The following is a 130,078-nucleotide window of genomic DNA, read 5'->3' as shown; positions in this document are numbered from 1 at the left end:
TCGATAAGCTTTCAGAAAAAACTGACCTCAATATCTTATTCATCTTTGAGAGGAGTACATCTAATATATAGAGGTACAAGAAAAATTCTAGAGCATAGGAAATAAATCAAAAAGGTAAAAAGGAAAATTGTACAAATAAAAAAATATATGCAACTAATAGACAATGCTCAATCCCATAATTTATGCCCATGAAAAATGTTGTCCAATATATTTCAACATCCCCCTTAAACTCAAGATGGTTCAAAACTGAATGTCTGGAGTTTGGACACAAAAATTTGAAAGCGATTGGTTGCATGTGCCTTGGTAAGTATATCAACAATTTTCAACTCATAAAAAATATGAGATAGGGGATGAAACTAGCACAAAAATGATGTCAAACAAAGAGATAATTAATCTAATGTGTTTTGTCCTCTCATGAAAGACATCATTGTTGCAACATAGAGAAGTGGACAAATGTGGTTCAATATCCATATTATTAATTGGTAATTGGTGGAGCAATAATCTCCTTTATAGTAAGCAAGCCATTATCGCTTGTTTTTTTGCTTTTCCAAATGATCGATGAATTGCATAAGAAAATGTAGAACCCTATAGTGGAGCGGCAATCGTTGCCTTCACCACCCCAATTAGAATTAGAATAAGCTCAAACTTCATGTTTGGAATTAGATGAGAATACTAATCCTTGATTCATCATAACATGTATATGTTAAAGGATTTTGACAACTATAGTATAGTGAGTAGATCAAGAGGAAGACATAAACTAGCTAAGAATATAAACATCATGACTAATTGACCAATTTAATTCTCTATTGTGTAAGATTACTAAAACCTAAATACGAAATAATCTTGGTCAAGAAAAACCAGAAGAAATGTCACCATGACTTGTAATATCCTCTAAGGCCAAAACTAATGTGTGTAATTACCCAAGTCAAAACAACAACTAATTTGTTGAATCTAAGCTAAACCCTAAACTAAATAAATGGGAATGAAATTAAAGAATGAATATTCAAGATAGCCATTGAACCTAATAAAAGAAAATATCTAGAGAGTTCACAATTTCGATTTGAAGAACTTTGAGAGAATTAACATCATATAGATGAGTTTAAATCTAAAACTCAAGTTTTTGAAATCAATTTAGACTACAAGCTTAAAAAAATAATACTTTTAATCTTTTGTTTTTAGTTTCAAAATTCAAGTAGATGATTTTTTTTATTAGATTCCTTTCAAACCTCATGCAAAATTGATCTAAACTCATTAGCCAATTATCAAGGAATAAACAAGTATCAAAGGACCTAAATAAAGCAATAACTGCCCCTCAATTTAGAGCAAGCTATTAGAGATATTAGTTTTTATAATAAACCTAAAACTAAGATTGGAAGTATTTATAGAATATTTGGTTTTTCATTTTTAAATGAAAATCTTTTTTAGATGTTGGAATATTCAGAAAACATCATTCTAAACCTTAGATCAATACAACGTATGCATCTATCTTCCTAGGAATATCGGATCAATGCAATGAAAGCAATATAGTCATAAAATACTAGATCTAGGTGTTAAAAAACATTATCAATGTATATAATCTTGAAGGCCTCATGTTAGATAAGACAACTGAGAGTATCTAACAGGGCTATTAATTGGGATGATATTCATGGAACACCTATAACCAATTTATTGACCAAGTTTAGGATGCTAGAGATTGAGAGATACATCAATATTGGTTATCCCCGTATACACCTGTGCCTACACAGTACAGTTATGAGGGCTCATAGACTAGATGAGGCCCAAATGATCATGTTGTTCCTTATGTCTTTGAGTGGCGCAATTTAGTGATGTTTTAAATCGCTTGATTCCTCTCACTATAGGACTTAGGATGACTTGGCCTAGGAGTTCTTATGAAAAATTTTCCTTTAACACTATTGTTGATGTGTCTAAGAGAGATTGTAGGCTCTTAAGCAAAGGCCGGATGAGTCGATTACTTCATTTATCTCCCATTAGAGAAAGAAGATTGCTCATATTATTGACAAACCTACTGAGTGAGAGTGGATTAGCATGATAGTGAGAAGCTTACAACCCAAATTTGTCGAACATTTGATGGAGTTCCCACACATTGATTTTAGATCACTAGTTCAGGCACTTTATAGTATGAGGAGGGTATTTCTTGAGGATTATGGCTAGATTGTTCTTCTACTAATTCTAAGGGGAAGAAATCATTAAGAGGATAGAGGTCAAAGGATGTTGGTGTTATTTTTTCCATTAGACAGAGACCTAGATCCTATCAGCTTGCTGCATAGACTTTAAGAGCTTACTTTCCCTCTTCCCATGGTTAGTATAGACCATGTGCTTTTTCTTAGCCTTTTTCTTTGACATATCTACATTTTATGTTAGTATAACCATTTACACTACTTAGGTTGCAGAAAGGCCTCTCTTATTTCATATCCTAGGCCTAGAGCTCCATAGGATCCTACTTCTTTTGCACCAAGGGTATCATGACGGTTCTCTCAACTGAGCATGCCATTGAGCCAAGCTTTTTAGAAACTTATAGAGGTTAGATTGTTGCTCCATAGACTTCAAGAGCTTACTTTCCCTCGTCCCATGTTTAGTATAGACCACTTGCTCTTTCTCGGCTTTTTGCTCTAACATGTTTGCATTCTATGTTACCACAACCATCTACACTACTTAGGTTGCAGAGAGACATCTTATTTCATATCCAAGGCCTAGAGCTCCATAGGATCCTACTTTTTTTTTCACCGAAGTTTCTCTCAGTTGGGCATGCCATTGAGCTAAGCTTTTCAAAAACTTATCGAGGTTAGATTATTGACTCCTTTGACTTCTAGAGCACTACCTTAGTAGATTATACCCCATTTTAGATTAGATCCAACTACTCATACCACCAGGGTCCGGAGACATGATACTGACCACTGCACTGCTTTGAGGCATGCTATTTAAGACCTCATAGATCAGGATTTGGTTAACTTAGGGCAACCAAATGTAACCGCTAACCCATTGCCATCACACTCTACACATATAGTTCCACTCCTCGTAAATAGTATTCATTTTTTTGAGTTTGCTGAGGATGGTGATAACATCCATATGTTGAGCTCGGGAGCTATCGGGCCAGGGCTCATAGTGTTGGATGAGGGTCATGAGATTGATGGAGTTACTCTAAGTCCATAGATTTTCACTCTTTAGTTTGATTTCGGATATGGTCTCTTTTCAATTGATCCATACTTCATCAGTGACTATTGTACACCATGGTGTCTCAGCTCCATTCATTTTAAGACCTAATGCTATTGATTTTGTTAATAGTGACATCTAGTTTGTGACTTGGAATGGTCAAGTATCTTAGCCATCACCTACAATGACTAGACCATTTGAGGGTATAGTCAGGCATGTATTTCCATATAGAGTTTGTTGGCATCTTCTACATCTCACAAGGAAGCACTTATCAGAGCACTAAGTTTAGATTTAGGTTGAGACTGCTATATCTTCGAATGGTTTGATTCATATGTTGATAGCAGATAGGGCCACTTATATTGTTTTTTCAGATGATGATCTTCCACCAGGAGCCCAAACCACACTTATATATTTCTCTTGGATAATGGCTTTGCCTTGAATGTCTATCCTTTGGTCACTATAATTGCTCTTAGTTTTGTACCATCTGATTTTAAGCCATATACTCAGATAGTAAGGGCATATAATAGTACTTAAAGAGAAATGTTAGATACATTAGTGATGAATTTGCATATAGGCCCGACCATTTTTCCTATCGTGTTCCAGGTTTTAAAAACTCTTATATCCTTCAACCAGTTGTTGGGCTGACCATGGATTTATAGAGCCAGAGCCATCATTTCTTCCCTTCATCAAAAGGTGAAGTTTATCTATGAGGGTCGAGCCATCATCGTGCAGTCTACATGAGATTTTTTGCTTCGTCGGAGCTAGTGCTTTAGATCAATCATAATGATAAGGATTTGTTTATGATTGGTTTCACCTTTAATGAGACACAGACTATGGATATTGAGTCATTTTGTAGGGATTTTGTGACTTTCCCATTTGATGAGCATAACAACGCAATAGTCTTGGATATGATGAGATCCATGTCCTTCTTGCCAAGGGTTTAGGTTGATGTTAGAATGGCCTTAGAGAGTTCATAGCTACGATTGATCATGACACTCCTTTTGACCTTGATTTCATTCCCACAAAGTTTGATTACAAATACATGGTGTTTTGCACTATGAGAGGCTTTGGTCTTATCTATTCCACATTCAATTTGACTATCATGTTCATTCATACAAGATGAGCTTAGCAGATTACTTTATGAGAGCATAAGAAACACAAACAAGTTCAGAAAGGATTACTAGCAGATTCAGTGTTGATCAGGAAACTGAGCTTCAACGTCTTTTTCACCAATTGCACTTGATTGATGGAGTCCCTGGCATACCCACTTCAATTATGGTTGCTCTCCCATCTCCGGACCATACTAACCTACTGACATTTACTTTCTTGAGGAGACTGATGAGCATAGTACATTCATTGAGCCTACAGACATGATAGAAGGGTTGTTCCACATGATGAGTATAGTGATTAGATGTTTGTGATAAGCATGAGTAAGACTGCCAGTGTTGTTTAGTTATAGTCTGTTTTTCCACTTGATTTGTTTGGGGTACTTGCTATTGAGATGTTTGAGGATGTTCAACTTGTTATCACTCCAAAGCTAGTTATCGATGTTACTTTTGTTGATGATGTGCATGAGGACATTGTTAGCCCAGTTGTGGTAGAGTCTAACTTTGTGGATCCACCACTTTCTTTTAATGTTTTGTTGGGATTTTTCTCCCGTTCTAATGATGTACCCATTTCTTCATTTATGGATTTGAGTGTTTTTTGAGTATTTACATGGCTCTTATGATGATATTTCTTTGTGTGCATCTCATTCACCCATATCACATATATTTGATATAGATGATGAGTCCAAACATGATTTAGGTCAAGACCTTTCTAATTTTGATTCGAGCCCGCCCCACAAATTAGGGAGTTTCGTCCATACCAAGGGATGTTAAAATTGTTGACTTTGGTACATGAGATCAGCCTAGAGAGCTAAAGATTGGATCAACTTTATCCATAAATGAGATGAATAAACTCATTTAGTTGCTCATATCATATTTAGATGTTTTTGCATGGTCTTATAAGGACATGTTAACCCTTGATCCTTCTATATTTCAGAGTTACTTGCCCATTCTGCTTTATGTCAGTGATTACTACTCAAAAAGTGCTATTTGATAACTTGTAATTAACTCTTTTAAACACTTTTGAGTAGTAGTTATCACCTTTTAACCCAATTAACATATTAAGGACCTTTGCAAGCATTTCTAATCAAAGTGTGTAAGTTTTGGTGTTTTTGTTAGTAATTTGATCACCAAAGCAATCCGAGATTGAGGAGAGTTCTTAGGAATCCTTGGCAAAGCAATGGAAAGCTCAGAAACATGAATAACCAAAGCTTTAAAGTCCTTTGCCATAAGCAAATCCGGAATGCAAGGAGGGGAAGCAAACAAGAACCAGCCATGAAGCATTCTTGATGACAGTCATTTCAGCCACTTTTGGAGCACTTCCTTGAGTTCAATTTACGCATGCTATATGTCATTTCGAAGCTCAGGAAGTCAAAAATCCAATGCTTCAAACGGTGCACAATTCGGAGTTGAAACGAAGGAGTTATAGCCATTGCAAGCAGATCACTCCAAGCTGAAGGAAGATTTTTGCACGGCTGCGAAATCAGCCTTTTGCTGCGAAAATCTTGTCCTTTTGCTGCGAAATTTTCGCAACCATTTTGCACAGTGCACGGGTGTTCTCTTGAAGCTTCCCGATAGTTGCGACTGACATTTTGAGATATTTTTCTTTAGATATTTGATGTCTAAATCCCCAAACTCTCCTTGTAACCCACCTATCATAGGATTCCTTAGTCTTTAAGCAAGAACAAAGGGTAAATAAACCCATATATATTGGTTGTAAGTTTCCTCAGAGAACATGGACGGAAGACAAGGCTTGTACACAACGCTTTGTATATTTTTTGGAAAGAAGTAAAATTGAGAGTTTTTGCTCTACCTTACCTACTTGTTTTGATTGTTTATATTCATCTAATTTTTCTTACTAGCCAAACAAGCTCTGAGGAAGTTTCCTCAGAGAATGAGTGGCTAAACTTTTAGTTCCTTGGAGCTAAGGTTTCCGGGAAAGGTTCCAAGTGCAAGAATTAGTAGCTTTGTGGTTTCAACCATTAATGAAGAGAAAGTGTGATCCTTTAATGATTTCTATGTTTTTAGTTAACTTAAAACACCTTCAATTCACTTGAGCCAACACTTGGTAAGGCAAGTGATCTCCGTCCATGGAGATGCACTAGTTTACCTCTTGCGAGCTTTGGAGATGCACTAGTTTACCTCTTGCGAGCTTTTGGGAAGTGACTTGAAGGTAGGATTTTCTAGAATTGCCAACACTTGGTAAGCTTTTGGACTCCAAGGAGACATCCATTAGTTATCTCTTGCGAGCTTGAGAAGGGAAGTCCAAAGTTAAAGATCACCTTGCATGGAAAATGCTAGGTGAGAGGCCCGAGCCATTGCAAGTTGCATCAGTGTGAAGGAATTAGAGTTGAAATCCATTTAAGGGATGCATCTGTACAACACCGGTTAGAGAATTGATTATATGTTAATTCTCTAATGCGAGGAAATGAACCAAATGACCGGAGCTCTGTTTTTGCATAAGGAACCTCCCCTGTGAACCTCAGCCTCCAAGGAATGTTTTTCTTCATAAGTAATTTCCATTACTTTCTTTTTAGTTAGCTTGAAACAAAACCTCGTTTAACCAAAGTTTGTGTTTTATTTTCTTAAGCTAACCTTGAAATGAAAAAAAACACCAATTTAACTTTGAATTGGTATCAGTTGTGAGTTGAAAACCCTTTCCAGAGAACGATCCTAGAGCCACTATGCTATATTAGCTAAAGCTATCCTAATGCATGGTGATATAGGTTATAAATTTTGTTGATTACTCCCTCAATCAAAGAGCACCAGCTGGACATGAATCAGCTGAGACACCAATTGGGCATGAATCAGTCAGGGCATTTAATCTGAAATTGAGGTGGTTGAACCCTTGATGGAGTTTGTAGGTGAAATAAGAGAATAAAAAACAACTCACTATCAAATTTTTATTAGTGGTTGAGTATCTTTTTATATGATCATTGGGATCATTCTTCAACATTTGTTTTCTATACATGTTTACTAAGAAAACATAAATTAGGCTTTGTTCCATAGTTGAAATAACTAAATAAAGAATAGATCAATTAAGGCATTGTCTCATAGTAGCAGGTGGGTAGACAGTCTTGATTCATACCTAATTAAATGTTCAACAATAAATCTTTGATTAGATTTTTGGGAAAAATAAAATATCATTCCATCTTTTTCTTTTAAATGACATTTTCCAAAGAGAAATATAACTCACTTTATAGTGAAAGTAGTCAAACGACTTCATGATCCTAACAAGCATATTTGACACCTAATTATTTTAACAACGTAAATAGCTTCTAAATGAAAACTAGTTATAATCTTAGTAGGAGTAGCATCCCATTTCTCACTTTCATGCATACTCCTAAACTTCAATACTAAAAATATAATTAAAGTGGAAGCGAAGACGGTGATATAGCCCACTAGTGAAGCCAGCTAAGGCCCAAGAGATGGCACATGCCCTCCCAAAAAATAAAATATCATAATAAGGGTTTTGAACCCTTGACTCTCTGTTTAAGGAGAAAACATGCTTTCCACTACACTATATACCATTGTCTCTCCTTATTTTTAACCCCCTCCCTAAAATAATTCTTTTATTTATTCCCTTCCTAGAGCACATTCTCCTAGCTTTGCCATTGAGATAGCCTATAGAGGAATATAATGCAGTTGTCATTAACAAACAAAAGAATCAACAAAAGTACCCTTATGAACTTGGTTTCATTGCTTAATTTTTTTATATTTTAAAAACTTGGAAGTTTTATCTTTAACATTCATTACAAAAGCAAGACATTGTATGATATTATAAAAAATAAAAATAAAAAAAGCTTCCCATGCTATCCAAAAAGTATACACATTCAACAATAAAAAAATTTTCCCATGTCATCCAAAAACTATACATATTAAACAAAAAGAAACCTAAAATCTATCCCATTAAATGAACCTAAAATCTACCTTATTATTTTTTTTTTTGCCATGTTCCTTTGTGGTGCTCGATGCTATATGTTCCATGTTCAATTTGCGTCTACTTTGGTACTTAGATGAACCTCTCACCTATAACACAATAAACCTTACATGTCGAGGTAGATGGTTTGCTTGTTTATGATTGGATTGAGTGATTGGTGGCTAGTGTGATATCACTTTAATCCTTTGTTTACAAGTTCTTTTATTATGACCCTATCAACAAGGCATTTTTTCATATTTTCTTTATTTTTTCTCAGCATTTTTGCCAAATGGTTAGTGTGACATCACTTTAATTACTTTAATCACTTTAATCAAGTTCATGGTTTTTAATCAATTTTGATTTTTTTTTTCTATATTCTAGACTTCTTGAATAAAGAGGTTTTAACATCGTTCAAAAATTATTTGCTAAGCTTGTGAATTAATTCAATCTTTGCATGTTTGTTGTGCAAGAGTTTGGATTATTTGGTGTATGTTTGGGCCTTTAGGGCTTTTGAATTGTGATATAGACATCTTATATATGTTTGGACCTCATCTCTAACTATTTTATTTAGATTTATTTTGTGCATATTTGTTGGCTGCCTTGTTTCTATACATTTTGAAGAACTTGTTAATTCAATCCATTTTGGCATGCTTTTAATCATCTTTGACTCTTGATTTGTACTTTAGACATCTATACGTGTTGGAAAAAATTTTCCCTTATAGCATGATCACCTTTTAACCATTTTATTTGAATTTATTTTGTAACTACATGTTTGTTACCTTATTCAGACCCTCGAATAATTTGACCCTTCAATCTAAAGTAATTTTTCATAGATTTTGTTTTTCCTTCAAAAAAGAGTTACTTAAGGTTTTATTTCCTATTTTGTTTTTCCTTTAAAATAAACAAAAATAAGTGGTCATTCCAACTTTTTCAAAAAATCAGCTTTTCACAAATAAAAACCAAGTCTCATTGTCAAATGGAAACATAAGTGAAAAATGAGAGTCCACAATACTCCAAAAAATGATAAAAGAAATGATAATACATATATTAAAGTTGTTTTGATAAGGAAATTGATATATGTATGATATGATGTGTAATATTCAATAATAATCTCTTATGAAATATGAAATTTTGAAGTATACACTCAATATTAAAATAACATTAAGTAATTGATTTTACTAAATGTCATGTGAATAATTTATATATATTATGTTGTAATGATCCTCTTAGTACTGAAATGAAAACCAATGTTGTTTCATGACACTATTGGGTGAAGAAATCTCATCTTGATGGAAACAATATTTGAATCAAGACATGATAAAAGATGCAACAATACACACATTAAAGTTACTTTATGAAAGAATCAATATAAGAATAGTATAATTTGTAACATTTGATAATAATACAATGAAATTTGAAAATACATTTAATATTGAAATAATAATTTATCAAATTTGAAAATATATTTAATAATAAAATGATAATTTATCTACTTTATAATATATGTATAATTATTTTCCTATTTAAAAATATTTATAAATTTATATATATATATATATATATATATATATATATATATATATATATATATATATATATATATATATATTGTATTTAACTCATGATTTTTATTCTTTCAATAACAAGTTAAATAAAATTTAAAAATAAATAATTAAAACTAATAAACTTATTAAAATTATATTTTAATATTTATTTTTTAAATACTTATAAAATTTAGGTGTAAATACAAAACAACTTGATAAAGCTTAGAGCTTGTTTGGCAGAGTTGTCAAAAACAAATTTCTGTTTTTAAAAACAAAAAACAATTTTTAAAAATTCATAACAGTTATTATTTTTTGTTTTTAGTTTTTAAAAATAAAGTGAAATAGAGAATAACTTTTAAAGAACAAGTAAAAGTTGTTTTCACTGGTTTTTAAAAACAATAGAAAAACATACACTTTACTATTTCTATTATACATATAATCATTATTTTTTTATTTTTTTCTTCGTTAGACAAATTAACTCCAAATTAAACAAGACTTAATTTCTTGAACTTGTTAACAAGTCTATTAATTTTTTTAAATAATTTAAACCTTAAATAATAAATTTATTAATACAAAAAATGTATAAATAAAAATTGATTTATAATGACTCTATTATTTCTTTTCTACATATAATTATGCTTTTATAAATTTTTCCATTAGAAAAATGAACTTCAAATCAAGTGACACATTTTATTGAATTTATTAATGAGTTTAACGATTTTTAAAAATAATTTGGAACTCAAAAATAAATTTAATCATTGAAAAAAGATAATAGAGGAAAACTGATATACCATGAGTAATGACTTTACTATTTATCCTATACACACAACTATTTTTTTTTTAAAAAAAAATAAATAAATCACTAGGTAAATAGATTATAAATTAAGTAAAATATAATTAATAATTTTAATTTTTTTAATAAATCCTTTAATTTTTAAAAATAATTTTTAATAAAAAATTGAATCCAATTAATTGTAGATCAAGTCAAAACATTTTAGAATATTATGTTCAAAACTGAGTACTAAATGTGTACATATGTAATAAAAAACTTGACTCATTTATATATTAAAAAAATAAAAATTTTATTTATTATTTATTTTAAATAAAACACTATTGATAATTAGTATTATTCATTTTTAACAAAAGAAAAATGCAAAGATGTTAATAGTCTTATGTTTCTAACATATAAAAAAATATATATATTCTCCACTAAAAATATAATTTATGTTTTATTATAATATCACTATTTATGTTTTACTAAAAACTATTTATTTTTAATTTATTTGTAATTATAAAATTATTTTCATTTTCAACAAGACTTCAATTAAATTTAATTAATTAATATTATATAAAGTAAATTTAAAATGTTTTTAAAAAATAAAAAATAAAATAAAGACAACTTATCCAAATAACTCTTTTTGTTTTTAAAATCCTTTTATAAAAACAACTTGTCAAATATCTTTAATTCTATAAAACATTTAAAAAAAAAAAAATTGTTCTTTGACTTAAAAACAATTTCTACAAACAAGTATAAGAAATCAAGAAATTCAAATAAAATTAATTAAAGTACTTATTTGACTTGTATTAAAAATTAATCCTAAAATTATTTTTATCTTATAGTAATTTTTGTTTCACCAGAATAAAAAATTATTTTATAATTAAAAATAATTTATTTGTCTTCAACTCACACAAAATTGTAGATTTAATTTTTATTTTTTAATAAAACTTAACTTGAATTTGATTTCAAATTAAATTTACAAAATTTTTACAAAATAAAAGTAAGAAATTAGTTTTAAAAACAATATAAATTATTTTCGTTCAAACAAGTTTTTTGTTTTTTTTGTTTTAAACAACTATTTTTTGAAACATCTTGTGAAACACTTTTATTTTTAAAAAATTTTAGAAATTGTTTTTTGTTCTCTATTTTGAAAACAATTTTTAAAAACAAAATTTAAGAAACACCATCAAACGGGCCTTAATTTCTACACCTGGTGGAACCAAACCCGAGCCCTCTTACGGCCAACTCTCATTTTGGCCAAAAATTTAACCGTTTTGACTGCGCAAATAGGGAAAATACCAAAAATCATTGAATTTTTCAGGAAAATACCAAAATTCCAACCACATCAACCACACCGAGCTTTGCCAAAAAACCGGGAAAAAATCTGGATAAATCCAAAAATCATGATATATCAGTTGTTATGTGATAATGAAAAAATGGTTATTTGATTAAATGGGTTGAAATAATAACCATATTTGTAAAAGTGTCCCATCCCTCAAAAAGCATACAAAATAATCTAATTAGGACAAAAAGTGCTCCTTTGGTTTTATTTCCCCTTACACTTATTTTACTTCATTCTCTTTTAGGTGCTCTTGTCTCTCCTTCACGAGCCCTAGATAATTTCTCATCTATCATTCCCAACGCTAAAAGGCTTCTCACTTCTCATCCCTTCATTCTCAAACCCTAAAAAGCTTCACATTCTCTTTTTGTGAAGTTATCTCATATTTTATCTCCAAGTAGGAAACAAAAAGTGATTTTTATTGAAGAGTGATAAGTCAAAGAGGTTTAAAATAGTGGCCAGAAAGCAAAAATCTCAATTGCGAATGGAAAAGGAAAGTAAAGTTACTAAGAAAAAATCTCAATTGCAAATGAAAGAGGAAAGTGAATTTACAAAGCCAATGAGTGTAGTCTTTACATTTTATAAAATTTGGAATTTTTAATGATGTTATAGAATAATGTTAGAGTAGGATTAGGTTTGTTACTTAATGTTTTTAAAATTTTGGGAATTATTGAAGTGTATTCAAAATAATAAAGTATATATTTATATATTTTTTTTTAGTTCTCCATTATTGTCAATTATGTATTTGGAGTCAATAAAAAACATATAACGATCTCATGCAATGACATGTGATTAAGGACATGTTTTTAAATAATTTTTGAAAATTTAGGGATTTTTTTTAATTGTTAAGGATATTATGCAATGGTGTTTGAGTAGGGTTAGGTTTGTTACTTGATGTTTTTAGAAATTTGGGAACTAACAAAGTGTGTTGAAAATAATAAATCGCATATTAATATTTTTTTTTATATTATTATCAATCTTGTATTTAGAGTGAATTAGATATATTCAATGTAGTGATATTTGATTAGGGTTAAGTTTCTAGAAAATTTATGAAATTTTTAGGATCTTTTGTATTTTTAGGGATATTATGCAATAGTGTTTGAGTAAGGTTAAGTTTGTTACTTTATGCTTTTAAAAATTTGGGAGCTATTGAAGTGTATTCAAAATAATAAATTATATATTTATAAATTTGTTTAGTTCTCTATTATTGTTAGTTATATATTTGAAGTGAATAAAACATATAACAATTTCATGAAATGGTATATGATTAAGGATAAGTTTTTAGAGAATTTATGAAATTTTAGTGATTTTTTTTTTTTTTTTTTTTTTTTACTTTTTAGGGATGTTATGCAATAGTGTTTGAGTAGGGTCAAGTTTGTTACTTGATGTTTTTAAAATTTTGGGAACTATTAGAGTATGTACAAAATAATAAATTGTTATTTGGTTAATATGTTATTGTATAACATTTACAAATTTGTATTAAATGTTTAGTAGCCTCATTTTGTTTAATTTATATACTACTACTACTACCTTGACATGTTTTATAGTTAAAATACTTGAAGAAGAGCAGTTCCCAACAAAGACTACATGTTTGTCGTACCTCACTATAATAGGAAATATTTAAATAAATAAAAAAAACAGCAATTAGAGATGCTCAAGAATCCTTGCTTTGGGCATTTTTTGGTTATGCCATAACTTAAATTTTTAGCTCAAGTTGTGCACCACATGCTATTATGTCATTGTCTTACAAAGAAGGGTGATGAAATGTGGTTTTTAATAAAGTCGAAGGGATTAAGATTTAATCAAGATGAGTTTGGATTTTGATTAGTGGTTTAAGTTTTGGTCCCATCCCTTAACATGCTCAAGAAGTAAAAGAAAATTTTTAATAATCTAAAAGATGAAGACATGGTCAAGTTAGTTTTATTGTACTTTCTTGAGCATGTTCTACTAAGGAAAAAATGAAAAAAAAAATTAATAAACATGCAATGAGTTAGTCTTGTTAATACTTTGGAAGTTTTAATAAATATTAATGGGGTAGGATTTGTTATAAAAGAACTCTTTTTAGGTTGCAACGGGCTTAGAGAATCAAGTGTTAAAATTGCAAGGTAAGAAGCAACAAAATGGAAATATACCACAATAAGCATATAGTCTAGTTAGATTTCCATATGTTTTCCAAGTTTAGGCATATTAGGCTATTTCAATTATCGAAATGAAATACGTTAATCGTGTTGCAAATAGTTGCCCATAGATATTAAATTTGAGTACTACTTCCACACCAAGGTTCACTGAGCCCTAATGAATTTTTTTGGACTCCAGTATGATTTGATGGTGTTGTTACATACGTACTTATTATCTAGTAAGTAAATGTTCTTATTTTCTTTGCTTTTACTTATTATTATATTGACATAAAATCAAATAATATAATTAATGTTTTTTTGTATATATTGTCTAACATATTGATATCACTTTCTACTTTTTCCGTAAGTAGATAATAGAAAAGCTACATGTATTTTCTCAAAATTTTACTACCACCAACATCATGTTTTGGGTATGTATAATTTCTTCTTATTGTTAGTTTTCATATTATTAGATAATTATGTTATTTTAAAAATTATTTTTTGCCTCTTCTTATATAACAATGTTAAAGCAAGGTGGAAGAAACATACCAAAAAAATAAAATCAATTTTAGATGCAAGCAAATGATGTTCTTATTGATTATTTGCAATTTTTACATACTATTGTGAAGTTTGAAAACTAAAAAATTAGATAATAAATATTTTTTATTACATTTTAGCTTTAAAAATAAGTGGGGAAACAATTATTAAGAAAAAAAGGACCCAAAATGGTATAAGGTTTTCTTCCACTTATCTTTTTTGGATTAATTCCATGTGCATGTGTGGAGTAGAGCTTACCACCCAAGATGACTAACGATGCTAAAGAACTATATATCTAAATTATTATTGAAATTGAAGATCATCTTTCAATGTATTAAATTTCACATAATCAAATGAGCTTGATCCAATTATTCATTTCTAAGTATCTTTTTGTGTATAGACTTTTCAACATTAAATGCATTTGATAAATTTATTTGTGTAAAATTTGAAGGGAAAAAAATGTAAAGAGGAATAAATAGAAGAGATGGGAAAAATAAAGAGAAAAAATATAAAACTATCAAATATTAATACACTTTCCCCAAATTTTCCTCAATTTTTATTTTTTTTTTAAGAAAAGATGGTGGAAATTTTTAGACATTTTCATTTTATTTTTCTTGGTATGTATTTTTCTTACCTTATTCCTCCATATTAAACATAATAAAATAATTTTATATGATAGTATATTTTTTTCTTTCCTTCTTATTTTCTAATAACCAAGCATAACATGAATAAAGAAAAAAAAAGTTAAAATAAATGGTGTACATCGTTTATGTCCCTATTAATGTTTAAAGTATGTGTTAGGTATTGAGAGTAGTTCACCTTACTCAAAAGAGAATATTTGTGTCGACTCATTGATAAGCATTAATAGTGATGATCAAAAGGCGTCATTATACCTTTAGCTAGATTGTTACTACATACATTGCATGTCGTAGCGATTTATGAGGAGAATGGTGATCCTAAGGGTGACCAACAATGGGACATTGAACAATTGCATGATGTTCCTCGACAAAAATATGAGTAAGTAAACAAATATCTAAACATTCATCTTATGATTTTACCTTTATGTATTATACAATAAATTTCTTATAATGATCTTAAATTTAATTATTTGTGTTTCATGTAGTGGAGATTGGTGGAATGTTCTAAATAAAATATGCAGAATACTTGATGTATAATCATCCATTCAGCTCACTAACCGGCACCCATATGGATTGGTTTCAAGAGAAAATGACAACTGAATTATTCTACTTCAAAAATTTGCCTATGTTGTGGGTTCACATGTTGTTGAGGGTTAATTGTTAGTTTCAATGAATTTTATTTCGTGCTTAAAGTTATAATTTTTTAAATGTAGTTTGCTATGTTAAAAGCATATTTTGAATTGATGTGAACATTTTAATTATAATATTATACATTTTGTTATTAACACTTTATGTATTGTTGAGAGATACATAACCAAAAGCTATGTGAATAATTTGATTTACAGAACTTAATTCAGTAGTTCTTTACAAATAAATCTTAACTATAAGTCTAGGTGAAATTTTAGACCTCAAAACTTAACTATAGTGAAGTTTAGGTGAACATCTTGATTTTGAGAAAAGAATTTAATGGTGTAATTTTTTGAAAATGAAAAAGCATAAGGAAGTCAAAGTAAAGGTTTTAATTCACAATTTAATACAAGTAAAGTTATCACAATCAAATACACATAAAGATTTTTAAGTAACCATTTAACCATATGGGTAAACATTCTAATTTTAGAGAGCTTACCTAATAGTTATTTACAAATGAAACTTAACCAACTATAGTGTAAGCTCTTTTTAAATGAAATCAATCATAGGTTAGTTAAATGTCACATGAACATTTTGATTGACAACTTAAATGGAGTTTAAGTACTTAGTTAATGCAACTTAACCATAGTTAAGTTTGGATGAAATTATGACTGTGAACTTAACCCTAGTTAAGTTCTTTGTTAATGCAACTCAACTATTGTGAAAATTGTGACTGTGAACTTAATCATAGTTAAGCTCTTTGATAGTGCAACTCAACCATAATTAAGTTGAAGTGAAAATTATGATTGTGAACTTAACCCTAGTTAAGTTCTTTATAAATGCAACCCAACCATAGTTAAGTTCAGGTGAAAAATTGTGATTGTAAACTTAGACATGGTTAAATCATTTGTGCATGCAACACAATCATAGTTAAGTTCAGGTGAAAACGAAACCATTTTCAATATTCATGATGCTATAAATTTCCAAAATTTGAGTTGGTTTGCTAGTTGAATCTATTGTCATATGGATAAAATTTTTCAACTTCTTTTGAACTAATTTTCACTTTTTTCACTTTTCTAAACTCCTTTTTCACAGCTAATGGTGGAGTCTCAATTTTTTACTTGTAATGGTGAAGTGAGGTTTTACATTTCCTTATTATGAAGGAAACAAAAAAATAAAATCAAATGATAATATAAAAATAATAATATTGGTTACTTACAACTTTTAATATCTTTTCATGACAAACAATGAAGAGTAGGTGAAAGAATAGTGAAAACTTATGTTTTTTTCTCTATAGAGGAACAAAGAGAATGAGCAAAAAGATGACAAAATAAAAATAACTAAAAGATAATCTATAAAATATAAGGAAATTTGTTTTGGAGGGAAACCTAAAGAAAGGGCAATTTTGTCTTAATCAGGTCATTTTTTTAAGGTTATTTGGATAGGTGACTCAAAATAAAGGTAAAATTGTAAAAGTAACCTCACCAGTTAATTGTTTTAAGAGATAACCTAATTTGGACATTTTTACCCTTATTTATTTCCCTCCAAAAACACATAAGATCCCTCACCAAAGATATGATATCCTTCCAAAAGTAGAAAACTTTAGTTTTACCTTTCTCATATGTACTACATCTTTCTGCATCTTTCTCACCTACACTGTGAATACGTATTTATACACCATTTCTATAACCCACCAATAAAACTGAGCTAAGAGAAGCAGAAAAGAGTAAAGAAATAGGGAAGAGTAAGATCCTCCACCAAAGATATGATATCTCTCCAATAGCTGAACACTTTAGTTTTACCTCTCTCATCAGTACTATATTTGTCTACATATCTCTCACCAACACTATGAGTACGTCCCTATACACCATTACTGAAACTAACCATTAAAATTGAGGTAAGAGAAGCAGAGAAGATTAAAGAAAAACATATGGCAAGGTCGAATGAAGGTATGTAAACCCATTTGGGAAAAAAATTACCTTAGTTTTGCTATTCTCAACATTATTTGGTTATAGGGAAAAGAGTGAAATTTTTAGAGTAAACATGAGTGAAATTTTTTATTAGAAAGATTTGTATGAAAAGAGTAAAGTTTGTATTTAACATGTAAAAACTGGATGTAACTAGTGTTAAGTTCTTTATATATAAAACTTGAAGATAGTTGAGTACAATTCAACATGTTAATCGACAACTTTGTGGGATTGACTTACTTATCCAAATAACTACTATTTTAATATTATTTTTTTTGTTTTAATAATTTATTTATTTATTTATTTTTGTTATAGTGATTGATGAAATAGGAATAATGCTTCTTTATGAAGGAGATTGGGTGCAAAATGGAAACATGTACTACTTTGAAGGTTTCCAAGGTAAGGGTATTGAACCTAAGAAGACTACAACATATGAAGAATTACTGAAGATTGTTTGTCACATTTTGAAAGTAGATCCAACAAAGCACAATATTTCGATGAATTATGTATTCAATGGCAATATACCAACCACTCCTATATAGCTAAGAGATGATGGAGATGGGAAAATTTTCATTCTTTTTAATTGTACTAATGGTAAGTTGCTAGTTCCATTATGTATCACAATAGAGAAAAGAAGTGGCAATCATGGGTGTAAATCAATCATCAACACTGATTTTGGCCCTCATACTTTATCTAAGGTTGAGAAAGAAATCAATGTGGACCTAATATTCATAAATAGTAGTGAATCTTTAAGTGGTTTTGATTATGAAAATAGAATAAGGTTGAGTTATGATCCACTTAATTGTTTTGAATCTCATTACTTGAATATGAACAAGGATGATGAAGATGGTGGAATGAATGTCAACCCAAACGTTGATAGCCAAGTGATGCAAATTAAAGTAATGGAAGAGGCAGTAATGGAACCATTTATAGTTGGTTATCGTGAAACTAGTGATGACTATATGGAAGAGCACCAAATATACTCCAATAAGAAAGAATTGCAAAAGAAGTTGTGCATGATTGCTTTGAAAAGAAAGTTTTAGTTCAAAACATTAAAATTTTCAACCAAGTTATTACATGTTAGATGTGTTGATAAAGAATGCATGTGGTGACTTCATGCAATCAAGTTGGGAAATTCTGATCTATTTCAAATAAGGAAATATCATTTAACACACACTTGTAGCTTGGATATGATATCCTGTGATCATCGTCATGTAAGTAGTTAGTTGATTGGTCATAAGAGAAATATATCAAAGGGTTGTGGTTGATGTGGTGATTATGTTCATAACCGAAAGTTGTGTAAATGACCAATCCCCCTGCATTATCAGGATGATAATAGTAGACACATTGAAATAGGAATGCAAGATTGCTCCTAACAATTAGAGAATGAATGAAATTGTCACTAAGCCAATTTTATGGCGAATTTTTTGTTTTTTTGTTTTTTTTTTTGTAGAGGATGATTGGGCATATAAAAGATTTGCTATTGTAATTTTTGTATATTGTGCATAGGGGTACAAAACATGTGATCGTACTTTGATTCAATCCCTTTTAATTAAGCGATGAACTTAGCTTAAAAATGAAGTTTAAGTTCATTCCTTAATACCAACTTATTTGAAATGACAAGTGAACTCTTTATTTTTTTGGAATACTAATCTCATTAATATTTGATCATACATATTTGGAGATGTTTTAATCTTTTATTGATGTTAAGATCAAACACATTGTGTATGTTGAGATCATCCATATATACAACTTTAATTGAGGATATTCACCTAAACTACACTAGGGTTAAGTTTTTTTTACAAAGAACTTAATAATGGTTAAGTTTAAGTTACAAAAAAATTACTTGAATGAAAGTGAAGTTAAATTTTTTTAATAAAGAACTTAGTAAGAGTTAAGTTTTAATTAAGGATATTCATCTGAACTATACTAGGGTTAAGTTTGTTTTACAAAGAACTTAACAATGGTTAAGTTTTAGTTAAAAAAAGTTTACCTGAACAAAATTGAAGTTAAGTTTTTTAGTTAAAGAACTTAATAGGAGTTAAGTTTTAATTGAGGATATTCACTTGAACTGTACTAAGGTTAAGTTTAATTTACAAGTAACTTAACACTCATTAAATTTGAATTAAAACAAATGTCCTGAATTACACTGAAATTAAGTTTTTTTTAATAAAGAACTTAGTAGGAGTTAAGTTTTAATTGAGGATATTCACTTGAATTGCATTAGGGTTAAATTTCATTTACAAGTAACTTAACACTCATTAAGTTTGAGCTAAAAAACTAGGATATGAACTACATTGAAATAGAAAATTCTATTATTATGCTTACTACAATAAATTCAAACCTATTAACAATCATAACACAGTCACATTTATAATATAAAAAAAAAATTGCAACCATTCATTTTTCTGGATGTGTGAAAAACATGTAACTGTTTAAATACGTGCTATAACATAGGAATTTTCTAAAAAAAAACTTCAATGTTATTATAGAAATATCTTCCACTATCCATTTACAATAGTGGGATCACATAAGAAGTTCTTTATGGGAAAATAACTCCATTGTCGTCTTCTCACGAAACCAATCCACCCACTCGCCTGTTAGTGTATCCATTGGATGGTTGTGCATCAAGTATTCCACAAATTTGATCAAAAACATACCACAATCACCCCTTCATGAACACAAAAAATGTGATGTTAACAATATTAAATATTATTGTATATATAATGAAATATGTGTGTTGGCTTGGAAAATATTGTACTTACTCATATACAAAAATCATCAACACATTAACATACAAAAGAATGCCAAATTTACAAACCTTCTCATTAGATTCTTCAATATTTTTCATTAAAGATGAGTTGTTTACTTTCCAGGATGATCACTTTTGGAGTTATACCAGATTGCAAATCTAAGTTTTTTTTTTCTTGTCCCTAAAAAATAAATATAAAAAAAAATTTCAAACGGCAATCATGAGTTTACTTATTAAAATCCATAAGTTTATACTAAGTATATATATATATATACATATATAAAGAGAGAAAGAAAGAGAAATAGATACCATTATACAACATTCTTTTACATCACCTTAGAAATAATTTTTAGAAATTTGCATTTTGATAAAACTTACACTGCATTTTTTATTGAATTCTTTTAAATGGATTGTTGATCAAAGAGACTGCATAATGCACATGATTTTCCAATAAATTCAAACACTTTGGTTATTCATGTCTAAATTTTAACAACTAATCATGAGTCCATGTCATATTACTTTTCCTTGCATCTATATCTAGGTATAAATGAAGTTCTAAAGGACCATCCTTACTTACGGAAAGAATATAGGAGAAGTATTTTGGCTATGCATAAGCATCATCTCACTCAATATTTTAGTTGTGAGTAATATTTTAGCCCTCAGTTGGGATCATTCTTTGCCATGCCTTTTGTTAGAGATTACTATTTGAATGTTGTGGTTTGCATTGCAAGACCAACAGGATTCCAAACTTAGCAAATATCACTTATGATTTAGTAAAAGCAAACCAGGTTCAAACCTTGATGGGGTGCTTCTTAATGTTGGTTCACCTCCAAGGGAGAGCAGTGGTTTTCTTCTCAATCTATACAAGCAAAATGGAAATTGTAGATAGTTAAGGAATGCAAATTGTTTGATGAAAATTGAGATTTTCAATTAAACCAACTTCCTATCCCTTGGGAAGAGAACTAAAAATAGGAAAAGATCTTTTTCCCAAACTGCTGAAAAACTAGATATCCAATTGGCAAAGGCTACAATGATCTCCAATTTTGTCATTAATAGAAAAGAATGATTATTCTTGTATACCAGATTAGTTTCATTACTTAAAAGTTAAGTAGCACAAAAAGAGAATAATTGACACGAATGCTCATAGAAGAAGTATTGTTTTCACTTTATGATAGAAGCCAAAACTACTCTAAAAGAGGGGTTTTGAATTTTGGAAAAGAAATCAAAACCATTCTTCCAGCACTGCTCATGGAAAAAGACCTCAGCAGCACCTCTAATATATCCACTTAGGGGGTTTAAGGAAACAAATTCATTTTCCTTCGTGGGACAAATGGAATGTTTCTTCCAATCACCATGGAGGAGAAATCAAAATGGGGGCAAATTCTATTTCTCTTATTCTAATTCAACTCTTTAGAACACCAAATTGGTCAACACATTTGTCATTTTTCCACTAGATTTATGCTTAAAAGTACATATGTAACAAGAACCACAAGAACAGTTTTCTACATGATAGAAACAGAGCATTTTCCATAACATCGTGCTTCAAAATCTTAACAAGTAGAGCAAAACATCAAAATAAAATAGCCAAGAAATCTAAGTAAAGACAATTTTTTTTTTCAATTCAACTAGATATCTTTTTTGGTAAACCAATGTGTTTTCAGAGTTCATAATCAAAGAGAAATAGGCTAATAAATTTAAGAAAAACCCTTATATTTATCCTTAACAAAAAGTGAACATATAAACTCATTACTTTGTTCCACGTTTTTTCCGAAACCATGTAGAAAGAAACCGCACACCTTAAGCAAATGTATGAAATCAACAAAGAAAAAAGTCTAAAAAAATAAACTATTTCGAAGTAATAAACATATTTTTCAGGATCCTTTTCTGTTCTCTTCCACTTCATTTCGTTCCTTCCTTTCCCGCATTTTTTCATAAACTGGAGAAAAAAATTCACATTTCAATCAAACGAATAACCTTTTAGAATCCTTTTAGACAGATGGTCAACAACAATATGGAAATCTGCAAAAATAAAAAATAAAAATAAATTTTAGAATACCAAAGAGTGTGTTACAGTCTACCATTTAAGAGAGAATAACCCTTCGTTCTGCTCTCTTTCTCTTCTTTTTGCAATTTTGAATTTCAAAGGTTTCACTTTAATTTTTTTTCAAGGGTAATTTAGTCCAAAAGGGGTCATTTTTCAAGTTTTAAAAAGGGAGAGGTCATTTTTCAGAATACCAACTTATTTTGCCCCTTTTAACCAAATAACCCTATTTTTTATGCTTTTTGAGGGATGGGTTACTTTTGCAAATATAGGTGTTATTTTAACCCCTTTACCCAAATAACCCATGAAAAAATGACACACAATGAATTAAAAACCAAGTACATGTTTACTATGAACAACAATGATGCAAGAGAGGTAACTCGTATTATTATAAATTCGAAACCCAATGTCTTAGGCACAGAAGATAAGCCAGAAATGGGAACTTCAAGCTCTTTTATGCTTTCATTGCATTCAATCCTCCTTTAATTTGCTATCCCTTTCATTGGCAGCTTCAGATTCGGTTCATGAATTAGCTTTTCTCCAATGCCTTTCTGGCCATTCTCGGCCTTCTCATCCCATCTCTGCAGTACTATACACTCCTGATAACTCTTGATATTCGTCTGTTTTAGAGTCTTACATTAGAAACCTCCGATTCAATACACTTGCAACACCTAAACCGCACCTTATCATCACCGCCACCCATGAGTCTCACAAACAAGCTGCCGTAATTTGCTCTAAGAAGCATGGCTTGGAGATCAAAATTCGAAGTGGTGGCCATGACTATGAGGGTATGTCTTATGTATCCGATGCCCCATTCGTCATCCTTGATATGTTCAATTCAATCCATTAGCGTGGATATAGAAGATGAGAGTGCTTGGGTTCAGGCTGGAGCAACTATTGGTGAAATTTACTATAGGATTGCTGAGAAAAGCAAGACTCATGGCTTTCCTCTGGTACGTGTTACAGTTGGTGCTGGTGGCCACTTCAGTGGTGGCAGTTACGGTAATATAATGAGAAAGTACGGTTTGTCTGTTGATAACATTCTCGATGCACAATTGGTTGATAACATTTTTTTTGGATATAAATTGGGGCTGGATTTGAGAGCATTAAGAGTTGTAATCTCCTTTAACAATATTGGAAGTTCTTCGTCTTTGTCCATGGATGTAGGCTTAAGGCCGAACCATGTGAATCATTGTGTTTTATTTTTGTTTGTCTTATTCTTTTCTTCCTATTATTATTCTTTGTCATGATTTGCACGACCCTGAATGATATAATTCATCCAAAATAAGTTGTGAATACAACAACATATGAATTTTCTGATACCACATCTCCTTAACATAACAATGTGTTCTTATTTTGTACCAGGAAAGAAAAATGAAGCAGGTAGATCTGCAGTGATGAAACACAGCTCTCCACTTATTATTTCTTTTCTATACCATGTATTGAAGCAATCAGAAAGGTATTGCCTAGAGACACAAATCTAGTTACCATTTAATAGGGAAGAGTTGGGATGCTTTGTTCATTTCTGAAGAAGTTACCAGGATCAACCTTGGTCTTGATCCGCACCAGCCTGTTGAAATTCTTCTTGAAGTACTTGATCCCATAAACTCTTCCTTCCAAGTAGCTGTTCTTACCGTTGTGGTTGATACCCAAGTCCAGATCCCTATAGTTGAGAAATGCCTCTCTGGGGGACTTGGAAACAAAGGGAGTCATGTAACTGTAGAGCTGTCGTGTCAAGTTTATGTATCGTTCGGCCGCCTCACCCGCCTCACTCCCTTCCTCATCCCAGTTTGTGGCGTACTGGATTTTGCATAGGTTCCCTGCGCGGTGTGGAAAAGGAGTTGCAGACGGGGAAATCTCAGCCATCTTTCCACCGTAAGGGTTGAAGGCCAGAGCTGGCGTCTGTAGCTCGATCATTTTCTTCCATATCCCCTCCAAACCAGCCTTTGGAATTGGTTCCTTCAGATAGTCTGATTTCCTCTTCAAGTGGGTGAGTACTTGAGGGTTTCGATCAAGCAAAGCCTCAACAGGCGTTCCCATGGCAAAGTTTGTCCAGAAGAGGACAGACTCTACCCAACTCATCTCAGTGCAGTCTGAGCTCTGCAACCCCAACTCGGGTAAGCTCGTGTTCATGATGGAGAGAAGTCTTTCAGAACTTCCAAGGAACAAGGACCGGAATGTGGCTCTTCCTGTCTTCTCTCCACTCCGGCTGCTATTCACCACATCCATGGTTAGTCTGATGAATAGATCGCCATCAACCTTATCTGCAACTTGCTGCCACTGATACACAGTGTTTGTTGCATTCTGTTCCAAGGTCCTTGCAACTCGGAAAACAGTTACTGTAGCTGGAACTTGGACAAGCTTGATTTTATAAGAAACAATGAGGCCGTAGCTAGCTCCACCTCCTCCTCTAATGGCCCAAAACAAGTCTTCCCCCATTGATTTTCGGTTGAGAAGTCGGCCATTAACATCAACCAACTCTGCATCCACAATGTTATCGACAGACAGCCCGAACTTTCTCATCATATTACCATAACCGCCACCACTGAAGTGGCCACCAGCACCAACCGTAGGACATACACCAGCAGGAAAGCCATGAGTCTTGCTTTTCTCGGCAATCCTATAGTAAATTTCACCAAGAGTTGCTCCAGCCTGAACCCAAGCACTCTCATCTTCTATATCCACACTAATGGATCGAACATTGAACATATCAAGGATGAAGAAGGGGACATCGGATACATAAGACACGCCCTCGTAGTCATGGCCACCGCTTCGAATTTTCATCTGCAAGCCATGCTTCTTAGAGCAAATAATGGCAGCTTTTATGTGAGACTCATGGGTGGCGGTGATGATAAGGCGCGGTTTAGGGGTTGTAGATGTATTGAATCGGAGGTTTCTAATGTATGACTCTAAAACAGACGAATATGAAGAGTTATCAGGAGTGTATAGTACTGCAGAGATGGGATGAGAAGACTGAGAATGGGTAGAAAGGCATTGGAGAAAAGCTCCATGAACAGAATCCGAAGCTGCCCATGAAAGAGAGAGCAAAAAGATGATTGAAAGCAATGAAAGCATTGAAGAGCTTGAAGTTCCCATTTCTGGTTTCCTCTTCTGTGTGCAAGAGAGTATACAAGATCTGATTGGAATTTATAATAAAAGAAGAGGTAAGAAGACAATACAATTCACCTCCCAATCAGCATTTGACATTTTGTAATTGCAATATCATATGGTGAAAGGATCCTTTGTTTATTTTACTTTTCCACGATCCATGAACTCATTGTGGAGCTGTTGGCAATGTCTTCATCTCCTGTACGGCCATTTGTATGTTCAGCTTCTGTAACATTCACAATCATAGATCAAGATGGTCTGTCCAAAATTTATTTTTTCCTCCAAAAGGAAATTTATAGATAATAATAAATAATTAAAAAAAAAAACATAAGAACCAAATATGATAAGCATAGATCTAGATTGCCAGATGAATGACTCATGAAGTCCATATGGATTAGATAGTTTCATATGCAAAAATCATATTGTTATTTAATTATCATACGATTTTATATAGAAAAAGTTTTGTCACTAATAATTGTAAAAGCCCTGTCTTGATTAAGAATGACGGTAACCGCACCTATCTAACCATTTCAACTTTTCCTTTCAAATTAAAGCCCAACCTCTATTACAAAATATAACCAACTTTGCTGTAAACCCAAATCCCAAAATCATGATTGGATCAGATTTAAGCCAAAAATTTATCTCAGTGAAGGAAGTCCGATTAGAATCGACAAGTAACTTCATAAGTGCCAAATTTTCCCAGCTGATTAAGCTGATGCCAAATTTTCCCAGCTGATTAAGCTGATATATAACAAACAATAAATAATCCAACAAAAACAAGTTTGACAATTCATCTCTTGAATCAACTCATTCCATCAGTCAATTACTGACCACGAATTTATATTTTTATCAGCATATCCCACTCATCATTTGAAATTTTAATACTAAAATGTATGGTAACTGTTGCCACATCAAATATTTTATGGAGTACGTATAAGACAAATCATAATGTAAATATTGAAAGTGACTTCTTTTTTTAAAACCCCAACCGTGAAATTCCAATCAAAATATTGGGCAATGTCTGTAGGCCTGACCTTTCTATAGAGTTTGACCACACTCATCATTTGAAATTTTAATACTAAAATGTATGGTAGCTATTGTCACGTCAAATACTTTATGGCGTACGTATAAGACAAAGCATAATGTTAATATCAAAAGTGACTTATTTTTTTAAAACCCCAACTATGAAATTCCAATCAAAATATTGGGCAATGTCTGTAGGCCTGACCTTTCTATGGAGTTTGACCACACTCATCATTTGAAATTTTAATACTAAAATGTATGGTAGCTATTGCCACGTCAAATATTTTATGGTGTATGTACAAGACAAATCATAATGTTAATATTGAAAGTGACTTCTTTTTTTAAAACCCCGACTGTGAAATTCCAATCAAAATATTGGGCAATGTCTGTAGGCCTGACCTTTCTATAGAGTTTGACCACACTCATCATTTGAAATTTTAATACTAAAATGCATGGTAGCTATTGCCACGTCAAATATTTTATGGCGTACGTATAAGACAAATCATAATGTTAATATCGAAAGTGACTTCTTTTTTTAAAACCCCAACTATGAAATTCCAATCAAAATATTGGCCAATGTCTGCAGGCCTGACCTTTCTATTGAGTTTGACCACACTCATCATTTGAAATTTTAATACTAAAATGTATGGTAGCTATTGCCACATCAAATATTTTATGGCATACGTATAAGACAAATCATAATGTTAATATCAAAAGTGACTTCTTTTTTTAAAACCCCAACTGTGAAATTCCAATCAAAATATTGGACAATGTCTGCAGGCCTGACCTTTCTATAGAGTTTGACTACGCTCATCATTTGAAATTTTAATACTAAAATGTATGGTAGCTATTGCCACGTCAAATATTTAATGGCATACGTATAAGACAAATCATAATGTTATTATTGAAAGTGACTTATTTTTTTAAAACCCCAACCATGAAATTCCAATCAAAATATTGGGCAATGTCTGCAGGCCTAACCTTTCTATAGAGTTTGAATACACTCATCATTTGAAATTTTAATACTAAAATGTATGGTAGCTATTGCCACGTCAAATATTTTATGGCGTACATATAAGAGAAATCATAATGTTAATGTCGAAAGTGACTTCTTTTTTTAAAACCCCAAGTGTGAAATTCCAATCAAAATATATAACACATTAGCAAAAATATTATCATTTTTTTATTCATATCCAAACACTAATTAATTATTCACGAAAACATTTTGATAAAAATGCTATTAATAAAAATGTTATAAGCTAAAAACACTTTTGTCATAATCACTCTCAATCATACCCTTAGAGTGTGTTTGGTAGTGATTCTATGAAGTGTTTCTAGCATCTTTAATATATGAAAGATAAAAATTTTCAAGTGTTAGAAAGACTAAAAACACTTCCTAAAATCACTACCAAACGCATTCTTAATTTCCTTTTATTAATTTTGCTTTTTGTGACAAATATGAATGTGCATTCATGCACATAAAATATTACTCTTTATGAATTGATACAAAACTTGTACACAAAATCCTTTTACATTCATATTGTATCAAGAGCCCCTCTTTCTCTAGGCATTCTTCCTTCATTCTTATATTTTTCTTTTCTTGTTTTAGCAATGATCAAGGAAGTTTTAGGGAGCACTCAAATCCTTCATGTGATACTAGGTTGTCTCTCTATTTGAGTTAGTGGTTCCCTTTATTTCCATTACTAGGACATCCAATGAAGCTTGGGACCAGTTGGTTAAATTTTATGATAATCATTCTCATTTAAGTAGAATTCAATTGAAGGGTGATGAACATGCCTTATTGACTTATGGAACACACCAAACTTGTTTTAAAGGGTCTCCACACAATCAAGAATCAATGTTCTTAGAAATTTCAAAGAGAATAATGGTTGAAGTTATGGGTCAGATTAAGGACATGATTAGTAATGAAATTAGTGAAAATTTTCAACTGAAAGATTGCCTTAATAATACATCACTGTGGTGGGATTTTCTTTAGAGTGAGTTACCTCCTTACAGCAGCAAAGAAAGCTAGCAATTATGTAAGTTTATGATTTGTGTGGCTAAGATTTAACTAACTCTTGTTAACCATATGTGGCTGTTGTCAGCCTCTTGACCTAATGACGGAGAAAAGGGCCTCATGGGTAGGCCTTGCACCCATGGGAGCCTAGACAGTGAGCAATGATGACCTGGAGTTTGGTGGTTCAAACCTCAAGAGATAAAAGAAAGAGACCATGTGTGGGTCAGGCACACACCGCGGACTAGCCAGACAAGCACCGCGTGCGCACCAGACACGCATTGCACGTGCACCAAGCATATGTTGCCTATGAAGTTGGTACAAATGGAGGGTGAGGTTTATTTTAGAATATAATTTCTACTTATTCAAATATTCCATTATGTCTCCTCAAGCATGTATGATGTCTCCTCCAAACATCTTGAGAATGACATGTATTGTTCTTTAAAAGGGAAGGGGTGGGTGACTCAAGGGGGCACCAAGGGAAGGCCTTGACCACACCAAAGGGGTACTATGGCACGACCTTGGGCATACCTAGGACACACGAATGGCACTCAAGCATGCACACATGGGTTCCACGACATGTGTGGCGTGCACCCCGTAGGTGCAACGGCACGGGGCCTGGTGCAGCCTACCTCCTGCCTACACTGACACAAGGGCACCTAAGCCTTATGCAGCGAGCTAGTTAGAGAATCCATGGGCATAACGCCATGGTTCGATGGAGCATTAGACGCACAATTGACTCGGACCCAAGATGACTATGCATGGCACAAGGGCGCAATGCCTTGTGCACTAAGAAGGCACAGTCATGGGCACAATGCCATGGCTCGTTGTTGTGGAGCCTTGATCTAATGAAGAGAGCTAGACACATGCCCAGGCTATGGGCACCTTGACATGGCATGGGCTCACAGATCAATGTAGGGAAAGCACACTGATACACCAGACACTTGGTTAGCTGGTTGGTGCATGTTACTGGTTCAGAGGGTTTTGATCAAAGACACGTTGGTGGGCACCTATTCACAAAAGGCATCTTACAAGGCTTATTAGGGGGACTCATCAATAGCTTGATGGGAAAGGTTTGAGGGGATGGAAGCTAGCTAGTGGCAGCAAGTGATCAGGACAACATTCAACTACAAGGAATAGGCAGGTTGTTATGGTGCTGATGGCTGGTGCGAAGAGACACCTTAGACTGAAGGAGTGTCTTTAGTTGGGCGATTATGTAAGCAGTTCACCAGCTAGGTGGTTATGCAAGCAATTATAGCGATTGTGGTAGTTGTAGAACCACTAGGCAGGTTCCTTGGTTTTGAATTTTGAATTGTAACTGCAATGTGGATCATTTAAAAGGCCCATGCATCTCTAAGACAAAGCATAGAGAATGTCATTGAATGCTTAAGGGTTCTAAGCGTTGTATTCTGACTTAGGCCAATTGTTGAGACACTTTGGAAAGACAATTTTCTATCTTGTAGAGTTGAACAATACAAGTTGGGAAGGGTGTTCCCGTAATCATGTGGTTGCTTGTTACATTGTTCTTTTAAGGGTTTGACAGAAAGGTTGGTTAAGGAAGAGTCCTTAACACCGCACACTCAATGAAAAAAATTGGGCAGATTTCAGGGGTGTGATAAGTGGTAACAAAGCGTGCACCAAAGATGGTTGGTGGTAGTGTAATGGAAGCCTTGCGGAAAATGATTGCTTGGATGGAAGAAATGCTAGGAGAATGGCCATGCGAGGATGGCACTGTGGCTTCGTGGGAAGAGCACACTATGTAGGAAATCCAAGTGCAGAGGAGTTTGTTGGAGACCTATGACAAATTCTTTAAGGAGAAATTTACTGGCTTGAAAATAGAGATCCAGTCTCTGATGGATGATTTCAAGGCCACCCTGCAATCTTATGGAGAAGACATTGTAGTCCTTAAGAAGACTGTGTTGCAGGGATGCTCCTCAAGCCCTGAAGTCCCTCCTAAAGTCCGGGTCCCAAAGCCTAAGGGCTTCATTAGTAACATGAACACGAAGGAGTTGGAGAATTTCTTATGGGACATGGAGTAGTTCTTCAGGGCTGCTCATGTTCCTGATGGTGAGAAGGTGTCCATTACCAGTATGTATTTGACTGGTGATACCAAACTGTGGTGGTGAACAAGGATGGAGGATGATGTAGAGTTTGGAATGCCCCAAATCACCACTTGGGAGACTTTGAAGAAAGAATTGAAAGATCAATTCCTCCCCACCAACACTGCTTAGGTGGCCAAGGAATCATTGAAAATGCTCGGACACACCGGATCAGTGAAGGACTATGTCAAGGAATTCAATTCCTTGATGTTGGATATAAAGAACATGTCACAAGAGAACAAGCTTTTCAATTTCATGTCCGGATTGCCAGGATGGGCTTAGACAGAACTTTGAAGCCAAAGGGTTCGTGATCTCCCTTTTCCCATGGCTGCAACAGATTGTTTGGTGGATTACAAGATGGGTGGCGTCATCTCCACCATGCAAAAACCAAAGTCAGAAGGAAACAGAAAGACTAAGGCTGAAAACAAGACTTCTAAGAAGTCTTGGTGGAAGAAGTAGAACAAGAAAGGTGTTGCAGGAGTAAAACCAGTGGAGAATACCACAAAATTTGTGCAGCAATCCACCTGAATGGCAGGATGCTTCATTTGCAATGGTCCTCATCGAGCCAAGGATTGCCTCAAAAGAGATAAACTCTTAGCCCTTGTGACTGCAGAAGACAAGGGAGAATCTGACTTAGATACCCCTCCTAAAGTCAATCCAGTGCAACTCCTGAATGTCCTCCATGGTGAGACTCCTATCCAAAAGTCCTTAATGCATGTGCATGCAATTATGAATGGCGTGCAAGTTAAGGCCATGGTGGACAGTCTTGCCACTCACAATTTTGTGGCCACTCGAGAGGCAACCAGGTTAGGATTGAAGTTGGAAGAGGATACCAGTCGAATCAAGGCAGTCAATAGCAAAGCCCAAAAGATCTAAGGGATAGCCAAGAATGTCCCCATGCAAGTTGGTGACTGGAAGGGCACATGTAACCTACATTGTGTGCCCTTAGATGACTTCGATTTGATCCTTGGTGTAGACTTCCTTTTGAAGGCCAAAGTGGCCTTGATCCCACATCTTGGTGGATTGGTGGTGTTGGAATAAAGACAGCCTTGTTTTGTGCAAGCCTTGAGGGCAAATGATGGTGGTAAGGGTCAGCCTGAGATGTTGTCCACTATCTAGTTAAAGAAGGGATTGAAGCAGGGCTATGATACATATGTCGCAACCTTGATCGAGATCAAGGATGGGCAGTCTGTGGAAGTCCCTAATTTAGTGGTCAAAATTTTGAACGAGTTCAAAAATGTGATGTTTGTATAACTCCCCAAGGAATTGCCACCCCGACGACCTATTGACCATAGGATTGAATTGTTGCTTGGAACAAAGCCCCTTGCTCAAGCCTCTTACAGGATATCTCCTACAGAATTGTTAAAGCTACGAAAATAGTTGATGGAATTGTTGGATGCAAGCCTAATCCAACCCTTGAGGGCTCCATATGGTGCACCAATGTTTTTCCAAAAGAAACATTATGATTCTCTATGCATGTGTGTGGATTATAGGGCTCTTAACAAGGTGACCATAAAGAACAAATACCCGATCCTCTTGGCAGCCAAGCTGTTTGATAGATTTTCAAAAGCCTTCTACTTCACCAAGTTGGACCTGAGATCAGGCTATTGGCAAGTGCAGATTGCGACAAGAGATGAAAGGGAGACCACTAGTGTAACTTGGTATGGTTCATACGAGTTTCTGGTAATGCCTTTGGGATGACTAATGCCTCTGCTACTTTTTGCACCATGCAATCATCAAGCATATGTTAGCTATGGAGTTGGTGCAGATGGAAGGTGAGGTTTATTTTGGAATATAATTTCTAAGTATTTAAATATTTCATTATGTCTCCTCAAGCATGTATGATGTCTCCTCTAGACATCTTGACAATGGCTCATATTGCTCTTTAAGGAAGGTAGGTGACTCAAAGGGGCACAAAAGGAAGGCCTTAATCGCACCAAGGGGGTACCATGGCACTGCCTTAGGCGTACCTAGGACACACGGACAACACCCAAGCACGCACACATGGGCTCCACAACATGTATGGTGTGCACCCCGTGAGCGCAACAACACGTGGCCTGGTACAGCCTACTTCCTCCCCACATTGGCACGAGAGTGCCTAAGCCTTGTGTCGCGAGCCAATTGGAAAAGCCATGGGTGCAACGCCATGGTTTGATAGAGCACTAGACGCACAACTAACTCAAACCCAAGATGACTATGCATGGCACAATGGCGCAATGCCCTGTGCACTAGGAAGGCACGGCCATGGGAGCAATGCCATGGCTTGTTGTTGTGGAGCCTTGATCTGATAGAGGAAGCTAGACACATGCCTAGGCCATGGGCACCTTGATATGGCATGGGCTTACACATCAGTATAGGGAAGGCACACTAATGCACCAGACACCTGGTCAGCTAGTTACTACATGATGCTGGTTTAGAGGACCTTGATCAAAGACACGTTGATGGGCACCCTTTCACAAGAGACGCCTTATAGGGAGGAGGCAGCTTGTTAGGGGGACTCATCAACAACTTGATGGGAAAGGCTTGAGGGGATGGTAGCTAGCTAGTGGCAGCAAGTGATCTGGACAACATTCAACTACAAAGGACTGGCAGTTGATTCATGCCTAATTGGTGTCTCAGCTGGTTCGTGTCCAGCTGGTGCTCCTTGATGGCGGGAGTAATCAACAATATTTATAACCTATAACACCATGAACTAGGGTAGCAAATACAAAGCTACTATAGCATAGTGGCTCTAGGATCGTTCCACTGGGAAGGGTACTCAAGTTGAAAATGATACCAATTCAAAGTGAATTGGTGCTGTTTCATTTCAAGATTAGCTTAAGAAATAAAACACAAACTTTGGTTGAAAAAGGTTTGGACTTAGATTAACTACACAGCAAGTGATGAAAATTACTTAAGAAGAAAAGCATTCCTTGGAGATTCAGGTATACAGGGGGGGTTCCTCATGCAAAAGCATAGCTCCGGTCAGTTGGTTCGAATCCTCCCATTAGAGAATTAACATAAAGTCAATTCTCTAACAGGTGCTGCACAAATGCATCCCTCAATTCGATTTTAGCTTTAATTCTCTCACTGATGCAACTTGCAATGGTTTGAGCCTCTCACTAGCCTTTACCATTCAAGGTGATCTTTAACCTTGGATTACCCGTCAAAAGCTCGCAAGAGGTAACTAATGGATGTCTCCTAAGAGTCCAAAAGCTTACCAAGTGTTGGCTATTCTAGAAAATCCTACTTTCAAGTCACCTACCAGAGGCTCGCAAGGGGTAAACTAGTGCATCTCCATGGTTAGAGATCACTTGCCTTACCAAGTGTTAGCCCAGGTGACTCCAAGGTGTTTTAAGTTAACTAAAAACATTAGAAACCATTCACGGGACACACTTACTCTTCATTCATAGCTGAAACCACAAAGCTTCTGATTCTTGCACTTGGAACCTTTCCCGGCAACCTTAACTCCAAGGAACTAAAAGGTTTAGTTACTCATTCTCTGGGGAAAGCTCCTCAGAGAGTGCATAACTTAGTAAAATAAGTAAAAACACAATCAAAGAGAGAAGGTAAGGTAGAAAAGAGCTCAAGCTCTGTGTATTTCTTCCTTTGAAATTTACAAAAGGTTCATCACCACCACACCCTCAGAACAGGCTCCTCGGGCTCCCTTTAAACCAAAAATTTCATAATCAACTATTACCTGGATATTTTAGCCAAATTCCTAACTTAAAAACTAAGGAATCCTATCATTGGTGACTTACAAGGAGAATTTGGGCATTTAGGCAACAAAAATCCAATGAAAAATATCTCCAAGTGTCGGTTACAAATATCGGGAAGCACTCAGGACCACTTCGCAGGTGAAAAGTGAGGTCTGCGAAATTTCTTCATAGCATCCTGCTGATTCAACACCTTTGCAAAGTGGACTTCCATCTTGTGGTGTTTGGCTTCCATCGCGTCGTGAAGCTTCAGGGGAAATCCATGGCACTGTGCAAAAAGGCTGCGAAACCATTCCGCAACAAAAGGCTGATTCCGCAGTACTTTTCTGAAGCCTTCCTTCAACTTGGAACAGTTGTCTTCCAAAGGCTATAACTTCCTCATTTCAAATCCAAATTGCATACGGTTTGAGGCATTGGATTGTTGACTTCCTAAGCTTTCAAATGACATATTGTATGCATAATTTGGACATCGGGAAGTGCTCCAAAAGTAGCTGCAGTGACTGTCATCAAGAATGCTCCATGACTGATTTCTCTTTGCTTCCCCTTTACATTTCCACTTTGCTTATGGGAAAAGATGCTTCAAAGCTTTGATTCTTCATGCCTCTAAGCTTCCCATTGCTTTCCAAGGATTCCATATAACTCTCATCAATCTCATAATGCTTTGGTGATCAAAATACTAACAAAAACACCAAAACTTACACAATTTGATTAGAATTGATTGAAAGGGGCCTTAACATGCTAATTGGGTTAAAAGGCACTAACTACTACTCAAAAGTGTTTAAAAGGATTAATTAAAAGTTATCAAATAGCATTTTTTGAGTAGTAATCAGCAGTTGGTATTTGTGTTGATGGTTGGTGCAAAAAGACACCTTAGACTGAAGGAGTGTCTCCAGTTGGGCGGTTATGCAAGCAGTTCACCAACTAGGTGGTTATGCAAGTAGTTATGGCAGTTGTGGCAGTTACATAACCACCAAGCAGGCTCCTTGGTCTTGAATTTTGAATTATAACTGCAAGGTGAGTCATTTAAAGGCTCATGCATCTCTAAGACAAAGCATATAGAATGTCATTGAATGTTTAAGGGTTCTAAGCGTTGTACTCTAACTCAAGCCAAGTGTTGAGACACTTTGGAAAGGCAATTTTATATCTTGTAGAGTTGAGTAATACAAGTTGGGAAGGGTGTTCCCGTAATCATGTAGTTGCCTGTTACATTGTTCTTCTAAGAGTTAGACATAAAGGTTGGCTAAGGAAGAGTCCTTAACATCGCACACTCAATGAAAAAAATTAGGCAGATTTCAGGGGTGTGACAGCTGCCATAGTGGCTATTTGTGCGTATAACTTAACTTAAAAGGTAGAGCTGCAACTCAGCTAGGTTGGTCGAGTTAATGACTAACCTGAGTCTAACTCAAATTAAGAATCAATCAATCTAAACCCAACCCAACTCAAAGTAGTTAATCAAGTCCAACTCAACCTCATTTTTCTAAACTTGAATTGAATTTGGGTTGTTTAAGTTAGATTTGGGTTCATCAGGTTAGACTTGAATTGATTGAGGTAGTTAATTTGACCCTCAAATCTAAACTCATTTTTCATAAACTTTGTTTTCCTTCAAAAAAAAAAAAAAAAAAGTAATTTAGGGTTTTATTTCTTATTTTGTTTTTCCTTTAAAATAAACAAAAATAAATGGTCACTCCAATTTGTTCAAAAAATCAGTTTTTCACAAATAAAAACTAAGTCTCGTCGTTAAGTAGGAATATAAGTGAACATTTTGGATCGATAATACTCCAAAAAATGATAAAATAAATAATAATACATATATTAAAATTATTTTGATAAAGAAATTGATATATGTATGATATGATGTGTAATATTCAATAATAATATTTGGTGAAATATGAAATTTTGAAATATACACTCAATATTAAAATAACATTCAGTAATTAATTTTACTAAATGTCATGTCAATAATATATATATATATAACCAATGTTGTTTCATGATACCATTGGATGAAGAAATCTCATCTTGATGGAAACAATATTCGTATCAAGACATGATAAAAGATGCAACAATACATATATTAAAGTTATTTTATTGAAGAAATCAATATAAGAATAATATAATTTGTAGCATTTGATAATAACACAATGAATTTAAAAATACATTTAATATTAAAATAATAATTTATCAAATTTGAAAATATATTTAATAATAAAATGATAATTTATCTACTTTATAATCTATATCTACATTTAATATATATATATATATAATTATTTTTCTATTTAAAAATATTTATAATTTACTTATAAATTTATATATATTTAGGAAACTTAGGTTTCAGGCTATCAATATCAAAATAATAGCATATTTAAAACCTAGGTTTACCAATTTCAAGTTTACAATGCTAACCCCAAAAATATTTTGTGTTTCATGCACTTTAGGCTAAGTTGTTTTTTAATGCTCAACATGTCCTCCTCCTACTACCAGGTCAGCCTCCATAGGTTTAAAAAAAAAAACAAAAGACCAAAAATAACTTAATAGCAGAACCTTTCTTCTTTGTTTATTTCTTTGTGTAAACCTTTTGTTCACCTTTCCTTTTATACATATCTAACTAGTATAAACCCAAACGGAAAACCTAGTCATTTTCTTCATTTTTCCTTTTGGTGTGTGGTCTACAGCCGAGATGCAAAAACTTGCGTGGTCTAGCAAAAGTTGTGTGCCCTTGGGTGCCTCTGCCACACCACCATTGCCACACACCACCATCTCTCACGTCCCGTCCTTGTCACCTCTCTCACTCTACTTCCTCTATCTTTGTGTCTCTCTCATTCTCATCCCAAGTACTCTCTCTCACTCTCTATTTCTATATGTATATGATTTGAACGATAGTGATCTAGGGCTTCAATCTATAATTTTTCTTTTGAATTTTTTATTATTTGAGAATGATTATGTAATTCATTATAATTCTAAGCTTTTCTTATTGATTCTTGCTTCTTCTTCTTTTTTCTTTTTTTCCATGCCAACATGCTTCAACTAATTGGGCTTATCTGGAATTTTTAGCTTTCATGTGTTCGATTTCTGAGAAATTTGTGGAAATTGAAAGGAAATATAAAGTTTTGACATTTTCATGGATTGAGTTGGATGAAGTGAATGACTAAGTTTATCTCTGCCGAATAGTTGTTCATACATCACTAAACTAATATTTTTTTATCAAAATCATTGAGCTAATTGTTATTGTGTCAATTAAATGAGTGATTAAGCTCTTGTAAATGTTAGGCTTGTAGGAAAATTTTACAAAAAAAAAAAAAAAAAAAGGTACCTTTTTATTTTATTTTTTCTTATTTGTCTTATGTGATTTTTTGTCTTGCAGGAGGAAATTTTAGGGAACTGATTTTCTCCAAGTGAATGAGAATCATGGGAAAATACACTTTTCACTTATCTAATCGATCAAATATAACTTAAGGTTTTAATTTCATTTTCTTTTCTATTCTTTTCCTCGGGTATCTTAGCAAATAAATAGAGAATTACGAAAATTCTTTTGATAGACTTGTTTTTCCCATGAGTTAGGTGAGGTTTGATGCACTTCCGATTTTTCATTTTTAAAAATATAGAATAATAGCAACTTTATATAAAATTAATTTAGGAACTCTAATACAAAAATAAAAAAATTAAAATAAAAATAATTTATTTTATATTTTAGGTTCCTTAAACTCATTATTTATCTTAATGCTTCTTAATCTAAATTATTGTTCCTCAATTTTAAATAAGAAGGGTATACAAGATGAATTTTTTTTTTTTATGGAATTAAGATTTGAAATAGATCAATGTTGCAGCTACCAAAAAATTGAGCATTACATGTCCAATTGTGTTCTTCTTTTGTTCATGCATGCCCTTGATAGAGAAATTCCTTTCACTCATTCCTTTCAAGCTAGTAAATAGATTGTCATTACTTAAGCAAGAAGGAGCATATGGAGTTGCCTTCTCTAGTAACTGGGCTTTTTTCCTATTGTAGATTGAGTTCCATTTGCCAGATTCTTCTTCCTAATAATGGTAATGAAGTTTATAAGTTATAGAAAATAAGTAGAGATATTTAGTGACCTTCTTTACTAGCGTGTCTTGCTAGGTCCTTTTGGTTGCATTTTTTTTGTAATGCACATTATGTTCTTAAAACTGAAAACAAAAGGAAAATATTATGGTACAGTTAAGTTTTTGGAAACCAAAAATCTTAAAGGCTAGTAAAATAAAACAGAAATCACAATATAAATACAAAGAACATCATCAACTAAGCCCTTACTTTTTATGGACTTTGTTTTAAAGCCTGATATGTAGCCTTGGGGATTTATAGCTCAGTGGGCCATTTTTGTGATTTTAGAGCTTCACATTTCAACATAATTGTATTTTTTCTGTTAATATATGAAACAGTTCTATTGAGTGAAGAATGTAGCTTTAGTAATTCCATATAAATTATAATATTACTTTATACACTTGTCTAGAAACTAATATTGGCAGCTTTGTACCATAAAGGAAGCTTACAAACAAAGTTCTCAGGTTAACCCTAGAATTTCGTTCATAATTGTGATCATTTTTAAAGTGTTCCATGTGATACAAATCTTTCTACACAATGTCTTCTCATTTTTTGTTTATTTCATGTTAATTTTGTTTGGAGCATATGGCAATTAGCTTTTGTGAGGAGTTTAAGTGAAGAGCAAAAATTATTCTCAAGTCATATATTTACTAAAACGATTGCTACCAATTGTTTTCATGGCTATCTACTTTTTGATATCATTAAATTTGTTTTTCATGGGTTCATATTTTTTAAAGATTTCTTTATTCATCTGTAGGACCTAAGAAGATAGAACCTTAAGGGAGACAATGGGGACAAATATGGTGTTCATGCTGCTAGAAGGTATTTTAACAATGTTGATAGAGATTTTTGTTGGTGGAGGTGAAGACATTGTTGGGGCTGGTCAAATGGTTAGAAGAAATGCAAAAAATGTAGTTGCTTGGTTGGAGGTGTTGGCAGCTCAACTTCAAGATCATGTTGGACAGATGTTTAGTAGACAAATGGTGTTGCCATTATACAACTCTTTTCCATTTGACATGCTTGTACGCATATGGGTCCTTGTGTTTCGCTTACTTGAAAATTCATTTTCTGTGAGTATGTAAATTATTTTCCCGTGTTTTATTGTTTCTTGATCTGTTATTCATTCAAGGCAACTATATTATGCCAAAGTCATGATTTTATTTTTTGAATATTTTCCTAGGTATTGATCATTTCATAATTCTACAAAAATCTATTGTAGTTGTCTAGTTTTTTTTATTGTTTGTAGTTTATAGATTAGATATTATATGCTGAAAAACTATGATTCTCTACATGTTCTTTTCAAGAACACAATTTTCCTTCTTGTAATTTTTATCCCCCTTTCCTTGGGACAAGTTTTCTCTCTGCATCTATTATGTCTCTTCTCCTCTACTACAATTTCTACTTTGTCATCAGTCATTCCTCTAACTCAAACTCATGCCTTAGCGAATAATACAATGAATAATGCATTAGGCGCTGATACAAATTCATCATTGGAAATTCGTAGATATGACATGCAAAACTAGGTAACGGTGGTGGTCGTGAAGATGTTGAAAGAAGACTCAACTGGACTGGTAGACGTCTCAAATATTATTAGCAAAACACTTTCAGTAAACCAATTTAAAGGAGAAATTATCATAACATCTCACTTGTCTAATGAGATGACTCTTGCCATAGGTTACATGTTTATACTATTGTTCTTTTTGAAAGCTTAATAAAAGTTGCAGTGAAGCCATCAAAATGGGTTGATTCTTTGCCTTACTTTCTTCAATGGATGTATCATCTTCACTTTAAAATCTCATTGAATGGGATGTTACTCTTTAGCCCGCCCAATTGACCTTAAGGACTCGAGACCATCTGGGCACCATAAGTAACACATTTGAACTTCTTCACCTAATAAAAATTTGAACGATTTCATATTCCAAATAACCCATCAAGACTAAATTTAATCTTTTTAGACGATATGGTAATAATGGAAGAGCCCTGACTAGTCAGATTCATGGTGCATGTGGTAGAAATTGACAATGCATTTCTGTAACATGTTTTGCTAATAATAGCATATTTCAACGAATCTAGAGAAAACTATTCTCCATAAAACTGCTCCATTTTCATTCTTTGAATTGCAAAATCAAGGATACAAACATGGTTTCCAACTTGTTGCCCATTTTCTAGCCTTTTCAAGGTTGCAATAATAAGGGTACATGCATTGAAGTGAAAAGATATCATAGCTTATAATTGTATCCCATTGAAGTGAAAAAATATCATAGTTGGAGAGCATGATGCAAGGCATGTCCCATTTTCTTTTTCTACCCCCTCCCTCCCAATCTCTTTTTCCCCATATCTAGTATGTTTTTCCATACTTCCAAGTTGTATGAATCCAGCCATTAGCTATGAGCCGATTTCATCAACTGTCATCTGTCCATCTATAGTCATTTCAACATGCTCAGCATCTTTAAACCACTTTGCAGCAACAGAAATGGTCAATGTAATGCTTAGTAGTATGTTGTGAACTTCATAGCTATTGATATCAAAGTTAGTCACCGCATTCAAGCCTCGGATGGTAATGACATCAATGTCATAGGCGTTTACTGCTTCGCTTTGGGTGTCTGCAAAAAGAAGATGGAAAAATAGTGTCTTAAAGCAAAGTAGAGATACGAGGAAGCATTGAAAATGAAACCAGATTTCTAGCAAGGTCTTGTAGCTCTACGGCAGCAAAAGTTTGAACAGGGAAAATTTTCTTAGTATTATGCAAATGATAATGATGTTGATTTGGCAATGTGGTCTTCTAAAGAGGTTCTACAGGTTTATAACAAAGCTGAGAACAATATGTAATTATAATATATAAACAATAAGGATGAATCTGAATAGTGGTTGGAGCATTGAGGTAGAGGCTATCTTGCAGTATAGAAAGATGACATCTTTTGTAAAAGCAAGTAGAATAGGTTTAATTGAGAAGTACTTGAATAACAAGAGAAAATAAAAAAGTAGAGAAGAAAACATGAGATAAGAGAGAAGACTATTTAGGGAAAACCACAATTTTTAGCTTCCAAAAACAAACAACTTATAAAAAACAAAACTTATAAAAAAATAATAATAAAACAACTCATAAAAAAACAAACTTAAGGTGTTTGTGGGTTGATTGTAGGCAGGGGGTGTGAGGATGGAGTTTGGTGGTGTGATATTCTGGATGTGTACAATTGGACCTTAATTGTGGACTTTAGATCATTTGTGTAACCAGTGAAAGGCTTCTAAAACAAGACTAACCTTGTACTAACACAGTACAAATTTCTCCCCATTCACCTTCCTCACACTTTCCCCCTCTCTCACCCTCCTCAAAAATGAACTTTTCTAGAAAATCATAATAGGCTACCATAAATCCTAAGAAGAGACTTTTAATCAAAAGTCAATATAGAAATTCAAATAAACCTTAAGATTGTTTTTTATAGCCAAATTAAAGAAGAATGAGATTAAACTCCTGGCGAAATTTAAAACCTTAATATTTCAATGCTATATTAACTTCAACAAAATTACTATAGGAATTGAAATATAATCTACTATGATAACAACTTGCTAGAAATTATTGACATTAACTCCCTAATTCATTACTAGTTAACATAAGCAATCCCACATGTATGGGAAAATTAAGAGGATATATGTTAGATAAAGTGTCTAACAAAGAGGGTATGATCTAAGTCACAGAAAGCATACAAGTTCCATCAAAGCTAAAATAAAAGAAAACCATATGCTAGGCAAAATAAATGAAATCAACCCTAAAGCAAATAAGTTTAAAATGAGAAAACTGACATCTCTTAAACATTTGACCCATTACAGCAAAGATTTAAGGAAATGATTTTTTAAATGTATTTTCACCATAAGTTAAACAATTACTTTATTGTTGCAAAGCTTATTCAATTTCATTCTTTCTAGACAATCTAGGGTAATAAAACTATGTTTTCATCTCTAAAGTGCACTAGGATAGTAGCTATCTTAAATTCAAGTAGTACGTAAGCTTCACTAACATAGTACATAAGGTGCATTAAGCTACTTCACAAATGGTTATACCTAAGGTTCACTAAGGTGTACTAAGGTAGTACCTAAGGTACATTAAGGAAGTACCTTTATGTTAGGATAGAGCCCTTAAAAGTATGACATGATGTAATAAATTTGAAATTCATTATTTATTTAATGATGTTCCAATTTCACTTTTATCTATCCTTATTCCATGTATTATACTTTATGAGTATTCTTGTCTTCATCTTTTGCATTGTACATGACTTAAGTGCATTAGGAGTAGCATAAAAGATCCAAGTCATGCGTTCCTTGCAAATAAATGACTTGTTCACAACCGATTCATGGGTCTAGGCAACCCATTAGAGGTTGTAGTGTACCACCTCCTAATTGGAGGGATGGTTGGTCTTAACTATCGGGATGGGTTTCCCATGGTGAGTGCACTAGTGTGTATAGTTACACATTAGATAAGACCTATAGTGAGTCATGACTTAAGGCTATCAAGTAGTCATGACCTCACCAAGTTGCTTCATTGTGTTGTCTCTCAACCTTGAGAGAATATTGAGATTGTGCTAAAGTTAGCAATTACTTTGACCTACGTGTGATATCCTAAGTTCATCATATATTCCCTATGGATTGGGTCATTGTTGATGGAAGCCAATAGCAATAGGTATTCTCAATAAAGACACCATGATATCCCTTAGGATTGAGACAGTGTATCCCCTTGAGTGATCCTAAGGAGATGTGTTCATAAAAACTATGGTTATAGTAGTTCCTTAAGTGGAACTTAACATAGGCTCTTTAAGATTTAAGATATGTTAATTGAACACACAATAAGAGGATATGTAACTTAAGGATGGTAGAGATAGTCTTAAAAGGTTTACAGTTTTCACCTTATTAGACTATGAATACCAGGTCATGGAAAGACTGAACACAATGGATAGCAGGTCATAGACCTGAGCACTTAGTGTCTCGTTGTTATTTACATAGGATACTAGAGTTTAGTTGATTATATATAGTGGGATGTTGAATCAACTTTAGAATTGGATTTTGAGGGAGCTAGTATTCCTATAGGTCTCAATGGTCCCTACTTTGAGCTCATATACCTTGTTGGTATGGGTTAAGAAGGTTAGATTAGCTCTAAGTTTACTTTTGTGCATAAGAGCGTTTTGGTAATTACGTAAAGTTGCATATGGGTAAGTGAACGAGGTCTCTGAATTTGGCTAATTGATTAATTAGTATGCCCTATTAGGTTAATTAATCAATTAAAACCTATTTTGGGCTAGATTAAGTGACCAAGCCCATGTGGCCTCAAGCCACTTAAGCTCATCTAGGAACCCTATAAATACCCCATAAGGGTTAGGGTTTCCATAACTTTTGTCTTCCACCATCTAGAGAGATAGAGAGATATAGCCTCCACCCTCTTTTCCTCCCCACCAGAAATGTGTCAAAATCAAGGTTTTTCATCGAGTAGAAGACTTTAGGTTTACGAGACTTCTACGATTTCGATTTTCACCTTCACTATGTGGATTTGATTCGGGAACGTCTGAATCTGAGGTATGATTTTCGTTAGCACTTTTTGAATCCTTTTAAAGTATAAAAATGTTATTTTTCTGTTGTGCATAGGATTTAAAAAAAAAACCTAGGATAGTAATACATGTTCCTAACCTGATCCGAGCTTGGGAAACAAAGAGATCTAGGTTTTTCCCATCACTTTACACCATTAAGGTAGTACCTAAGGTTCCAATTGACTAACCAATTATAACATAATAATGGCATGCTTGTATTTAGAATGAAATTAAAGAAATTGTGTCTTGAGTAGAAAAGTTCTAACATCGCTCGTCTTCAAACAATGTTCTCCATCCATAATGAATGCCAAAGCTAAGTCATATGAATCAAAAAGCTAGTACCTACAATATCTAAAGGAACTACCTAAGGTTCAGGAATGAAATACTTGAGGTCCATTAAGTTAATACCTAAGGTTCACTAAGGTGGTACCTTGGATGATTAAGGTAGTACCTAAGGTGCATTAAGATAGTACCTAGGTGCGTTAAGGTAGTCCCTAAGGGAAACCAACTAAATAACATATTAGAACATAATAATGTCATGCTCAATTAAGGAAATTGTGTATTGAGTAGAGAAATACCACACTTATCGATTCATCTTAAAACTAGTATGGAATTCAATGCCAAACCTAGGTCCTATGGTTGAGCACGGAGCCACCTAGAAAGGTTAAACTAACGCCCCAAGGTTCACAAACGAACTACCTAAGCTCCATTAAAGTAATACCTAAGGTTCACAAAGGTAGTACCTAAGGTGCATTAAGGTAGTACCTAAGGTGAACCAATTGGCCAACCTATTACAACATAATAATTCCATGCTCAATTAAGGATATTGTGTATTGAGTCTCATCTCTTGATTCATTTTCAAACTAGGATGGAATTGAATGCCAAAGATACGTCCTATGATTGAGTACAATAATACCTAGGATTGACAAAGTAACTATAGTTGGTTCACAAATGTAGTAACCAAGGTGTGATAGTACCTAAGGTTCATTAAGGTAGTATCTAAGGTCACTAAAATAGTACCTAAGATACATTAAGGTAGTACCTTCACACCATTAAGGTTACCTAAGCTTCCAATTACAATATAATAATGTCATGCTCGTATCTAAAATGCAATTAAAGAAATTGTGTCTTCAGTAGAGAAGTGCAACATTCTCAAATCATCTTCATCTAGATGTTCTCCATTCTTATTGAATGCCAAAGTAGGTACTATAATTGACAGAGCTAGTACCTAGGATTGACAAAGGAATTACCCAAGGTTCAAGAATGAAGTACCTAAGGTCCATTAAGGTAATACCTAAGGTTCACTAAGACAATACCAAAGGTGCATTAAAATAGTACCTAAGGTGCATTAAAGTAATACTTAAGGTGCAATAAGATGATACCTAAGATGCATTAAGGTAGTACCTAAGATGCATTAAGGTAGTGCCTAAAGTGTGTTAAAGTAGTACCTAAATTGCATTAAGGTTAGTACCTAAGTAGAACCTCTTGAATAACCTATTAGAACATAATAATGTCATGCTCAATTAAGGAAATTGTATATTGAGTAGAGAAGTTCGACATTTATCAATTCATTTTAAAACTAAGATGAGAGTGAATGCTAAAGCTATGTGGCTGACCACCACCATTTCCCCATTTCTCTTCTTTCGATTGTCTTGTTTGACCCTTCTTTTATTATTTTATTTATTTCCATATTTAACTTTATTTATTATTTCGTTAAATGAAATACCAATATCTAGAGTTTTATAAACTTAAAAAAAAATACATATCAAGACTCAAATACTGATATTAAGAGAGAATTTTTTTCTTCTCATTCACTCAATTCGTTTCTTTTCTCCCTTTTATTTGATTACTTTTTGAACAAATAAGTTCTTTTCCTTTTTTTTCTTTCATTCTTCTTGTTGTCATTATTATTATTATTATCCATTTTTATAATTCCTAAATAACAGTTTATTATCAATTTCTAGAAATTCCTAGGTAATTTTAAGTTCCTTTTTGTTGGCATCTTTATGATTTATTTCAAGATGATAACTACTCGTGACAATAGGTCATGTTGTGTTATATTTGTGTCGTATTGAGATAAAAATAGTAAAAATTTACTCAAAATCGAATATGATCCATTTAATAATCATATCAAAATAACTTGATATGAATATAACATGTTTATTACATGAATAACACAATAAACATGTTTAACCCATTTAATAAATATTTTAATTTGTATTGAGTATTAATTGATACAAATAACCTAATAACATGAATACAACTCATTAAACTTGTTATTATGATTATAATCTAATTAACCTATTTAAAAATTTCAATTTTTAAATATATTATTTTAAACACTTTTTAGTTGTTTTAACCTTCAAGTTTAATTTTTAAAATTTTTAATTAATTAATTAATGTAATTAGTGAATTAAGAATTTTATTTTATGCACATTTATTATTTTATTTTATTTTAAAATATAAAATATCCGTAATATATTATAATGAAATATATAAAATTATATACAGTGTTACTTTGGTTTTGCTTTTACTTTTAAAAAATAGAAGTTTTTATATGAGAAGTAGAAATTGTTATACCAAAAATATAATATTTTTAAAAAACTATTTTAAAAAATGTTAACACTTAGGTAGGAAATTTTTTTTAATACCTCAATTTGTAAATCAATTTTAAAAAGTCATTATATTTTAAATGTAAACTTCTCAAAATTCTTATATCTTATATAAAAGTTATGGGAAAAATGCCCATACACCCCTTAAACTTTTAACTACTGGTCAAAAGACCCCCTTAACTTTTTTATTGACCAATTTACTCCTTAAACTATTCACAACTGCCAAATTAATACTTCAGTTAGTCACACGTTAAAATACTAACGGAATAAACACATGCCACTCACGTGGCTTTTAAATACAAACTAAAAAAACCCAAACATCCAAAACCCAACGGAAGAGAAGAGAACCAGTCCAGGTCCGGTAGAGAGAGAGAGAGAGACTGCACGCCGTTCATAGCCACTGCCAAGCTTCTCTCCGCCGTCTCGCCGCTCTTGTCCCGACGGCACCTTGGTGGTTCTGCCGCACTGTTCAATCTGGGTATGTCTTTTTTTTCTTCTTCTTCTTCTTACGTCTTGATATTTAAATCTTCTAAGAACTTTTATTTTTTTTTAATCTCCATGTGCGAATTTTTATTGTAGAAATTCTTGTTTTGGTTTAATTTCTGGGTTGGGTCTCTATGAAATTCTTGGTTTTTTACTTTCTCCATGTGCCTTTCACCAACTGTTGCATTTGAGGATGCCATAGAGCTATTTGATTAAATGCCTGAGAGAGATATGGCTACTGCTAAGGGGGTTTGGTTGCTTGGTTATCCAATTTTCCAAATATGTTGGCCTTCCAAGTTTCCCTTGCAACCCATTTGCTACAAAAAAATATCAAACACAATAATTGGTTCTGTAATGATCCAGAAGCCAATGAACGGCGTGCAGTCTCTCTCTCTCTCTCTCTACCGGACCTGGACTGGTTCTTTTCTCTTCCGTTGGGTTTTGGATGTTTGGGTGTTTTTCAGTTTGTATTTAAAAGCCACGTGAGTGGCATGTGTTTATTCCGTTAGTGTTTTAACGTGTGACTAACTGAAATATTAATTTGGCAGTTATGAATAGTTTAAGGAGTAAATTGGCCAATAAAAAAGTTAAGGGGGTCTTTTGACCGGTAGTTAAAAGTTTAAGGGGTGTATGAGCATTTTTCCCAAAAGTTATTACTATTTTCTGTTTTTAAAAATAGAAAAGTGAAAGTATTATATATATTTTCTATTTTAAAAACCGTTTAAAAAAAATTGCAGTAGCAAAAAATTGTTACTATCTCACATTTCTGAAAGCGGTTTTAAAGAAATAAGATAAATATATAGTTTTTAAAAACATACTTTACTTTTATATGAAATTTTAACTATCAAGTATTTGATAAAATTTTCACAATTTCAAAACCATTAATGTGAAAATTTAGGTAAATTAATAAGAGAAAAAAAAAAAAAAGGTTCAAGCCTAGAATCATAGTATTGGTGATTCGAATCATACTAAGTACCATGGGCAACAATAATCGAAAATTACCCGAATGAAGAGGAGGCTGTATACAATTGATAAATTTGATACCTATAAGTTGCAGTTAGGCGGTCTCTCTCGGTCTCCCCCCATTTCTGCAGATCTATTCATTCCGAAACAGAAGAAAGAAGAGAGGAGAAAACTCGAGATCCGCATCCAAGCGAGAAGCAAGCATGGCGGCACCAGACCTTTTGTTCGGTCTCAGAAACAACTTTTTCTTGGGAGCTTTCCAAGCCGCCATCAACAACAGCGACATCCCAAATCTCTCTCCTGAGGATTCAATTGAGAGGGACTGCCTCGTTCACAGATCCTACATTGCCCTCGGCAGCTACCAGGTTCCCTCTCAAGCCCTAGAAAATTTTCCTTCTTTTTTTATCTCTTGATCTGGTCTTTCTTTTATCCGCTTGTGATTCCCTTTTGTTTTTCTTTAATTCTTTAGCTTGTTATCAACGAGATCGATTCCTCCGCCGCCACGCCTCTCCAGGCCGTGAAATTGCTCGCGCTATATCTCTCGAGTCCCGAAAATAAGGTTTTTTTTTTTGTTTGTTTTTTGCTTTTCCCTTTTAGATCTGAATTGTTTGGTAGAGTGGAATAGAGATCTGGATTTGAATTTGATTTGATTAGCTTTTGTTTGTGACGAAGTTGAGAAATTACCAACTTTTGGATTGGGTGGAGAAAATGAACCTAACTGAATTAATTTATGTTCGTTCTGAAATACACAGGAATCCACGATTTCAAGTCTGAAGGAGTTGTTGGGAGATCCGGCCATTGGTAACAACCCGATTCTGAGGTTGATTGCTGGGATCGTCTTCATGCATGAGCAAGACTATAATGAAGCTCTTAAACATACCCATCCTGGAGGAACTATGGAACTGTAAGTCTCATTTGAATTTTTTTAAATACTCTTGAAAAATTTCTCTGTAAGTGTACTACAATCATATGAATTGGTGTGTCTATAATCTAGTTAAGAATTTGTACATTTCCCTAGAGTTCGATCTCCACAGGTTGTCATTGTTAAGCGACACTTGATCTAGAATGGGTTGATCTTAACATTTTATTTTATTTTATTTTTGTGATTGTTAGATATATGATTAAGAAATTGTAAGTATGGAAATTTATTATCAGCAAATAGTGTTATGTTACATATCCAAAAGTCATTTTACTTGTTGGGTCAGTGGGATCCTCATCTACCAATTAACAAGGTGATTTGGATGCCAACGTAGCCCTAGGGAAAGCCATCAGCATCCTTAGATCAAGCTTTTGCAGTAATACTTTTTCTCCTCTTACATGACTCATTTTGGGAGATGGTTCTTGGGGTCAACTTTGTGGTGGGGTATTGAACTTTTTATCAACATTTCACTTACCCATTCCTTTCTAATGTCAAATTTTGCAATATTCTGAATCATATGTGGGAATTTACATTTTCTTTTTTCATAGTTGTAATGAAAGAGAGACTAATGATTTGATATCCCTTAAGAACTCCTTTCTCTTCTTGAAGATTTATTTATTTATTTTTATTTTTTATTTTTTATCATCTAACACCCTGGCCACAAACCCATAGTTCTGATCTAAGTTTGATTCCTTTTGTGATGATTATGAAGCCACCAAAAAGGATGTTAAGAAAAATAAACAAGATTTTGTAATGGCTTAAATCTGTAGCACTATATTGGAGGAGATGGAGTAACTATGAAGTAATTATTGGCTTCTGCCACAGATAAGAAATCCATCAGAACATTAACTAATTGTGATATCCTCAAAGGAAATGGTTTAATGCATCAAGTTGCTGTCCTAAAAGGATAATATCTGCCTAATCTTCTGTTGCAACAAGTTTTCTTTGTGGACTTGGAGAAGTGATGCAGGAAAATTTCATTAAGGGACTCAAGCTATTATTCTCTCTGATTTTATGGAGATTGTAATCCTGGACCTATCTGTAGGATGAACTTGGTTTAAATATTATACTTTGTTCAGAGCAACCTGAAGGGACATGCAATGGTATGGTTAATTAAGCAACAAGCTTTACAAATGGAACAGATCTGGAGTTGTCAGAACACAAGGAAGAGAAATATGCTGTGATAGGACACTTTACGCCTCCAAACTAGCAGCAAAAAGATTATCTTCAGTCTACCTATTTATAACAAGAGAAAATGTCTTTGGAGTGATATGATGACCAATTTATTCATAACAAGATATTATGTTTGAAACTTGATATGATGATAGATTTTTCTTTTTGGTCATTGGCAACATCCAAATTGTATAAATTCTGCACAAATTTGTTGACAAGATAGGGTCTATTTTGCATCATAGCAAGCTTGCACTACCAAAATAAGATCGATCCACTAAGGAGACAAATTGACACCTTCATCAACAATTGGCCTGATTAAAATTCCAGTTCACAAAGATGAAAATCGTTGAAAATCAGATGAGTTTTTTGAGAATCTATTTCATTATTGGGGTTTTCATAGGGATTTCATAAGGATTCAATTGTTCGAGATGTTCTGCAATGGGAGTCAAACCTATGATCAAGATCCTAGAATTCCATGGTAGCCTTCAGGATGGATTTGTAAACTGGTCTAATACTCTAGATACATTTTTTTGTTAAGGAGACTACAAATAGCAAGGAAGTAAAGTTGATAACTGCTAGACTGAAATAGAGAATATCAGCCTAGAGCAAAGAGTTAAAATTAATGAGAGAAAGGGGAAAACAAAGACGACAAATTGCGAAAATATGAAATTGATAGAAAACTTCCTCTATAATATTATTTGGACAATGTGATAGTGTTTTAATAATAGGTGGCTAGGAATTTAAAAATTGAAAGTTAGTTGATTTAGTTTAGTTAACACCTAGAAGGGGTGAATAGGTGTTTAAGCCTTTTAAGTCCAAAAATAAATATCTTCAATTATTTAACTATCTCCTTTTAATTTAGGGAAGCCCAAATAATAATCAACACAAAACAAACATGATTTTTTTAGTAAAAAACTACTCACACAATGTGTGGATGTAAAAATCACAGGTCAGAGACCTCTAATAAAAAATCCACCATTCAAAAGTATAATACACAGATTTACCTGACAGATGTTATCCCTAAGTCTTACTCCCCAGCACCCACATTGAACTTCATGTCCGCGATGCAACACCATACGTACTCCTGGTGGATCTTACCTTAGGACCTACACAAGACAGACGAATTAGGATTTTCAAAATAAATCCAATTACAATTGTAAAATGTTTTTAAAAACCATTTTTACTCATTAAAAAAACCTTCCATCCACTACAAACCTTATATAAATCGTAAAACTACTTTCTTTACCTGGGAGGTTTTGTGGGGTAAAATTCTGACTTTAGATTGCCTTTAGAGGAGAGGGTGTTCCCTGTCTAATAAATGTTTTCTTTGTCTATCTAGAAGGAGTCGAGTGACCACATCCTGCTATATTGTGGTACAACAAGGGCTTTATGGTAGCTTTTGTTCTCCCTCCTCGATGTATCTTGGGTTGGTGTGGGTCTTTTGTTGGAAGGATTTGGAGAAAAGTATGGGGAACTACTCCTTTGTGCCTCTTTTAGACAATTTGGATGGAGAGAAATAGAAGATCATTCGAAAATGAGGAGCTCTTTGTCCTAAGGCTAAGAAGCTTGTTTCTTTGTAACTTGTTTTCTTGGACCAAGTTGTACATAGTTGTAGGCCCAATGTACTTGTGTGATTTTATTGATTGGTTGGGTTCTCACTAAGGGAGATAGTAGTTTTTTGTTTTCCCTTCCCCCTCTTTTTTTGGTCATCTTTTGGCGACTGTTGCATACGTCCAGTGTACTTCAGTGCACTTTTCAATGCATTTCTTGCTTACCTATAAAAAAAATATAAATCCTATGTCATTCTGTTTCATCATGTAGCAACCTTAAATCTTCAATGGACAGTAAGACACACAAATTAGAAAAGTCCTATGCCATAATGAATAGAATAAAATTGTCAACTTAAATTACATAGTTTAATATACTAACAAAGATTATTAGTTATTCACAATTTTGCCCCAGATTCTCCAAGTTGCAATTTTTCTAAATTTCCAACATTCCATAGCAATATTCTGGTGTCATATTAGAGAATTACAGAATAATATTTCCATAGATATTGAAAAAAGGGCAAAAACAAAAACATTTAGTTTGCAGGGCATAGTTTTTTGACCAGGATGTAGGTTTTTGTTGGTCCCCCTTCTGTTGAAGGCTTATAGAGTTATAGAGTTATTGTTTTGGTGTTCTTTGTTATAATACTTTATTGCTTTACTCATAAATAAATAAAAAAAATAAAAAAATAAAAAAATTAGTTTGCAGGCCATCACATCTTATGCTTAAACTCATTTTGTTCAGTTTTTTAGGCTTTCCAAAGGGCTTTTGATTGTTGAAAAGCACCAAAACTGAACTGTTTAGAGGGTTGAAAATGTTTCTAGCAAAGATGCAGTGTAATTGCATTTGTGATTATGAGGTGCCAAGTGCTTGAACTCATGTGTGGGACACCAAGTAACATGATATTAGACTTTAAAACTCCAAAGGACCAGTGGCTGAGCCTGGCAACACAGGTTTTAGGTTTTTAGTTTGATGAAATAGGAATCTATTTTGAAGATTTTTTTTTTTTTGGATAAAAAAGCTAATAGATCTTTTCTATTAATTAAAAAGATCAAGAAGGACGAGACATCCTTCCACCTTGTACAAGGGAATGGGTTCTTTTACAAGGACCCATACAGCTGAACAAAAAATTGGGAGAGATTACAAAAAGTGAAATAACATTTGAAACAAACATTAGGAAGAACCTGATTATGGGACAGATTTTGAAGAACTGCTCCATGATGAAGCTTTTGATGAGGAGGAATATGCCATACTACATGGTGACAATTATGACCCCTTTAGTCATCCAAAAGAGTTTCTTCCTCCCAGAGAATCAGAGCAACAATAAGGTTGGCTGAGAACAAACATCTTTCATACTTCTAGTATGATAGGGGAATAGGTGTCCAAAAAGATCACTAGTAGAAGCTAAGGAATGTTATTTTGTGCATAAACATGCTTGAGGCTCAGCTCAAGGAGCAAGGGCTTGGGATTGGGATATGGGAAGTTCAAGTTCCAGCAGGGACAAAGGATAAAAAAAATGTTAACTTAGCTAAATTAAATGCCAAAACATGTCCATAGAAAAACCACAACTATGAAAGCATATTGGATCACAATCCTTCACCAATGTGCTATAAAAGATTTGCCTTCCCTTTTCCATAGTGCCTCATTTTGTAATTTGAGATTCGTCTTGAAAGTGTACATTATTATCTTGACCATCAAAATCACTATTTCTTTTGACCGACTAAATCAAAAGTTTATAAAAAAATTTTAGTTTGTTACCTTCCCAACATTCATTGGAGCCAAACCTACACATTGAACTTTAATTTTCCATGTGTGCCTTTGGTGGCACATGTATAACTCTCCAATATACATCATCCCTGCTTGTTCCTTTCATTTTAGTCACTGATTTTTAACATAAAAAAAGTAGGAGACTAGTAGAAACCACCATCATAAACAAAGAAAAGCACCTTTAGCAGCAAAATACCAGAGACTCTCCAAATAAATCCTACCCCTATGTCTAATAGATTCATTTCATGTGTAGAACCACTTACTTAAAAAGGAACCCAAAAAAAAAAAAAAAAAAAGCCTAATTTGGATTTAGAGCCTTGAAGGAAGTAATATTTGAATTTTTGAGAGAGAAAAGAACCACCCTAGAAAACCCGATCTCAAAGAAGGGAGTAAAGAGGGCCTTCGAACTTCCCTTTTGTTACATTTTGTAATACTATTGTTATTATTATGGTGTTCTGGAAAAGAATATATATTAAGCTATCAGATCACCTGCCTGTTTCTGCACTGCTGCAGTCCCCTAAATCACTATGTCAAAGATGTTATGTGACATGTGATAAATGTGTGATATGTAGCACATGTGTTATGCTTTTAACAGGCATGCATGAAACACAGTAACTCTTGAATAACCATTTCCTTAGAGAATAAATCTCATGCTGAGAATGCTTGATATTAGTTTTCTCAAGCTTTATTAATGTTACTCCTTTTTCTCCCTTTTTGCAGGCATGCATTAAATGTCCAAATATTCCTTAAGATGCACAGGTCTGATTATGCAGAGAAACAACTAAAGATAATGCAGCAGATGGATGAAGATCACACCCTTACTCAACTTGCAAATGCATGGCTAAACTTGGCAGTGGTACACACATTTTCTCATTTTTATCTTAAAAATGGAAAGTGTTGATATTTGTAATGTATATTTTAAAAATTTTGCCTTTTCATGAATTCAGGGTGGTTCCAAGATACAGGAAGCATATCTAATCTTCCAAGATTTCTCTGAGAAGTATCAGATGACAGGGTTGATCCTTAATGGCAAGGCTGTTTGCTGCATGCACATGGGACACTTTGATGAAGCTGAATCACTGTTGCTTGAAGCACTAAACAAGGCAAGTGATACTAATAAATTAATGCAGTGATCTTGTAGAGGTTTTACGTTGTATTGTTTGTTTTTAGCCTTTTGGACAAAACTCAATTTTTTTATGAAATTCTCTAAATATACTTGTAAGCTATGTTTAATTGGCTGAATAGGATGAGATAGTATATGTTTATCTTAAAATATGTTTTTTTAATGGAATATAATATTCTTTAGATATTATATAAGATGGAAATGATATCCAGATATTATACACAATCAGATATGTTGTACTATGCTCATGTTTAGTTTTGTAGGAATAAAAAATGGGATGGAAAACACATTGTATTTCAATGATCAATATTTTTAAAAATAAGAAAAATGTATTGCATCTCAATATTTTATGTTAAAAAAATAGGAAATCCTTCTTCTGTTTAGTATTATTTGTAAATCACTCTACAATTTATAATTTAGTCTTTAATTTTTTGTTTCTTGGTTAATAATTTTTTTTTTTTTTTTATCAGAAACGAAGAGAATTATATTAATAGAAGGAAAGATACATGAGAAAGAAAGAAAAAAGAAACAAAAGAAACCACAAGAAGGATGAGAGGTCCTTCCTACACAATCTGAACAACATAAAAACCCCCAACATTAGCTAAAAACAAAGAGAAACCCCCAAACTCAAACTTTTGAAGCGCAAACCTCACTCCAGTTGAGTTGTAACACATTTAAAGGAACTCCTCTAAAAGCTATAGAACAAGAAGCCCAAAAAGAGGAATAGAACAAAATCAAATCCCATAACGTCTCTTCCGATCTCCCCTTATCCTCAAAAATCCTATTGTTTCGCTCTTGCCACACTATCCAAACCAAAGTGAGGCAAGCAACTTGCCAAAGAGTCTTGCCTCTTAAGGAGTTCCCCAAGCCTTTAAAAGCAATAACCAACATGTCCACAAACCTCCTTGGAGGGACCCAAACCAGCCCAACTAGCTTAAACAGCTTGTTCCAGAGTCCAATGGTAACAGGACAATGAAGAAAAAGGTGATCAATCGACTCCCCATTTCCTTTGCAAAGAATGCACCATTGAGGACAGAGGGACTTGTAAGGTCTTCTCAACTGCAACTTGTCATTGGTGTTCACCTTCCCATGAGCTACTAACCAAGCGAGGGCCTTAACCTTTGAAGGGCTTTTGAACTCCACAAAAACTTGGCCGGAAGGAACAAAATAGGATTAGAGATTTTTGACAAGGCCAAGAAAAAAGATTTCACTGAAAACAGGCCTGATGAAGACAAAGACCACGCTCTATAATCAGCCAAAGAAGGAGAGAAACGCACTGAACTGAGGGAGGACATTAATCTCTGAAGGAGATCAATTTCTGAGTCGGTAAGATTGCGGCAAAAATTTAAATTCCAAGCCAATGGAAAGGAATTGCCAAGGACATTTGAAACAGTGAGGTTTTTCACAGAAATAACTCTATAAAGATCAGCAAATTGCGAGCACAAAGATTGGTTACCCCACCAAAGATCTTCCCAAAAGCGAATTCTCTCCCCATTGCCCATCACTAGACGAACAAAAGGGGAAAATTCCTGGAAAACTTGAGCAATAGCCTTCCAAGGACATCTGTGTGACCATCTAACCACCATGTTAGCGTCCCATCCATTAGGATGTGTCCCATATATACTCACTATAACCTTATGCCAAAGACCACTCCTTTCTCTAGGGAACCTCCAAAGCCATTTCCCTAAGAGAGCAATATTTCTCAAAGAAATCTTCCCAAAACCCAAACCTCCCAACTCCTTTGGTCTGCTAACAACCTCCCATCTGACAAGATGATCTTTCTTCCCTTCCCTGCCCCAAACCACAGAAAATTCCTTTGCATCTTCTCAATCTTTGAAGCAATTGAAGTTGGGATTTTAAATAGGGAGAGGAAGTAACTAGGGATGTGAGACAAACACGACTGAATTAAAGTAATCCTCCCTCCCAAAGACAAATAGGCCTTTTTCCAACCATCCAACCTTCTCGAAATTCTCTCAACCACTGGGTCCCAAAAGCCTATTGTCTTTGGGTTCCCTCCCAAAGGAAGACCTAAATAAGATAAAGGCCACTCAGACACTTTGCAATCAAAAACCGAAGCCAGACAAGACAATAGCTCCTGCCTAGTGTTAATACCAACCATGGTGCTTTTCTCTAAGTTGATTTTTAAACCAGAAACTTGCCCGAAAACCAAAAGGATAATCTTGAGGTTTTGAAGATGTTCCAAAGAGGCTTTAGAGAAAAAGATAGTGTCATCTGCAAACTGTAACAAAGACACTCTTGTCCTATCCCTCCCCACAGAAAACCCTCAGTAATCCCAGTTTCCTCTGCTCTAAACAACAATCTACTTAGAACATCTGCCACTAAAGTTAAAAGGAAAGGAGAGAGAGGGTCTCCTTGTCTCAAACCTCTAGAAGCCTTAACCCAACCCTTTGCATTCCCATTAACTAGGATTGCAAAACTAGAAGAAGACAAACAGCCCCTTATCCATGATCTCCATTTCTGGCTGAACCCCTTCCTTTGAAGCACATGATCTAAGAAGCCCCAATCCACATGATCATAGGCCTTCTCAAAATCGATTTTGAAAACAATTCCTTCCTCCCCTGACCTTCTTTTCTCATCCACCACTTCATTGGCTATCAACACAGCATCTAGAATGTGGCTCCCTTCAACAAAAGCTCCTTGAGAACCAGATATTGTCTCATGAAGAACTTTGCGTAAACGCCCTGATAAGACCTTAGCAATTATCTTATACAAACTTGTAACCAAGCTAATCGGTCTATAATCTGAGATTTTAAAAGTTTGACTTCTCTTAGGCACCAAAGCAATGAAGGTCGCATTTGTACTTTGGTTTATTACCCCATTGGTGTGGAACTCAATAAACACCCTCATAAGATCCTCTTTTATCACATCCCAACACTCTTGATAAACTGCAATAGTAAAACCATCAGGACCAGGGGCCTTTTCCTTATTTAATTGGAAAACTGCCATGTGAACCTCCTCTTCAGTAAAAGGCCTATCCAGTCAAACTCCACTCTCTCTAGAAATAGGGACTCAGTCTATTCCTTCAATCCTCCAAGACTCACCTACCGGTTTGGAATAAAGATTCCCAAAGAAATTAACAATCTCCTCAGAAATAACCTCAATGTTGTTCAAAGTCTCCCCCCTCTCAGAAATCAGAGACTTAATGAACTTCCTACTTCTCCTTCCTGTGGCCACTCTATGAAAGAATTTAGAGTTACAATCCCCTTCTTTAATCCACTTAACCCTAGATTTTTGTCTCCATTGAACCTCTTCCTTTAATAACACATCCTCTAACTCCCTTCTTCTTAAGGTCCTTTCTAACACCAGATCAAGATTCAAATTCCCTTCTTGTTCAATTAGATCAATTCTACCTAAGTCCGTCAGAATGAGCTTTTTTCTCTCTTTTAAATCACCAAAGGCCATTATATTCCACTCTTTCAACTTTGACTTAACAAACTTTAATTTCCTCATAAACTTGTGACCTTCCCACCCTTCACCCGTACATTCTTGCCACCAAACTCTAAACTTCTCCTTAAACTCTGGATGGAGCAACCACATATTCTCAAACCTAAAAGGAGTCGGACCCCACTTTAAAGGATTTGTTTCCAAACAAATAGGGCTATGGTCAGAGGTCCATCTAGGAAGCGCCTCTTGAAAACTTTGAGAGAAAAAGGTATCCCACTCAGAAGAAAACAAGAACCTTATCCAATCTCTTACAAATAGGATCAACTTGCATATTTGACCATGTAAAAGCCGCATTCCTTAGAGGGGGGTCAAGCAAGCCACTCTCCCTTATAAACTCATCAAAACACCTCATGTTGAAAGTTAATCTGGTCCCACCCAATTTCTCAGATATCCTCCTAATAACATTAAAATCCCCTCCTACACACCACCTTGGGATGTTAGACCATATAGGTCTTGAAGCTCCAACCAAAAGTCCTTCCTCCACAATGGATTAATCGGGCCATACACTGAAGTTAACCAGAAAAATCCTTCCTCACCAGAGTTAAACTTCACAGTTACAGAAAAGGATCCTAACACCTTCTCTGTACACTCAAACTTACTAGAATCCACAAAATCACAATTCCCCCTGAGGCCCCACAGGCTGGAAGAGCAGCCCACTCCAAACTCTTGCCTTTCCAAACACTGCTCATAAACCTCCTGTCCCAAGTTTCCCTCTTTGTTTCCTGAAGCATCACAATATCTGGATTGTGAGTACTTAAAAACCTTCTGACAGTCCTCCTTTTCTTCTTGGATCCTAATCCTCTCGTATTCCAGCTTAAAATCTTCATATAAACCAAAAATAACCCAGTACAACCAGCATCCAAACCTAATCCTTTCCTCGATTTCCAGAAGCATTTCTCCTTTTCCTTTTGGAATAAACCTTGTCCGCAAGAGAATTACTCTGGTTTTCTTCTTCCGCATCTTTTCCATTTTCTCTGACTATTCTGATCCTCAAACTCTCCAAAACCGACTGAACCTTGACCATATTTTCAGGCGTGAGTCCCTCAACCTGAAAACCTTCCAAAGGGAGGATGGGAGGTTCTGGGTTTGGGGACGGAGCCTTCCCTGAGACACAAAGCTTCTCTGGGCTACTTAGAGCATCCTTAGATAAAGGACAGTCTTCAGAATTTCGGTTAGAGGTTTCTAGAGGAAACTCCACTCCTTCAGAACGGGACACGCCAACATGACGACTGGGTTCAACAACAGCAAATTTCGGAAAGGGACTACGCTGAGAGACAGGGCTTGATTCCAAAGGAATCGGAGAAAAAGCCTGACATCGAGAAGGAAGAACCGAAGAAACAAAGGATTCGGAAAGAATATTTGGATTAAAAGCCCCAGCCAAAGGAAGACCCTTCTCAGAGAAAGCTAAGGAAGGAGGACGAACCTTTTTTACCCAGTTGCAAGGCGAGATCCCTTCGTCTCCCTCTGTCCCCCCGGTGAAGTGTCGGGATTTTCTGAAACAGGAGAAAGGGCGCCCTTCTTGAATACTGATCTACCCCAAATAAAGCCTCGATTTGCTTCCGGTGCGTCATCCCCATCTAGGTTGCTCTTTGGGTCAAAAGACGTCACCTTTAGGCTCGCGGCCAACTCCTCGCCTTGCGTCTTGCGGTAACTGATTTGCCTTCTAGCTTTGCTGACTCTTGAGAATGTGTTTTCGGCAACACCTCCTTTGCAGAGGTTCCTGATCGCTGAAGCTTTGAAGACGAAGGCGTTGCTGGGCCATCGTTAGAAGACCCTGCTTCAGTTTCATGGACTGGACCCGCACCCGCAAAAGGCCCAATGTTCTTCTCCTCAAAATGGGCCTAGCAAAACGGCCTTTAAAAATGGCTTCTGGATTTGTTGGCCCGTCAACACTTCCCGCCGTTGGGCCCAAACAGTTCTTCCCCCTTCCTTTCTCCACTTTAGTAGCTGAATTTGAAGCTAAAGACTGAGCACGAAAGCGCTGACGAGGCCTCCATCTGTGGTACTCATTATCCCTAGCAGTAGCTCGTAACCCTTCAACGTTCTTTGGCCTCTGGTAGACGCAACCTTCCGCTGACGTAACTTCGTCCTTGCTGCGATTTGACTCTGGCCTGAGAAGAGCGTCTTCTTCAGCTTCTCCGATGACGGAAACTGCAACCGTAAATGACCAGACTCCATCTTCCACCTCTAGCAACGCTGGTAGCACGACATTTGGATTCATCTCCACCCACATCTTTGCCTTCGACAAGTCTACGAGCTTCAAAGTTTCCTTTGCCACCTTCGTTACCCTCCCCCATTTCTGCAGAATGTACCTCAACTGAATCTCATCCCATAAATGGAACGGAAGGCCTCTCAGTTCTAACCAACCCCTTCTAAACTTTCCACCCACAACCGAGTTTTCTTTTGGCGACCATCTTCTCAACGCAACAACCCCTCCTCTCGTTGTTAAACTCCCTTGGTCTTGAAACCACATAGCTCTCCTTGCAGAATCCACAAAAAAGCATCCCTTGTATTCAGAAATGGGAGTTACTGACACCATCCCTTTCGTGCCCATCATCCTCGCAATACCTTTCCCTACATCAAACCAATCAAGTATTTTTCCTTTACTCTCACAAATTACAGCTCTTGCCCATTTTCCAACTGGCACCGAAGCTCGGTTTCTATGTCCTTCCTCTGCAACCACATCTGCATAGGACCGCCCTTCTCTGTACATTCCTTTGCTCACCTGAGACTCATTATCTTTCTCCTTCGAGGCTCTTACAGCCTGATCAGACACATCTTGGACTCTAGAAATCACCTTCCTAAGGGTTTCCCACCCATTGCCTTTAACACCCTCAGGAACAATTAGCACTAGAGGTTTTCTTTTTGCAACAATTTCTGTGATTTTCATAAATCTCCCTCTACCATTGATGCAAATCTCCATCAAATGCGTCCTCGTTTTGCCCCTCATCTTCCGAGTAAAACCCCTGGAAGCCTCCAACTCCATAGCTTTCTTCAAATGTTCCACCAACCAATCCATCTCCTCCTCACCAAAGCCTAATGAAACAGCATAACCTCGGCTTCTCTCTGTTATTGAAATCCACATTCCCCCATTGATGCCTTCAAACTTAACCTGAAAAGCCTTTCTTTCCACGTCAAATCTTTCCATTACCAGGCCTCTCTTATATTCCTTCAAAGATTCTTCTGGTTCACTCCCAATTTTGATCAACTTCACTGTGAAGAATCATCAAGGAAGAGATGATGGTGCATGTAAACTGGAGACAGACAATTGCTCGGTTAATAATATTCATTATTAAAATATTTAAAAATTATAAATAAATAAAAAACATAATGTTGTTGAGTGTATAAAAGTATTTTGTTTATAGTACTATTATATTAAATAATGTTATATATTAGTATTAGTTTAGATTGTATTATACACATCTTTTATATTTTTTTCTTTCTTAACTAATCTTTTTTTTTTTTAATAAAAAATTTTTATCTTGCAAAATGACTAATATATATATTTAAATGAAGAAGATGGACGAAAGAAATAAATTTATGATCTATGGGATATGCTTATTAGGATTATCTTATCCCTTAAGGAGGGGATATAAAAAAGAGGTTAGATAAGTTATCCTATTGCTTCTCATATCTCATGTTTAATTGAATATAGGATATAATAAGTGATGGGATAACTTAATATATCCCATCACTAACCAAACATAGGATAAGATATGTTATCTCATCCCTTCTCCTACTATATGCCATATCCAACCTATCAAAGATGACATGACTTCACCATGCTTTCATGACCTAAATTGTTTGTCAATTTTGCAATCTGGAATCTGCTCTAAAATTCCATTTTATTATCTTTGCCTTTGTCTACATATATTTAATCATTTTGTTCTCAACTTGATGTTGAATTATTCCCTATTTATTTCTCAATTAACTCCCAAATCTTGAATTGTTCTGGCACCAAGAAAGTGAAGTCTCAAATTTGCTGCTATTTTAATAGCATTGGGATAAAATGGATATGAATTTTAATCTATAGAAGTGATGAATGTATGTTTTGGTAATTGATACAGGATGCAAAAGATCCAGAAACCCTAGCCAATCTGGTTGTGTGCAGTCTTCACCTTGGTAAACAATCTTCTCGTTACCTCAGGTAAAGTATCTGTTCAGGTTGCTTTTTGAAGTACTTTGCTCCTATATTTCTTTTTTCTTTTTGTACCGATAAATAATGTAGTTCAAAACCAAACTATGTGCATCACCATCTATCTAAATATTTCGCCCAAAATATACAATTATGGTCAGCTTCTGGTCAATCTGGAAGACTGGTGATTGCTTAACGATATAACATACATATCTATGCATATATATATATATATATATATGGAGGATCGGTTACTGTTTCATAAATGAAATGGGATATATCAGTGGGAACTGGCAAGAGGCATTTAAAATTTGGCCCTTTTTGGTAATTTTTTATACAAATTTTCCATCACTTACCAAACATAGACCTTCTGACTCTGTCAAGTTCAATATTGCGTGATCATATAATCTTTAAAATTCTGCATTTGAGAATAAGAGTATGTCCCTAAAAACGCAAACAAATCTTTCAAAATGTATGACTAATAAAACAATAGCCTCTCTGAATGGTCTTCGTCCCCTTCCTGCTCACGGTAGTTTTGTCAGGTTATCTTTGATATTGATAGCATTTTTTCCTGGAAAATTTTAGGACAAGTGGAAAATCCTTGACCAAGACTCCTTGCATCAGTACATGGCTCTGTCTTCTTCCATTTGACAAAACCATTTATAAAATGTTACTGTAATCTGTGCCTAACAAAAAAATTAGCTTAGCAGGTTATAAACTTCACACAACCCCTCCTAATTGAAAAACTTTAATTTCCTAGAATTGGCTTCTGGCTAGTTGACCTGGGACCATAAGCTCTTAAATATAGTGGCAAAGCTCATGACTTAAATCATACCTCGTGCCACCAAACTACAAATGGAGTTGTTACTAGACGAATGATTTGGTTGATGATTGAATCATGTGATAATTTTGCAGCCAGTTGAAACTCTCACATCCAGACCATGTGCTTGTCACACGGGCATCAGCTGCGGAAGAGGCCTTTGACAGAGCAGTTCAAACAATTGCCTGAAGACTGGATCAGTTGATTCTGTGCAGAGAGGGTGAACTGTGTTTGTTAGTGTTAGCATATAGTTCTTTTCTCCTTGACGAGGGTCTTTCGGTTTTGTAACCTACAAGAGTAGACAAGTTGAATGGCAAAAAGGTGTCTGATCAGAGTGCAAATTATTTTACTAGTGAACGTTGTGATGAGCTGCTTTTTATGATAAGGGCACATGTTATCAAGTATTTCAATTTCTTATGTGTTTGGTGCAAATGAATACTAATAAACCCATTTTACATTGCTATAGCTATAATACTCATTTACTTTTTATATATTTTCTTGTTGCCGTAAGCATTAAAGTTATGAGAATGCCCTATTAAGAGGAATGTGCTCCATGAGAACTTACAGTACTTCCTGTTGCCAACCCTCGCTGAGGATACAAGCTTAAGTTGAAAGTGATTAATGGTTGTATCAACTTGGAAGCCTAGGTGCACCCTCAAGGCCAAAGCCCCACCCAATGGGATTTTGGGGCCTCAGGCTGACTTCGATAAGTCATCCATCTTCTATATTTGTGTTTCTCTGCCTTTATTGTTCTCAAATTATCTTAAAATAGTTTTGAAATGGAAGCAACTCTAGATTCACACCAACCCCGACGCATCAAAGGTTAATCCCTTGGCTGGGGCCTTTTATCAGAAGGTGGCAAGAAATTTTTTTTCTTTTCGTCATAGATGTTGTGAAGGTTGGACATATCTCGACTAACCCTAAGCCAAAACTGAATCTTATAACTGGCTTGCATGAGAAAATGGTAATAAGTTGATTGTACTATCGTATTAAGCATACTAAAGAAATATGGAGATTCGAGAAGTGGTTGAACAAGAAATATATCTTGAGAGGTGTCCGAGACAAAAATAAAATGTCATAAGAAATTTTAAAAATCCGTAAATAAATAAAGATAAAGATGTATTATCTCACTACTGAGTGATCTAGCCAATAAAGATATATAGCTTCTTAAACCCTTTGTTAGGGTACTTCATTGAAACCCTTTCCCACTCTCTGAAAAATTAAAGAATAATGTGTGAAGGATCAAAAAAGAAAGCAAATGTCCCTTGAAGAGATGTCATCCGCATCCGAATTAGGGAATAAAATAAAACAAGTGATAAGGAGGAGAAAGTTAAGGAACTATTTTTAAGAATAATTTTTTATATTTTCATAAATAAAAACACATTTGAATGAATTCTAAAAAATAGCTTTTTATTCTTTAAAAAAAATGATTGAATTAATAAAAAATAGTTTTATAAAAAATTGAATTTTCTTTTATCAACTTTATATTGCAAATATAAATAATTTTTAGAAAAAAAAAATTATAATGATGTCCATAATTTTAAAATTTTAAAAATTGTATCCATTTTTAAATAGAAAAATTGTCTTTTCCCATTTTTCTTTTCTCTTTTTCTTTTTTTTTTTTTAAAAAAAATCCTTTTTACAACCCGCCCCTCACCCCCAATTTTTTTTCCTGCTAGACATTTTCTTCTTCCCTCTCCCCTATATAGCCTCCATTTCCCTCTCTCCCTCTCTTTCCCATTTTTTCCCATCTAAAAATCCCCCACAATCATACACTCCTCTATACCTATCTTCATTGCACCATATATGTGAAGTTCAGGTTGCAATGTCGCCATCATCCTCCTCAACCACCGATGCCACCCGTCTATTCCTTCCTGTAGAGAAAGAAAAGGGAAAAATAAAAAATAAAAACTCCCATCTTTTTCTAGATAGTCAAATGGAGGTAATGAGCTTAAATGAATCTGGGGGATGGTTCGATTTTGATGTATGATGCATCGCTTATGGGTTTGAAGGTCGGTTCGAGTGAGGGGTCCACAACTAGGGTCAATTTAGAAGAGACATAGGTTATAGCTATTATGGTCCCCTCTCAGGTGAACATGTTCACCAATTTGAGGGATTGGGTGGTAGACTTTAAGGCTACCGACACATCTAGGGCAATAGAAATGTTTGTTCACCTCCGATGATTTAGGAATAGGTATTCGTGGGCCACTCAATGTTGGATTCTATGATTGACAAAGGAAAGCTTCTTTATAAGCTAACCTCAATTAAAGTGTCTTCCCCTGGGGATATCTTTCTTGTTGGCATTTGGCTATCAATTTTTCTACTTGGGAAGGTTGTGGTAAGGAACACCAAGAACGGATATTGTATTCAGAGCTTCTTCCTATTGAATACTTTTGCAGGATTTCCTACCTCAAACAATAAAGTCCAATATGAGGCAGTAATCACAAGGCTAAGGGAGATGAGTTAACACCTTTCAATCGGTCCATTACAAGTTTGGAGTGGTGATAGTGGTGAACCAATTCAATGGCACGTACAAGATTGAGGTTGACAAAATGATAGCCTGCATCCATCTAGTCCAAAACCATGATACTCAGTTTTTGAAAATAATTTTAAAAAATGATTTTCTAATTCTTTAATGTCTTTTAGAATAAATTCTCTAATATTTTTAACATATGTTTTTAAATATATTTTTAATTATTCTTCACATTTGTATGATTATCTTTAAAAAATTCCTCCTAAAATGAGGGAAAGTAAAAATTAAAACAATTAAAAAATAATTTTTTTAAATATTTTATTTTTTGATTCTCAAATGTGTTTTTTTTTATTTTTTATTCTTTGTTCTTAAAAACATAAAAAATAATTACCAAACATGGTCTTAATTTTTTTATTTTTTTTTTTTAGAGAACATAAAATTGATCTAAAAAACAATTGTCACAAAGGATCGTGGTGTTTGTTTTTTTACTTAATTCTAAATAGAAGCTTAATGCGTGTTAAATATTAGGCTGTTTGTTTTTATAGTATTTTATTTTTATTAAGTATTAAAAAGTAAAAAAACCAATATATTATTTTTTCTATTTAGAAAAAGTTACATATTTTGACTTTATCTATTTAGTAAAAAGTTTATAATAAGTCATGAAAAAATAGAAAAACAAACAACCTAAATTTTGAAAACAAATTGTTTTCAGCAAAAGGCCAAAAACAAAACACCACCTACCTTTTTCCCTCAAAGAATCCACTCTCTTACCAAGCTTGAACTATTAAATTGAAGTGATCCACTTGTTTGTTTGGGGGATCAAATACATAGGTATCTTATCCACCCCGGAAGCCAAGATGCCAGAATCGGAGCCCAGGATTCACGCTTCTCAATGATGGACAAACAAGACGGTTTACCCAAGACCTTACGAGTCCTAATATTGATGACATGAAGAATTTTCAGATCCCCCTTCCCCTCCTTGAGACTCTCATACCATAATAAACTCCTTACACACAAAATTCATCTCACAATCATATATAAGCCCCAGCAGTTTTAATCAAGAAAGCCCCTCAGATATCATCAATCTACTAATTATAAAGGCATTCATCCATACCATTAATTGGAGCAAATCGACTTACTGTTTACATATATATACCAAAAAGAATGGGACAAAAGATAGATGTCAGCTAAAAGCTACCAAGGATTGAGATTTTATTATTCAACTAATTTTCTCCTCCAATTCATGTAATAAATGGGCTATATGGCTACCTACAACTCCCCCTTTATCAAACAGAAACGAAAAAAGAATGAAACTTCAGCTCAAAGCCCTCATTTGAGCGAGAATTAGAACCCGTGGGGGCAAGGGGTCTGCGTTAGTCTTTTGGTGTAGAATGGTTGTGTAGAATGCATCAAGAAGCCATTGCCAGGGGGGTTGTTCCATATCCATTGCGGTGTGCCTTCTGCCACCTCCACGCGACCCTCAAACTCTCTTGAAGATCGGTGTATTTAGCTGTCCAGTTCAGTTCATGGTCGATCTTACTTGGGTCGCTGAAAACTTCAGCATAGTCACCAGGCCTACGGGCAAGGTATTCAACTTTGATGTTCACCCCAGTTGCCTTTTTACATGCCTCAACAAACTCCTTCACTGATCTGCCTGTTCATTCCCACAGACCCACAAAGAAAAAGGTTTAACAATAGTTATCTTGGAGCCCAAATGCTTTCATACAATCACACAAAGTAGCAGATTTATAATACCTTTTCCTGTGCCAACATTGTAGATTCCAACTTTCCCAGGCGCAGCCTTGTTAAGAGCCTTCACATGAGCATCAACCAGATCAGTAACATCAATGTAATCCCTTACACAAGTGCCATCAGGTGTTTTGTAATCCGTGCCTTTGACCTGCATGGAAATAAAAACAATTAATTTATTACAAATTAAAGACAAAATGCTGATTTTGCTCAATCCGAAAGGATATGGTTATATGTGAATCAACAGGTGGAGAGCACATGATTTATGGCCATTGAAACCATCTGCTCTGCCCAGGTGAATTTTTTTTTTCTATCATTATTTAAGGAAAAACAGCCTTCCACCTCCAAAGTCATCGTCAATTTGATTCAGTCAATGCATCTAATTTTGAATTCATTCAACAAGTTGTAGCTGTGTGCTAAGTTGGTAAACCACAATGGAAACGAGGAAAATTTTAAATGATCATACATTAGAGTACAAGTTATGACTTCATGAGAAATTTGTAATAGGCTAATAAAAGATGTAGTCAAGGGATCACAAATCAACATACCTTCAGCCCAGGAATAACACCTGAAGCTGCATCAAAGCAAGCACCAGATATCCGACCATGCTCACGAAGTTCAGGTCTAGGAGCTTCCCCTAGTCTTCCCTCTGGATCTGACCCAATCACATTGAAGTATCTGAAAGTTTGGACAAAAAGAAATGAGACCATTAGCACGGACAAGCCATTATACTTGTTCACAAAAAAAAAAAAAAACAAAAAACAAAAAAAAAAAGAGAAAAAAAAAATTTGAGTAAAACAGCCAGCTGAGACCATTTGCAGTTGGAGGCCCATTCAACACCATGAATTTTTCACAGGGTATCCTGTCAGCTCCCCATTATAGATGACTTGCTTCGATCATGTGATATGTCCAAATTTAACCATGATGAAGAGAATAGCTCTCCCTCATGCTAGGATAACAGTACAAAATTTAGAAATGACATAAACTCATAGGTTCATCATGCCTTGTTAAGATAAGATTTAGATATTTTGAATTAATAAGGGAACTTATTTAAGTAACAGCAAACTTGAGGCTGAAAACTGACCGTCCTTTTCATCTTCCTTCTTTAGTTTTTTGGTAGTTTGTTGAAAAACTAAGTTAGCAGTAAAGAGTTACACGACTTGGCCCTTTTTGATCACTAATTACACCCTAAAAGAGGAACTCAATTTTGTTCCTAGACTTGAACTTCAGGGTACAGAACTAGAAACCTCAAAGCAAAGCATATACATGTTAAGAGTTTTTACATGTAATTTGCATAACCTTTTTCTAATTTCTAAAGCTCCACAATTGTCTTCTCTCTTTTTTCCTCCTTAAGAAAAAATACCCTATACAGCACCACTCAGTGATTTAGATTGCTTTCCTAATTAAGGACTAAATAGGGTAACCCAAATTACCTATTATATGCTATTAGTATATTGTAACCATAATAACACGTAGATATATGATGTTAAAATTCTCCTTTATGAGTGAGATAAGATGAGAGGAACATTTGTTAGAAAAAGACAAGTTGGATCTTCCCATGTTGGACACAACCATACAATTCTTCCGAAAGTATTTCCCCTCAACTGATAGGCAATATATATAAATGAAAGTTTTACCAACATGAATCATGAATCTTTATGTTGCAAAACTAAAATCAACAACAGACTTTTCAGCCAGAAAAAGTTTTCAAGTAAGATTTTACGAACAAGACTCTCATTAGTTCACAAAATAACACCACTATCACAAAATTTTCAGTCAGAAACATATGAAGCAGAAAACAAAACCAAAGGGTTGATATTTCAGTTAGTGTTCCTTGCTGCATGAGGGAGACAACAATCTTCTGAGAATGTTCACTTTGTGGATCAATTTTTCTTTTTAAGCATAACATTTATATAAGAAAGGAAGGAATTAAAAAGAGAGAGAGAGAGAAAGAGAGAGAGAAAGGGAAAAAAGAAAAGAAAACAGAAAAAGGAAAAGAAATTCCCCAAATTTCTCATGGAAAAATGTAAACAGAAGAAGGTATCCATGAAAGAAAAAACACAAAATAAAATTTACAAAAAGGAAAAAAGAAAAAAAAAAAAAGGTGTTTGTGAAACAGTAGTCTTTTATATTATTGAGAGAGAAAGTGGAGAATCAGGTCACTCCACCTCCCACATGTAAAATATCACAATCACAATAAAGAAAGGGGGGGAGGAGAAACAGCATTCCCTACTTTCACACAAAAAAAACAAAATAAATGAATGGTAAATTGCTAAAAACAAGCCCATAAATAACCACCTGCTCCAATCATAAATTCCTCTCAATCTGTCCTTACAGGCCCTATTGACTTACCTTCCTTTCCACTAGGGATTTTTCATATGTTACATACCCCATGGAAATAGCATGTGTGCCCCAATAGTTCTCAGAGACAAAAACCCCGAAATAATAAAAGGAATTCTAAACAAAATATGAGTAATCAAATGCTTACCTTAGGATCATGACAGCCATTTCTGAATTTTTGGAGAAATCCAGGATAATATCTTCAGCCATCTTCTTGGCTTTTCCATATGGATTAATTGGGACCTGCTTATGGAACAACAGAGATCAAATGTTCTTAAATAGAATTAAAACATCAAACATATTGCAGATTTCCAATTCTGTAGTTTGCCTCAAAGACCTAAAATATTCAGAACTAACTGCTTGGGCAACAAATACACAAATAGCACATTTTTAATTGGAAATAAACAAGTACTTTATTTGACTTTCACCTGTGGAGTTTGTTCTGTAATGGGCATCTTTTCAGGTTCTCCATATGTTGCACATGTACTAGAATATATCAATGTATTTACACCATGGGCTGCCATCGCCTCCAATACTACCAACGTATTTGATGTAATATTGTGATAATACCTGTGCAGCATCATCAAATATATCATTATTAAGAACATAGTTTTCAATTTTCCATCATAATATGAACCATTCTACTTATCAAGGAAAGGGACCAGAAGAAGATAATTAGAACTCCTAATGATATGATGTTAGCAAAAGTAAAATGAAAAGAAAATGGACATGGGAAAATTAATGGTTGATTAAAAAAAAAATCTAAAATTTGGAACGGTTCAAGCTGATGTCCTAGAAAAATATTAACATTTTCTAAATCCTCAAACCATACAATGTAAAACCAATGCTTGCATCAAGCCATAACCTCTATGATAATAATTCTGAGATTAATGCTGCTGTACAGTATGTAGAAGTTTAGTATTAACAAGAAACAGGTGTTGATGAAAAGGATGTTTCTCACTATAATTGTAGTGTTTTTCACAGTGTATTACTACTAATAATGACAAGGGTTTTGCATGCATGGTTACTGGCTTTATAGAAAACAAAGTGGGCACAGTTGTTGACAGCCAAAATGGTAGTGTTACTGGTATTGCTGGCAAAGGAGGTGAAAGTTGTGGTGCTGTTATGCCGGTGGTGGTACATGCTTAGGGGCATTAAGTATATCAGTGGTAATGGTAATGGTTACAGATAAAATCGGGCGAGATCAACCTAACTCACTGTATTAAGTTCATCCCCTATGATGGGATCAACATCAAGATGCAAGTTTTAGATACAAAGGAGGTCAGAATCCATAAAGAATAATTTGATAGTTTCTTTAACTTTCTATCTTAGAAAGGGTATGTAAGTTTAGGGTATCTTTTAGTCTATCAAGGGCATTTAAGGAAATTTGTTAAGCTTAGAACTGGGTTTTTTTGTTAGGATTTAATTATACATTTGATCATCTGTGAGTTCTAGGTAGAGTCCAGGTAAATTAGTGTTCAAGTTGCTTGTGGGACTGAGCATGCTATGTACCTAAATGACTATATAATGTTGTAGTCTTGGAAGGTTAGATTTTGGAGAATAATTTTTCAAATTGTTTTATTTTCTACTTCTTGAGTCCTTTCCTCTTCTATTCCTGCCATGGGCACGAATTTTTCGGAAAATAGGTTGTGGATTCCAACTGATAGGCTGAACTCTCTAACAAGGAGGCTCCTAGCTTAGCCTATCAATCTGCTACCTGATTGGTTGATGGCTGCCTCCCAAAAAAAAAAAAAGAGCATCCTATCTCTCTAGAGGGATAAATATTTTACACAACCTAGCATGCTATTTCCAAAAGACCCTCTTCCACACCCAAGAAATAACCATGACTATTTCCTCCAGGAAAAATGATATTTACCCTCTAGAACTTTTGCTACAGACAAGCTTTCCATGAAAGCTAGAATCCCTGCCTTTATAGCCAATGTAAATCAAGCATTTTGGGAAAGCCCTAAATATAATAATACAACCATTCTAGTCTAGTGAATCTTAACTAAAAGGGCAAAGTTAACCAAAGCCCACAAGTCGCCTAGCTCAACCAACAGAAACAAGTTTGAGTTTGATACCCATATCCACTTGATTTTTAATTTTTTTATTATGCTTAATATTTTTCCTAAACATTTTTATAAATGTTTCTTTATGGGAACACTTTGAAAATAGCATTTTAATGTTCTCTTAATCATTTAAAAAAAAATGATTAGTTATCTAGTGGGTAACAAGTCTGAGTATGCCCAAAGCTGATTTGTTGCCAGGTCTAATCTCAAACATGCCACTAAAGGGTTTTTAAATACTAATAAAGGTTACAATTTTTTAAAAAGGCTTGACTACTCATAGAGGTTACATAAATTTATTATGGTAATGACTGCCTCACAAAGTTCCTATGGTATTTCCTAAAATCTGAAACGGTAATAATAGTTTCAATGGATTCAATAATATACTTCCATGTCCTGGTGTACAGAATAATATTTTCGAACACGAAAAAACAATCTCAATTACCTGATACAAAAGGTCCAGAAGCCATAAGGGAATTGGTTTCTACAGATGTCATCAGAGAAAAGCACTGTTTTCAAACATCTTTCATCCAGAAATAACTTTGACATGGTTTAGGTTGATTTTGCCCACTCTATCAGAATATGATATAAATTTCAGTCATTTTCATCTCAGGCATCCCTTTGCAAAATCCTCTTTCTTTCTTTGCAAAATCCTTTTTCTTTCTTCAAAAAACAACCTATTCAAGGAAGATTTGTAGAGTTTTCAAGAAAAATGAATAAATCAGTTGCCCCCAATGAAGGCAACTTTCCTTAAATGGAATTTTCTACAACTCAGGTGCATATCTACCTTGCATTCTATACAGTGCTATAATCCACATAGTTATTCGGAAAATTTTATGTACATTTTTATTTTCATAATTCTGAAAACAGGAAATGACCTAAGGTCTATGGGAGATGGGCTTGCCCCTTCACAGATGGGTGGTTTTAATTCCTAAATACCATATTTTGTAGTATTTTGTCAGCTACCATTCAATGAAGGATTCTTCAACTTCTATTGTCACCACAATTGGGACATTGTATGCAGGCCTAGAAGACTGATTCAAAAGACCCCTCTAGTATGGTCTAGTCCTAAGGATTACATTGAGTTAAATTTTGGTGGATGTTCTATGGATACCTGAAGGCAGCTAAGGATTTGAAGGAGTATTCAAAGACCATTAGAATAAAATAATAAGAGCTCATTCTAAGCCTGTGGGAGACTGTTTCACTACTGAAGATAAGACTCTAGCTCTTATGAAGGGTCTTGTAGAAGCCAAAGATTTGGGCCTTTCCAATCTTCTAGTGGAAGGAAATCCCATCGCTATTATTTCTCAGGTGACTAAGAAGAAAAGTGGCTCATGGAGGTTTGATGGGTGACTTTGCCAAGTTTTTAATACCACTACATAGTTAGGTATTCTTTTCATTGGATTCTTCGCTTAGTCAATCGAATGACAAACTTTTTAGCCAAAAGACATCAAACTTTTGGTTTCTTTTGTAGGGAATCTTTTGCCTCCCTGAATTACAATTAGTAAATCTTTGGTTTGATCTTGGACTGTTTGTCTTTTCCTTAAATGGGCAGCTTGTCTTGCTTCACTTTCTGTAGCTTTTCTTTTCTTTTTTTTTTCTTTTTTTCTTCCCTTCTTTCATCAGCTTTTGTATACTAAGCAAGGATGTCTCATCCTTCTTGACCTTTTTATTTAATAAAAATGAGTCAGTTTTGTTTTTGATAAAAAAAAAAAAAACAAGAAAAAAAAAAGATAAGTTACCAATATTATCCAATCATTAGCTGTAATTCTAGTCTTCAATGAGTAACAAACATAAAGGTATCTTAAAATCGAAACTTTTTTATTTTACAAACTGTCACATGCAACAAACTACTGAAACCACTTCTCACAAGAAGAACAAGCTTGTTTGCCGCACGTTAAACCAGCATTAAAACTAGATTACAGATACATACCTGAGAGGTTCAAGGGTGCTTTCTCCAACATAAGCAACAGCTGCAAAATGCATTACAGCATCAAATGCATTTTCTGAAAATATTTTGTTTACCTGAACTATGAATAAAGGAAACAAATGGCATTATCCATGTTTGACTGTTCATGTTAAAGACAATCTTAAGCAAATATATCTGTAATAAATAGTGTGATTAGGATACAGCTTTTGCATCTCCGAGGTCAGCATAAATAAACTGAAGCCTCCCAGGTTCTGGAAATTGTTCTTGTAAAACCTTAATGGCGCCTAGGTTTCCCCTCGAGAGGTTATCCTGTTGAAAAGGAAAAGTCCTTTTTCATGAAGATATCAAGGAACAAATTTTGACAAGTGGCAAATGAATGGAAAAGGATATTTCCACAAATTCTGAAAGAGAACATACCACTATAGTTACACGGTGTGAGTCCTTGAGAAGTCGTAGTGCAGCATGTGAACCAATATAGCCAGCACCTCCTGTTACTAAGACATGAGTTACCCCTGGTTCATGACGAGAGAACTGGGAGGAAACAAAACAAGCAAGAAGAGAAAACATGTTAGCCATCAAAATGAAATAAAGCTCATTTGGTTGCTGAAGATTGCAGGAAAAATGGAAAAAGCAATTGTAATCTTATAACAGCCACAACAACACCAACTTGCAAGAATCTAATTTTCATTTATTTTCCAATATCTTCTTGGCGATCTAGAGAGCATAAGTGAAAATGAGAAAAGAATATTATAATTTGAAGTAAGAAAAAAGGTTTAAATAATCTGTAGAGTGCAAAGCAACACTTAGAAAGAGCATACAAATTTTTCTTATCTCCTGGAGGGGAAGGGAAAAAAAGGAAAGTGTTACTGGCTACTTAATTCTATGCTAAATTACCAAGGTGAAGAGGGCCAATGGTGTATTTTGGATGCAAGCTTGAAGGAGAATGAATTGCTTCTAGATAAATGCTCTCAATACCATATGCACGTGTGTGAGAGAGCATGTATACATACACACAAACACTTGCAAAAGTGTCAGGATCATGTTTCTGTCTAGTGTTAACAGAGAACTCACACTTCCAAATGTTTCAGGATGATGTTTCTCTTTAGTGTTATCAGAGAACTTGCATGTTAAAGTGCTTCTATAACAAGGCTATTGCATTCAAGTGTCCTATGCCTCAGTCATTGATAAGCAACAAATCTATCCTCTGAATTGATACACTACACGCCCTCCCAGGTTCAACACTCATTCTCCAGACTAAAAATCGTAATGTGAATAATTTTGTCATTCTTAAGCCAGGTTTGGTCATGCAGACAGTAGTAGCAGACCAATATGATGAGGTTTGACATGGTATCAAACACAAAAATGATAGGAACAAATTTTTGGTAGATTTTCTGCAATAAATGGCCTCATCACGAATGGGCTTTACTGAATAGGAGGAACCCCTTCTTTGAGTGCATCACTGTTCAATGATAGCAGCTTAGCTATAAAACCTCCTTCACTTTTACAATCTAATAATCCTCCATTCAGCTCACCCCTATCCCTCCAAAGCTAAAAAGAAAAGAAATGTGAGAGAGACACTTATATACAATCTAACAATTCTCTATTTAGCTCACCCCTCTCACTCCAAATCCGAAAAAAGGAATGCACACACGTGCGAGAGACAAATAGTATCATCAAATTTTTTTCATATATCACTACCTTTCATACTCTATGTAAGCTTTTAAGTTCCATACTGTAAGGCTTGCCTCACTAAAACAAAAATGGGCTAAATGCTAAATTATTGCAAGAAGAGCTGTTAAATATATCTTATAAAGAAATAGGTCATTCTGATATAATGGGGTACTACATGCTACACTGATTTAGAAATTGGGTCAAGGAGTTACCGGACTTGGGGTGTTAAAATTTGATGATTGCTTTAGCATTAGAATACATAATGCTGTTAGAGTAGCAGCCAAAAGAATTTTTCCTACAACATTGCTCTTCCTTTTTGGGTCTGCGTATTCCATACCTACAAGCACCAAAATATAAACTCATAAACTTTTTAAAGAAATGGATTTTATAACACGCAAATCAAATTAGAAAAGCCTTAAATCATACATGCCTAATAAAAGAACAGAACTATGATCATATCATCAAGCTGATTAGAATCAACATATATTGGTAACTTCATTAGCAGTTAAAGCAATTTCCAAGTATTTATTTAACTTAATGCTTTGGATTACATGGGTTACATTAATACATAAATTGAGTTTTGGTGGACTGTTAACCATGCTGCACCTGTTGCAACGTTGCATACTCACTTCAACACAGAATATACTTACTGTATTAAAAACCCGAGCTTTTAAGAAGAACTAAATTGAGTTCAACCCAGAATAAAAAGGGAACATATAGAAACAGCAACAAACAAATCACCAAGAGGAATTTACCAAGATAAAGAGTGGAGAAAAAAAAAAAAAAAGGAGAGATTTAAATTCAAAGGAAGCCCCACCTCCAAAAGGCATGGATCTACTGGGCCTTGGTTGATTTCTGCTCCTAGTAAAATTTAGCATTTGGAAAACCTCTTAGATTCTGCTCCTAGTAGTGAGGGTCCAACTAAATGATCAAGTAAGACCTCTCCTTGAAAGCCTTTGGTGTAATCTGCAATGCAAATCAACCTATTATTAATAAATCTTCATAAAACTAAATCAACTGCAAATCCAAGATAAAGCAACAATAAAATTGAACACAAAGGAAATATGGGCCTGATTAAAACAAAATCAAACCTTAAACTGGTAGAAAACAAAAAAGTTTTAAAAAAACATACATACACTCAACAACCATCACTCAAATTCAAATATCCAAATCATGGTTTATGAGACACATTTAAAGAATACCAAAACAGAATTACAAGGAGTTACTCAAATTTTATAATCTAAAAGCAAAAAAAAAGAGGGCCCATAAAGGCGAAAATATGAAGGCAAGGGACAACCTATGATGGATCAGAACTCAAATATAAATATATTATCAGGGAAAGGATTCAAAAACAGTTCACAAACACCCACAGAGGTGAAGCCATCAAGCCAAGAGAGAGCCCATGGAGGATCATCAAAAGTCAATTTCAAACATCATCATATGAAAAGGCATTGAAATAAAAATAAGAACAAAACAAAACACAATCCATGATAGAAACAGAGGAAGAGAACAAACACAAAATTTGAAATTTTCAAGATCTAAAGACACCATTCGAAAAGCCGACCTCAAATCACAAAAACAAAACCACAATCAAGCATACAAACCCCTGCCTGAGAACAATCCTGACAGCATACAAATGGGTCTTTCGAAAAAAGTAGACAAAAAAACCCAAGAAACAGTAAATGGTAGCCGACCAGGACGAACCCCCCAAGCTTTAATAGCCAAGAAATACCACAAGGACAAAGCATTTAAAGCCTCATAAAGTACCATATACGAAGAGAAATTACCAGAAAATAAAATCATACAAAAAGAAAATTAGAATTTCCAAAATCAGAAGATCTGGAACTGATCATTTTATTCCCAAAGAAAAGAAAAGAAAAAAGAAAAAAGAAAAAAGCTTGCAATTGAAAGGCGAAGAGAGGAAAGGACCTTAACCCAGAAAAAGTAGAGAGACGGAAGGAGGTCTCCTGGTCTTATGGGTACGTTTGAAACAAAGGAGAGAGGGGGCGTTCTAATAAGCGGAGAATTCTCTGCTTCCATGTTGTCAAATGTGAAGGTGGCTACAAAATCAAAAACACTCTTTCCTCCCACCTTTTTTTTTTTCTTTTTAAAAAAAAAAAAAATTCAAATCGACATTATTTATTTCGGGCCTTTTCCGTCAACCCCATCCAATCATATACAGTCGTAACATGCCGTGCGCGAAGAATCCGTGTTTCCCCACGAATTACATGCCCACCCACCCTTTCATTTCCCCAACATTCAAAGAAAAAAAAATATCTGTCCTCATTTCTTGTGGTAAATTCTGATATGCTCACATATGCTGCTTCCAAATACTTCCAATTTTTTTCCTTTACCGGAAAATACTAGGAAAAAAAAATTATTAAAAAAAAATATTTTCCTAAATTTATAATAAAAAAAATCAAACATAATTAAAATTTTAATTACTTTCAATTTTTTTTTTCTTTCTTTCATATTTTCCTTTTCAAAACCAAACATAATAGTCAAATATTTATACAATAAATTTGTACCACTAGCTATTAATGAATAAAATTTAAAAACTTGGACAATAAAACATAAATCATTGTTTAACTATTTTTATTGGCTACTTTTTTTGGTATAATACCTGGTATCCCACAAGTGATTTTTGGAAACCATAGTAAGATTCTTTTTATAGATTTCTGAACTGTTTTTTTTTTCCATTTTTGGATACCATCTACCTCTATCATTATGGAAATAAAAAGAAAAGGGAGATGTTGTGTATAAGCCATAATAAGAATTTTTTTTATTATTATTAAAAATTGGATGTGAAGGATCCATCTTGATATTATCATATTTTCATTAAATATGGAATAATTTTTTATATTAATTAAAAAATAAAATATAAAGAGTATTATTATTAGTCGAGACGCACGAAAATATGAAACACGAAAACTTAGAAAATTGTGGTACCATCACCTACGTCATGATGTACGTACCCCTATCATAGTGTCACAGTTTAAGGCAAGGCACGTGACGTATGTCACCACTCGTGTCATAACGTGTGTCACAGTTGATCAGAGTGTGTTGTTTCGTTGTATGATTCATAGAGGATTTAAGTCTTTTTTCTTTTTTTTTTTATCAAATTTAGGTCAAATATATTTTTATTAAAAGAAATCATATTTTAAAAAATTATTATTAGAAAAAGATGTTTTTGATTTTCAAATGTGGGTGGGAGCACCCAAAATTACGTCATTTAAAGAACATAATAAGAAAACCAATTATTGGAAAGTGAAGCTTCTTGTGTTATGATTAATGGGAAGACTTGGGGGATTGGGAAGACATGAATTGTATATTATAAGTCACAATTCCATCAACAATTAATTATAATAAAAATATTAAACAAAATGTCACTTGGATACGCTTTCTTAAACACAATCTAATATTTTTTTTTAAAAAAGTTATGAAATTAAATAAATTTTATCATCTCAAATTTTAAAATTAATTTTTATACAGAATGTTCCTACATTTATTTTTCTTTTCATTAAAAAAAAAAAAAATGAAGTGTATGTAACACAAACAATAGGTTAGCAATGAATAGGGTAATATAAGGACATCATTAAAAGAAAGAACCATTTATGCTTCTGACTGGCGATTCCTTTTTTGTTTGTAATAAAAGACGATGGCTTAGTTAACATTCCCTTGATAAATACTACAATTAATCTTATAATTAAAATTAATAAGATAGTAATTGAAGGTGGGTATCCCAATGTACATTTCCTTAGACGTGTATGCATCAAAAGCATATGGGGGTTTGGGTAGAATTGTTTTAATAAAATGCCAGAGACTTTAGGTTATACAAATTTATTCTAAATTTAAATAATAATGAGGACAACCAATGTACCTTTTTTCTCTCTCTCTCTCTTTCTATGTGTCAGCTACAGCTACTGCATGTTCTGTTCATGATCGTCGGTATATAATATATACTTTCTTTTTTTTTTTTTCCTCAGGTCTCAAAAGTTCCGAGAGTATTTGAAGTACCAAGAGTGAAGCATCCATGTTACCCATGAAAAGTCAAACAGAGAAAACTCCATGGAGGACTGAGGAGGTCCCGAATCATTGCCAAACAAATGGAAACATTTACTCGCACCCAAGACCTGGTCCGGTTCCTTAAAATAATAATGAGTACGCATGTTGAAGTGCCCGATCCCAACACATTCAAATTTAGTTTGAGTTTGAAGTAATATATACAAATAATTTATTAATTTTAATTTTTTTTTTTTTTTCACTTTTCATTCTCTCTATTTTTTTCGTAGCATTTTTTTAAAACAAAAAATAACCTAAAACATAATGTGGTAATTGTTTTCAAAAATAATTTTGAAAACTGTCCCTTATATTTTACAAAACAAATGTTAATTTGAAAACATGAAATATTTTTAATTTATTTTTTATAGTTTTAAATGTATTTTAAAAATAATTTTTATATGTATTACTTTATTTTTAATTATTCTTCACATTTATATAATTATTTTTTAAAATAATCATAAAAAATAACTAAAAAATGTTTTTAGAAAACATCTTACTTTCTGTTTTTAAGAAGAAAAAAAAATGTCTTTTTTAATCAACTAACATATTTTTTTTAAATATATATTAAAATAATTATCAAATAGATCCTAATACCCTATTTAGAATACTTTTAAAACAATTCTCAAAATATAAATTTTGAGAATAGTTTTTGAAAATATTTTTTTTTAAAAAAAGGAAATAAGATTTCAAATTCAGAATGTCTATAACTTTTTTTTTTCTATGTTTCAAATATTTTTTAGAATAATTTTTTAGTAAATTCCTTTTTCAAATTTTCCTTCAATCACACAAGCCTCTATGGGAGGTAGCTAACCGACTTCAAGAAAGACATTAATCACGGTGGCTATGCTACCCACGAGATTTAAAGAGCTTTAAAGGAGTGTGAATCATTTGTTCCACAAAATGTCCTTCTTGTGAAGGTTGTATATTTTTCCCTTTTCAACCTACTCAAATCCAAAACGTAGGACCCAAGGAGCATTTGGATCCCAAAAATGAATAGTTTAATTATTTTTTATATTTATATAATTACTTTTAAATAATCCTTCAAAAAAAATATCTTGTCTTTGTAAAAAATTATTTTATAAAAAAATTACTAAACTGTAAGAATAAAATACCATTTTTAGATAGTTTTGTTAATTGATTAGACTCTACTTAAGGTTGTTTTAGTCCTATTTATATAATTGGTTTTTTTTTCTCTTTTGTCGGTTTGACGGTGAATATATAGGTATTGTATTTGAATTCTCCTCTTAATAGATCTTTTACTTTACCAAATAACTATTTTTAAATTTTTTTTTTTATTTTTAAATCTCAGGTCATTTTCACCCTTACCATGATTGGAGAGGGAAAACAATGGGTTGGGGGACAAGAAAGGAAAGAAAAGGTAAAGAAGAAAGGGTTAGGGGTTTTGAATGGGCCATCTTGACGTTGAGAGGAATGAGAAAAAACAAAATGGGATGGAAAAAGATGAGGGGGCAGAAAATCAGATTATGTTTGGTTCTAAAAAATATTAGTAAAAAATAAATAAATATAATTAAAAGTGATTTAAAATGATATATTTTATAATTATTTAGTCTTTATATAATAAAAGAAAATAAGTAAAATAAGTTTAAAAAATCTATAAAAATAATTTATTTATTTTAAATTTATTTTTTTATTTTTTCTTTCTCTTAGATATTTTGAAAAGCCTTAATAAAATACAAATGAATCTCTACAATTTGATGACACTTGAAAATCTAATACTTAAATGGCAAAAATCAGACTTTGGTATCCATCCATCCCCTAGAGGCTGCTGGCTTAGTGCAAGTTGCCCCACTAATTCTAATTTCTAAAATGGTTTTGAATGGTTGAAAACTAGTACTAATATTAAAAAGCCATTGATTTTGTCATATGGCGTGGAGTAGGTAACAGATCACCTTTCCCTTTGAATATTTGAATATTCTTCTTCCCAGTCTTTGTGCATACTGCCTACCAAATGGTGTTGACTTCTCTTCAGTGGCCGGATATCTTCGGAAGCACCCAAAGGGGACTCTGAATTATGATCTACTCAAAGCTCTTAGGACTGCCAAAAGGTTAGGTCATGGGTTTATGATCTTCCACCAATAAACCCACCCTTTCCACTTTTTTTCAAATTCAAGTGAGAATTTACCTTCCCATTAAGACTGGTTAGTTGACTTCTATTTATACCCACTTAAATATTTTAATATCATATTTTTTTTAATTAAATTTAAGTTATTTCTATCTAATTAAGTATTGATTGATTAAGGATGGGACTAACGGGTTTGGTTTTTTAACTTTTAAGTCTTCAGCCAAGGTGCTTTAAGTATTTTTTGAGCCATCTGTTTTCTAAGTTATCACTTTTTTTTTAAGACAATCTCATCTTAATAAAAAAATATATATATAAAAAGTTTACTTTTAACATAATGAAAAAGTTACTTTTTCTCATTTCACCTTTTCAACTTTTTAATTTCTTGTTATTATACTTAAATTTAATTTCTCATACAAAATAAAATAATTTTTTTTGAAAATTTTAATAACTCTTGTTTTAAAAACAAATTAAACTGCCTCAATTTTTTTTACAATTTGATTGAGAAATAAATTTATTATAAATTATCAAAGTTGTTATAAAAGAAATCAACTATACATAATTAGAAATCCTAATTATTATCCAATTATTATTTTTTTCAAATGAAATAATTAATCATTATAAATTTTTATTATGGTAATAAATACTCATATTTTAGGATATTTAAAAACATGTTTGCAAACACCTAAATAAATAAATAAATGAAGGTGGTCCCAATGTTATGACATGTGTGATAATTAGAAAATAATCATATCTCAAATTCAAATAATTATTTATTTGAATTTTTAAATCAATCCATCTTTATCTATAACTCTCTATAAAGAGACAAATTATTTGAGAAATGACAAAAAATTAAAGAGAAAGTTTTGCTTAATTTCACAAGTGCAATCAATATTCCCCTAATTTGCTTCAAGCTTAATTTTCTTCTTAAATTCAAAGACGATCCTTGAAGGAGAAAAGTCAAGAATAAGTTTAATCGAACCTGAGTTAAGTCGATCAAAAGTACATGATTGATATTTTTTGAATCATGATCAACTTAGGAGATCACATAAGAGGATTACACATTCTTTGTTTTAAAGATGATCATAGAAGAACGTACTCAAATTCTTTTCCTTTTAAATATGAATTTATCTACTATTTCTTTATCCTTTAATTTCATAGGAACAATAAGTTTTTAGACTTTTTCATTTATTTTTATTAGATTTTGATACCTAAATAAGCTTTAACACTATTTCCTTGTTCTTTAATTTCATAGGAACAATAAAATCTAATAAAGCCTTAATTAATCTAATTTCATATTTCAATTAGAATAGGATGTCATATTTGAACAACAGACACATTCTTGGGCATTTGACTCTCAAAATAATGGAAACTATAATTTATCTCAAGACCTACTCTAGGGTTTGCACATAAATAATTAAATTAAACCTCCAAATCAAGCCCTCTCATGGTAAACATTCAATAAGAAAATAAGCATCAAATATGTTTTTGAAACCTTATACGGAGGATTATAACCAAGAAAAATACATAGAGTAGATTTGTATTCAAGATTGTCATCATTATAAGGTCTGATAAAAGGGAACATTAGTAGCTAAATACCTTTAACTCGGAGTAGTTGAGCTTAACTTTGAATAGGACTTCTAATGGACTTTTGTTATCAAGAATAAGAGTTGGAAGTTGATTGATGAGATAAACAATAGCACCGAATCTTACATCCCAATATTTTGATAAGAAGGTTGGCTTGAGTGAGTAGAGTGGGACCCCTTTCAATAATGTCTCTATGTTTCCTCTTTGCAACCCCTTTTATTTAAGGGTGTGAAGTTATGATAATTGATGAACAACTCAAAAAATGTGAAATTATCATGAAGTGAGAGAATGAAATTCCTCATTTTAATCTACAATTAAGATGAAGTTCTAAAAATGTTTTGAAATTATGAAAGATATACTTAGATTTTGCTTTAAGGAAGTAGAGCCACAAGAGCCTAGAATAGGTATCTATAAAACTCACATAATAACATTCAAAATCATTTGAGGAGATGATGGGACATCTCAGTGAACAAGATCTAACATAATGTGATAAGAAGTACTTGGAATTGGAAAAAACAACTTATCACTCTTGAAAAGAAAAATGAAAAATGAAAAATTTTATTTCTACAAAAAATTTCACTACATTGATTCAAGAAAATTTTGACAATCTTCACTACTAGATGGCTAGGTCTTTCGATGCCAAAGATCTAAGTTGGATATTGACCCTTGATTATAAGATTGAATGTGGATTTAAAATATAACTTAAAATGGTTGTGTAAGCCTTAGAGATTGAAGTTGTGGAAAACTTATTAGCTAAAGGTGAAATGGAAAGGTGATGGCAACTAGCCAAATTGGTGATTAACTAGAATTGAAGGAGGATATACTTTTGTAGAGGATGAAAGCCTTAGAAGAGGAAATTGATAAAGACTATCCTTAAAAGTCCCTTTGGGTACAATGGCTTCAATGACCACATCCTCTACAAAACAAAGAAAGGAGTGAAATTCAAAATAAACCTCATTATCCTTTAAATTGTAAGACACTAATAATATTTTTGGTGATATGTGAGACATGCACTAAATTTGTTAAAATGAAGGATGTAGAAGAATGCAGACTTAAAAATATTAAATGTCTAACATTAGCAATAGGCACACTTGTACCGCTACTCAAATGTAGCTTGTTTTTGCCCTAGTACTCATCTCTTATATTTAGGTTACTAAAGTCATTGGTGACATGTTGGGTGCACTAGTGTGAAAACCATACCCTTTCATCTAGAGTGTTTGGTGTTGTGAGCATAACTTGCATTTGGATTGCATTGTAGAGGGGACGATTCAAGTGAGATTCAATGTTAGATCCAACTTGGGAGAGGGAGCAATGTATGGATAGTTATCTCTCAAGCGTAGGTTGAGGTTTGACCTATGGCTCCTTCTTTAGTGAGATTATGAGTAAATGCTTAAACCAAAATATGTTATTATTATGGATGCCCTATAGATGTCTACTTGAGATTGTCTCTTCACACATAGGTCTTGACATAGGATTAGAATTCTATCTCTTTTAGAGTGATATCTCACTTATAGTTCAAGCCCCCTCGAAAGGAGGCCTTCTTCACCCTCCACCTAAACTATGCAAGGAAGGCCTTCGAGACCAAAAAGAATACCAATGACGAAAGCACTTTGTTGGGTTGACACTAACACTAAGAGATGAAAGTTAGGGTAGTCATCATTGCTTCTTCTTAGAAAAAAAGTTCATGACTTGAGGGCTTCTACTTTCATGCAACATTGCTCCTCATTAAGTAAATGTTCAATTTGAATTGGGAATTTTTGGTGTACAGTTGATGATTTCAAAGCGTATTCCCCATTCATTAGAAAGAGAAAATCATTAGACTTCATGATCTACTACTAAAGTTATTCCAGTTCTAAGATCTCATATTGAATTGAATTGGGAATTTTGTGGTGTAGAGTTGATTTCAAAGCGTGTTACCCATTCATTGGAAAGAGAAAATCATAAAGACTCTGAGATCTACTACCAAACTTATTCCAATTCTAAGATCTCATATTGAATTGAATTAGGAATTTTGTGGTGTAGAGTTGATGATTTCAAAGCGTGTTACCATTTATTGGAAAGAGAAAATCATCAAGACTTCATGATCTACTACCAAACTTATTCCAATTCTAAGATTTCATATAGTACTAGCATATGAGTTAGAGTTGTTACAAAAAAAAAAAACAAAACCATAAAGAAAAGGTCAAAACAATGGTCACATTTGAGAATAGTGTGGCATGTCTTGCCATAAAGTTGACATGACATTAAGGACTATTACCGCTTTTGCCACCATTTACCTATTGCCTTGACTTCTATGAAATTGTTAATTCTATGTTGAATTACCTTGACTAGGAGGATTGAATTTCTTTTATAGATTTTGATATGCTGCATTAGCTTATGCGATAACACCAGAAGAATTGATATTATATTGCTCAAGCCATTTCTCATGTGCAAGCAATAAAGTAATTACATCAAATTATTTATAAACATTAAAAATTAGATGTAATAAAACCACTAATTTATAATCATGGCTTAAACCACCAATAACATCATGTATTTGATCTCTTTTGGATAGAATATCATTAATTAAGGCAAGCGAATACAATGCAGTCTTCAATTTGTCAAGATAATTCCTTGTAGCTAAAACAATGAATTGCAATATAGATCTCCTACTTCAAGAGGAGTAAGTTATCCTTATTGAGCTTTGCTACAATTGGCTATGCAGTTAGATTCACAACTTGAATGAATGAAATTGATAAACTAGGAGGTGTTGACAAAGTCATTTGCTAGATGAGAATTAGTAAGTGGGGAATTGGCCATTGATGAACTTGAGATCGTAAAAAGGTATTGATACGATATAGAGAAAAAAAAGTTAGAAGAATTATGATAAATTTACTATTGTATTGAAGTTCACTCTTGCTTTCTACTATCATATATTAATAGGAAAGTTAAATAATGAACTTCGATAAATTTTCATATTTTAGAATTGGTTGATCGTATTATCATTATTATTCAATAAATTAAGTAATTTAAGCTTTAACTAGAAAAGAAAGAAAAATATATAAGGCATCAAATTATTCAACTAAAAAAAAATAGTAAAAAAGGGTTTTAATTTTTGCAAAAAAAAAAAAAAAAAGAAATGCAAATTTTGAAGAAAATTTTGAAAAGAATTAGAAAAATAACAAGAAAATTTACTATAAAGTTTTCAGTTTTCAATAATTTTTAATAAGTTTTATAGCAATAAAATATTATAATAAGAAATTTTATAAAAAAATTCAATAATTTCTCTAATAAATTTTAGGATTTTCCAAATAACTATTATAAATAAGTTAAGAGTAATGAGATTTTTGTTTGTTAATTATCTATAATTTGATAAGTAAGAGTCATTATAAATTCACCATTATTTTATCAAATATCAAAATTTAAAATATTTAAACATATTAAAATTGATGAAAACCTACTATTAAAAAATTTATTGGATACAAAATTACAAAACTCTCAATATATAAAATATTTTTTTTTAGAAAAAAATTATAAAAAACAAAAAATTTCACATGAACAAATGAAAAGTTGAAAAGGAAAAAAAAAATAATGATAAGTATGAATATTAAATAGAATCTATATATAAAAAAAATTACTTATTTTATTTTTATTTAAAATTTATGAAATTGCTTTTATTTAAACTATATATATATTAATTCAAAAAACATGTTTTACAAACTATTGATACAATATCTTTTCCTTGTAATTTATTTGAAAAACATTTTATTTTTTAAAACAAATTTAAAGATTTGTTTGGAAGCTATTAAACAATTTTCTATTCTTAAGGAAAAAAAAAAAGGGAAAGCATGTTTGACGTCACTAATGGTTTTCTATTGTTAAAAACACAAAATAAGATGTTTTTTTGAAAATACATTTTGGGCATTTTAAATTGTTTTTACTTTTTTTTTTTAAGATTTATTTTAAAAGTAATATAAATTTAAATAATGATTGAAAATAAAATATAATAGATAAAAATTATTAAAAAATATAAAAAATAGGTTTAAATATTCCCTTAATTGTTTTCACTTATTTTCTAAAAATTGTTTTAAAATAATTATATAAATATAAAAAATAATTAAAAATAAAATACTTAACATAAGTTATTAAAAAATATAAAAAACAAATTAAAAGCATTTTACATTCTCAAATAAATTTTTGTTCCCATATTAAATAGTTTCAAACATAATTCTCAAAAATATTTTTCAAAATTGTTTTTGAAGGCACTACTCCAAGTCTAGGTGTTTTGAGTTGTTTTCTACAAAGTGTTATCAATAATAATTAATAATATGACAAATAATTTAAATTTTTTTCATTATAGATGATTGCATAGCACCATCATTAAGAACAAGCCAAGGAAACTATTTTTTATTCTTAAAAACAATGAAGAAGTGTTTTTAAAAATATATTTTTAAGAATTATTTTCGAAAATCTTCCCAAGCAAATCCTTGTTTTTTGGATTAAGATTTATTTATTTATTTATTTATAAAAATGTGGCTTGATATGGAATTTTGGAGGAAAAAAAAAAAGAAAAGAAAAAGGAAAATATAAAACATTTAAAAATAATTTAAATTTTATATTCTCTCAAATAAAAGTTATTAATTATTATGTATTAAAATAAAAGATAATAATAACAATTTAAAAAAGGTATATGAAGAGACGATGCCTAGTTGAGGCGTATTTTCAAATGAGGCCGTGAGAGAGACCCTTTTCCCACCTTCTACTCCGTGAGTGCTACATCAATGTCAGCTTTTATAAAGACGGGAAGAAAACACACATGATACACCAAGACTCCACTTCATTTTCCTTAAAAATTCAAATCTATGATAGAGAGAGGTTGCCTCAAATCATGACTGGTTCTGTTTGGAGCTCTCAAATCGCACAGAGTTAAAAAGGTGGTCTGGACCAAAAGGGTTCTGCTTTCCAGTATGAACTTTAGGCAGTGATGTGAAGAGTCGGTTAAAGTCGGGCCTCGCCGTATCGGTCGGGCCAGGGCAAAGAGAGGAGTTGACTTGTAACTTGTAAGTAGAGACAACTGAGTCCAGGGGATGGGCTATTGTGAAGCAGCAATCGCATTTTGGGGTATGAAGGCTTGGGATTGACTATACACTCCCGCACAACCTCTTCTAGAATAGCCATCTTGGTAGCTGTTTTTAAAAATAATTTTAAAAAATAGTATTTATAAATAATTTTTAAAAATTATTTTTTAGTGTTTTATAAAATAAAAATATGTTTGGACATTTAAAATATTTTTAATCTATTTTTAATATTTTAAAATATATTTTAAAAATAATTTTTATGTTCAATGTTTTATCTTTAATCATTCTATATGTTTTTATAATTATTTTTTATGACAACCATAAAAAATTAAGATAATTAAAATATATTTCTAAAAACACTTTATTTTCTATTCTTAAAAACATAAAATAGAAAATAATTTTTGATTTTTAAATATATTTTTCTTTTATTATTATTATTATTATTATTATTAACAAACCCTTAATAATTTCTATTACTTTGAGATGACAATCTTTCAAGGGTAACGAGTCTTCGGCCTCTTCTCTTCTAGATTCCATGCCAAGCCCCTTCAAAGCTCTTTAGTATGGTTTTAAATTGTATTATGCTAAGATCATTGGCGAGTTGTTGTATTATGCTCAAAGCAACTTACTTTAAAAAAACATGCAACGTATTTGATAACTATTTTTGAAAATAAATTCTAAAAAAGAGTTTTTGAAATTTTTATTTTATTTTTGTAGAATAAAAAATTGTTTGAAAACGTAAAATATTTTTAATATATTTTTAAATATATTTTAAAAATAATTTTTATATTTAATGTTTTATTTTTAATCATTTAACATATTTGTATAATTATTTCTTAAAACAATTATCAAAAAACAAATGAAAACAATAAAAAACAATTAAAAAAATTTCCTTAAAAACACTCTATTTTTTGTTCTTATAATTAATTAGCCGATTATCAGTCTATGCTATGTCAGTTTTGCTATGGAATATTGTATTGAATCTTCATTCAAAAACCATACAAATATGGTCTAAATGATCCTACAAAAGGAGGATTTTTGAATCTTCATTCAAAAATCATACAATTAATTAGTCGATTATCTTCATTTCCAACAAGATTATCCTATTTTCGGTAAGCTATATTTTTGGCAACCATCTTCCCATATTCAACAAGGCATCACCATTGTACCCTCATTTCTAAAAATTTTCTTTCCATATTTTGTAAGTCAAAGTGAGTATTGAGATCCTGGATACCCATTTGTTGTGATTTTGGTTTGGGTTTGGATTTGATGTTGTGTTTGGTTCTGTGATTGAGTTTTCAACTTGTTGGCAAATTTGGAATGTACTTTGCAAAATCTTTAGGTTTAATGCTTTACTGCTTGTTTGTGTTTATGAATTCTATAGTATGAATATGGATAACACATGACAGGAATTCTTTCTTATGAATATGGATGTTGTAAAAGAAAGTTGTGGGTATGAAAATGTGGGATATTGGGTAAGAATCTTGAACGAAGATAGAATTAACAAGTTCTAAGATGGGCAAAATTTATGCAGTAAAAATGGGGAGAAGATTGTTTTTTGCTTAATTTATTCCTATATTGAATTTTGATCGGTAAATAATCCTATCATTTTAAGTAAAAACTTTTCGTGAGACCAACATTGGGTAAATTCAGGGTATCATCAGTGGCATTCGAAACTAGGACCATTTGCTACTTATTAAGATCATATTTTCCAATGTTCGTCTTAACCACCTGGGCTCCTTTGGTGGGTTAATTTCATTAAAAATAAATTGGTCCATGGTTTATTTTATTTTATATAATTTTGATTTATAAAATGGATAATTAATTAATGAAATGAAGGTACTAATTAGGCAAATTATTATTTCAAATAACTAAACAAGATTTGAGAAAAAAAATGTTTATATTAATAACATTTGAGTATGAAATATGTCTAGTGAGATTAAATTAAACAATATTAGCATATGTAGTAATATTGAGATGCATTGCTTGCTTCTTCGAAATGTTGGGGTGGATCTGACAAATATGATATATGATGTTGCAGATTGCACATAACCACTAATTTCAAGGTGTGGATCCAAGTGAAGAAGAGTAGAGGAAAATAGCTTTCTATTTGAATGTAGTGATAAGGCATCCTCCACTATTCAAGGTGTCTATGCTATGTTTAAATCCATCAACAAAAGGTTGAAAATCATACATCAAGGGTCGAATGATTCAATTGTTGCATGGAAGACAACAAATCAAATCTTCCCCCAACTCCACCCCTTTCTCATGATGATGGAGAGGATAATGATGGAGCTTATGGAAATGATGACAAGGATGTCACTGGTAGAAAGGAAGTTCATGGGGGTGACACTCCTAGTGATGATCATTAAGAGGTCTTATGCATTGTTTGTTGATGGAACTTTTTGGTTGACTAATATGCATTATATTAGACTAATGTTTGGTGTTTAATCTAAATGCTACAATATGTTTTTGTTTAGGTTCTTTTATTAAGGATTTGACTCATAATGTTGATAGTACTATGGAGAGACAACATTTCTTTTGGCATATCTTTCAATGCATGTACACTTTGACCAAACTATCATACCACAAAAAAGTGATCAATTCGGTATGAATTAAGACATAATATCCTATTAAATGTGCATAGTGTTGGAAGATAATTTGAATAAAATCAAATCATTCTAATTATGGATAGATTTTGTTTTAAACCAATAGTCCAATAATTAGTTATTATTTGAACATTATTTGACTTTTTAAATTTTGAATAAATGTTGTTGATTAATAACAACAAAATCTTAGGAGATATGTTTTCTTATTCATATAATTAAGACTTATTTTACATTCTGCTTTGTATAAATCAGGGCTTGTACCTCTGTTTTATTTTTAATAAGAATTCGGTGAATACTATTTTTTTTCCTTATAGTTTTTACAGAAGATGTGTATATGAATAAAACATATACTTAGCAAAACAAATTGTACAAGTTGATTTCTTCTACTCCAAATTATTACGTCACATTCCCAAACATAAGTATTGATATGGTATAAATCATACTAACTTCAAGGATGTATCCATTTTGCTATATATTTCATTATTCATGCTATGGTTAATATAAGATAAAACATTTCTTTTGGCATATCTTTTTGTCCATACGTGCTTTGGCCAAACTATCATGCCATGAATAATTGACTAATTTGGTAAGGATTAAGTTTGTCATGAATATAACCAGTATTCTTTAAGACATACAATTTGAGTTGAGATAAGGGTTTTGGAGGGGGCACTGGGATTATAGAAAAGAACATGCTGTCATTTTAGGGTAGTCTATTTTTTTTGTTTAAGTTTAGGAGAGTGATATTATGAGAAGTTTTCATTTTGATTACTCTTTAAGGTAATTAAATCCTCAACATTCTCTTTATAATTTATTTTATGTAATAGAATCTATATTTGATGCAGCTTGGTGACATGATTAGATAAACCAATGAGGTCACTATTTTTTGGCATGGGAATGGTTTCTTGTTGTTCCCTATGTGGGAAAGGGGAATTGCATTAGGGTGGATTTATCTTCTATTTTATAAGATAAAATGGGGTGGTAAATGGATTGAAATTAATCACAGATGCTACTCCTTTCATGTTTTTTTGTGGCCGCTTCATCATTGTTTCCTCATACCTCTACTCACTAGGTTCCTTTCAAATTGGAATTCATGCCTGAATGTATATTGAATTCTGCGAGTTGAAGAACTTAGTGAGAGAAGGCAATAGATAGGATCATTCACTCCCTCACACCATGATGATAAAATTATATGCACAAATTGAGAGCCCAACTCCTCCTGGTTATGTACCCGCAAAATTGTTGAAAACTGATATGTGGTTGTCTGGGAAAACTCACCACCTTATCAGCCTTGGAGGGGCCTCCACTGTTGGGTGTAGCAGAAATATTGATACAACAGTCATAATCATCATCCTTCTCTCAAGTGGTTTTTTATCTTCGGATTACCAAATTTTCAAATAATCAAATTCAACGCAACCCCCTAAGCTAGATGCTTCACCTATGTGAACTCGTAGAGAATAGAGCGAGTCGCTCGCCCTAGCCCTTAGTCTTACTAAGAGTTAGACTTGCTCTGTAGGAGGTAATGGGGCACATGAATTGCATTAGTGCAATTTGGCTGACTGAATCGCCCAGTGAACAAATCACCTCCTTGCTACCTTGCTATCTTAAAAAGAACAGAGGATTTGCATGTCTTTGATCTCGCAAATGAAAATTATATATCAAATGAACATCACCACTATGGAAACTCAATTTCTTTGGTCCCTTCTATGAAACAAAGCCAAGCCTTTTCCACCTTCCATCATGCCTTGCCCTATCTAAATTGATAGAAATGGTTCCATCATGTTTTTCTACAGCATTAGGTGAATACATTTTGGTGTCCTAAACTCATGTTCCGAAGGCACTTTAAAATTTTCAATGACACTTCATACTTTATATTGGTGATGAAGGTGTCATCTCCATAGTGCAATGCATAAATTGTATTTCCAAATGCTGCATGAAAAATGATAAAATTATGTCATGGTTCATTCCCATGGGATGCCCAAATACCTTATTACTAAATGGGATGTTCATCATATATGGGCAAAGAAAATTTTTCACTCACCCAACTTCAATGAAATCTAGCTAGCAACACTGTTGCAGTTTCTTGATGATGAATTTGTATTTATTTTGAGTTCTATTAGCTTCTTGCATTTTTACCTGCATTGTCTATAGCTCTTGCATGTCTTCTTACCAAAGTAGCTATGATTGGTGTGTGTGTGTGAGAGAGAGAGACTAATACATTTCTTCTTTGTTGTGCCTCCTACAGTGTTAGAAGGTAATACTACTAATAAGGAAGGAACTGAACAAGCAATACATAACAGAAGATATGACTCGGGAGAATATAAGCTCTTAGACTTAAAATACATCGGCCCCTACATGCTTGGTGAGTATGCAGAGCATAGTCACTACAATAATGCAGATCGCATAAAGTGGAAGATGCCCTGTTCTACGACACTGCTTGAAACAATGGTGAACTACAATTTCTTTTCTCTGGCAGTTAGCAAATGACACCACAAACCTGTCTACGAAGCAGATGATGGAGTTTCTGGCATTGAGAAAGAGGAAAATGGTTCTCTTCGAAGTTCCTTGACGACAGCAGCCAGTGCCTCAGGGTTCAGACCCAGGTCACAGAGAGCAACGAGGACTGAAACGGTGTGGCGATCAAGTCCTGTTTCAAGAATGTTCGACATGTGAAATGTCAGGTCCAGAGATTCTCGGGCAGTCTGTGAAGCCTCTGGATCCATATGAAGATACTGACAGGGATTCCTGTTTTCGAAAGGTTCACTTCAATAAGCCAAACCTAAAAGATGGAGCCTGAACATTTAAGACAAGAATAGGAATATACTGTTAATGAACTTCAAGACATGAAAAACAACCTAAAAATGTAAGCATTCAGATGAACATATCTATGAGAAGATAAATTATTCTTAGCTAAGGATAGAAAATTAAGTTAATTTAACAAACGCTATCAACTACTTGACAATGGAAATGAGTGCAACATAATTGATGTTGATGGGTATGAAAAAACTAAAAGGCTAATTCAAACAGTTACGTCTAAAGAAGGCAACACCAATGCCATCTAAGAGACTAAAATTGAAATAAGCTAAAAAGCTAAGAATCCAGGCAACCATAGCATAGTCATATCACTAGGCCATTTAATCAATCCTCTACGTTTACAACCATACAGGAAATATCTTTGCTTAAATGCGTGCAGCATACCATAAGGCTTCTTCATGCATGAACTTCTAACTCCTCATATCCAGTTTTCTTATCATTAAACTTTAAAACAATAATTTTCCTCCACAACCCAACATCAGCTCCCTCCCCCAACAAATCAAGTCCCTTCCCCAAGCTGCAATCCTAACATTCTATGTCACTGATGCCCTCAACAATGGGCTCCATACAAACATGTGACAGCATCCTATTGGCATTCTTGAAACATATCTGCTAAAGGTCCTTATTTTTATATGCTCCTTACTCCAACTTCCAGGAAAAAATCAACTAATTTAGACTAGGACAAAATTTAAGCTGTCAAAAATGAGTGTTTTACCTGCTAAACCTGGTCTAATCATGCAAGAATTTCTTAATTTGTAGGAATTCTTTAGTTCAGAATCCAGTTGAACAGTTGCAGAGGCATTTGATCTTGAAATTTAAGAACCAACAAACAATAAAAGTAAATAATGAATAAAGATATTTGAACAAGGGGACACGAGGATAGGTCTCAAGAAACCCTCTGAAAACATAAACCCATTTCTCATACAATGATCAAACCATTAAAACCTTGATATATACCCTGAATCAGCAGCTATTAAGCAACATTATGAGTTGCAATTGATCGAACAAATGACCAAACAAGGATCCCCAATTTCTTCTCCAACCAAAACACCAAAAAAGAAAATGAAAGGAAAATATTCCTAATCTTCTCATCCTTTCCTCGTCTTTCCCGGCAACCAATTCAAAGATTGAAAAAAAAAAAAAAAAAAAAACCTTGGCATACCTTGAACCAATTTCAAAAAGTTTTAAGAGTGAATGAGAATTTGAAACAATGAGAGAGATTACCGCCGGCAAGATATTGGCAGGGGATTCGCAGAGGATCTTATGGAAAGGGATTTTCCGTTTTCGTCGAGGGAGAAAGAGAGTGATTGGGCACTGGGTTCCGCTATCCCAACCAGGAGGGGTTCCATTCCGTTCTGGGTTAAATTGATAAATCCAAACGCGCCCATTTTTATTGTCGCTAGGATGGTAACTAATAATAAAATATAAATTATATAATTCACCTGTGGTTCGATAATTGGTCCACGATCCGATTTTTATCTTTCTTAAATACTAAAAACAAAGCTTTTATTAAATATTAACAAAAATAATAAATAAATAAAATTTTTAAATATTATTCCTATTATTTAATATAATAAATTTTGTTAGATATTATTTTTTAAAAATAAAACAACTTCAATATGTGTATTATTATCATTTATTTTTATAACATTTTTTTAGAATTTCTCTTAATATTTTAATAATTTTAATTAATTTCCATAAATTTTGGATAATATTTTCATAAAATCCAACCACCAATATTTCACAAATTTTTAATATTTTGATAATTGATTCTACGTAATAGCCAATACAAAGAGGAAAATGAAACAAAATTGTCATTAAGATTTCAAGGCCACTTCAGATTGAATGGCCGTGGCAGTTTCTGTTCGGCTACTCTCAGAAGATACTGAAGATACTGTCATATGAGTCCTCAAGAATTCTTTACAAGATGCTAATAGATTCTGTAATACCAGGTTTGGCATGTCAGCTCTGGCAATAAGGACACTAGCCTCATGCATCAACTCCACAAGACTCTCCGTTTGAAACCGACCAGCATTTTCCGTAAATAAATTCATCCATGCCCTCTTGGAGAATGGCTCCTGCAGCTCCTTCATGTGATGACCCGTGATGCTGGATACAGCAGCTGCACAGTCGCCTTTCTCCAGTTTCATGCAAAACCTTTCTTTGATAAGAGGAGGTGGAACCCGGCCCTCCCCAGCCAAGCGCTTCCAAGTTGTTTCCAGCAGCTCTTCCTGAGAAGTATGCATCTCTTGTTAGTGGATCACCATGAAAAGCTTTCAAGAAGAGAAATGAGACTATTATATCTATCAGCAGTTTTCGTTTCCCCAGTTTTTAGCAGAAGGGGTGTAGGGTGGGCTGGGAACTGGGAGTGAGTAGTGACCACCCACGTTTCAAATATTAAGCACACAGGCAAATCTAACAAAGCATCTAAAAAGATTTTCAGTAAGTTCTAATGGCATAAAAACGACTCAAATTTCCAAGCACTGGTGATTCCACTTTCACAACTGTTTTGTATTTACTAGAACTTTCAAGCAGCCTACTTTTGCTGGGTTTAAGATTTAACATTAGAACATTATTTCAGTTTTTCATGGTTATTGAAGCAATAGCCCCAGTTTCAGCAATTGAATGATTCGAGGAGAAGGAATTGTTCGTTCAAATGGTCGAACAAAAATGGAATATTTCTGCAGAATATCCAACGCACTAACCAAATGTGATGTTTAGAAATAGGAGAATACCTTTCCAGCCCTGGAAGCATCCAGTATTATCCGTAGATGTCGTTTAGCATTGAAGTGGAACCCATGGTGTAGCATCCATTCATACACATACTCAAGATCATCCCACCTCTTCTCTGCATTGCATGCATCTATCATAGTATTGAATGTGTAAATATCTGGTAGTACCCTATCATTGTAATCTGATTTACTACTGATACGATTCCCATCTCCTAACATTTTCCCAAACAGTTCTTTCGCTTCTTCAAACATCCTATGTTCCAGGTATGCTTTCAGCATTACGTTGCAAGTGATCAGATTTGGTGAGCAAAACTCATGCATTTGATTGAATATAAATGCTGCATTTTGAACGTTTCCAGAGTCCAGACAAGCTTGAATTAAACCAGTGTATGTTACTACAAGAGGCTTATTTGCAACCTTACATATCTTCTCAATCTGTGAAACAAAAAGGGATGTAAAACAAAATCAAACTGTATGACCACAGAATGACTAACTGAGAATAAATCAAGCATAAATACATGAAACTCAGTCAGATATGATGACTACAGATCATCCATAAAATCCTCAATATCATTGCCAAAAAATTATCAGCTCAATGCTCGTATGAGCAGAAGTAACAAAAGTGCAACACTGCAGCAATGTACCTTAATATCATTGTCACATTATTTTTTAACCTGTTGAAATTCAGGGTTGTATCCATATGGATCCCCAATAACAACAAAGAAAAGCCACCAGAGTACATTATAAACCATTTTTCTAGGCTTTTTGCAGTCTCTAGGCAATATCACATTTCAGTAATACTGTAGCAATGCTGAACTGAAATGAGTGACTGACCATTTGTCATATTCTTAGGTTGGGTGGGTCTGATTTAAGTGAGTGCATGATCCAGAGAGCCATACTGTACACAAGTGCAAGCACACACAAAAATATATTCACCTTCTGCAGTTGAAGTTCTAGTGCAAGTCCTAATAGAAGCTAAGGAACAACTAGGTAATGAATATATAAAAACCTGAGCAAACAAAAATACCTGCATTAATGCTTCTTGGCACCTTCCTGCACTGCACAGACAACGAGCAAGATCATAATAAAGAGCAGCAGAACCCACTACGCCTCGTTTTTCCATGTCTTGAACAGCCAAAACAGCCTTGTCCGTTTTACCTTCTCTCCATAGGGTATTCACGAGAACTGTACATAACAGGAAATCATTGTTGTAATGGTTCTGAGAAACAAGTAAAGAAGCGCAGTTCTCTAAAATACCTTTATATGTCAAAGCGTTAGGAATAGAAGATTTCTGCACTTTCCAGAAAAACTCATGAACCAAATTGTACTTTCCACATACAAACATCACCTGTTCAAATAAACAACTTCAGTGATAGAATTCATTTATAATTTCATGGTCATTACTCAGAAATTGAAATTTAAATTCAAGGTAAATCCAAACAAGCATCTGGCAAACAATCCTGTCCCGTATTTTTCTTCATTGATTTTTTTTTTTTTTTTTTTTTGGCATTTTTTCAAGAGCTTACAAAATTAACTCTCCAGCTGCACTGGAATAATATGGCATATCATCCATCTAGATCATAATGTCCATGATGAATCTCACAACATGACCCTAATAAGGTTATCAGATGGGGCAAAAAACCATGGAACACCCTATGATGCAAGCCAGGATCTTACTAGAAGGAACAAAACCAATTATACAAAGAAGCTTTTACTCAAATAGAAACAAAGGAATAAGAGAAAACTGTCTTTGTTTTCTCTGTTGATCATTTACAAATAATAGCTAGCAATTGAAATTCTCACCTAATAGAACTTAAGCCCTACTTATAATTTTCCTACTATAACACCAGTTACATAGTTCAAATAGAATCCTAGTCATGCAATCAAATAAACTTGTAAAAGCGACTAGAAGTAAAATGGAACGTAAAAGACCACTTGCTACCAATTGTGGCACATGGAGCTTGCTCTTCAATGGCTTTCACATCATATTATGATGCATTATAGCCATTAACTAACTAAACCAGAGAGCACCAAAACCATTATAAACCACCATTGTGGCAATAAAGAAACTCATAGCACAAAAACAATCCAACACCCAGCAATTACAAGAACATATCAACAAACTAATCAAAGAAATGACTGCCCATTTTCTTATTGATTTTGACTCTCAAGCTCAAAGCTTGATTGACCAAATTTACGATCTGAATAGAAAGACCAAGTTCAAATCAATGATCAAACATGCTTGAAGGTCCAGTTCACATTATTCTTCTCTCTCTTTATTTTTTATTATGCTTTAATATTGCATTTCTAACCTAGATTTACCTCCTTTAAGGTTGAAAACTGAGACCTAGTATTGAAGTCGAAGTTAGGCTTCTTGCAGCACCATCGTTGACAATTGGGAGATCTTGACCCTTCAGGAAAGTACCTCATAATAAGATTTAATGAGAGAGAGAGAGAGAGAGAGAGAGAGAGAGAGAGAGAGAGAGAACAATCCTCTTTTAGAGATCTTCCACTCTGACTATGTCCTCTTTATCATCTATTCTCATAAATACCCAAGAACTCCCAATCATGAGACCACCTGAAGAATCTTAGATTCCAATGACCACTCTGTTCCTCCAAGCACTAGCAATGAGCTACTAATGCATCTCTATTTGTTGCCATATCCTTAAGAGGAATTTCCTCACAATAGACATCAAATCAGAATTTGTTCCTTCACTCATTCGCTACAAAGATGATAGCCAGGCCATGAAAATCATGAGGCACAAACCCATAGCCTCCAACTCTCCCTTGAGCAGAGCATGGCCCTATCACTCCCCACAAAGAACATCCAGACTTGTTCACCATATCTATTCTCCACAATCTAGTCCAAACGTAACGCCCCCAACTGCAACACCCCACTCCCCCACCGCCCCCATACCCCAATGTCCACCTCCACAATATATTCCAGACCTTCCTCCCTCCCAAACCCAACTAAATTTGTCAGCCATGACTTTCCTCCAGAATCAGTTTCTATTAAAGTAACCACCTGCCTAAGAAAGCTTTATTTAAAAACAAGTGGATTTCTTATTTCAAACCACTCTTCTGCTTTAGGGATTAAATGGTTGACCAAAATAGTGGGTTTTCTGACGTCCCTAGAGTCCCCCACCTTCTCTGAAACTTCTTTAACCTATTGCCTAAATTGTAAAGAGGGCATAAAGTAGATTAAAAAATCTGAAAGGGTACTCCTAATAAGCATAAACCTTTCCACTTAGAGAGAGATTGCCTTTTAGAAGAAGCTAACTTCTCTTAAAGCATTTCACCATTGAGTCCCCACAGATTTAGAGGTAAAAGTCATACCCAACAGTGAACCTCCCTACACTCAAGCATGGAGTGATGTCCACTACATCCTCCACATTCCCCTTTGGGATAAAGTCATTGCTTCAAAGAATGAAAGAGTACATATACTATAGATGCACTGTATTAGCTTCCTAGAATAATGCAAGGTCATCTGTGAATAATAAATGAGAGATCTCCAACCCTAACCCACACTCCTCCATACCTTAAAACCCTGACAAAAGCTCCAGCCATTTCTCTCTAGCAATAAAACAACTAGAAAAAGACTCCCTCGCTAATTCAAACAGGTAAGGGGAGATACAATCCCCTTGCTTCAATCCTATGGAACTTTGGAAGATGTGTAGATGATAACCAATTAAAAAATCCAATCAAGTAATCACACCAAGAGGTCTCAATTTATGTGATCAAAGCCCTTTTCTATATTCAATCACCTTGAGCTCTTTGGCCTTGAATCAATAATTTCACTAGCAATTAGAACAGCATAAATTTAACTAGACTGCAGAACTTCCCCAACTACACTCCTAAGCCTGTAAGAGATAAACCCTACACTTAGCAGATAGGCCTAGAGTTCCTTACTGTTCTCCACCCTCCATTTTAAGGATCAATGTTTTGAAGATTGCACTTAAGATTCTGTAGAAATCTTTGAAGCATGCAAATCTGTCAGAAAAATCCAAAACTTTCTCTCAACCTTTATGACAAAATTTCATGGAAAAACCATCAGGGCCTGGAGTCTTATCCCTTGTAGATCATATATAGCAAAGTCCTCCTCACCAAAAGCCCCCCCAAGGTTACCTCTTTCCTTCTAACTCATAGCCCTGAAGTTCAGTCCCCTTAAATTGTGGTCCTCCAAGCCCCAAATTCAAGTACAACTACTGAAAGAAAGATGAGATACTTGACTGAATACATTAACCAAACCCATAAACTTTTAGCTTGCTCAAATAATTGCCATTTTTGTGGACATTCCTAATCCTGTGAGAAAACCAAATGGTGTCCTATCCCCTCCTCAAGTCACAAGGCCATAGATTTTTCTCATCTTGCTCATCTCCTGGAAATCTGTTAAGAGGCTATACATCCATAGAGCCAATCCTTTAAGACCCACATCCTCATCAGATAAGCTTCCTCTTTCCTTCGTATCCCATAGTTTGATCAGCTTTAGAGCAGTTGCATAGAGCCCTCCACCAATACACTCTACATCTTCCCACAACCCTCTAATAGCACCTGACTCTTCCTATGGAGCTCTTCATTCCCATTATAACAATAGGTAATGGCAATGAAGTTACAAATCCATAAAACATCCCAAAATCAGCAAAACTATTTATTGAAATCACCCATAGCCAACTTGAAAATATGCATTGAATCCACACATAGAGATGCTATCAGTCATATCTGACCCTTTTCCTTGGATGTAAAGTTGGGCAAAGTTTGAATATTAGAAGGATAGTTGTATTTCTGAGTTGTGAAATCAAATGAAAATCCATAAAATCATCTCAAAATTAGCAAAATTATCGTTAGAACAAAAACAAATAAATATTGAATATCATTCAACACAAAGAAATAAAATTCAGTACTACATTTATCTTAAGGCCATAAAACCGGCAGTATAAAATACCAACAATCAGCAACTCTTACCTCCATGACAAGTCCATATGTTGTGATAGAAGGTTTTTGGCTTTGTTGCTTTAATTGTTGCAACACCCAGAATGCTCCTTCCCATTGCTTCCGTCGGACACAAGCATTTAGCACCTATATCCACAAGCATTACATATAAGTACCAACACATTTATTAATGGACACAGAAAAAAGTTCATCAAAGCTACTTAAGATCAACTTTATCAAAGAATAATTGAGGTTTGAGATTGTTTTATAACAGAGATGGGATGAGCTCTTTAAAATTTACCCATAAAATGAAGAAAAGGGAACACATAAAGTCCTAAGTTACTCCAATGACTTCATATAACTTTTAAACTTTCCAATCTCTAAAAAATTTCTATTCTATGTTTTAGCTCCATCATTTGGAAGGTTTTGGAGTTTTAGTAAAGAATTAAAATCCTAATAAGTCACAATATAAGTTGCATTTCTTTCTTGTAAAATTTTAAATTCTTTGGAATTTTGTAAAGCCTATGAATTAAGGTTCATTGATGTAAAACAAAGACAAAGATTAATGAAAAAAAATTGTATCCTTGCATGCTTCTATAGTGAAACTCCATTAATTCCTCCTCTAGGTGAGAGACCTAGAAGGCCTTCGTGAGAATATAAGATTTTTCTGTTCTTTTTTCTATAACATTTTTCTTTTCTTTTTGTTCTTTTCTTCTAGGTGAGAGTTCTAGAAGACCTTAGTAAGACTATAAGGTGTTTTCTTCTATCTTTTTCTTCTCCATTTTCTCTTTCTTGTTATAGCTTTTATTTTGCTTCGTCATCACCATAACCTTAATTCTTCATCCCCTCCTTAAACCCTGAAAGAGTGGATCCCTAGTCCACCCTTATGTGATTGCAAGCAACCTTCTTGGGTAGTCCTACAAGAAACCAGCTTTCAACCTGACACAACCTCTATCAATTGAGGCCAGTTTTCAATTGGTGGCAGAAAAGGGCATATCATTCACCCTGACTTAAACCATAAAATGATCCTGTGGATAATAGAAATAAATGCATTTCAAATTATATAACAAAGTAAAATGGCATCATTCCGTCCACTATGCAAGCAGCATTTAAATTAGTTTATCTCTAGGAATACCTAAACACCTCCTTAATTCATCCAAATGCAATACCATGTGGAGAAAATTTTTAATGACTTCATATACACATCAGGGGAAACCAGAGAACCATAAAAAAAAAAAGATGGAATTAATAAAAACAAAAACACACAAAAGCATGCATGCGGATGGAGTGAATGTAAAGCCATCAGACAAATTCCAAATGAGAGCCTTCTACGTAATTAACCAAAAACATCAGTTCATATAACAAACAGATTTAGCAACTTGTAAAACATTCATATATTTTCTATCATCACAAATGTGTGATGAATTAGATGAAAAAGAGACTAATCAAGCTGATATCTGATGTAGGAAATGTGAAGGGACAAAAATATTAAGATAGCGAGATCAAGTGTCATGTATAAGGTTCTAAAGGTAAAGATCAGCATTACGACTTCAGACCATTATTTCCCAACCATGGATTGCAAATAGATATTACTCACAGCATTGTAAACAATAATATCTGGTTCCAACCGTGGGTCCCACTTTTCAAGTGCCCCTGTCTTGAACTTCTTCCTGGGAGGAGATCTCATGCAATCAATCACATCAAAAAGTTCCTTCATATGTCCTGCTTGTCCAAGAGTGACTGCAATACAATGATAAGCTACTAGGTCGGGGTACGAGGACATTTGTTGCTGGAGTTAAAAAGAAATAGAAAAAAATGAAAAGGAGTTACAACCTGTTTGATAATCAAATTAGAGGCTAAAAATTACAATATTAGGGGTTCTGCCCATTTGATTCATTCGGTAACACACAATTGGTTAGCACTTAAAGAAGATTTTACGGAGTAAAGGTAAAACAATTCCAAATGCACAACAGTGGATGGCTGGATGCAGGCCACTTAGTAATTGACACTTTAAAATTTTGAGATAAAATGATACTTTACACTTAAGTATTCCACTTCTGCACATACGTCTTTGGTGCTTAAAATTCTTAGCACAAAATATCCAGTTCTATCAGTCACTGCATTAGTCAAGGTTTCTTTTTTTCCCTACTTACATTAAGGTGCACATTAACAGTTAGGAGAATGTAACAGTAAGGAGAATGCCTCCATAATGAAAATTTATGTGCATTACCAGCATTGCATAGAATACATTGAGTGCCTCCACAGGTCGCCTTGCCTTTCCAAGTACATCCAGTGCAGCAGTGTAAATGTATCTGGATTATAAAGAAGAATCCAGTCAAAAGTTATCAATAATTGAACGATCAAGTCACATACAATATTAAAATGACCATGATTTTTTAAAGTTGTTATAAGACAAGATAGGGTTTTCAAGTAAGCAGTACTATTTAAAAACAAAAAGGGGAGGGAGACAAGAAAAAATATTTATCCAGTTTGATGAGCAGGGAGCATTGGCTTTCTGGTAGAACTCAGTTTGTCTCTAAAATTTCCAGGCAAGTACTAACAAGAAATTACTTGGGTCATATAACAAAAATAAGTAAGGGGAAAAAAGGTTAGAAAATGGATGGCCAATTTTTCAAGTGAGTAGACAGCAAGGAAAGAATGAAAAAATGATCTGCAAATATATAATGCAGCCACCCGAGTCAGCTTTCCTCAATCCTCTACTCCTTCAGGTGTACCCTCCAAGCCCAAGATTACAAGTGACAGCACTAACAAAATGCCTACCATTCTTCCATATTTGCCCTCACCATAATGAGCACTTTTTTCTATATAAGAAAAGTAGAAGGATTACAAACATAATTGTCCACTTCTTCTCAACACTTGCTTCTGTTGGTGCATGCATATTGCACATGCCAAAATTGTCTAAAACCCCAAAAAAAATATGACTAACAACCCCTTTATTAAAAACATCTATAAGTTGATTCTCAATCTTTGCAAAAGTAGTACAAATTTGTTCAAACTTAAGTTTTTCCTTCATGAAGCCAGTTTGTCTCTATGAGCTTAATGCTACTGTCATGCTAAAGTATGAATTATATCAATATGCCTAGTTGTCATGATACAAACTTAAAAACAGGTAAGCCTCTACAGGCACCTGAGGTGACTTTTTGACCAAGTTAGCTTAGAGGCTTACCTGTTTTTAAGCCTATTCAGAACTCAACTTGGTACAACTAATTCTTCTTACTCTGGCAAGTTACCAAATTGCCACCTATGCAAGTAAAATACCTGATGTGGTCCTCTTATGATAAACAAAATCAATCCAATCCACATCGTAAAAGCCTCCACTCTTATATAAACATGCTTCACATACAGGATTCCATAACCAAGATACTTCATTCAACATGACAACATATACAGTTCCAAATGACAAGCAGCAGAGGAATGCATAAGACAGCTTTTGACACCCCTGACGTAGGCAATACAGGCCTATTAGTGGAAAACTATAAACTCTTCCTACCAAGCTTGAGTAAACCTAGATCATTAGCACCTTCATAGCCAAACTCATAATTGATCTCCACTGGAATATCAGCAGATTAACATCCTAACATCCCAGCTTCCTTCAACAAATCCAAGAGACTTTCCTTGTGACAAGCAAAAATTTATTTCCCTAACCAGGCTATTCTAACACACAGGAAATATACATCCTGTTGTTTACAATGATCAATTTTCTCAATGAGGAGCAAAAGTCTAGTAAGAATTGATATGTTAAGTAAATCCCTTAGCCGCTATCCCAGCCTTTTAATGCTCAATCTCTATCTACATATGTTCAATCTGCGCTTTTGGCTTGTTGGTAGATAAACCAGTTTTCAAGTTCCATGCTTTTCTAGAGTTTTCACCATCTTACATGATTTCTCTTGATCGCTGCTTCTCTAGAGTTTTAGGGACTTCCAAGATGGGAGATCAAGGGGGTATTCTACTTTTTATAGAATATCCATCAAGTGGGGGTGTGCTCAACAGAGAAGACTTCGCAACAGATACTGACTAAAGAACTTTTAAATTCTTTTACAGAACATATTGTGCAGGACAGTTGATGGTTTCTCAATGAAGGAGATCTTAGAGTTGTAAGACTCCTATAAAGGTGGGTTGTTTTGTTTGGACAACAGTGCTGGCAAAAAGACTAACCATTGATCGGTTTATGCAGAGAGCAAGTGGATTCAAATTTGATCAACCACTCAACCATGTATAACACAAAAACTGATAAATAAGTACAAGTCGATGCAATGGCTTCCCCAGAGGAGCATTTCAGAAAGTGTTTTATTAATATTTACCCATTGAAGAATTACAATGAGAAAAGTTATAGAATAAACATTCACCAGTTCCCACTAGCTCCCTCGCCTATCATAGGCGCCATCACCAGTTGGTCCTCTCCATCTCCTCTACTAGCACCATTACCTCAAAGACTACTAAACTTCCGTTTTCACTGATACAACTTCAACACCATACAACATTTTCATAACCAAGGGCAAAATCAGTGGCCCCATCAGTCCTCAACCACCAACATCCCTACCATCTTCTCTTCCAGCACCACCATCAAGCTTAACTCCCATTATCAACTCCAGAACTACCACAACCTGATCTGTGCCATTGCTACCTCAAAAATTGCCTGCTGCCACTACCAGCACTATGAAATAATTAATTTCACCCCTATCAACTACACTCAGTATCTGCGACAATATTTTCTCTACATCTACCATTGTGACCTCGTATCAATAAAACCCTCACTGCAATTGCCGCTACATCAAATTAAACAAATAGCATTTAATGTCCTCAATACAAGGCCTGATACTATTCTCTAGCAAATCCGAGATCCATCCTCTGATTGTAACACATCCCATTCAAATTTGATAGCTGCATTCAAGCATATTCTGGTACATGATATAAAATATGACATAATTTTACTGCTTATAGTTGAGCCAATCTTAGAACATCATCATCATCATTAGAAAGATAAGTCAAACAAACTTTTTTTTAACTGAAGTCTTATTTCCATAATCACTTATTTCAGGGGGAAAAGGTGGTTTTATATAACATTCATCTTACCAAACAGAAACTAGATAAAAAAAATACCTGAGCTTGTGGGATTTGAAGCGTTCACGCAATTGAAGCCACTCAAGGACTTGCAGTGCCCGCCTCCAATTTCCTAGCTTTCCCAATATCTGGATAACTCTCAAAATAGAGTGATCTGTAAATCTTATTTTTGCACTTTGCATCATCTTAGAGAACATCCACTCAGGCATATCAATGTCTGCGCCATTCAACCTATCAAAATAAACTACTTTAACATAAATCAGACCTTGAGAAAACTACAACTAAAACCAATGTGCAATAAAAGTGAAATCTTAAGATCAATGTGTCAATGCAGATAGAGATAGATAGAGATCACAATGTGTCAGATCTTCCTCAATCCAATATATCAACTATCAAAGAAACAACTTATGCATTTTCTGCCCAAAAAAAATCTCATTTTTAGATGATATAACAGGAGTCCCAGCAGGAGAGAATCCTAGTTCAAATTTTATAATAATTTCTTACCCAAGTGACACTAATCTTGAATAATACAAGTTTCACCTCAAACAAATAGTTCATTTCAGAATGAAAAGAGGAAATAACAAGTAGCTACTGAGAAAGACAGAATTTTGAAGGATGCAGATTAGACAAATGGTGAAAATAAATAAATAAATACAACAGAATTGCTAGGTGGGAGAACGAGTATCTGTTGGACATAACAGGTTACTTTGCAACAAAATTATGAAGAAACTGGAAGTAGTGATACAAATAATTTTAAAAACATTGTGCATGCTTGTAAAGCCAGTCTAATCATTAAAATGGCAATAGATTGAGCTATATATCACTAATTTCAAAACTCCAATAAACAAAAAAGTGGATATATATATGTATGTATGTATGTATGTATGTATGTATGAATGATAAGACATATTGCAATATATTGTGATATTAAATCCTCAATGCATTTTTCCTTACACATATCGGCAATATAACCAATGGAATATGTGATATATCCAAAAATATTGCCTCCAAGCACATGCAACTACAAATTCAAATAAAAAAAATATCAATTCCAAAGTCCTTATTCTTTTCCAAAATAAATATTTGCTCAATTTTTATTACTTATATATGTCATTCTTTTGATTAATTGATCAGAGGTTTTATGTATTAAGGAGTGGGCAGAAACCTTGAATCCAAATTGAGCATATTACATCTATTTGAAAGGTCCTAACCTAGGATACAGATGCCATAAAGCTGGTTATTGTGAAGCTCATAAATGCCAGAAAAATTTAGGTAAAAACAAGTCAGAATCTGGCAATATGATGGTTTGAATATACTGGTTAGGTAAGAGGGTAAGAGAGAAAAGGAAAAAGTATATAGAAAGCAATGGAGAAGCATAAAAAGAACATGGTGTCCTAGATGATCAATCCTCATCCTAAACACGTGTGTGTGCATGAGAAGAAAAAGATTCAAATTACACTGCTGCATGTATTTAATAATAGAAGTGCACACTCAAAAGTGCCCATTAAGTTGGCGTGTGTGTGTATGTGTGCACGTATCACACAAAGTAGTTGGAGCCAGGAATCGGGTTGTCTCTTTCCCTTGTCCTATGGGGGCTAGGGGAAACTCAGCTTTTGCACTTGACCTTTCCACTACATGTTGCTTCTCATTTTAGCTTGTTACAGGTTTTACCACCAACAGAGGTACAATAAATGATAGTAGACCTCCTATCAGTAATAGAACTGACCAGAATCAGTGAACACATCAACCCTCATCTGGCAATATCCCATGTACAAAATGCCTTTGACAAGACCTGTCTCCAAGTAACTCAACATTTTGTATGAATGATACAAGTGGCAAAATTGCACCTTCAAATGAGGACCAACAAAATACGGCTAAATGGGCCAAAACAAATTGGCACTTCTACATGCGAACAATACAACTAGCAGATAAAATCTTGCATACAAGCATACCACATAAGCACAAATGACCAATAACATCTTGTACACACACATATTATTACATAAGCAAAAATATAATGGAATGCATCCTCCAATATAATAACCTTCCTCTGCTCCCCTATATTCTTTATTTGCAAACCGGATTACATCTTATTACAGCAAGGACTAGAATTACAACCAAACAGTTTGATATATCAGAAAATCTTCCAGTATAAAATCCTAGATTAAGCAATACAATTATGTGCAAGAAGATTGAAATATTCATAAATAAATTTGTCTTATAAAGGCACACCAACCATAAAATTTGTGATAAATTGTTGCTCATCAACAAATATAAGACAATTCATTTAGCAAGAAAAAAAAAAAAAACTTATCCAATATTTGTGCAGTATTGAATCAAAACGTAGAATACTTACAACTTTGCTAGCTTCTGGATTCGTTCTTCCATTTCCATCTTTGAAACAGGTTTCTTGACTGTAATGTCATTGAATGCCTCAAAATTTTTGAAGGCAGCCCTTTCTATCTCCAAAATGTCATCACCACCTTTCTCAAGGAAACCCTTCCTGCTCTTATTGAAGTTTCCCTTTTTAATACCGATTTTTTCATCACCTACTTTCTCGACTTGAGCCCCATTCATCTCATGTCTTTTCCGCATTCCTTTTCTTCCAAGACCACCGCTATCTGCCTTAAAGGCACGTCCTTTCAATTTATCATCCCTTTGGCTCTTGGAAGACCCCTTCCCTTCCAATATTTCAGAGGAATTTTCATCATCATTTTCCCATCCCAAGTCCAGTTCATCTTGAACCATGCCCCGGGCACTTCGACCACCAGAATTCTTATATAATTCATCTTGCTTCCCGAATTTGGATTTCTTTTCTTGATATGGATGCCCTTTAAAATCCCCCAAATTCACATTCTCTTCATCTCTCTCCAAAGATGGCATCCTCAGAACACCTTTTCCCCTTCTTGAACTACTCTTAGACCTATTTAAATTCCGTGATTGGTTCTTCCCCCTGCCAGTTCTAACAGACTCCATAGTCTTCAAATACTCACCAAATGAAGGCTTGAACTCAAGCTCTTTGTCTAGAAGCCCGTTATCGGCCGACCTGCCATTAGACTCTTCTCTCAACAAAGTATTAACTGTAATACAGTTGGTTCTTCGCGCATTCACTGCAACACCAAAACTGGGTCTCCAAGAAACCGAAAACCCAAGTGATGAAGGTGTATTCCAGTTGCAATTCGAAGAGAAACATCCGATTCCTTGCAAAATAAAACTACCCATTTGCGCATTTACCATGATTGTCACCACCAGTTCGATTCACACCGCACGATATACATAGAAAACAGAGTCGGAAGAAATTGAGATTTCACCAAACATCCCTTGTAACTCAGCGAAAAGAGCATAATATATGCTGTTTTGAACGTAAAGAGCACTCACATCAGTGGTGGCTGGGGAGACCAAAGATTTTTTTTCGCTGTCCCTGTATTTTTATCTGCTCTGTTGTTTGAAATAGCCGAACCGGCGGGTGGCCCGTAAAAGGAACCGGTTCACGGTTCAACAGCCTATCTCGGTGGACCGACTGTTAAATTTTAACATTGTATTTTATGAAAACATAAAAAGAATGAGACGAAAATCTAAGTAAATGAATAAATATTATAGGATAAAAATTAAGATAAAAATATTTTAAAAAATTAAGAAATAATAAAACAATTAATAATACAAATATTAAAGTTATTGTTGTAAAACAAAGACAAATATAATGCAAATCAAAGTAGTAGAGATAAAATATATCTTACTTTGATATATAATATGGAAGAAGGAATCAAAGAAGAGAATTGAGAAAGTGAAAGAAAGAGAGAGAGAGAGAGAATGAGAGGAAGAGCTTTCTTTCTTTCTCGAGATGCTTTTACATGGGGGGGGGGGTAAGAAGCCTTTTATAGGCTTCATAATATGAACTCCCATTACTCATCTTAAAGATGAGTAAATGGAGTTCATAATGACCATCAATGTGGTCATTCACTACCCTTTCATTTACAACACTCCCCCTTGGATGACCACCATATTAAAAGAATATGCCTCATTAAAACCTTGTTAGTAAAAAACCCTATAGGAAAAACCTAGCGAAGAAAAAAGAGTACAATATTCTTTTCTTGGTATATTAGGACTGTCTCGTTAAAAACCTTGCCAGTAAAACCCAGTAGGACAAAACCTGGACGAAGGAAAAAAGAGTACAGTACACTAACACCCTTTTACAAGCATACTCCCCCTCATGTCGATATCCTTGAGTTGACGCATTCCAATCCTGTGTATTAACTTCTTGAATGTTGAGGTTGGCAATGATTTTGTGAATAAATCTGCTAGATTATCACTTGAGCGTATTTGTTGCACATCAATTTCACCACTCTTCTGGAGTTCATGTGTATAAAAGAATTTTGGTGAAATGTGTTTAGTTCTATCTCCTTTAATATAACCCCCTGTTATTTGTGCAATGCATGCAGCATTATCTTCAAATAATGTTGTCGGGTCACCTTTGATAGAGGAGAGTCCACATGATTCTCGAATATGCTGGATCATAGATCTTAGCCATATACATTCACGACTTGCTTCATGAATTGCCAGTATTTCCGAATGATTTGATGATGTGGCTACCATTGTTTATTTGACAGATCTCCATGAAATAGCAGTACCATTGCAATTAAACACATACCCTGTTTGTGACCTGCCTTTATGTGGATCTGAAAGATATCCTGCATCTGCATATCCAAGCAATTGTTGCTTTGATTCCCTTGAGTAAAATAAACCCATATCAGTAGTTTCGCGAAGATAACGCAATATATGTTTGATACCATTCCAATGTCTTCGAGTTGGAGCGGAACTGTATCTTGCTAATAAATTGACAGAAAAAGCAATGTCTGGACATGTACAATTGACAAGATACATAAGTGCACCAATAGCACTAAGATACGGTACTTCAGGACCAAGTAACTCTTCATCCTTTTCGCAAGGACGAAATGGGTCCTTTTTCACATCAAGTGATCGGACAACCATTGGAGAACTTAAAGGATGCGCTTTATCCATATAAAAACGCTTCAAAACTTTCTTAATGTATGTTGATTGATATACTAAAACTCCATTTGGGAAATGCTCGATCTGCAGGCCGAGACAAAATTTTGTTTTTCCAAGATCTTTCATCTCAAATTCCTTTTTCAAGTAATTTGTTGTTCTTGTGAGCTCTTCAGGAGTTCCAACAAGATTTAAGTCATCAACATACACTGCAATAATTGCAAATCCGGTTTCTGATTTCTTAATGAAGATGCATGGGCATATAGGGTTATTCACATACCCTTCTTTTAGCAAGTATTCGCTAAGGCGATTGTACCACATGCGTCCAGATTGCTTTAATCCATACAAGGATCGTTGTAACTTGATTGAGTACATGCTACGAGGCTTTGTATTATTTGCATCAGGCAATTTAAATCCTTCGGGGATTTTCATGTATATATCATTATCCATGGATCCGTATAAATATGCTGTAATAACATCCATGAGACGCATATCCAGTCCTTCTGAGACTGCCAAACTAATTAAGAAACGAAATGTGATTGCGTCCATGACGGGAGAATATGTTTCCTCGTAGTCAATGCCAGTTCTCTGCGAGAAACCTTGTGCTACTAATCGCGCTTTATATCTTATGATCTCATTATTCTCATTGCGTTTTCGTACAAATACCCATTTGTACCCAACAAGCTTTACATCTTCAGGTGTTTGGACTACAGGTCCAAAAACTTCTCGTTTTGTTAATGAGTTTAATTCTGCCTGTATAGCTTCTTTCCATTTTGGCCAATCATTTCTATGTCGACATTCTTCCACATTTCGTGGTTCGGGATCTTCATCATTTCTTATGATATCAGAGGCCACTTGGAAAGCAAAAATATTGTTAATAACAATATTATTTCGATCCCATTTTTCTCCCGTTTGTACATAACTTATTGAGATCTCACAATTTTCAGGTACCTGTGCATCTTCAGGGGCTTCTCGTTCAATATGTGGATCTTCAGGGGTTTCTTGTTCAATATGTGCCTCTTCGGGGGCTTCTTGTTCAATTTGTGTCTCTTCAGGGGCTTTCTGCATTATTTGTGCCTCTTCTAGGGCTATAGATTTATCAATTTTAAACTGATCAGTCATTTTGATGGTCTCTTCTAGAGTGCCAAGTTTTTCTTGGGTTCTCCTCTTCCTGGGAGTTACATCCTTTGAGCCGACAGGTCTACCACGCTTCAGGCGTATCTTAGATTCATTTGTTAACTGTCCTACAGGGACATCAATCCGTGCTGGAGTATTTGCAGCCGGGATATGTGACTTTGTCACTTTCTTTGTATCAATGAATGCATCTGGTAATTGATTTGCAAGATTTTGCAAATGAATGATCCTTTGAACTTCTAGTTCACATTGATTTGTACGAGGATCAAGATGGGTCATAGTAGATGTCTTCCAACTAATTTCTCGTCGTTCTTCAGGAATCGACTTTTCTCTTCCTAATGATGGGAAAACACTCTCATTAAAATGACAATCCGCAAAGCGGGCTGTAAAAACATCGTCTGTCAAAGGTTCAAGATATCTTATGATAGATGGAGAATCAAAACCTACATAAACCCCAAGTCTTCGTTGGGGACCCATTTTAGTGCGTTGTGTAGGTGCAATTGGTACATATACTGCACAACCAAAGATTCGTAAGTGAGAGATACTTGGTTGTTTTCCAAGCACAAGTTGTGAAGGGGAGTATTCATGGTAAGTTGTAGGTCGAATACGGACTAAAGCTGTAGCATGCATAATAGCATGTCCCCAGGCGGAAGTAGGTAATTTGGTTTTCATTAGTAATGGTCGAGCTATTAATTGGAGACGTTTGATGAAGGATTCTGCTAAACCATTCTGGGTATGAGTATGAGCAACAGGATGCTCAATATTTATCCCTACTGACATGCAATAGTCAATGAATGTTTGAGAAGTAAATTCGCCAGCATTATCAAGACGTATTGTCTTAATTGGATAATCTGGAAATTGTGCTCGTAATCTGATTATTTGTGCAAGGAGTCTAGCAAAGGCTACGTTACGTGTAGAAAGGAGACAAACATGTGACACCTAGTAGAAGCATCTATTAAGATCATAAAATAACGGAATGGTCCACATGGTGGATGGATAGGCCCACATATGTCCCCATGTATTCTTTCTAAAAAGATTGGTGACTCAGATATGACTTTAGTAAAAGATGGTCTGATTATCAATTTACCTTGTGAGCAGGCAACACATGAGTATTCATTGGGCGAAAGAATCTTCTGGTTCTTTAGTGGATGCCCATGTGAGTGTTCGATTATTCGACGCATCATTGAAGACCCTGGGTGACCTAGCCTGTCATGCCAAAGGATAAAAACTTTTGGGTCGTTGAACTTCTGGTTCATGACAACATATGATTCAATAGGCTTTATAGTTGTATGATACAACCCAGAGGAAAAAGCCGGGAGTTTTTCCATTATAAGCTTCTGGCCAGATATAATGGAAGTAATATAAAGATATTCTACATTATCTTCATTCATAGTTTCAATATGATATCCATTTCTGCGGATATCTTTAAAACTGAGCAAATTTCTTCTGGATTTGCTAGAATATAACGCGTCATTTATATGGAATCTAGTTCCATTTGGCAACATTATGTTTGCTCTTCTAGAGCCTTCAACTAAGTTTGTAGTACTAGATATGGTACTTACATTAGCTTTTATTAATGTCAATATCTTTTATCTCGAAGAATTGTGTGCGTGGTCGCACAGTCCACGAGACATACATCATCCTCATTCATCTTGAGACCAAATAACACATGGATTTCAGATATAACAAAAAAAATAGGGCATAATGTAAATAACAAAGTAAATCAAATGTAAATATAAGACATAATAATATATTATTTTATATATAAAGTAACATCAATCAATGTTAATTTTTTCATCATTTATCAAATGGTCCGTTTTTTCATTGAGACCTCCAAAGAAATCAATGTCATAGTAGGTTAGGTCCAATCCATCACCATCGGTAAAGTTCATCTCTATCTCTTTCCTTTAGCTTTTATTGATGCTTGGTAGAGGTCGACCAAATGTTTGGGCGTACGACAGGTACGCGACCAATGCCCCTTCATACCACATCTATAACAATTATTCTCATGGTTCTTAGGAGGTTTATCTTGTATACGCTTCCCATTTTCTTGTATTGTCTCAGTATTGTTCCACTTCTGGTGGTGCAATGAGGCTTTCATTTTCTGAGAATTATTACTATAAGAACCATGGTATCGGGGATTTCTTCCACGACCACGACCACGTCCTCGTCCTCGTCCACGTCCACGAGTTTGAGACGATATTGCATTCACTTCAGGGAATGGTTCAGATCCAGTTGGACGAGACTGGTGATTTCTCATCAAAAGCTCATTATTTTGTTCAGCAACAAGAAGACATGATATTAATTCAGAATATTTTGTAAATCTACGCTCTCGATATTGCTGCTGCAGGAGCACATTCGAGGCATGAAACGTAGTAAAAGTTTTCTCTAACATGTCTTCCTTTGTGATTTTTTCTCCACACAGCTTTAATTGAGAGCTGATTTTGAAAAGTGCAGAGTTGTATTCACTAACAGTTTTAAAATCTTGCAACCTTAGGTGCATCCAATCATATCGAGCTTTTGGGAGAATCACAGTTTTCTGGTGGTCATATATTTCTTTCAAATTACTCCATAGAGTAAATGGGTCCTTTACCGTAAGATACTCATTTTTTAAACCTTCATGGAGGTGATGGCGAAGGAAAATCAATGCTTTTGCGTGATCCTGCAGGGATGCTTGATTTCCTTGTTTGATCGTAGCTCCAAGGTTCATTGCATCAAGATGTAATTCAGCATCAAGGATCCAAGATAGATAGTTCTTTCCCGAAATGTCAAGTGCCACAAATTCGAGTTTTGTGATATTCGACATTGTCAAATAACTTCATATATATGACAAAACAATATTATTAAAATCAGTTATAATAACTTGATAGCATTGGTATAACTTTGATTATAAACAAAATCAAATAATTTGTTTATAACTTTTAACAATATGTAACAAAACAAATCAACAATAATATAAATATGTAAAATTTTATTTTATATAAATAACTTCAAGTTTAAGATACGAGAATTACCTTCAGAGCAATTCGTGCTGATAACGTGTTGTAAAACAAAGACAAATATAATGTAAATCAAAGTAGTGGAGATAAAATATATCTTACTTTGATATATAATATGGAAGAAGGAATCAAAGAAGAGAATTGAGAAAGCGAAAGAAAGAGAGAGAGAGAGAGAATGAGAGGAAGAACTTTCTTTCTTTCTCGGGATGCTTTTACATGGGGGGGGTAAGAAGCCTTTTTATAGGCTTCATAATATGAACTCCCATTACTCATCTTAAAGATGAGTAAATGGAGTTCATAATGACCATCAATGTGGTCATTCACTACCCTTTCATTTACAACAGTTATCTTATTTAAAAAATTATATATAATGATAAAATTTATGAGTAGGGTGATAAAATAAGGGAAAAGTGAGTTTTGACTCAGTGATTTAAAAAAATATAAAAAAAAGAATTTTAATTTTTATGAATTAGTTTTATTTTCCCTTGTTTAAAAATATTTTAAAATATATACATCTTTTCATAACTTAAATAATTATTTCTTTAAATAACATTTTTACCTGTGATGTTAATAACACTAATTAACAATTATTTTACCGTGAATTGATTTGAGGTTAATAAAATAAGAAATTTTAAAAATTAAAAATACAATTAAAACTAAAAAATTAAAGCTAAAAATATAAAAATAAAATATTAACTTTCACTTAATTAAATCACTCTACAGATAATATATATATCTGGAGAAAGAGTTGAAAAGAGAATAAGGGTATATATTTTATTGGAAAAAGTGAGTTTTAATTCACTTATTTGAAAAAATATAGAAAAACGAACCTCAACTTTTATAAATCAGTTTTATTTCATTTATTTAAAAATATTTTAAAATACATGTACTTTCACACAAGTGGAATAATTATTTCCTAAAATACCATTTTACTTAATAATATTAAATAAAATGATTAAAAACTTAATTTATCATTTTAATTTGATAAAAGTATATTATAAATAAATATATTATAATTTTTTATAATATAATATTAGATACAAATTATTTTGGAAAATTTCGTCAAGGTCCTCAAGTGATAAATAAAATATTTGTAATTCCCTAATTGATAATGATTTTATATAGTATACTATATAAATTCACTCATTTTCTTATTTTTTTTTTAATAAAATTAAATAAAAATTTTGTTAGTTGACATCAACAATAAAATAAGAAAATTTTAAAATTAAAACTAAAATACTTAAAAATTAAATATAGTTAAAACAAAAATTTAAATTAAATTAAATACAATTAAAACAAAAAAAAACTTTAAAATAAAAAAAAATATTGACTTTTATTGTATTTCCAACTCTTTTTCGATATCTGTATTTTTTGCTAGTATTATTTAGTGAAATGAAAGTTAATATTTTGTTTTCATATTTTTAATTTTAAAGTTTTATTAGTTTTAATTGTATTTTTAATTTTTAAAATTTATTATTTTAATTAGTTCTCATGGTAAAAAAAAAAAAAAAAATTGTCAACCAATATTATTAATTTAACAAGTAAAATGTCATTTCAAGAAATAAATATTTAACTAATGAAAAAATGAATGTATTTTAAAATATTTTTAAAAAGTTGAAGATAAAATTGATTTATAAAAGTTAAAGTTCTTTTTCCTATAGTTTTTCAAATTAGTAAATCAAAACTTACTTTTTCCTATTTTATTTTTTAATTTTTAATGTTTTTTGGTTTTTAATTATATTTAATTTTTATGTATCTTAGTTTTAATTGTATTTTTTAATTTTTAAAATTTTCTTATTTTATTGTCGATGTTAACTAACAAGATTTTTATTCAATTTTTTTTTTTTTTTAATATATGAGAAGGTGAGGGGATTTATACAAAGTTTTTAAAGGCAAAGGCCTAAGGTGTGGTGTTTTTGTGCCCATGAGGCGAGACATAAGCCTTGAAGTGTTGAGGAATAAGCCAAGCCTTTTAAGACCCTTATTTTATAATTAATAAATATTTTAAAATATATAAAAATAAAAATAAAATAATATAGATTAAAAACATGAAAACAATCCATTAGAATTATAAAAAAACCTTACTAGTTCCATACTTTCACAACAAACCATGACTAAGTCACAATAGAAAATAAAGACAACCATATTAATAGTTCCAAACTTTCATAAACAACCATAACCAAGTCACAAAATATCAAATAAAGTTCAACACATATCACTAGAACGTTTCAACTTAAATCATCATCTCCAATGTCATCATCATCCTTATCCAATGTATCAATAGTAGGAAAGTTCGTATTATCAAACCCTCTCATTTCGTCTAACTCCTTATCTTGCTGAGTTGGTGTCAAATTCAACTCTTTCCATTTGCCTTTGTCTCCACTTTTACCTAACATAAAGTGTAAATTAGGCGTAAATATTATAAGTTTATTAATAAATTTAATAAAATTTACAACTTAAAATTTTTAGTACTTGCAAATTCACCATGTTTTCTTTTGTTGGAATGTGAAGAAACCATTTTGTTCAATGACGCTTGAGTCTCTTGGTCTTGGGATGACATAATTCTAATGGCATCAATATTAAATAGCTCATTATCTTCAAGCCAACAAAAATTAAGTGGGAGAAGGGGAGCTTCTTTCTCCACAATCCACTCATCATCTGAATCAATCTCATCTACCAAAATTAGATCAACATTTTGTTTCCTTTGTAAACTTTGCTTTCTTAATTTAGTGTTATACCTCACATACACTAAAACATTTAACCTCCTATATTTGAGTCTATTTCTCTTTTCGCTATGAATCTACAAACAATAATAGAAACAAATTTATTTGTTGAAATTAAATTAAAGTTCTCTAACATTAGAATAAAAATGCATATACTAAAAATAAAAAATTAAAAAATTAAAAAGAAATATTACCAATTCAAAAGTGTTCAAACTTCTCTCACATCCAAAGCACTACAAGTGAGGCTAAGGACTCGAACAACAAATTTCTACAACTATGATGTGGAACCCTCAAAATGCATCCACCAACTTGTAAGACTCTTAATTTTAAAGAATCAATTGCAATACGGTTTCCAAATTCACCTATTGATTGGTCATATGAGTCTAATTGAATGTCGACTTTTAAACATTCTTGGTAATCTAACATCTATCCATGCATTCAAATAACCCCTTCCTCACCTCATCCACATTAGAAAACTATCTTCATAGCGCAATTGAGGATTAAGATAACAACTTGCTGCGTGTAAAGGCCGATGAAATTGCAGAGTCCATTTTATGTATATTTTTCTCCAAATTATGCGATATTTCCTCTCCATTCCCTCACAATTAAGTGCAATTTTCTCTTTAGTTGAGTCTATTAACTCATAAATATAACCCATGGCTGGTTTTTCCCCTGATCAACCTCTCTCAAGACACTTACTAATGGAATAGTGGTCTTAATACAAAAAGTACCATGAGACAAAAAATTTAGATCAAACAACACTATACTTCGAGTCTTTACACGTTCTATATTTTTGGCTCACGTACTAAAACACCATTTTTCAGTGGAAAACATTGCTATAAGAGCTTGTTTTTGCTTATAAAGACTCTAGAAAGTAAGAAATGTAGTAGCAAACTATGTAATGTTGGATGAATAAGTTCATGATTTTTTTGTAAATGTTCTCATTAAGTTAAGAACCCAAGAATGTCCATATATGAACTTCATCACTTGCCTAGGATGTAAAAGTGTATTAACATGAACATTGAGCTTTCCAACATCAAATCTATGCAATGAGCAGTACAAGGAGTCCACCACAATCTTCTCCTATTTTTCATAAGCCTCTTTCCAATATTCATATAATTAGATGCATTATTAATAATAACTTGCACAATATTCTCCTTTCCAATTTCTTCAACCACTTCATCAAGATGCTTGAACATCAATTCTCTATTTTTTTTTTTTTATCATATCAGATGCATCAATTGATTTCGAAAACCATGTGCCAATAGAACTATTCACCAAATAATTTATAAGACATTTACTCTTTTCATTTGTCCAACTATCTGACATAATTGAACATCCATATTGCTTCTAAGCTTTTTTGCATTCTTCCATCATGATATTTATATCATTCACCTCTTCTTTCAAAATCCATGTCCTCAATTCATGCATAAATGAAGGCTTAAATTCAAACCCAAAATTTGTAGTTGCATCAACCATAGGAACCCAATAAGGATGATTCATTGTATTAAATAAGAGAACTTTTGAATACATAAACTGACCAATTTTTTCACACTTTTTTCTTTTCTTTTAGCTTCCACTTAGAATTCAATGTACTTTGTCTAGGTTGTGAAATGATGAATTTATCTATGGATCCCTTTGGTATAGGTTGTCCACTCCCATTTACACTCACTTCCACTCCATAATGTCCCCATTGTTTTAGAGAAAACACTCTCATTTGGACCCACACCAATTTTTTTGGAGAAATTCATTTTTTTTTGTTTCTTATAATTGCTCAATGCCTTTTGGTATTTCAATCTAACATTTTCATTAACTTTTTTATATAGTTTCATACCATGATGAGTTCTCGTTAAGTGATGTTTGAGTCTATTCACCCCTCCCACACATCTTTGATTACAAAACTTACATCGTATATGTTTTTCCTCGATGACTTCAATAAAATATTTGCACACTAAATCTATAATGACCAGGCATTTTAGGTCACATTAGAATTTCTAATTTGAAAAGTCTTCTATTGAATGGTGGTTGAAAAGTAAAAAATAAATAAAGTGATTGGATAACACATGTTAATTTTGGATTGGTGGAATTCAAAATATTTTGTTGGTTAATTAAGCGAGTTGAATTTTTTGTCATGTCAGCTTTATGGTAGAAAATTTCTTAGGATCGTAGAAATTGAAAATTTCTGGAAACGAAAAACGAAAACGAAAAATGAAATAATTAAAATTAACTAGAACTAATTAAGTAAAAAAATTAAATTAAATTTATTATTAATAAATTTAAGAAAATTAAAATTTTTGAGATGGTATTTAATAATTTATTTTTGTGTGTTGTTAAAAAAAATGAAAATGAAGTGAAATGGAAAATGAATTAATGAAAGAAATGGAAATGAATTGAAAAAGAAAAACAAAGGAAATCAAATAGGGTTAAAGCTTTTGAGTGGTGTTTGGGCCGTGGGCCACTTGTGGCTAGGGGGCTTTAGAAACAAAAGGAAGAAGAATGTGAAAATAGAAGGAAAAAAAGAGAAAAATGGGAGGGACAGTGAGCTCATGCAGGAGAGAAAAAAAAAATTATGTCGTTATTTGGTTGATTGTTTAGACAACCAAACGAGCTCCGTTTCATGTGGAATTTTGAGGAAGAGTTCTACTTGAGGTGAGGAACGCTTCTACGGTGGTTGATTTTGTTTTTAACGGTCCAATTAGGAGATTTGTGGTAGGGAAACTTAACCCTAAAACTTTAATTAAATGTTTTTTCTTGAAAAAAAAATTATAGATTTTGTTGTTAGAAGTTAAATAGGTAATATTTGTGATACAAGAAATTTTATTGGATGATTTGGGAATATTTTTGGAAATTTGGTGATGACGGGAATTTTTTTTTTTTTTGTTGATAAATGATTGCATTTGGGTTGCTAAAATTAATGGGATTGTTGAGAAAAATGAAATTGTGATATAAATTATAATTTATTGATATGTGGATTTTTGAGAATTTATCGAAATATTTTTGGTAATTTTATTGTGGAAAAATAATTATATTTGATTATTGGGATTATTGGAGTTGTTGGAAAATTATGGAATTTTGGTATAAATTATGTTTAATTGAGATTTGAATTATTGAAAATTTATTTGGTTGTTTTTGGTAATTTTAGTGTTGAGAAAATAATTATATTTGATTATTGAAATTATTGGGGTTGTTGGAAAATTATGGAATTGTGGTATGATTGTAATTTCAATGATATTTGGACTAATTGGAAATTTTTATTTGATATTGTGATATTTGTGAATGATATAATTGACTTCATTGCATTTCATTTGCATCATGGTTGTGTGAAGAGAAAAAATAAAAATTGAGAAAAGTGCATGAAATGAAAAAAGAAAGAAAAATGAAATAAGTACGAAAAGTAAAGGCTTGTGTGAGGCGAATTAAGAAGGGCGAAAGACCCAAAAATTTACATTGGGAAGACTTCAAATGGGGAGTGTATTTAGGTATGGATGCGTATCATTCGGTAAAAGCCCGAGAACGATAGTGTATTGTATGACTATGTGTCATATATCCATATGCATTTTATTTAATTGTTGAAAATTGTGGAATTGCTATAATTATAGAAATTAAAATATGTGGGTTGATCAATGCTAGTGAAATATTTCTTTTGTGTTCACTTGGAACTTAGAAATCCCAATTAATCCCTTGGGTGTAAGGCACCCTAATGAGCAGTGTGGAATGCTCACCCCTTCCTTCTTATATCTTTTTAGATGCAGCTGTGACTCTCGAGGATCCATCGATGGGGTAGTGAGGGCTTCAGGATGTCCTAGGAGATTTTGGAGCAATCTAGTGGATTGTAGTGTATTTGTTATGTTGGCTATATTGGAACTTGCATTAGCAAACAATGAACTATATATTTGTAATGAGACCTTATTTTGATTAATTTGCTTAATTGTGAACTTTTATTTCTAGACTTTAATGATAATTATTATATTTGGTTGTTCTTGAGTAGTGGTTAGTATGTTGATAAATTGGATTGTTAGTTAAAGGGAGCTCTAGTGTGATTATGTGTAGAAAAAAAAAAATTAGAGTGTTTTGGTTGACTGCTCAAACCTTTGACTTGGGGTCATGGGCCAAATTTTGGGTTACTCAAAATTTGGGTTGTGACAAAATCTTTTCATGAAGCTTTCAAATAAGAGGAACTCATTCTTAAAAATAATAATAACAAAAATAATCAAATTTCATTATATAATTGGCCTTAAAAAAATAATAAGACATAATTGAAATATCAAATTAACAATTAAAAAATAAAAGTAAAGAATGGAAAAGTGAAAGAATAGTGTTGGGTACACTATTTAAAAGAGCAATGCTAGGTACATTGTTTAAAAAAATACTACCATATGAAAATAATGTTATGCATTGTTTAAAAAAATGGTGGTGTGCACTATTTAAAAATTAATGTTGGTGCAACGATTAAAAGAACAATGCACCATTACTCATTGCATTGTGCATGCTATAAGTGCTACTACCAGGTGCAATAAGTGTTATTGGGTGCAATAAATGCTGTTGTTGGGATTTATTTGAGATTGTTGTGAGAAAAAAAAAAAAAAAGAGTAAAGAACCAGAGAAGAAAAATAGTGGGTAGTTGAAGTTGCGAGAAATTGGACATTGAAGATAGTGAAAAACAAAAAGAAGAGAAGAATAGATGAAAAGGGTGTGACTGCATGAGACTATGAAGAGGGTGAGTGATAGAGAGAGAATAAGAAATATGAAGACCTACCTATTGAAAATCGAGACAAAGAAGATGCAGTTTTTCATGTTGTGTCGTCGTCGAATGAGAACTTTGGTCAAGATGTAGTCGTTGGAGTGAGAAATTGGAGCAACACTTTAGTTGTTGCGAGGTTGTTGCCGACGAAGAAGCTGGTATTTAGGTGTGGATATATCGATGACAAAGTTTGGGAGCAGGTTCGAATATATGTGTTAAAGAATTGTGATGAAGTTTTGACATTTCTTAAAGTATAACAATTACCTAGATTTATGTCTTGCTTATACCATAATCTTTATTTATCTAGTTCATCTTTATTTTTGTTTTTATTTAAGGTTATAACTATATCTATTTTATATAGTGAGTATGAAGAAAAAATAAAGAAAGAAAGTTCACAAAATACTATAAAAGGCATGAATATAGGTTCCTAAAATGGTTTGAGGAGTATGTAAGTTCCGTATAACTTTTGTTTTTTATTAGGCTTGATTACCATAACACTAGTTTATTTCATTTTATATTCATTTTCTTGAATAGGTTACATAATTGTACAATTAAAGGAGTGCACAAGTAAATAAAAAACTTCTTAATTTAGTAATAGGTCTAGACAAAAGAGTCACATGATATAAGAGTTGCATCATTATGGCTCACGCTTTCATATGAAGATCATAAGATGCTTCGAAAAACTCAAAATAGTGGTGTGATGGTAAAGAGAGATCATGAAACTGGGAATAAAAATTACTTTGGTATTTTGACTAATATAATTCTTTTGGATTTTTTTTTATGAGAATAACATTTTTCTATTTAAATGTAATTGGTGGGATGTTGGCCATGAAGATAGAGGATTTCAAATAGACAAATATAATTACATCATTATTAATATCATAAAGAAATGAAATAATAATGAGTCATTTGTGCTAGCCTCACAAGCTGAACAAATCTTTTATGTCAAAGACTCTAAGTTAAGTAGTAATTGGAAAGTTGTGGTGAAGATACAAGCTTGAGACTTGTATGATGTTCCAAAACATGAAGATGAGGAGTTAAGCATTGATGATGAGCTAAATCAACAAAAGGAGTCAATTTTAGTGACTAAGGATAGAAATTCCACCACACTTGATGTGAGCCATTGGTAATAATGCACAAGCATTAATCATTGAATTAAGAATTATTGTTAGACAGATGACTCTGCTTTAGTTCCCTAAATGGAAGGTGATTTCAAATGATGACAAAAAGAAGATGTGGATTCTACAAAGGTAACCAATGTACTTTAACAAATTTGGATTCCAATTTGAAATTTTCTACATAGTGTTATACCTTGTATATATGTATTTATTCTTACAATATTTTGTAGCAAAAGTATACTCTAAAAGAGAAACCTCATATCCAAGAAGCTATATATAAATAATTGACTTGTTAATGCAGGGACTATAGGTATAGATTGGACAAGGATTGTTATTGCAAGTATGACAATGATGAAGTGAGATTAAAAAATCCTCCACCGAGTGTGAATGAAGATATTTGGGCTATGCTTGTTAGGTATTTGGATCAGAATAATTTGAGGTGCTAACTTTTATAATAAATTTCCAATGTATCATTTTTGTGTTTGTTGCTTCTAATATGTAATTTTCTTAATATAGAAAATGAGCAAGAGAAACATAGAGAATATGGGGAAACAAAAAATTGGTCATGTCAATGGGACAAAGGTTTTTGCTTGAATAAGTTATGATAAAGTGAGAGTTGCTAAAATTTTGAATCTATTTGTTTTCATAAAGATATATCTTTATGCATTGATTTTTGTAGTAGTAGTGTGATCCTAAGATTGGGGACTTACTTTCTCAAACTGACTTATGGTTTACTACTCGATTTAGCAAAAAGAAGAATAGTTGAGTTGATTTGAGATCATAGGAAGTCTATGTAAATTATCATGCTCATTTTTATTCATTTTGATATATTGTGTATTATTTTGATTGAATTATAACAATAATTTCTAATGGTTTTTTAATGTAGGAGGAGCTTCAAAAGTTAGAGTTACAACCAATCAAAGAAGGCATGACCAAGGATCGAAGGTTTGAGTTCATGTTAGGACTAGAGCGTTGGAGATTTATATGTGGTCATGGGGCTGAGCCAAAGCCCATGACATCTTCACTTCAGAAACATATCAATAAGAAGCTAAAGAAGGAAAATGAGGAACTTAAAAGGCAAGTTGAAGAGGATAGGAAGGTTATGAGTGAGATGAGTTCACAACTAGAGTACTTAAAGTCCCAAGTAGCATCACAACAAACAAACATGAATGATCAAGTCCAAGTTGTCATTTAGTCTCGATTTGCAACCATTTTATAACAATTCAAAGAGTTTGAAAATTTTGATATATCATTCCATTATAACAATATAAGATCTTTTTAAATTAGAAGTTAATAATAAATTTATTTAAAAATATGAAACATTGTACAAACACATATGCTTAAAACTTATAATTATCCTTATTACGTAATATGTTTAATCTAGAAAACATAGTTATTATGTGGATATGAATTTCTTGTTGATATGTCTAGTGATGATGAGTTGATGTTGGATATTTTATTACTGGTTTATTTATTTGAGGTAATTCCCATAGAAGAGCTGATTTCTTAATTAAACTAATTACTTCAGGTTGACTATTTTTCAATTTTCTTTACTAGTTAATATATGTAATATACATGGATCCAACTCCCATTTGGAAACTTGTGATACCAAAATCCTTATGGTTTTTGCCTATAAATACCTCTTTTATAACCCTTTAAGGGTTAGAGATTCGAGTAAAGAGATTAGAAATCATAAAGATCTAATTGTTAGAGACTTCTCATTCTTTAAAGGTACTCTTTGGTGAAAAAATCCTTATTACTACACCATTCCTATTATTTTATTAAAGGATTCGATTATTTGAATTGTTGGTTGAAGACTGTAATTCCTTCGAAGAGATCGAAGGATCTGCTAAGGAGCAATAGGTAGTTGTTACATCACAAACGTGGATCAAGTTGTAGGTATTAGAGTGTCAGTCTTTAGGGTAAAACGACAAGGTAAAACTATGCGACTTGATTTTGAATAGTGGATTTTGATTGATAGGTTTTAGACCTTGTGATTTTTTATCTCCACAATTTTTGGGGGTTTCCTATGTAAAAATCTTGTCCCTCATTGTCTATCTCTTTGATATTACGTTTGAATTGCCTAGAATAGATTAATTTATTTTAACCTAATATCTTGTAGGGCTACTCTAAAATATTTATATTCATTCTTGCATATATTCAAATTGAAGATATTGACTAAATTGGATAGATTAGTTAATTAGTGATTATGGTAGTTATACTTATAACCAATTATTGTTATCTCTAATTTCTCTCAGGATATCTTTGATTGATTTGTTGGGATTGTTGTTGAGTTTATTAGGTTGGTTATGTTGGTGGTTATCATTATTATTTCTAACATATTTCAACATATATTGTTAATCTTAGGATATTAATTGACTATAAAAATCATATTTTTATTGGGATGAAATGCTTTTTGAATATAAAGGTTATCCCCATAATATCTTGGAATAAGAAAAAGTTATTATAATTCATAAATATTGATTTAATTTTTTAAATGACCCATTCACACCCTTTTGGGTGTTCCCTATTGGACTTTCGATTATTCAAGGGGTACTAAGAGGAATACCCATATTTTTTCAACTACTATTAACATCATTTAATGTTGGTCTTGCTATAGGTTAGAATGAGTTGGTTGTATATAATATCAAAATTAAGTTAACATGGTCAACAAACAACTAATAAATAATAAAATATAATTTCTTGCTATAGCTTAGGATGAGTTGGTTCTATATATAATACCAGGATTAAGTTAATATGGTCAACAAACAATTGATAAATAATAAAATTTAATTTGCTTTTAAGTAGAGATGTTTCATACACAAAAAATTTAATGTGTATTAATTTGTCTCCTATCTTAAATTTCAATACCATTGCATGTTAAATTAAATTTAAGTTTGAGGATATTATTTTATGACTTTGAATTAATTGAATTTGTGATATTTTGTTGTGTTGATAATCTTTTTATTCTTTATTTGTTTTTGTTGAAAGTTAAAGATATGTGAAATTATGCATTAAGAAATGTTGTTGGTTATGATTTTATGTTTTATTTGTGTTTTTTTTATCGTGTTCAACTCAAACATATGATTTAATTTTATTTAAATTTGAATAATATATTTTGGTGATTTATATGAGTTAGTATGAAAACTTATATATAAAATTGATGTTGGTAGTGAATATTTTATATTATCATTTACATATAAGCAGATTTTGGATAAGCACGGATATGAAATGCAAAAGCAAATTCAATAATTTAAAATTATTTATTTTACGCAATTAGGGACAATGTTAAATTGTCAATCATATTCTCTTTCATGAGTATATATAAGCAGTGCAAATTTTGTTTTAGCAATGACACATAGTTGTCGCTAGGCATTTAGTTGGTGACATTGTATAAATGAAGTTAAATGTACATTATTAATGTTACCATGTTATAATAATTAAAAGACATATTTACTAATTATACATAATTGTAGCTAAAAATACATCTTTAACAATAATGTAAAATTGTAATAAAAAGTGTAGCATATATATAGTGGTGATAAATAATTGTCACTAAAACATTTCTTTTAATGGTTATATAAACTTGTCACTAATTGTCGCCAAAAATATATCTTTAACAACAATTTAAAATTGTAGTAAAAAGTATAGCATGTATATAGTGGTGATAAAAAATTGTCACTAAAACATTTCTTTTAGTTGTAACATAAACTTGTCGTTAAAAGCATAACTTTAATGATCATAACATTAATAATTGACCTTCTACTTTGTGTGGCAATTATAATTTGCAATAGTGACAACAATTATTGTCATTAAAAACATACTTTTACCTACAAAGAAAATCTTATAATTAAAATTATAATAATTAGCGACAATATTTTAAAGTAACGACCACAACATTTAGTGACAATACTTATAGCGACAATGTTGTGACAATCAAAATATTGTCACTAAATCTTTTAGTAACAACTTTTAAGATATTAGCTGCAACTTTATTTGCAACTAAAAGCCTAATATCTTGTAGTTTGCAATTCTTGTAATTTAAATTCATGACCTTTAACTTTGAAAGTACTTTTTGTCATCTTTTCTATAAACAAATTGATGTTAAAAATGTATACTATACTTTTAATTGAATTCAACATTATAACTATTTTCACACTAATCTTGAATCAAGATTATTTTTCATAGATATATCAATGAGATAATAAAGGACTGAGAAAAAAAATTAAAGATTTCAAGTCAAACTTCATAAAATTGTCATATTATCTTTAGAAAAATGCTAAAGAAAAAACATTTTAAATTTAAAAATAAAATTGTTCATGTCCAAAATGAGAAATCAATTTTTAAATTTGTCTAAGTTTTATCTTTTATCATTACAAAATAACAAATGTTATTGTAATGATATTTATTCATCATGAAATATACATAAATTTCTAATATTACTTTTATTTATTTAATTAAATTTTTATGATTAAACATTATACAATATAATATGAAATACATATTTGATATAATATATATGTTAAATAAATTATAATATATATATACACACACACATGTATATATACACGCTTACAAATAATTTTTCATATTAAAATATTTGCTCTAAAATATGTTTGTAAAAATATAAAAGTATTACTATTCTTTGTCGCTAACCATTGTTGCCACAAAAAAAATAAAACTTTTAATGACAAAATAATTTGTCATAAAAGAGTAAATGATTTTCTAATTTAAAATTAACTTTTTTGTAATACAACAATATATCATCACAAAATAATAATTATAAATAATAAAAATATTTTTGATTGATGATTTGTTGATGAAAAATATTTATCATTATAAATTGAAAATTGGTGATAAATAATTTCATCACAAATATGTCTATTTCATCATTGATGATGAAAATTATTCATCTTTGAAAATTAAAAATTAGTGACAAATAATTTCATCATAAATATGTGTATTTTATCATAAAAAAATTCCTACCATATGGTGGGAGTCACAATTTTTTGTGTTAATTCACTAATGAAAAATTTTAATGATAAAACATAGTTTTGTAAAGAAAACTTAATAGTACAATATTCTATGACAAAATCTCTTTTTCATAGCATCAAATTCATTATTAGTGATGAAATTATATTCGTAGACAAAAAAAAAAAAAAAAAGACTAAATCTCACATTTATTGTAGTGAACACAACTTTTTTGAAAAATTTTATTAGGGTTATGGAGAGATTAAATGAGAAGAAATGGAGGAAGAAAAAGAGGGAGATGAATGTGTATTTTTCCTTAATGGTAGTTTGGTTATTTAATCGGTGAGCATTTTTGTCCTAAAAAATTTTGTTATTTAGATGGATGCAAATATAATTTCTCTTTAAAATAATGTTTCACATGATATCCAATTTTAAAATTATTTTATTTGAAATGACTATTTTGATTTTCTTATTAGGGATTTTCACTAATTAACATAAATTATGGAGTTATTCTAGATTCAAAATGCATGTTCCTCTCAATTGATCTATTATCACATGTACTCATAAAAGGATCAAAATATCAACTTTCACAAAAATATCAATAGTTAGATTTTACGAATATATTGAAAAATATTGATGAAAAATTTGACAAAAAATATCAACAAAATAAAAATGGATCAAAACTTTTAAAAATATTAGAGAAAACTCCAAAAAAATGATTAGAAAAAATCGTAATACATGTATTAAATTTATTTGTATTGTAGAACCAAAAAACACAATTAATACTTAAGTTGGATTTATTTAAGCATATAAATAAAATAACGATGAATATATGCATAATGATTTTTTTTTTAATTTTTTTTAATAATTTTACTTACAAGTATTTATTTTTTCGTATTTAATGACTATATAAAAGATACAAAGAAAGACTTATTAAGATACGATGGCTTTATCCTTTTAACAATAATTTAAAGATAAAATAATTAAAATTAATTTATTAATTAAAGTTTTATGTCATAAAAAAGGTTTAGGAAATAGAATTACATATATTTAATGCATAACTTTCTATTGAGGGC

The 130,078-nt window shown here is 33.0% G+C and overlaps 4 protein-coding genes and 1 long non-coding RNA gene across 8 annotated transcripts; 1 reads left to right on the top strand and 4 right to left on the bottom strand.

The window, feature by feature from the left end:
• Nucleotides 1-24,027: 24,027 nt before the first annotated feature.
• LOC117923777 (berberine bridge enzyme-like 8) lies at nucleotides 24,028-25,632 on the bottom strand. The gene has a single exon (XM_034842221.1). It carries the CDS (start codon nucleotides 25,630-25,632, stop codon nucleotides 24,028-24,030), a length of 1,605 nt encoding a protein of 534 aa, XP_034698112.1.
• A 22,650-nt stretch (nucleotides 25,633-48,282) lies between these two features.
• Nucleotides 48,283-63,625, top strand: LOC117923836 (coatomer subunit epsilon-1). The gene is made up of 7 exons (XM_034842319.1): nucleotides 48,283-48,549; nucleotides 48,654-48,743; nucleotides 48,937-49,088; nucleotides 54,312-54,447; nucleotides 54,539-54,694; nucleotides 62,247-62,326; nucleotides 63,230-63,625. The coding sequence occupies exons 1-7, from the start codon at nucleotides 48,388-48,390 to the stop codon at nucleotides 63,321-63,323; spliced, it is 870 nt and encodes a 289-aa protein (XP_034698210.1). The 5' UTR covers nucleotides 48,283-48,387; the 3' UTR covers nucleotides 63,324-63,625.
• Nucleotides 63,626-66,682: 3,057 nt separating this feature from the next.
• LOC117924124 (UDP-arabinose 4-epimerase 1-like) lies at nucleotides 66,683-77,404 on the bottom strand. 4 transcript variants are annotated; one of them, XM_034842692.1, is made up of 11 exons: nucleotides 77,293-77,404; nucleotides 76,181-76,329; nucleotides 75,576-75,700; nucleotides 74,110-74,223; nucleotides 73,894-74,001; nucleotides 73,696-73,787; nucleotides 70,125-70,266; nucleotides 69,845-69,939; nucleotides 67,905-68,034; nucleotides 67,363-67,507; nucleotides 66,683-67,261 (listed from the first exon to the last, which is right to left on the bottom strand). In XM_034842692.1, exons 2-11 carry the CDS (start codon nucleotides 76,239-76,241, stop codon nucleotides 67,017-67,019), a joined length of 1,257 nt encoding a protein of 418 aa, XP_034698583.1. In that variant the 5' UTR covers nucleotides 76,242-76,329; nucleotides 77,293-77,404; the 3' UTR covers nucleotides 66,683-67,016. The 4 variants fall into 4 exon arrangements, with proteins under 4 accessions (XP_034698583.1, XP_034698584.1, XP_034698586.1 ...); XM_034842693.1 differs by having other exon boundaries at nucleotides 77,299-77,404; XM_034842695.1 differs by lacking the exon at nucleotides 77,293-77,404 and adding an exon at nucleotides 77,151-77,216.
• A 15,549-nt stretch (nucleotides 77,405-92,953) lies between these two features.
• On the bottom strand, nucleotides 92,954-94,901 carry LOC117924054. Its single transcript, XR_004652709.1, has 2 exons — nucleotides 94,794-94,901; nucleotides 92,954-93,548 (listed from the first exon to the last, which is right to left on the bottom strand). It is a non-coding gene; the product is annotated as an uncharacterized LOC117924054 (long non-coding RNA).
• Nucleotides 94,902-95,361: 460 nt separating this feature from the next.
• Nucleotides 95,362-109,713, bottom strand: LOC117922908 (pentatricopeptide repeat-containing protein At1g30610, chloroplastic-like). The gene is made up of 9 exons (XM_034841123.1): nucleotides 108,669-109,713; nucleotides 106,352-106,543; nucleotides 103,461-103,542; nucleotides 102,828-103,019; nucleotides 101,264-101,377; nucleotides 97,559-97,649; nucleotides 97,329-97,486; nucleotides 96,305-96,736; nucleotides 95,362-95,800 (listed from the first exon to the last, which is right to left on the bottom strand). The coding sequence occupies exons 1-9, from the start codon at nucleotides 109,547-109,549 to the stop codon at nucleotides 95,387-95,389; spliced, it is 2,556 nt and encodes an 851-aa protein (XP_034697014.1). The 5' UTR covers nucleotides 109,550-109,713; the 3' UTR covers nucleotides 95,362-95,386.
• Between the last annotated feature and the right edge of the window lie 20,365 nt (nucleotides 109,714-130,078).

The sequence above is a fragment of the Vitis riparia genome, chromosome 10 (assembly GCF_004353265.1).
Source record: "Vitis riparia cultivar Riparia Gloire de Montpellier isolate 1030 chromosome 10, EGFV_Vit.rip_1.0, whole genome shotgun sequence".
Lineage (NCBI taxonomy): Eukaryota > Viridiplantae > Streptophyta > Magnoliopsida > Vitales > Vitaceae > Vitis > Vitis riparia.
Note: the sequence above shows the minus strand (reverse complement) of the source record. Positions and strands in the feature narration are given on the sequence as shown.

Excerpts from the sequence above, each read along its gene's own strand:
- LOC117923777 (XM_034842221.1), bottom strand. The coding sequence starts at position 25,632 with ATGGGAACTTCAAGCTCTTCAATGCTTTCATTGCTTTCAATCATCTTT.
- LOC117923836 (XM_034842319.1), top strand. The coding sequence starts at position 48,388 with ATGGCGGCACCAGACCTTTTGTTCGGTCTCAGAAACAACTTTTTCTTG. Across the intron at positions 48,744-48,936 it reads TCTCGAGTCCCGAAAATAAG|GAATCCACGATTTCAAGTCT; the intron begins GTTTTTTTTTTT and ends TGAAATACACAG. Across the intron at positions 54,695-62,246 it reads TGCTTGAAGCACTAAACAAG|GATGCAAAAGATCCAGAAAC; the intron begins GCAAGTGATACT and ends TAATTGATACAG.
- LOC117924124 (XM_034842692.1), bottom strand. The coding sequence starts at position 76,241 with ATGCTAAATTTTACTAGGAGCAGAAATCAACCAAGGCCCAGTAGATCC. Across the intron at positions 75,701-76,180 it reads TAGATCCATGCCTTTTGGAG|GTATGGAATACGCAGACCCA; the intron begins GTGGGGCTTCCT and ends TGGTGCTTGTAG. Across the intron at positions 70,267-73,695 it reads AGCACCCTTGAACCTCTCAG|GTATTATCACAATATTACAT; the intron begins GTATGTATCTGT and ends GATGCTGCACAG.
- LOC117922908 (XM_034841123.1), bottom strand. The coding sequence starts at position 109,549 with ATGGTAAATGCGCAAATGGGTAGTTTTATTTTGCAAGGAATCGGATGT. Across the intron at positions 103,020-103,460 it reads ATGTATTCTATGCAATGCTG|CAACAAATGTCCTCGTACCC; the intron begins GTAATGCACATA and ends TTTTAACTCCAG. Across the intron at positions 95,801-96,304 it reads ATGCTTCCAGGGCTGGAAAG|GAAGAGCTGCTGGAAACAAC; the intron begins GTATTCTCCTAT and ends CATACTTCTCAG.